This window comes from Pelophylax lessonae (genome assembly GCF_965119305.1).
Source record: "Pelophylax lessonae genome assembly, chromosome: 4".
Classification (NCBI taxonomy): domain Eukaryota; kingdom Metazoa; phylum Chordata; class Amphibia; order Anura; family Ranidae; genus Pelophylax; species Pelophylax lessonae.
In genome coordinates this window covers 131,449,996-131,559,564 of record NC_138771.1, presented here as the reverse complement: position 1 = coordinate 131,559,564, position 109,569 = coordinate 131,449,996, and the positions used below count along the sequence as shown (strand labels likewise).

General features: G+C 43.3%; 1 protein-coding gene across 1 annotated transcript; it reads left to right on the top strand.

Annotated features, from left to right (window-relative positions):
- Positions 1-47,209: 47,209 nt before the first annotated feature.
- On the top strand, positions 47,210-99,773 carry CYP11A1 (cytochrome P450 family 11 subfamily A member 1). Its single transcript, XM_082254940.1, has 9 exons — positions 47,210-47,498; positions 58,257-58,412; positions 76,280-76,479; positions 79,494-79,697; positions 87,234-87,388; positions 97,005-97,171; positions 97,253-97,331; positions 97,419-97,610; positions 99,439-99,773. The coding sequence occupies exons 1-9, from the start codon at positions 47,251-47,253 to the stop codon at positions 99,565-99,567; spliced, it is 1,530 nt and encodes a 509-aa protein (XP_082111066.1). The 5' UTR covers positions 47,210-47,250; the 3' UTR covers positions 99,568-99,773.
- Positions 99,774-109,569: the final 9,796 nt, after the last annotated feature.

Genomic DNA, 109,569 nt, shown 5'->3' with positions numbered 1-109,569 from the left:
GGAAGTTTTTTTTTTTTTTTTTACCTTAATGCAGAGAATATATTAAGGTAAAAACATTTTGCCTTTAGAACCATGTTAAAGGGGAAGTCCACCCTAACCCTAAAATCTCTGAATCTACAGGCATCCACGATCTAAGCCTAACCTATTTAGCCCTGTTAAGAAGAAATCACAATACATACCTTTTTTTGAAGCCGCTGTGGTCCGGTCTCACACTGAGCTGTGAGCTGCGGCTTCGCTGTGTTGGCGAGTGCAGAAAAGGCAGCGGACAACGGAAGCCCCATAGTAACTCTATGGGGGACATTCATTTCCCAGCCATTGTCGGCTGTCTTCTCTGCAGAGCTTCCCCCGCTGGAGACCCTACTGGAGCTGTTTCAAAAAAGGTATGTAAAGCGATTTCTTTTTTACAGGGTTAGATAGGTTGGTCTCAGATGATGGATGCCTGTAGATTTGGAGATTTTAGAGTTAGGGTAGACTTCCCCTTTATGTAGGATCTTTGGTAATTTTTGAAAAATTTTAAATCAGCAGTTACAAATACTTCAGTTGCTGGATTTTAATAAAGAGACACTTGCTAACCCTGTCCTCACCCGGGCCAGTTTTTTTGTAGGTCTTTGGGTCCCCAGCACTGCCATCTTTAATGTAGGAATCCAGCTGTGGTGGGGGAGGGGGGAGATCCATTTTGTTTGCCTAGATGAGTGGAGTGGAAGAGGGAGCAGGTATCTGTCACAAATAAGTACCCGCTGCTAGAATAAAATGTTCAGTATAATGGGGGAAGGGGAGGGGGCTGTAGCATGAGAGTAACTTCACATTTTAAGTACTAGCTCTACCTTCTTAAATTTTGCAGTCTGTACAGTATATTTGAAAAATAGTCCTGCTTTTAAAGAGACCACATGCTACCTCCAATAATAGTTATAACTGATTTTTTCTAAAATATAAATGACAAAAGAGGTTGTGCTTGTACAGAAGTAGAAATATGCCTAGGCAACATGATGTTAACTTTAAAGTGAAATTATCATTAAAACTCATACTTCACATGAAGTAAAAGGAAATGTGATTAGTACCGAATCACTTTCTTATTTGTGCAAAAGTGTAGCTCTTCCTTTCCGCTAATGTGAAAGGCTGCCTTTGAGCTCACTCAACCTAAACTTAATCTAAAATTTAAAGTCTCATGTACGCTGGGCTTCAAAACATAATTTTTTGGGAGTTTGCTGATTTTTTCAGCCTGTAAAACCGCCTCTATGTTAGCCAATGTGTCCATGCACGCACAGGCGTTTACAGGCATAATAGAAGAGGAGCGTTTATAGGCTGAAAAGGAAACCATCACCAGCATGTTCAGGACAGGAGCCTTTGAGTAGAAAAAAATGCCTGATGCGCCTAAATGTAAATGTGAGATGGGTCTAGCTCTTGAGCATTCATTTATTCTAATGAATATGTATTGTACATTCACATCAGTCCCTGCCCTCAAGGAGTTTACAATCTAAGGTGCTGTTCTGCAAGGTGCTGCTGGCTTACTCTGCTGTGGTCTCAGTTGGTAGAAACATCAAGCCTGGGGCAGGCTTCTTCCCAGCCATCATGGAGCAAGCTTAGGAAGACAAAAGGTGAAGGCTCCCCAGAGGATCTGAGACCTACACCACATGCTCAATCTGCAGTGGATCCTGGACTTTGCCCTACGCAAGGTGAGTCCTTATCGGCCTTCCAGGATAGAGTGGTAAATAGACTTTGCCCTATTACGAAGGAAGAACAGAAGCTTGCTGTCCTGAAAGCAGATTTGAAAAAATAAATCTCTGCATAGTAAGACCGGGAGCACTAAGAGGGAAGACTCCAAGCTGAAGTCCCTGGAGGAGGCATTGAAAAAGCAGGAGAAATTGGTCGCCTCTGGATAGCAGTACAGTATGTTTAAGGAGAAGTATGAGAATGAGGAGAGATTCCAACAAATAAAGGAAAGTGCCTGTGCCAGTACCAGCCAGAGGATGGATGTCACAGCAATGGTGACAGTATGGATGTGGGGTAAGGAAGTGGCTTTACATGCTGGCTCCAGTACTACACCTGTCTCAGGATCTGTCATGTCTGAGTCGGTATCTGCCTTCCTCCCTCCCCAGTAGCCTAGGCCATCTCAGGAGGAGGTTGAGGAAAATGGCAAATTGCTGCAAGCCATTGAAGAAATGGAATCTCCCTTGAGTGGCAGGAAGTTTCGGTTTTCCACCAACTTATCATATGAAGATGAGGAGGAGGATGTCCTCCCTCAGTCTGTAAGGGAGAAAGTTGTGAAACATTTTTCATTTGTTAAGTCTGATCAAAATGGGGGCAATGCTACAGTGTCTGCAAATGGTGGACATGCTGGAACTGTTTCAGTTCAGGAAAATGCTGGTGAAAGAGTGCCTTGCTGCTACGGACAAAGAGATTGTATCTGCCAATGGATCCTTGCAACTGGCAAGGAATGCAGGAGGCGATGGCATGAATCCAGACAAAGATGTTTCTCCTGGATGGATATTAAAACTGCAGAGCAGGCATGCCATATGGATATTAAGACTGCGTAGCAGGTCTGCTGCATGGACGCTAAAACAGCTGGTGGTTTTTCTAAGCAGAAGACTTCATCTGATAACGGGACTACTGGTAATTGTGGTACTTCTGGGACTATGGTGAGCGGGACTGCTGTGCCAGGGGGAGGAGGGGGGATTAGATAGAGGGAAATATACCAAATTTTAATTCTGAGATTTCTGTGTAGTCAGTAAATGTACCTAAATCCAAAAGTTCTGTGGTGGGTAGGAGCTATGCTAGGGCTGTGTTTGGACAAGGTCATGCTGCTTCTGGACGGGAGCCAGTTGTGGGGCTTTCAACTAACACACCTTCTTCCATAAAATGCAGAAATGTGGTACAACTCAGGAGGGAAGAAGGAGGTATTCCGCCTATCAGGAGGGTGGTTGTGGATAGGATCCTAGCCATGGGATTTAGGGCAGAGGATATACAGTATATGCTTTTATCAGTCTGACAGGTTCCTATGAATAGGATTTATCATTTGTGCATCCAGAGTCACTGGATCTGTTTTAGTAGAGGTATGAGCATGTATATATGGGCCAGCTGGACTGGAAGGGGCTTTTCCCCAAAGTTATTTCACGACAGCCCTTAATAAAGAATGTAATTATCTTGACAAGGAATGAGTCTATACCCCCTGAGGATTTATGGGTATGGTTGAGGAGGTTTGGTGAAATATTGTGCCCCCTAAAAAAGATTGTGCATGATAGCGAAATCTGCACGGGTTAGAGGTCAGTGTAAATGAGGTTGAGAGTGCATGAGAATGTGGTCCAGCATTTGCCCTCCTCTGCCTTTATTGGTAGAGATAGGCTTACCATCTTCTACCCTGGCCAACCTAAGCTGTGCCATAAATGTGGTGCCAAGGGACATTTATCCTCTTCCTGCCCAGAACAGAAGTGCTCTTTGTGCCATGAACTGGGGCATCTGGCGAGGGACTGTAAGATCATTAAATGTAACCTATGTGATAAGGTTGGTCACCCTTATAGCCAGTGCCCTGAGGCTTTGGACAATAAGCTAGAGCTAGTGGAGGAATTCTTCCATCTTGATAAGGAAGAATCTGGGTTGGCTGAGGTTGTGTCAGGGGATCCTAGTGTATCTGTCCCATCAGAATCTGTGACTGCGAGGCCGTCTGTGGTGTCCGTGTCCCCCCAGTCTGTGATTCCACAGTCAGTGTCAGAAAGTTTGATTGTCAAATCTGTCTATATCTGTTGTTTCTCTTAGAGTAGTGAAGGCAGTGGAGGGTGCTGGACCAGCATGTATTGTTGTGCCAGCCCCTCTTCCGCTGGAGGTCAGCAGATGCTGAGGAGTGGAGTGGGAGATGGATTGGATGATGGTGGGGGGTTGGGGAGGTGTTAAGGGTAAGGGAATGAGAGTGGCTGGTGCAGAATGCAAGGTGAATGATGTGGAAGTTGGGGTGAATGATGTGGGAAGAAGGGGTTTATAGGGGGGTTTGGCTGAGGATGTCCTGGGGAGCGGGGGAGGGAGGGGGTTTTGCCAACAGGATTGTTGAATGAGGATATGGAATGGTTGGAGGCTAAAAGGAAAAAGGGTAAAAGGCGAAGAACGAGAAAGGATGTCCGTGCTCCTGAACCTGGGAGAGTTAAGGTGTTGAATGCTTTTGAGGTGGAGGGTGGAAGTCCTTCTGGTGATGAGTCAGTGATTTCCCTGGAAGAGGAATCACAAGGAACATTGAAGCGTGTAGGGTCTCCAAGTAGGGAGGGGGGTAAGCAGGCTAAAAAACATGTACCTCAATCAATCTGAAGGCAGATTTTCCCTCCACTTAAGGTGGTGACCATTAATGTCACCAGCATAAAATCAGTAAGTGCTCATAATATGGCCTTATTTTTGCTCAGCAGGTTTGATGCTGATATTTTTTATTTTTTTTTGCAAGAGACCCGGTAGTCTAGTTTGGCTGATATTCATCTGGCGAAGAAGGAGTGGAGGCGCAGCCCCTCCTTCTGGTCTCTTGCAGCCAAGCCTTATACTGGAGTTGCAGTATTTTTTTCCGGCATGGTAAACTGTCAGCAGAATATTAAGGTAGAAATGGGGAGATGCATGGTCTTGGACATCTCCATGGGGGGGGCCTGACCTGCGCCTGATCAACATCCATGGGCCCCAGACAAAGTGAGAGAGGAAATGCCACTTTATGAAGATCAAGCCTTTTCTTTTTACAGCCCAGCAAGTTGTCTTCGGTGGTGATTTCAACACTGTCACTAGGACTAAGGACAGGAAAGGTACCAGAGTCAGGCTGGACTGTGACGGCCTTTATTTAAAAGAAATAGCTAAAGAAGCAGGTCTGGTTGATGTGCACATTAATTGCTGCCCAGACGACACAGGATTCACTTTTCAGAGAGGTAGTAGTCAGAGTAGAATTGATAGGCTTTTTTTTTAAAGGGGAACTTCGCCTTCTCAGCACCAGTGTGTCAGGCGGTGGAGTTTTCCGATCACTGTATTCTGTCTGTGACTCTGAATATCCCTAATACACCACCTAGGGGGAGGGGTACCTGGAAGCTGAATTCGGCACCCCTGAACAATGAGAAGGTGAGTCAATCATTTGAGGATTTTTTTCAGGCACAGGTATCAATCATGGACTTATGCAGCAGTAAGTCAGGGTGGTGGAAGCTTACAAAACGAAGGATCGTTGGGTTTTTCAAGGCCATAGGAAGAAATAAACAGCTTGAAAAGTATTTCACTTACCAGCTTTGATAGGAAGCTTGATAGGCTTGTCTCGAATAATGGCGATCCAGGGATGATTAAACTCTTGTTCAGAGGGTGTCAATATGACAGGTATGCCTCTTTGGTTCTGGAAAGGGATTATGGGAAATATCACTCTCCCCACCCTTACCAGAATTGCAAACAAGGTAGAACAGTTAAGTCAATTGTAGGCCTGGTTGACAGTATCGGTTTCTTGACAAAGTCCAGGTCGGGGATACTGGAAACCGCCAGGTCATATTATGCTGACCTCCTGGGTAGTAGAGACCTCAATCGGGCTGGCATGTCAAGTATTTTGAATTGTATTACAGGACTGGGAAATTACAGTTCTCTTGTGACCTTGACAGAGGACATCACCGCAAATGAGGTTGTTAAGGCTATTGATAAGCTTGCCATTAACAAGTCGCCTAGGCCAGATGGATTGACAGCCGAGTTTTATAAGCACTTTAAGGTTACTCTGGCCTCCAGCAGCCAGCAAACATAGATCCTCCCAGCAACAAAAGTTGCCCCAGGAACAATAAATCCCCTTGCAACAATAGACCCCCAGCAATAATATATATACCCACCAACATTAGACCCACCCCAGCTACAATAGATCCCATCAGCAACAGTAGATTCCCCACATAACATTATATCCCCCCAGCAGCAATCGACTGCCTGTTACAAAATACCACCCCAGCGACAATAGATTTGGGTCAGCAACAATAGATTCAGCCCAGCAACAATAAATCCCCGCCTGCAACAATAGACCCCCAGCAAACAAAACAGATTTTCCCGCAGCTGGCATCAATAGACCCTCCAGCAGCTAGCAACAATAGACCCCCACACAAAAATAGATTATTGCCAGTATACCCCAGTACCCACTGCCATTACATACAGTACATTCAGTGCTCGAGGTGCTGGAACTGTATTCCCCCACGTTCCCAATGAAAAAAAAGCCTTGAACATACTAGAAAAATTTAGATAGGAGCCAATTACCCTATTATAATGTCTTTGGAGTGTGGGTAAAAACCAGAGTACCCAGGGGAAACCAACAAGAACATGCAAACTCCAGGCATTGTTTTCGTTCAGACAGTCTTTGTCTGGCAGACTTGCCCTCACCACACAGGGTACTGTATTTGCTTGATCAGACTGCCATAACTTTACTATCTGAACAATGAAGCAGTGAAAGAAGAATTTTAATCAGTTGGTATGGGCTACAGCACTGTACACATAACTGTTTGTTAAAATACACTCTGTAGGTACATAGAGATGCATTACAAGCAAGGATACTTTATGCACAGCTACATAGAGGATGGATAACTTAGTGGATACAGCGGAACATGATACATTAATGCTGCTCCGCATGTGTTTAGTTTTAGCAATGTATTTTTTTTATCTTGGCTTTCTGCACGCATACAGATGAAGTGACCTTGTTTCTCAGCCTTTTATGTAAGAAAAGAGTTTAGGCAATGATTAGTAGGGAGGGATGTGCTGAAGGAGGTCGCACACAGAATGGAATTCCAGTAATGTGTTTAATTGACATTAGGGAGCCAAGAGGAGGAGCACAGCAGGGTCACAGATAGTCAGAGTCAGGGCTGGGGTACCAGGGGAAAGACATTTTGGCTATTACTTGCAATTTTCATATATATGTGTAGCTGTAACTGTCTATTTATAAACTGCCTCCCAAAAACACATAACACATATGTTTGGCAGTATGTCAGTTGACTCTTTACCAGCATACAGCTTAAGCTGAAAAGAACTGATGGTTCCAAACCATTGCATTGGGGACTCAAAAAAGTGGGGACAATGCAAATAAAGTGTTTGGGGGAGGGGGAAGGCCAGTTATTGTTACCCCTAACCTATTTTATCCATATGTAAGTGATATAACTAAAGTTTTGTTGGGCAAGGTATGTATTTTTGCTGATGATACAAAGGTGTGTAATAGGGTTGATATCCCTGGAGGAGTCTGTAACATGGAATGTTATTTGATATTGCTGGAAGATTGGTCAAAGCAGTGGAGACTGCAGTTCAGTGTTTCTAAATTCAAAATGATGCACCTAGGGGAAAATAATCCCCTAAGAGAGTACAACATTGGGGGTACAGTGTTGGCCAGTAGTACAGAACAAAAAGATTTGGGGGTACTTATTTCAGATGATTGCAAAATGAGCAAACAATGTTGACCAGGCAATGGGAAAAGCAAATAGAATTCTAGGATTCATTACTAGAGGGATCACCAGCAGGAGGAATGAGGTTCTGATTCTCCTATATAGATCTTTGATGTATACACATGTGGACTGTCTTATCTGTCAACAGATTTGTTGTATTTCTGTTCTGTCACTTTTTTTTTCTTTCATTGTGTTTTTATTGTTTTTAAATGAAGCAAGAAAACATAGATACAGAAAGAGACGGAAAACAGAAACACCACGCAAGGCATTACAGAGGTTTATAAACCCATAAAACGTATAAAATTGTTAGTTAATCAGTGCAATAGAAAAAGTGTGGAAATAGGAAGATGAGATCTTAGCTAAACTATATGGTGCCAAATACCATCTAACTGCAATCTCTGGAGTGAATTCACATTGGTTAATACAGTTGGAGGCTTAAAAGCCTGTACCCACACATTTTGGGGTATGTGTACATATAAAATAATAATAATGTGCACTGAATCTGTGAAAGATTTACAAAACTGTTATGCCCCGTACACACGCGTCGAAAATTGGCAGGGAATTTTCGGCCAACGTCCGATCTGCCGATTTTCGGCTTGTTAGTATGATGCTTCCGACAACCGACTCTGACTTTTCGGCCGAAATAAATCTGGTGTGCAGGCTATAAAATTTTTGTTGGCCGTCAACACAACGGCCGATTTTCAAGCAGTCAGTACAGATTTCGACAGGGAAAAATCTGATGAGCAAGTCTGGGCATGCTCAGTGAAGAAAAAACACAAAGAAAACAAACCAACACATGACATCACTTCTGAAGTAAAATTTTGTTGGCCGAAAAAATTCGTGTGCAGTCTAGGCACATTCCAACCAACAAAACACAACTTGGACAAAAGTCGGGCGATCGGTCGGCTGATAATCGCTGCGTGTGTACGAGGCTTTAGATGGAGCCTGCTCACAACTGCCAAGCAGTGACTGGTCTTGTTGTAATCAGACTGAGGTGCTGGTGTCAGAAATCTTATCCCTGACCCAGCCACCAGAACCTTTTATGGCCCATTTAACTCTTGTCGTTTCAGATGGCACCAATTTTTTTAGGGCTGAGGAGGGAACACCCTTCAGGGTTGATTGGCCTAAGGTTTAGAGTCTGGTCCACATCTGTATCTCAATTGAAGAGCACAAAACATAAACCATGTGATTCACATGGAGCCCCTTCTAAACTGGTGGCTTTTCTTGGCATGCTCCCAGGGGTAGGGGTGTGTGTGGACATTGGTAAGGGTGATTAACATAGGAATTCTAGCTTTTGGGGTAGCAAAAGGGATCCTAGAAGTGTGTTCTAATTGCTAGACTGCTCCCCAACCCTTTGAGTACACCAGATTGCATGTACGATTTGTATCTGCATATGTGTGGTCAGCCAGTTAGATTAGAGTAGAATCTCCCTCTAGTGGTGGCAAGAGGTAGTGTTAACTGTAAAAAGTATATCATAGCCGGGTTTACTTGCTCCAATATCCAAAGACGTGCGACTGAAGGCGATACCCTTGTGTGTTCTACCAGCCTGCCTTGCCCCCGTAACCCTTGGTACCCCCATCTGTGGCATAACAGTACACTGATAATTCATCAACTCTGCTCACTCTGCTCTCCTGCTGTTTGCATTCAGCAAAGATAAAAAGAGACAGGAGGCGCCTCTAAGTGCAGTATGTAAAAAACATTTAATCAACACAGAATAACACTTTGCAACTCACATTATGCAGCGCTGCAGACCTCGCTTGGAACTGCATTCCAGCCTCGTTGTTAACCCTGCTCCACGCCGTGGCCGCCGGATCTCCATCTACCCACAGCAGTAACAGCGTTACAGCATTCCAAGAGACACCAACAGAAGATTGAGATGACCTTCTAGTACACTTATCTCTATGCTTTCCCTCAGCCCACATAATGTGAGTTGCAAATTGTTATTCTGTGTTGATTAAATGTTTTTTACATACTACACTTAGAGGCGCCTCCTGTCTCTTTTTATCTTATCTGCCTCAGTTATCCTGGAACCTGGCTTTGTGTTCCTAGTGGAGTGCTGCCCTACTACAGTATTACCATCTACACAGACTGTTGCCCAAAGACTATTTGATAGAGACTATTTAATTGATGTTTTTAACAGATGCTGTTCTGTTTGTTTTATGCATGGGTTATTTCTTCACTGTTTGTTGCACTCTTTCCCTGGCTTTCTTGCATTCAGCAAAGCCTGCTTAGCTTCTAGTCCTGTCCTGTGACTCGCATCCTGAGCAATACTGTGCAAGGGGTGACAGCAGGCTGATATGAATAATTTCCTTAAAGAGGAAGTAAACCCTAAAAAAAAAAAAAAAAAAAAACCTGTAAAGACAAAGGCATATGCATCACATACGCACGGGAGCCGCCGTTCACGGCACTGGGCTCTGAAGGAACGGCACGGGTGGCCGTTCCTTCAGAGTGCATGCGCCGATGACGTCCTCGGCTACATGCACTGTAAATATCTCCTAAATGGTGCAAGTTTAGGAGATATTTATAGCACCTATAGGTAAGCCTTAATATAGGCTTACCTATAGGTAAATGTCAAAAAAGGGGGTTTACAACCACTTTAATTCAAACACTTAGATGCCTGTGTGGACCCTTACTGGCAGCTTCTTCTGGGTGCCATCTTAAATAGCCGATGCAGGATGAGGTCACTCTCACACATGGACAGGAGAGCAGTCATCCTGACATACAGACACTGTGCCAGAATGTAAACTGAGCTGCGCATGCGCACCTTGGTGTACATTCTACAGGGGATTGCGAACAGGCAGATGAGTGTAATTTGTGTAGCACAATTCCACGCCGTTTTGCTGGATCTGGGTCCCCCTGGGTTACCATTAGCAACAACAGCACATTTAAGCATGTTTTTTCCAAGTGTGATCACTGAGACAATGACCAGTCCAGTATTTTGGGGTTTTTGTATTTATTTGGTAACTTGGATAGGAGAAGGGATGAGTGGGATAATCATTTGGCTCAACTATATACAAATTGCTAGGGACAATTGAAAAATGCCAGTTGGCGCTGACTTGACGCTGGCTGGATGCCGGTCAATGACTATTAACGCTGGTTAATGCTGGCCTGCTGCCTGTAACGCTGAACTGACTTCTGACTGCTTTCCTGAATGAAGAAGTCCTCTTTAAGCTCCCTTAAGCACTCCTTCCTGAGCTAGCTACATGTATACTCTGCTGCACTGCTGAACACTTCAGGGCCCCCACTGGCGCCCCCTTTCACTCTCTTATCTTCAGGGCTTAGACACTGGCACCCCCTTTCTCTAAGCCTTCTCTACTGGTTAGCTGGCTCCCAGATCCCTTTGACCTTCTGGAGTGGTTCCCTATCCTAGGCAGACCCCTTGGGCAGTTTCAAGTACTCACGACACTGTTTTTCCCCAAAACTTCTGCCCAGCAGCTCCACTCAGTCCACAACACTCTGGATCCCTCTCTGCAGCCCAGCTCAACCTTCCGTCCTCTAGGCTGACTGCCCAGGACACCTTCTCTAGCTCTGACAGGAGGAGAGACAGCCATCACCCTCCTCCTGGGACTCTGTTTCCCACCAAAGATGCACTGTCACATGCCCCCCTCAGACTTATAACTCATCCCAGGGGTCACTGCCGCAAACTCAGCCCACTGAGACAGCTATAAGCCCTGGTGTGCTATTGGCTAGGTTTCCTCCACTGTCCAATAAGAGCCCTCTTTGGAGACAGCAAGGAGACTCCCCAGACTCAACAGATGACACCCGGAAACATGTGACAGCCTAACTAAAAGATCAGGCCCCCCTGATAAGCAGACAGGGCCAAATATATGCTTTTCCTTAGCACCTACCTAGCAGGGTGCTCCAACTGCATGTTTTTTTTTTTTTTTTTTAGATCCAGTTTTGGAGCGTATCAGTCATTCAAGCCAGTGGCGTAGCGTGGAGGTGCTGGGGGGGGCCAGCCGCACCGGGCGCAAAATCCGGGGGGGGGTGCAAAAAAATGTCCCCGGCCGGACCGACGTGCTCCTGAGTCGCCTTAGACTTAATAATGGCGCCAACATGTCACACGCATGCGCCGCCGCTGCCGCTCGGGAAAGGCCGTACACGTTCTATTTCCGGAAATAGCCAAACGTATACAAGCTTTCCTGTGTGGTGGCGGCGCATGCGCAATGACGTGTTGGCGCCGGGCGGCGCCATTTTTAAATCTAACGCGCCTCAGGAACAGGTAAGTGAGACTCCTCCACAGCCGCACTAACTGCCATTATGCGGGGCTGCGGGCATGGTACACTTGTTCCATCCCCGCACCACTGCATCTCCTGTAGTATGCCCGCAGCCCTGCATTCTCCTGTATCATGCCCGCAACCCTGCATTCTCCTGTATCATGCCCGCAGCCCTGCATTCTCCTGTACCATGCCCACAGCCCTGCATTCTCCTATACCATGCCCGAAGCCCTGCATTCTCCTGTACCAAGGGGCAGGGAACAAGGGTCAGTGAAGGGGGGGCAGTGTATGTATCACTATAGGGGGGTCAGTGTAGGTGTCAGTGAAGGGGTCAGTGTAGGGGGGTCAGTGTAGGTGTCAGTGAATGGGGTTCAGTCTAGGGGGGCCAGTCTAAGAGGGTCAGTGAAGGAGGGGCAGGGAAGAAGGGTCAGTGAAGGGGGGCCAGTGTAGGTGTCACTGTAGGGGGGTCAGTGTAGATGTCAGCGAAGGGGTCAGTGCAGGTGTCAGTGAAGCGGTCAGTGTAGGTGTCAGTGAAGGAGTCAGTGTGGGGGAGGTCAGTGTAGGGGTATAAGTGTAGGGGTCAGTGAAGGTGTCAGTGTAGTAATAAGGTAGGTCAGTGTAATGATCAGGTCGGCTAGTGCAGGAATCGGGTAGGTCAGTGTAGTGGTCAGGTAGGTCTGTGTAGTGGTGAGGTAGATGTCAGTATAGTAATCAGGTAGGTTAGTGTAGGAATCAGGTAGGTCTCTGTAGGGGTCAGATAGGTCTCTGTAGGTGTCAGTATAGTGATCAGGTAGGTTAGTGCAGGAAACAGGTATGTCAGTGTAGTGGTCAGTGTATTGGTCAGGTAGGTTTGTGTAGTGGTCAGGTAAGTCTGTGTGGTGGTCAGGTAGGTTTGTGTAATTGTCAGTATAGTAATTGGGTAGGACAGTGTAGTGATCAGGTTGGTCAGTGTCGTGGTCTGTGTAGTGGTGAGGTAGGTCAGTGTAGGGGTCAGTATAGTAATCAGGTAGGTTAGTGTAGGAATCAGGTAGGTCTCTGTAGTGGTCAGATAGGTCTCTGTAGGTGTCAGTATAGTGATCAGGTAGGTTAGTGCAGGAAACAGGTATGTCAGTGTAGTGATCAGTGTATTAGTCAGGTAGGTCTGTGTAGTGTTCAGGTAGGTCTGTGTAGTGGTCAGGTAGGTCTGTGTAGGTGTCAGTATAGTAATCAGGTAGGTCTGTGTAGGAATAAGGTAGGTCTGTGTAGGAATAAGGTAGGTATGTGTAGTGGTCAATGTATTGGTCTAGTAGATTTGTGTAGGGGGCGCAAATTACTTACCTTGCCACTGATTCCAGCTAGTTATATGTAAGAATGCAATAAAGTGTAACAATAGCGTAAATGAAGAAAAATCTTATATTATGCAGTCTGTCACTTCAATGAACACAGCAGTTTTTTTTTTTTTTTTACTTTTCACGTAACAGTTTTATTACATGTTAATCCTGCCAGTAGATCTGTTAGAATTCCATTTCTTATGATGGGCCAACCTGTCTAACAAAAGTTCACCTTTTCCAGAAAATAGCCTATGCAGTTAAGGGGTCCCAGTATGTGCAGCTTTATAAAATGTTCATTCATTTTATTGTCATACTTTTGGGTCCTTTTAAAACTCCGACAGAAAACCCCCCACTTAAGCGATCCCCACATCCTGATGCATTACTTAACCCCTTCAGCCCCGGAAGGTTTTACCCCCTTAATAACCAGGCCATTTTTTGCGATTCGGCATTGTGGTACTTTAACGGAAAATTGCGCGGTTGTGCGACGCTGTACCCAAATACAAATTGATGTCCTTTTTTTCCACAAATAGAGCTTTCTTTTGGTGGTATTTAATCACCTCTGCGGTTTTAAAATTTTACGCTATAAACAAAAAAAAGAGTGACAATTTTGAAAAAAACGCCATATTTTTTACTTTCTGCTATAAAACATTCCCAATAAAAATTTTTTAAAAATTTAATTTTTTATCAGTTTAGGCCAATCTGTATTCTGCTACATATTTTTGGTAAATAAAATCCCAAAAAGCGTATTTTAATTGGTTTGCACAAAAGTTATAGCGTTTACAAACTACGGGATAGATTTTTGGACTTTTTTTGTTATTAGTAATGGCGGCGATCTGTGATTTTTAGCAGGACTGCAACATTGCGGCGGACAGATCGGACCCCTAAATGACATTTTTGGGGACCATTGACACTAATACAGTAATCAGTGCTAAATAATATGCACTGTTACTGTATAAATGACACTGGCAGGGAAGGGGTTAATACTGGGGGTGATCAAACGGGTTAAATGTATGCCTGTATGCTTACTGACTGTGTGTGTGTGTGGGGGGGGGGGGGGGGGCACAGAGAGATCGAAGTTTCAGCTTAGCTGAAACTGCTGATCTGTCCCTGCCTGTCTGAGAGAAGATCCGCCTGCTTTGTTTCTTCTCTCGGTTTTTCGGACGATCGCGGGGGAGGGCAGCGTACGCCGCCTAAATCACATGCACTCCACAGTAGTACTACGTGACTGGATGCATCATGCAGCCAAGCCGCCCTGCTGCAGTAATATTACAGCGGGCGGTTGGCAAGTGGTTAAACGTGTAAACTGTTGTTTTTTGCTCCAGTAACGCTGGGAGTGAACATCCAACAGTATTCACATCCTAGCAATGAGGCACGACTTTTTCTTTAAGGCTACCAGGGGGCCCAAATGGCTTAAAGGTATAACAGTTAATACAAAGTTGCAGAGTTTTATAAAAACTCCCATGGTATAGTAAATTTTTACATTTTCAGTTTTGTTAAAACTTTTTCAGCAGATGAGTTAATCATGTACTGAGTATGCAACTTCTCCAACGCAAACTAGGACAGATTTTTACTATGCAGGCTAGTACAGTGCCATGTCTGGCAGGGAGCAGTGCGATGGGCATTTCAGTGCATCAAACTGCTTGTTTTTTTTTTTTTTCTTTAATTTATTTGAAGTGTCACATAGTGGACAAACCCTTAAAGCGCTAGTAAAGCCCGCTTGGTGATTTCTACCTACAGGTAAGCCTAGGTAATACCTAGACAGAAGAAACACATATAGGTGTGTTTCCCTTTAAGGCTGAAGCTGTCATCACCCAGCGCCGGACTAGATGGCTATTTAGGGCGTCGGTTCTCACTCACATGTGTTCGTTCAAACACCAGTACCTGGATACTAATCTTGCTTGAAGCTTCCATGCTTGCAAGCTCTCCTCGCTGACGAACCTCGCTGCGCTGATCCCTGCATCCTGCTACTGGATCATCCGCATCTCCTGAGCGATCCTTCGGCTATCGCTATTAGTGCTAAGTACCCCACAGGGGAAATCTCTATAGACTTGTACTAGGCTTACACTATTTAGCTCTGCATAGCAAGGACTGTCTTTTACATCTGCATAACTAGATTGCTAGCTCTTGAGGCTACTGCTACTATTTCCTGCACTGGGTTGATCTCTCCTGTATGCACCTGCTACTCTGTCATCTGTTATCATACATGATCGCTAACCCTTCCTGCATCCATCTGCACTGTCTCACCTCAAGTGTCTGTCACCTACCACTTCCACTCAAACCTATCCCTAAGACCTTTATCATTGTCTTACCACATGTATATAAAGTCACACTAGGAACCAGCTTAATTACTGTGTGTATTTACTGGCTGAAATAAGACCTTCCATACATGATGAGTCATTGAGGTTGGGATTGGTATCTCAGCATATCTCCTACATGACTACTGACGTGGAACTACTTCTGCAGCTGAAAATCCACACCTTATAAGAAACGCAAGGAGCGTTACAGATCTCCCTCTAGGGAGACATGTTCTAAATACACACAGTGGCATTTTTCCACGTTGCTTTTTTGTCATCCTTGACCGGGTACACCCCAGCAGCAGAGGAGGAGATTGGGACAAGACTCTTTTACAAAGGGAGTCTAGATGGATTCATAACCTTAGGGCTACCATCCCTCCAGGACTCAATGAGAGCATTAGCTTCAAGCCCTTTCTTGAGGGTTTCTCATCAGGAGGATGGGATCCATGATATAAGCCTCTTAGGATATGATTTTGTGATGATATTATGGGGCATTATGTTTAAATGGAATATTTGCTCCATTTCAAAATTATTTAATATATCCACCTCTAACAATATTATATCCACATCATGTTGGATATGATTCTTTTTTTTCTTTCTTTCATATATACATAATGAATTTCCCTACATTGTATAGATTCATCTTTCTATGGATTTTGTACGATAGATAAAATATCGATCTGCTACCTTAATTAATTTAATTATCTTATATGGTTCCATCCTGTCCCAGCTCCAATATTTGTGAACTTCATTGTTTATGTATACTTTTGCTTTATTTTTCCTGTATTAATCGCCCTTTTCTTCTATTTTCTACCTTTTATTACATGTCATAGCATGCAAGTACTATTGTGTGGCTATTAAATATGCCCTAATTGCTTCCGTTTTTGCTTCTTTCTTAATAGAATGCTACTCTAAGATATCTCATACCAATTGCGTTCTATTTTCAGTGCCTGCTCTTTTTATGTAAACACAGAGTTTGTTTTGCTTCGATGTCTCTCTTTGGTCCCGCCCCCATAGCTGTAGCTCCACACTATCCACAGTGATGCTCACCCGACAGACCTTCCCCCCGGCGCACATAGGGGCGTTATTCACCCCACTACCGGTCACCTGATCCCGCCGAGGGCGGAGACTCGGGCCCGGATGTTGTGCGTCGGCGTGCCCGGAACGCACGTCGCGGCCAACCTCTTGTGGGCGGCGTTTGTGCGTTCCAGACACGGGGGACCTCCATTGGTCCACACACGTCCTGGGAGGAGTTTAGATGCAGGCTCCGGCGCATGCGCCGGCGTACTTAATGGCGGGCCGCGCTCTATTCAGGGCGCGCCGCCATTATTCAAATACACAGGGCTGTACAGGTAAGTTATCCTCTCTCTACCTCTCTGAACACTGTGAACTACCTCTGGGATATTTGCACCCGCCATAGGTTATTTCCTACCATCTATTCTTATACCTGGGCACCTTTTGGACTTCCAATTGTATTATCTTTCCCTCACTTGGCGACTTTTATTCCCTGCCCTGTATTGCTCCAATATTCCTCCTCACTACTAGGCCTCCTTCTTCCTCTCTTTTTTCTTGAACCACAGGATCTACGCTGGGAAATGAGGCTTTCTCTATCATTACTCTTGCTTTTTACCTGTTATTTTTTATACCTCTACCATTTCTTACCCCATTATACTACACATTCTCATCTCCTTTATGTTTGGCATGTTTTATGTCAATAGGGATCCAGTGCTGGATACGTCCCAGCACTATATATTTATCGGGAGACACCTCTACTCTATTACAAATCTACAGGTAGTAACTATTAATAACATCTTTTCCCATTTTCCACTTTAATCTCTATTATGAGTATATCCCATATAATTTTCCCTTTATTCTTTCTCTCCTCAAACCATCTAGATGACCTGTGTGTTTTTGACCCCACTTTGGAGATCCTCGTGGGAATTTTTGATCGGGGGGCTCTTTTTCACTGTCACCTGCAAAGCCACTGTTTATTTTATTTGGCTTATAACCATTCAAATTCCCTCTGGAAGCCCATTTATAGAAACATAGAAACATAGAAACATAGAATGTGTCGGCAGATAAGAACCATTTGGCCCATCTAGTCTGCCCAATATATCTGAATCCTATGAATAGTCCCTGGCCCTATCTTATATGAAGGATAGCCTTATGCCTATCCCATGCATGCTTAAACTCCTTCACTGTATTTGCAGCTACCACTTCTGCAGGAAGGTTATTCCATGCATCCACTACTCTCTCAGTAAAGTAATACTTCCTCATATTACTTTTAAACCTTTGCCCCTCTAATTTAAAACTGTGTCCTCTTGTGGTAGTTTTTCTTCTTTTAAATATGCTCTCCTCCTTTACCGAGTTGATTCCCTTTATGTATTTAAAAGTTTCTATCATATCCCCTCTGTCTCTTCTTTCTTCCAAGCTATACATGTTAAGGTCCTTTAACCTTTCCTGGTAAGTTTTTCCTGCAATCCATGTACTAGTTTAGTAGCTCTTCTCTGAACTCTCTCTAGAGTATCTATATCCTTCTGGAGATATGGCCTCCAGTACTGCGCACAATACTCCAAGTGAGGTCTCACCAGTGTTCTGTACAGCGGCATAAGCACTTCTCTCTTTCTACTGCTTATACCTCTCCCTATACATCCAAGCATTCTGCTGGCATTTCGTGCTGCTCTATTACATTGTCCTCCCACCTTTAAGTCTTCTGAAATAATTACTCCTAAATCCCTTTCCTCAGATACTGAGGTCAGGACTGTGTCAAATATTCTATATTCTGCCCTTGGGTTTTTACGTCCCAGGTGCATTATCTTGCACTTATCCACATTAAATTTCAGTTGCCAGAGTTCTGACCATTTTTCTAGTTTTCCTAAATCCTTTTCCATTTGGCTTTTCCCTCCAGGAACATCAACCCTGTTACATATCTTTGTGTCATCAGCAAAAAGACAAACCTTACCATCGAGGCCTTTTGCAATATCACTTATGAAGATATTAAACAAAATTGGTCCCAGTACAGATCCCTGAGGTACCCCACTGGTAACATGACCTTGTTCTGAATGTTCTCCATTGACTACAACCCTCTGTTGTCTGTCACTCAGCCACTGCCTAATCCACTCAACAATATGGGAGTCCATGCTCAATGACTGCAGTTTATTGATAAGTCTTCTATGTGGGACAGTGTCAAAAGCCTTACTAAAATCTAGATATGCAATGTCTACTGCACCTCCACCGTCTATTATTTTAGTCACCCAGTCAAAAAAGTCTATAAGATTTGTTTGACATGATCTCCCTGAAGTAAACCCATGTTGTTTTTCATCTTGCAATCCATGGGATTTAAGATGTTCCACAATCCTATCCTTTAATAGGGTTTCCATTAATTTGCCTACTATTGATGTCAGACTCACTGGTCTATAGTTGCTCGATTCCTCCCTACTACCTTTCTTGTGAATGGGCACGACATTTGCCAATTTCCAATCTTCCGGGACGACTCCTGTTGCTAATGATTGGTTAAATAAATCTGTTAATGGTTTTGCCAGCTCACCACTAAGCTCTTTTAATAATTTTGGGTGTATCTCATCAGGACCCTGTGACTTATTTGTCTTCACTTTAGACAGCAATCTTAGAATGTCTTCCTCTGTAAAGACACATGCATCAAACGATTCATTAGTCATCCTTTCAAGTGGAGGTCCTTCTCCTTCTTTTTCTTCTGTAAAAACTGAACAGAAGTATTCATTAAGGCAGTCGGCTAGCCCTTTATTCTCTTCTACATACCTTCCGTCCTTTGTTTTTAATTTAGTTATTCCTTGTTTTAATTTCCTTTTTTCATTTATATATCTGAAGAATGTCTTATCCCCCTTTTTCATAGACTGAGCTAGTTTTTCTTCTGCCTGCGCTTTAGAAGTTCTTATAACTTGCTTGGCCTCTTTCTGCCTAATCTTGTAGATTTCCTTATCTTCATTGATTTCCTTATCTTTAAATACATAAATTGTTTTGGGCCTATCCTGCACAGACCCAGCCAAGTTGGCATATACTACTTGCGGCCATAGACATTGGAAGGCTTTTTTTCATCCACCAAGGCCCATCCATTTGGTCTTTCGTCCTGGATTCCACAGAGGTCTTACATATCTGGTATGTAGTTATAGAGGCACCTCTGCCCCTCTTTACATCTAAATACAACAAACACTGTGTATAATGAGTTATGTGATGCATTGTTCTATTATTGTTTAACATATTGAAATCTAACTTTATGCTTACTATATGCACCACACTTACTGTTACCTTTTATGCTCCTAGTCTGAGCTCTGGTGTTTTCTGGACTATCGAGAAAGGCAATTGGACCGAAACGCGTCTAGTCCGATCCAGACACCTCAGACCCTCTTGGTTCCAAGACGTATCTATGACCATGTTTTTATCATATATTTTATTTGTGTTTTTGTATGTTCCATTTTTGTAATACTTGTAATAAAATTTATATTTTCATACTCAAGTCCCGGTTCTTGCCGTTGAAAGTCCCAATCCTCAGGGGTTCTCTATTGTTCCAAAGCCGGAAGAAAGACCAGGGGAAAAAGTCAGCCCTCTCAGTGGTGACAGCACAGCATTGGAGGGCTTCGTTCTAAGGTAATTATTTCATAATGTGCTAGTATGGATCATTATGCCTTACAGGTTTTTTTTTTTTTTTTAAAACAGTCGTGGTTTACTATCACTTTAAAGTAACTCTGAAATTAAATTAAAAAATAAATAAAATACCCAGCCCCATGCTGGTACTCCCGGCAAGTGCCCCCATAGGAATTTACTTAATATGGAGGCTCTCATGTGGGCTCATTCCTAAACCTCACTGTCTGCATCCATTAACACAGACAGTGGGACTTGGCCCCGCCCCCAGCTCCCTCATTACTGACACTGATTGACAGCAGTGGAAACCAATGGCAAAGCCAGTGAGACCAGAAAGTGAGGGGAGAGAAGAGCTGCAGATGGGCACAGCATTGGATCAAATGAGGGCTTAGGTAAGTAAACGGGGAAAGAGAGAGAGGATACTTATGTGTAAACATTTTTTACCTTGATGCAAGGAATACATTAAGGTAAAAAAAATGTTTAGGCTCTAGAACTATTTTAATACTTGCCTATGTTCCTTTTTTAAATGTATGCAGCATCTTACGGAGCCACCATTGCATGCAGGGACTAGAGTTGTGTCTCCCTTCACTCTGTGCATAAATAGGAACACACAAGATCCTGCCTACTCCTTGAAAAGGACATTTTTGTGATCCATGTACAGTATAATATATGTATGGTTATAAACATTGTTTCAATAGCTTGTCCTCTACCTGTTTTCACTATTCTAGTTTCAAGGTAATGTGGTTGTAAAGAGAGGCTAGGAGTTAAATAAAGAAGAGCATAGACGGAGGGTCGGCATGACAGGGGTTAAAGGGTCTAGGGAACTGTGAGTTTAGGTCTCTATGAGATAGATAGGGGGAATCAGGTTACCAAAAACAGTGATTGAGTACAAGTTTTGGGAAGGGGTGGAGCTGCGAGGGGTGGTGAGACTGAGTGGGAGGCAGGGTCTCCAGTCAGAAGAGGGACCAGCAGGGAAAACTTCCCTCCCTGAAAATAAACAGAAAAAATCCTGGCACTGGTCCTTTGGACGTCCTCCTATAGGATAATGAAAGCCAGTAGTCCCAATAATATGGAAATGGGGAAGAAATTGAGATGATACACGTGGTGCTGCCAAATCCCTAACACAGGATGATGTGTGGGTAGTGGAATGGCTAGAAAGAGGGATGGCGCACTGCAGTGTAGATCAGTATTGTGTCTCTTAAATAAAGCCAAATGATGGTAAAAGAATGACATGGAAGTTTATTAATAATAATGAATATTAAAAACACTGACCGGTCCTGGGGTCTGCCGCATCACCTGGACTGCTGTGGGGGTCCCGCTTAATAAGTGCACCCGAGCAGTTCCTATGAAGTCTGTGGAACTGGCCACTAGGAAAATTCCACTTCCAAGCCGGGTGGTGGCAGCTGGAAAAGGTAAGAATTGCCACTGGTAGGTTTGGTGTGGTTCCTGCTTGTGATATGGCAACCAGCACAAGACAATACCAAATCTAAGAAAACTATCTCCTTTGGGTCAATCACATGAGTGAAAGAAAGCCCCAAAGAGTTAGTGTTGCAATGGGAGACAAAGGCGTTGAAAACATCAACGCCCCCGCTCCAGATCAAAAGGACATCATCAATATACCGTCCATAAAAGACGATATAGCGAGCAAACGGGTTGTTGGTCCAAATGGATCTCTCCTCCCAAAGGCCCATAGTTAAGTTAGCATAGACGGGGGCAAAATTAGCCCCCATGGCAGTTTCTTTAACCTGTAGATAAAACTGATCTAGAAGAAAAAATAATTATGTCGTAAACAAAATTCCGTGCCTTCAACTAAAATGGACTGCTCGGAATTGAAGGTACCCGACTGGATCAAAAAATGTTGAATGGCCGCCAAACCTACCTGATGTGGGATGGAGGTATATAATGAAGTGATGTCCAATGATGCCCACATGTAGTTGTCCTCCAATGTGTAAGACCCCAAAGTGTCTATTATCTGGCCAGAATCCCTAATGTAGGAGGGCAATTGGCATACAAGCGGTTGAAGAAAGAAATCGATGTATTTGGAAATACCACTAGTGAAACTGTTAGTGCTGGCAACTATGGGCCTCCCGGGTGGATTATCCAATGATTTGTGTACCTTAGGTAGATGATAAAAATATGGGGTACTACATTCGACAGGAAGCAAGAATTTATTTTCTTTATCGCTAATCGTACCATAGCACCAAGCTCTCTCTACTAGGTGTTTCAATTCCCGCTGGAAGCCAGGAAGTGGGTCCCCAGTTAGTTTAATGTAGGTATTTGTACCTGCCAAAAGACAGCAAGCTTCATGGAGGTAGTCTGCCCAGTTTTGTACAACTAGACTACCTCCTTTATCAGCTTGATTAATGATGATCTGCTTGTTGTTAGTCAGATCCATCAAGGCCTGTATCTCTACTTTGTTGACATTGTCCTGAAAGGCATCTCTGGGGGACTTACAAAGTTTCTTTAGGTCCTTGTATACCGCCTGGTAATATGTTTCTATATACGGACCCTTGGACTGTGCAGGATAGAAGGTGGATTTGGGTCTGAGGTTGGTGTGCATCACTTCAGGGTCCATATATAGAACAGTGGAAGACTCTAGAGTATTGTTTTCAGACCACAGCTCCACATTTCACGTCCGGTACTCGTTCCAGCTCTGTCTCGGCCGTCACTTCCGCTGACACTGTGAAGAGGAGTTTCCTGGAAGCTACGAGAGGTCAGGCGCACTGCCTGTGTTACGGCCGACACAGGCACTGTGCGGTAACATCCATCCATCCCTGTGATCCCTTGGACCCTCCGGATCCCTTCCCTCCTCCTTCCTTTGGATTCGGCTATACGGCTCAGGTGCACTCATTGAGCGGGACCCCCACAGCTCTCCAGATGATGCCGCAGACCCGAGGACCAGTCGGTGTTTGTAATATTCATTATTATTAATAAACTTCCATGTCATTATTTTACCATCATCTACCCTCTATTTGCTTTATTTAAGAGACACAATACTGATCTACACTGCAGTGCGCTATCCTTCTTTCTTGCCATTGCGAAAACTTCCCTCCCGGGGTTTGGGGTTCTTAGGGACAATTTTGTCAAGCAGCTGGCAGGGTGCAAGGTCCTTGTATGTTACTGTGGGAACCAAAAAAGGTACTTGGTAGGGACCCATCTGAGGTAAGGCTCCCAGTTGTGCTAATGGAGGTATCTGCGGCTGGTTGTCTACGAGTCGGTGGTGTTGCAGCTAGAGCCTGTTAAGTAGGTCACAGGTATTTTTTCTTTTGAGTAATGCCCACTAGGACCTTGAGGCTCCAGTTACATTGTATTTACCTGGTATTTAAGTTATGTTCTTTGTTTATGTGTTATTTATTAACTTGGTTAATAAAAGGCTGCTTTAGCCATTAACTCCACCTGGTCGTTAGTGTGATTATTGAAGGGGTTGGAGGGTACGAAAGGACAAGACATTTTTAGTACCCTAGTCAAGGATATATATTTTTTTTAATAAAATGATAAACATGACATACCTGCTCTGTGCAATGGTATTCAAGTTCCTCCACCCCAAACTCGCTCATCCAAGTCTTTATGGACCTTGCTTTGTGCACTGATGCGCAGTCATGTTGGAACAGGAAGGGGCCATCCCCAAACTGTTCCCACAAAGTTGGGAAAACCCCTGAACCCCTGAAAAACGACCCCGCACCATAATTCCCCCTCCACCAGATGATTTGGCAAGTGCACAAAGCAAGGTCCATAAAGACATAGATGAGCGAGTTTGGAGTGGAGGAACCTGACTGGCCTGCACAGAGTCCTAACTTCATTCTGATAGAACCCCGCTGGGATGAATTAGAGTGGAGACTGCAAGCAATCTCATCCACGATAGTGCCTGACCTCACAAATGCGCTTCAGGAAGAATGGTCAAACATTCCCATGGGCACACTCCTAAACCTTGTGGACAGTCTTCCCAGAAGAGTTGAAGCTGTTATAGCTGCAGAGGGTGGGCCAACTCTATATTGAACCCTTGAATTGACTAAGACTGGAATGCCATTAAAGTTCATGTGCATGTAAAGGCAGGCATCCCAATACTTTTGGTAATATAGTGTATATAGGAAGGTGAGAGGGCAATAGTACTACTGGCACATTTTTTCTTAATGCAAGGAATGCATTAAGGTAAAAAATGTCTTGACTTTAGAACCACTTTAAACCTCTTATAATTCACCATTTACAAATGTAATTTTTGGATAAACGTATTAGAATTTTGTGATGTAATGTGTAAGATAACACGGCCTCCAAAATTAAAGTGGAACTAAAGGCAAAAGTACTCACCTATTTTCCAACGGCCAGATGCCAGTGAAGTCCCATGCCGGTGGTGGCATAGTCTCCTCGGCTTCTTCTCAGTTCTGGTTTTCCGCTGTTTGATTGGCTGGTATGGGGTGAAGTCACTCCTGCAAAAGTGAAGGAGTCATTCATCCTAGAAGCATGCCGGAAATGTAAATAGTGCTGCGCATGAACAGCTCCGTGTACATTCTATAGGATTGCAAACAAGCAGATAAGTGTATATTATCACAGAAGAGTTATTGCATGTCTCTTCTGCTATAAACCTGTTCCCTTTTTGATTTTTTACATTTAGTCCCACTTTATGCCAATTACTGAGTAAAAATTATAATTGTCCAAGCTTGTAAATGTCCTTCAGGCTCGGTTCACACTGATGCGATGCGGGAAGGCTGCGAATTCGCAGCCTGTTCCCGCATCGCACACGCACCCCCGGCAGTTCACACTGCCATATGCGATCCGCTGGGGGTGTCAATGTAATCTTAACGACACCCCCAGTTTGATCGCATATCGCAGTGCGATCGTGCAGTTCGCACAGGATCGGATCGCACAAGTGTGAACCGCTGTGCGATCCGATCCTGATGCGGCAGCAAAAATGCCTCCTGTGCGTGTTTGCTGCGGGTGCGATGCGAATTTAGCCAAACTGTATGGCTAAACTCGCACCGCACAGCTGATCGCATGTCATGTCGGAGCAGTGCGCTCCGACATGACATGCGAACCCCGCACACGCAGTAGTGTGAACCGGGGCTCAAGATCAAACACTGACCACCAGCTTTGAGAATAAAGCCAATTTCTACTATGTAAACAATCCGCTACTATTTTTTTATCCTCTTCCTTTCATATGTATCTAATTTCTATCTTTTTCTTCATAAACTAGAACAGTTGTATGCCACAAAGCACCTGAGTTTCTGTCGGCCTGTTCTGCTGCCGCAGCTAATCCTCTAACATTTGGGAACAGATGATCAACTGGGGACAACTCTTATTGCTGAACCTTAACCACTTCTGGACCGGAAGGATTTACACCCTTAATGACCAGGCTATTTTTTTCAATACCCCACTGCGTTATTTTAACTGACAATTGCACAGTTTGGCGCAGCTGTATCCAAATAAAATTGATGTCCTTTTTTTCCCCCACAAATAGAGATTTCTTTTGGTGGTATTTGATCACCTCTGCAATTTTTATTTTTTGCGCTATAAACAAAAAAAAGAAACGACAATTCTGAAAAAAATATATATATATTATTTACTTTGTGCTATATAACATTCCCAATAAAAAAAAAAATTAAAATCAAATGTTTTCATCATTTTAGGCCAATTTGTATTCTGCTACATATTTTTGGTAAAAAAAATCACAAAAGGCATATATTGATTGGTTTGCGCAAAAGTTATTGTGTCCACAAAATAGGGGAAATATTTATGTAATTTTTATTTATTTTTAGTTTTTATCAGTAATGGCGACAATCAGCGCTTTTTAGTGGGACTGCGACATTGCGGCAGACAGATCGGACCCCTAACTGACATTTTTGACACTTTTGGGGCGACCAGTGACATTACTACAGTAATTAGTGCTAAAAATATGCACTGTTACTGTACTAATGACAATGGCAGGGTAGGGGTTTACACCAGGGGCGATCAAAGGGTTAAATGTGTCACAAGGGGGTGCTTTCCAACTGTGGGGGCTTTCTGCATGAACACAGAGACCTGTATTCCTAAATAAGAGGAACACAGGATCCCTGTGTTCATAACTGTCAGAACAGTGGTCTGCCGTTCTGTCTCCACAAGGAGCAGTCGCGGCCGCCCGACCCGCTGATCGGCTTTCCCTGTGGCAAATGGGCTCATAAAACTGCGGTGGGTGGTCGTTAAGTGGGTAAGCTATAACTAAAGGCAAAACCTTTTTTTTTAGGTTTGGATAGAGTGGAGAGGGATTAGAACACTTGGCAGTTTCTATTGCTGTCTGTGCCCCCGTTAGGGAGAATCACCCTCTCTATTTGTCTTGTTTACCATTTTCATTAAAAGTGAAAGTAAAAAAAAAAATCCCAAATTTTGGGTTGTCCCCAGAAATGTATTAGAGGGAAATATTACAACAGGGACACTAGTTCTGGTGAACTGGGGGTCCCCAAGGAATTCCCTTAATTTGCAGTGATTTCCCATTACTTCCTGTTGGGACAGGAAGTGAGGGGAAATCTCTGCAATGGGACAAAGATGGCGAAAAAAATCTTACTGGGGTTATAACCCTCCCTTACTCTATTGGAAATGAAAAAAAAAAGACGTTTTGCCTATAGTTCTACTTTAAATTTCCATCACATCCTCCCTTCTCCAAACTAAAAGACTGACTTGAGACTGCGCTGTCCACTGTTCAGGGTAGATACATAGGCTATTATCTTGAAAAGTTTGAACCTAGTGTTTAAACCCTTTTTCCCAAAAGAAAAACAGAAAAGCTGTTACACAGAGAGCTAGCAGCAAGGAGCAACTGTTTAGAAAAAAAAAAACATTTTATGTATGCCCAGCATAGAGTGTAACATTCAGGACAATGCAACGTACAACACAGTGTACAGAGAGCGGTAGAAAGGAGTATGTATCATAGGGCCCCCTTATATTGTTCATCTTCGACAGCAGGGACCTGCTGCTGTGAGTAGGAAGCAAAGCAAAGTGATGCAGGACTAAGCCAAAAAGTCCTGCACAATCCGGGACTGTTGGGCGGTATGGCCTAAACACTCTTACAGCAAATTGCATTCAAATAATTACTGTGATTTTCCTCTACCAAAATGGCTGCCTCCTCAGACCAAGGCATGGTAAGTCAAAAATAAAGGAAAGATCAGCTGCAGGGAGACCACAAGCAATAATGGGGACTAGTCCTTTGTCCTCTATCAGCATTTATTTTTCGGCACAGCGCCCAGATTTCAGTTCCTCTTTAACCAACTTTGCCCCTAAATGAAATTCTGCCCCAGTGGGCAGTAAAGTTTACTTTAAAAGGGAATCATTATTCTGTTCTAATTTAGGATCTACAAACAAATGTGATGGTTTGTTACGAAGAATGTCGCTCTCTTTTTTATTTTATTAAGGGGAATTACAGAGAGTTTCATTGTATGTATCTGGGAAACTGGCAGGGAGAAAAACTTCCAAGAATAATATTTTAATCATGACTGTCTCTGGGAAAGGAAAAAAATGCAGACGGCATTACTTCCAGATTTTGTCAGGGTCAGGTACTTAGCTCTACATTCAGTGTCAAAAAGCAAGGAAGCAAAATCTCCAAATCCTCTATTTCTACTCAATTAATAAACATACAGTTCTATCTAGCAATAGACATACAGGGGAATTTGTAGAGTTTCAAAGACACTCTTAAGAATTTCAACATGCATCCACACTACAAATGTCGGTGCAGGAGACCCGTTGTAATTATTTTTAAATTTGGTGCTTTAATATCACCACTTAAGAACTACTGAATATGCCGCACGTATCGGTAAAGTTACCAAAATGGGCAAAGGGCTTTTTGAATCTGGCTCAGGTTATTTTAAAGGAAAATCCCCATCAGAGTCCCTCCTTACATTAGCGCCCCCTTTACCTCAATGAGTAGGTGATGCAGTAGCAGGGCAGGAGTTGGGAGGCGAATCAAGTCCAGATGTAGGAAGATCCATTCTTCTGTGAATGCTGGGCCAGGACATTATTTGTGGCTAGGATGCCGGCAGTCCTAGCAACCAATGATATAGTGAAGCAGGGGGGAGGTCAGGGATGCTGTTGGGGGATAAGTGTAGACTGTGCACATCAGCTGCAGGCAAGATAAAATCTTGTAGTGGGCCCAGGCCCCCCCTCTCCATATGCCCAGCAGACACTTGCTTGTCAAAATCACTCCTTTCAGCCTTGTAACAGAAGAAAGGTGCCCCTAACCCCTACAGTAAACCATTGCACCCAAGGCAGCCGTCAATTTCCGCCCACCCCTTGTCCCAGCCCTGAGGGGCCATTTTTGGTCCACAGGCCATAGTTTGGAGATCTCAGACGTAAAACATGGCAGTGAACTAAGAAACTTTGTAATCTGTAGATATCATGTAGTACGTTATTTGTTTTGTTTAGCCTAAACTGGCATTTAGCTCTCGTTCACATAAACGTGGCTTTGAAATAGAGCAAGTTCATCTGATTTCAAAGCCACATTTCAGTCGACTTCGAGGGCAAATTAAAAGACATCTGCGTGGGTTCATGCACAGATGTCTATTGAAATCGCCCCCGAAGTCGCCAAAAGTAGTTCAGGAACTACTTATGAAAATCTATGCGGCTCTGCAATGTAGGCGTCACAGCAATTGGGACATTCCCACTGCTGGAAATAGGCTGTGATTTGACATGCAATTTGACCGGTCAAGCCCCCCCGTTCACATCGGCACGATTGACATGCGATTTCACAGGTCAATCACCTAATTCACATTGGTGCGATTTGACAGCAATGGGAGCATCCCAATCAGTGCGACGCCAGCTTTGCAATTTACAAAAGTAGTTCCTGCACTACTTTTGGCAACTTGGGGATGATTTCAATTGACATCTGTGCATGAACCCGCACAGATGTCTTTCAAATCGCCCCCCAATTGTCAGACCGAAATGCGGCTTTGAAATTATGCGAGGTCCTAAATTTTTAAGTTATTGTAAAAGCAAAGGGGAACAAAATATGTACAGATTCTCACAAAAGTGAGTCCCCCCCCCCTCAGATTTTTATAAATATTTTAGTATATCTTTTCATGTGACAACACTGAAGAAATTAAACTTTGCTACAATGTAAAGTAGTGAGTGTACAGCTTGTATAACAGTGTAAATTTGTTGTCCCCTCAAAATAACTCAACACACAGCCATTAATGTCTAAACTGCTGGCAACAAAAGTGAGTACACCTCTAAGTGAAAATGTCCAAATTGGGCCCAATCAGCCATTTTACCCCCTGGTGTCATGTGACTCGTTAGTGTTATAAGGTCTCAGGTGTGGATGGGCAGCAGGTGTGTTAAATTTGGTGTTATCACTCTCACTCTCTCATACTGGTCACTGGAAGTTCTACATGGCACCCCAGATGTTTTGGAACTACATTTCCCATGATGCTCATGCACTCTGCAGTGTAGTTGAGCATCATGGTAAATGTAGTTCCAAAACATCTGGAGTGCAAGGTTCGTCATTACTGGTCTAGGCTATAAGAAGATTGCCAAGACCCTGAAACTGAGCTGCAGCACGGTTGCCAAGACCATACAGCGGTTTAACAGGACAGGTTCCACTCAGAACAGGCCTCTCCATGGTCGACCAAAGAAGTTGAGTGCACATGCTCAGCATCATATCCAGAAGTTGTCTTTGGGAAATAGACAAATGAGTGCTGCCAGCATTGCTGCAGAGGTTGAATGAGTGGGGGGCTGTCAGTGCACAGACCATACACCGCACACTGCATCAAATTGGTCTGCATGGCTGTCGTCCCAGAAGGAAGCCTTTCTAAAGATGATGCACAAGAAAGCTGGCAAACAGTTTACTGAAGACAATCAGACTAAGGACATGGACTACTGGAACCATGTCCTGTGGTCTGATGAGACCAAGATAAACTTTTTTGGTTCAGATGGTGTCAAGCGTGTGTGGCGGCAACCAGGTGAGGAGTACAAAGACAAGTGTGTCTTTCCTACAGTCAAGCATGGTGGTGGGAGTGTCATGGTCTGGGGCTGCATGAGTGCTGCCCGCACTGGGGAGCTACAGTTCTTTGAGGGGACCATGAATGCAAACATATACTGTGACATACTGAAGCAGAGCATGATCCCCTCCCTTCACAGACTGGGCCGCAGGGCAGTATTCCAACAAGATACCGACCCCAAACACAGCTCCAAGATGACCACTGCCTTGCCAAAGAAGCTGAGGGTAAAGGTGATGGATTGGCCAAGCATGTCTCCAGACCTAAACCCTATTGAGCATCTGTAGTGCATCCTCAAATGGAAGGTGGAGGAGAGCAAGGTCTCCAACATCCACCAGCTCCGTTATGTCGTCATGGAGGAGTGGAAGAGGACTCCAGTGGCAACCTGTGAAGCTCTGGTGAACTCCATGCCCAAGGGAAAATAAAGGTGGCCACACAAAATATTGACACTTTGGGCCCAGTTTGGACATGTTCACTTAGGGTTGTACTCACTTTTGTTGCCAGCAGTTTAGACATTAATGCCTGTGTGTTTAGTTATATTGAGGGGACAGCAAATTTACACTGTTATACAAGCTGTACACTCACTACTTTACATTGTAGCAAAGTGTCATTTCTTCAGTGTTGTCACATGAAAAGATATAATAAAAAATTTACAAAAATATTAGGGGTGTACTCAATTTTGTGAGATATTGTAATTTATGATATTCACACAGTTGGCTACTTTACGACTGTAGCCTAAAACATCAACTCTGTCAGAAAAGTCTGAAGAAAGAATGGAACTTGCTCTCTCACTCTCAAGCTGAACCTTCCCACTGTACCCTGAGCACCAGGTGTCGGGGACAAATGGAGCCATGCTTGCTCCAAACATGCTGAGAAGAAAAAAAGGCCGCCGTACACTGATGACATCATGGGGCATTCTCTACAATGAAATCCTTATTAATTATTAATTTCCTTAGTTTTATTACTATTACTCAAGACAGTGCAATGGTCTGGGTCTCCAGCCCCTGCATATGCTCCAATCAATAGCATAACTCAAGGAGCTACTGTATTTGCAGCACAGTGCAGGGGGCATGACTGACTGCCGCATTCTGTGTTGAGTAGCTATCTGGCTTTCCAGCATGCTGCCGGTACAGATATTTTAATCCTTGCTACAGCAATTCAAAAAGACACACGTTACTACTGTACTTGACTGCTGAGGCGCATAGACCTAGGCAAACCAACTATTAACATTATAACATCTCCCCTCCCTTGCCCCATGTAAGAATCCACACTTACAACCATTAAGTTGGAAAGGGGCAAGGCCACAGCTGTATTTAATTTCCAACAGAACAAAACACTTTTAACCAGTGCCAGTCCAAGTTGTACTGTGAGCCCGTTTTAACCTTAACAAACCAATTCCAAAGTGGGCCTGTCCTTACCATAAGTGCTGGACAGACAGCCTAATTCCATGTTCCAATTAAGGGCATAGCTCATTGCTGCAAACTTCAAATGCTGGCAAGGTAAAAAAACACAGCTAAAGCTGTGACGTACCATCCAATAAGGGCGGGCAGGCTGGCCGTACGGGCAGCTCTTTACCATGCGTTCTTCCAAAAAGGGTCCAGCATGCTTTGGGGGCATACTTAAATGAGCTCAGGCCCACCCACTCTTTTACAACATAGATCCCACCTCCTGGCCATGCCCCCATCAGTCAAGGCTCTCTTTCCCTAAGGGGGATCAAGAGGCCTTCATTTTATGCAGCCTGACTGTATTACGGTTTTATTATTATCAGAACCCTTTAATGGAAATGTTAATTAACTTTTTTTTTTTTTAAAGCAACAGAATACCCAATGCTCAACAAATAATTTGCAGCACAAAAGACCTATGTGTGTGAGGTATCCCCACCACAGATCTGTGTTTTCCTATGAAGGACATGTGTGTCTATATACACGTAGAATGATTTTCTAATATTAATGGATGTTTGAGCTAAACTGAAAGTTCTTGATTCAGATGCCATGGGGCCCTAAAAGGAATCTTTGTTCCTACTTCAAATAATATACAAAGGCACATATGCTCTTACAAATATGTTAATTCTGTGTTAGTTGGCATTCTGCCATCTATTCCTGAGATAATTTGACCAAAAAAATGTATATCTCTTTAACTGTACGATCCATTTAAATGACATAATTCCAACAAAACTTCCTTATAGGGAAATGTAAAACATATATTTATCATATACCTATGTAGCACCCTACAGGTAGGTGCTAGGTAAAGCTATAGTGGGCCTTGTCTGCCTAACAGCAGGGCTGTGATTTAATAGTCAGGGTGTCATGGTTTCCAGGTGTGCCTGCTGAAGGGGGAGTCTCCCCACTGGCTCCTGTGAGAGGCTTCTCATAGGAGGAAACCCAATCAGGGGACACATCCAGGCTTGTAACTACCCCAGAAGGCAGATTGTGCTGCAAAAGATTTTGGGAGTGGGTATAAGTTTAGGGGTGGCACATGACACAATGTCTTTGGCGGGAGCAGAGTCCCAGGAAGGAGAGTGCGGCTGTCTCTCCTCCTGTCTGAGGAAGGTGGATGTCTCAGGGTGTCGCCTGAGTGTCCAGAGTGTGCTGAGTGAGCTGAGGGGATCCAGTGTGCCGAGAGCCTGCGGAGAGAGAGAGGGGTCCAGTCCCAGGAAAGCCTACACAGGTCATGAGTACTAAAGAATTGCCCCTGAGGGTCTGCCTGAAGTTAGAGGGGACCACTCAGGAAGAGGTTCTGGGATCCAGAGTCAGCTAGCTGTAAAGGGGGTACCTAGGTTGAGGACCCTGAAGCTACAGAGGGGGTACATAGTCAGTGGACACTGAAGAGTTCAAGTTAAAGGAGGCACCTGCGGTTGGGCCCTGAATTGTACAGAGTGTGTCAGTTGCAAGTACAGCTTACAGAGTTCTACTTCATACTACCTCAAGCTAGTCAAAGCGGGGGACAGTATTCAGTGACTTATACAGCACAACAGTGTCAGAAGTTCTACAGTTCTCAGTCCTGGATCTTCTGGACTAATAGTTGAGGATTCAACACTTCTGTGTTCTACAGGATATTCACAGCGTTACTGAGTGTTGGCTGGCGCTGGCTGGCGTCAGGGAAGCGCCAACGGGCATTTTCAGGAGTAAAGCCCCACATGTAATTAATTCAAGCGTCAAGGAGTATCCCACTCATTCCCTTCTCCCATCCCCTTTAAACCAAATAAAGAGCCACAAACAAAGATACCGGAGTTGTCGCTGCTTCAGTTATCACACCCAGGGTCGCAGTTCACATGGGCTGGAGAGAGTGCCGGTACTAATGGCAGACCCACATCAGGTCACAGGCCTGGAAACCTTGCTACACCTATATCAGAAAAAAAAGTAAACAACGGGTGTTAGGAAGTTTTAAGTCTCTTTGGCACCAGACCTTATTATTGTTACCCCCCCCCCAAAAAAAAAAAATCATGCTCTTTTCCCTTTAAGGTACAAGCTGTAGCATAGTGCTTTTGCCTTTTCAATTGCCACTTTCTACCTTCTACAGTACCTGGTTGATCCTGCCTGGTCCTGACTTCCCCTCTGTGAGTTGACCACATTTAGTGGTCAGTTTACGTGCCTCCATCATAACAGCTCTCCCCTGTGCGTCTCTGCATCCCCCTCCTCCCCCTCCCTCTCCCTCTCACTGTCAGTTCCATAGTCAGCAGTGAGAACACAATCTCCTCCACTCCCCTCTCCTCTTCTCCCCACTCATCTCCTCTTCTCCCCCATCCCTCCCCTCTCCTCCCATCCCCACCCCTCCCGTCTCCTCCCTGGCCCTCCCCTCTTTTCCCCATCCCTCCCCTCTCCTCCCCGCCCCTCTCCTCTCCTCCCTGCCCCTCTCCTCTTCTTCCTGCCCCTCCCTCTTCTCTACTCCCCACCCATTCCCTCCCCTCCTGCCACTATTTTGCCTGTAAACAGTTACTAACAATTCCTGCCAACCCCTCTGCAATAAAAATATGTACTAGACCAGTGTTTCTCAAGTCAAGTCAAGTTCAGTTAAGGTAAGTTTAAAATGATGGTTAATCTCGAGGCACCTTTTAAAAATATTGACAGCCTTAAAGCACCCCATTTTAAAATGTAAAAAGCTATTCTAATAGTTATACATATGCATCAACATCCACACATGTAGGACGCCCAACATTAGAGGTGATTTATTCTTCCAAATTCAATATACTTTTGCACACTGGTACTGACTAGTATTCCAGTGTTTCGCTTCTTCCTCGTTTTTCCTCCATAACTTAGCAAATGTGACCCCATCACTGACGGAGAGGGACAAGGGAGAATCAAACAAGGATACTGTGCAGATGACAGACATCCTCCTTATCAACTGTTGATGTCATTAGTTGTTAGGATGCCGGTGGCTAGAAGGTCGTAATGGTGCGCAATGAAACCTGTGGCTTTGTGTAGCTAAAAGGCAGGCTTGATACACCTGATGGCTTGTATATAATTTTTGAGCAATTATGCCAAGGCACCCCTGAGGAAACCTCAAGGCACCCTAGGGTGCCTGGGCACCCTGGTTGAAAAAGGCTGTACTAGACATTGTTTTTTTTTTTTTAAATCTGCAGCTAAATGCCTTTGTTCACATTGCCAATGTGCAGTCATGTGACCGTCCGGCTAATGTCAGAGGGGAAACTCAGCCCCACTCACTGTAGTCCATACTTTAGAGAAGAAGAGCGGTACTACTGTATAGTATATGTTCTTATTGCAGAGGGGCTGGCAGGAATTAATATCGGCCTGAACAACCCCTTTAAAGATGAATTCCAGCTTGGACCAATGTAACAATGTGTATAGTATACCTGACTGATACCCCTGGAAGCTGGAAATCACTGAAGCAGACACGGTACTCCAGTTATCTCCACTTGCTTCTAGGTCCCAGTCTGAGCAGCTGACCTGATGTATTGTGAACGCAGGAGGTCAGGTGGTCAGCATGGACAACATTCAGAGAGTTGTTATGGAAGTAGTGGTGCGCTTCAGGGGTTAACTCTTATAAATCTCTATTTGGGTTGATGGGTATATTGTGCACAGATCTTGGTCTAAAGGTGCTCGGTGTGATAAATATGTGTATACATGTATATTCCAAAAAATATAGTGATAAAGGTGCAGGTGCGTGATGCTAATCAAAGCAATGTGTATATCAATAGATAAATAAATAATAAATGAAATATCAAAATTCTTCTTTTTTGCACAAAAAATGATAAAAATGTATCAATAAAATAATATATATAAACACAGTGTTAGTCTTCAATCCAATTCATAAAAGGTAAATAAAATATATGTGCTCAAATAAAGTGCTGCATGCTTGTTAGGCTCCTTTCAGACGGCCGCTCCGCTGCTTAAGTCCGCTGCGGGACTTTTTTTTTTCACAGAGCGGATGACATTTCTGTCATCCGCTCCGTGTGCCCGCATATCATCCCGTCCGTTTGCGGATGATATGCGGACATAATGTAAGTATATGGCATTGCGGATGTCAGCGGATGACACCGCTGACATCCGATTTTCCTTCCTTTCCGTTTTTTACACGGATGGAAAAATGGGGTTCTGTTCCATTCGTAAAAACGGAACAGAACTGAAAGGAGGAAAATCGGATGTCAGCGGATGGTATTCCGCTGACATCCGCAGTGCCATTCACTTACATTGATGTCCGCAAATCATCCGCAAAAAAATAGGATGATTTGCGGACACACGGAGCGGCCGTGTGAAAGGACCCTTACAATAAATAGGTGTTGAAAAAAGCAATCTGTGAACAGCTCTGTTGCAATCCTTAAAATAAACAATATCGGCTAAGATAGTCCAAAAATAAATAGATTTCAAAGAAAACTTGTGTATAAATCTCTTCTTTGTGACCGTGCTTCAATAGTTAAATCAAGTGACTGTGGTCTCCTCCACCTTGTGTGTCACCTCTATGTGCTCTAGCCTCTCACCTTATAGGCAAGACAAATCTGCCTCTGGTATCTATCCAGATTTTTCAGTGGAAGAAGACCGGATAAGGAGTCTGTTCCAAAAAGGGATCAAGGATCCGGAGTGAGGCAAACAGAGTCCACTGAAAAGTCTGGATAGATACCAGAGGCAGATTTGTCTTGCCTATAAGGTGAGAGGCTAGAGCACATAGAGGTGACACACAAGGTGGAGGAGACCACAGTCACTTGATTTAACTATTAAAGCACGGTCACAAAGAAGAGATTTATACACAAGTTTTCTTTGAAATCTATTTATTTTTGGACTATCTTAGCCGATATTGTTTATTTTAAGGATTGCAACAGAGCTGTTCACAGATTGCTTTTTTCAACACTTATTTATTGTAACAAGCATGCAGCACTTTATTTGAGCACATATATTTTATTTACCTTTTATGAATTGGATTGAAGACTAACACTGTGTTTATATATATTATTTTATTGATACATTTTTATCATTTTATGTGCAAAAAAGAAGAATTTTGATATTTCATTTATTATTTATTTATCTATTGATATACACATTGCTTTGATTAGCATCACGCACCTGCACCTTTATCACTATATTTTTTGGAATATACATGTATACACATATTTATCACACTGAGCACCTTTAGACCAAGATCTGTGCACAATATACCCATCAACCCAAATAGAGATTTATAAGAGTTAACCCCTGAAGCGCACCACTACTTCCATAACAATATTGTTTAACTGTTTTAGTATCAGTCTCAGTGGCGCTGCAGCAGGGAGTCTCTTATCACCCCAGATAACGCAGGGATCACACACACCCTTTTGTAACATTCAGAGAGTGCTTTACATTTTCTGAATGAATACAAAGCATTCTCTGATTCAATGAGGTGGAGAACATGATGCTATTGCCCCTCCTTTCCACCTCATCCAATCAGAGAATGGTTTTCATTCATTCAGAAAATGCAAAGCATTCTCGGATTGGCACCTGACCTCCTGTAGTTACAATGCATCAGGCCGAGCACTCAGCACAGGACCTGGATACAAATGGAAATCGCTGGAGTAGCAGTGTCTACTTCTGTGATTTCCAGCTTCCAGGGGCATCAACCAGGTGTGGTACATATATATATATTATACATAGTTACATTGGTCCAAGCTAGAGAAAGAAACATTTCACTGGTGATGTTAGGGAGATACAGTATATCCGCTTGATGACAGTTCAGTTAACACATTAGAAACAGTTGCCATAACCAATATCTGTTCCTTTCATGAGCTATAAATCATGAATTTTAGTGGTAATGTCGAGTGGGTCTTTTACTTAAAGCGAAGCTCCACCCAAAAGGGAAAGCTCCGCTTGTTCGCACCCTTCACCCCCCTCTCCACTGCCACATTTGGCACTTTTTGTAAGGGAGGGGGAGCAGGTACCTGGTGTTGAAGGGTACCTTCTCCCATTTCCAGGTAAGATCGTCAATCTCCGACATTTCTGGCCCCTCCTCCCCCCCCCCCCCGCTGCCTTCTGCGGCACGCAAAGGTCCCAGAAGACGGCAGGACCATTCAGATAGCGCAGCGTGATTCGCACATGCACAATAGGAAACTGGCTGTGAAGCCTGAAGGCTTCGCTGCCAGTTTCCCTTACTTACAATGCTGGCGCCTGCACACAAAGCTAATTTACGAATTGGCTCGGGGTGCCGATATTGCGTGATCTCTGGGCAGGTAAGTGTCAGTATTTGTAGCTGATGACTTTATTTTTTTTCTCCAGACTGGAGCTCCTCTTTTATGTTCCTTAAAGCAGAATGGATATAAAAGACACAAAAAAATGCAGCTCAGTTTTGATTAATAAACCATTAAATGTATTTTCTTGAATGCAAGCCATGTACTGGTATTGGCATGTATCAGCCTGTGCAGTGCCTGTACAGTAGGGTTTAGACTGGGGGAGGGATGGGCAGCACAAGAAGCCAGTCAGCTGTGCTGTTGCACACATGTGCTAACAAGGTACTGTACATGCTAATAGAAGGAGACAGCAGAGTAACAGAGAAGTGAGCACGTCAACCTGCTGCTTCTCCTTTCATAGTCCAGTCACAGGCTGGGGAAGAGACTAGTAAGAGTGGCCCTAAAGCCCAACCGAACCTCTGTAAGCCCCCTGGAGAGTCAGCGCTAGAGTCCTCCACTCACCAGGGAGAATGAGTTTTAACTCACAGCACTTCGGACCTCTTACGCACAGGGCGCAGTGGTCCGGCTATGCTACATGACAGTGGGGGATAATTATTACATATAAGTGTGAGCTGTTTTAACACCTAAATAAATTGTTAGGCTTTTCTTGTTCAATTTCCTTTAAATTTACCTTCAACTCTGAAGGCCCCTTGAACCTCCTTTAGGGAAGGGGAGCCTTGACTGCTGGAAGCATAGCATCACTGTGGGTGTGAAACTAAGGCTCCATGTAAAAGTCCCTTTGAATGCTGGAATTTTTAGGACGTTTGAAACGTCCGTTCGGTCGCGTTTGTACCCGCGTTTAGCGGCGTTTGCGGGCGTTTGCGTTTAGAAGCGTTCCTAGAGGTCAAAAAAATTATTCCCCTTTAAAATGGAAAAACGCGAACGCTAAACGCGGGTCATCGCGGGTCATCGCGTTTGTGCGTTTGAAACGCTGGAAAACACACGTTCGAACGCAAATAATTGCGTTCTAAAAACAGTCCCTGAACGCAACTGCCTGCAAATGACTGTAAACGGCCTGGTGTACATGGACAGATAAGATAAAATGTAGATGGGTTCAGGGGCTTCTGAAAAAAACGCCCAACTGCTCCTAAACGGCCATTTCCAGGGTCCCGTGTACATGGAGCCTAAAAGAGAAGTTAGGTAGCTCCCTTAGGATTGGTTACAAAGACCTAAGATGACTGGGTGAAGCCTGAACTCTAGGAAAAGGCTACACTGGGGCCCATCCAACTGCTCTGAGGAGATTCAGCTGTCACTAGAGTTGCTAGGTAAGTATGCCTCCTCTGTTCCCAGGCCCCTAACTACCAAATTTCCTCCTTCCCCAGCGTTCCTGTACCATAATGGACATTTTATCCAGAGGTAAGGCTGACTGGCTGCTTTCTCTTCTTATGGTGAGACTGTCACAATGCTGGGACAAGGTCATCTAGAGCCCGGTGAGCAAAATTTCTCCCCCCCCCCCCCCAAGATGTATGAGTAGCAGCATTACGTATCTGCAATAAATCACCACTCCTAGCACACCTCCCCAAATGTCCCCTCCTAGAATAATTCTTATCCCCTGCCGCCCCCCCAAACTCCCCCTCCCAACACAGATCCCTTTCCCCAACCTCTTTGTGGTGCCCCACCTCACCCAAGTGCCCAAGGCAGCCGTCCTCTCCTGCCCACCCCTTGTCCTGGCCCTGGACTGTCCCCTTCTACACCTGCTGACCATCCCCTGCTGCCAAGCCACCCTCTTCCAGGGTCATTCAATGCAATTTCCCTTCATCCAGACCGAACCCCAGCCCCTCCAGGGTCACTACTAATATAGCCAGATACAGGACCCGCTCTGGAGCTACTGGCGCTGAGGTCACTAGATGCACTCCTTCTCTGCTAGCCCCTCACTCTGCCTTCATCCCCCTGAACTCTTCCCGCCACAGCCATGCCTCCAATGTAGCATCTACCCCTTGTTAATGGACACCGCCTGCCCCATTCTAGTATTCCCAGAGCACCGCCATCACATGTCACTGGACCTCAGATGCCTGCAGCATCTCCTTCCCTGGATTCTGTCAGTGAGACTCAGCTCCCTGTGCTCTGCAGGGCAGGAAGTGATTTACACTGTCAGCTGTCATCCCCTCCAGCATTTCACTCCTCTCACTGTCTGTGTGACAGATCAGGTTTCCATACAGCAGGAGGCACTTAGTAACTCTTTGCATCTCTGCCTCAGCCTGCATGCCACCTAGCTCTTCTCTTCTTCAGTAACAGGTGATTTTAGTGTTACAGCCTCCCCAAGTGACCTTGCCTCAGATTCTCTGACAGGGCTTCTGTGTCACTTGAGTCAGGAGGCTCCTTCCTATTAACCCTGCATGTCCCAGCGCAACCTCTGACTCACAGGGTAAACTGCTGGACTCCAGACTCTCCCTCCAGATCTTTCTGAAGGCAAGCATCAGTCTTCCTACTCAAACTCTGCTGGGTAAGTATGATTATGGGGTGGTCTGAGGTAAGTCAAGTTAAGCTGTTTTAGAGCCACTGATGCATTTTTGAAGCAGTCCAATCAGTTTTTATTTTTACTATATTTGGGTGTCACACCAGCTGTGGCACCCACCCCATCCCCAGGGTCTGGTTCTCACTATATTTGGGTGTCACACCAGCTGTGGCACCCACCCCATCCCCAGGGTCTGGTTCTCACTATATTTGGGTGTCACACCAGCAGTGGCACCCACCCCATCCCCAGGGTCTGGTTCTCACCTGAAAATCAAAATATAATTGATTTTCCCTCTCGATTTGCACAAGGGATTAAATAATACATTTTAAAGATGGCACCGTCAGTTCACGGATGTGCTGACGTGGGTGTTTATTGATACACGGACAATTGACAAATAAAAACATGTTGATGTTGATACTGAGGATGAAAAATCAAAGCAGCTTCCTTGAATTTTGGGAACTGGCTGCAAGGTTTTCTGTGCCTGTGCATTGCTCTGTACAAAAAAAAAAAGGAAAGAAATTCCAGAACTAGTCTTTTCCCTATCAGTTATGGGGATCTCAATTGGGAGGTCTATAAAATATATGGAGGGCAATGCTGTTTAATTTTGATATCCAGTTTTGCCTAAATGGCTGCCTGGAAAGAACTGTGTTTTGACTGCTGAAATGTTAGTCTATGGTATATGTATATTGACCTGCATTGCTAGCTGCCAATTTTATTCACTGTTGCACTGACTTTTACTCTGCATATGGTTATTACTCATGTGCCTACACAGGCCAGCTTCTTTCTAGTCACCTGCACAGAATGTCAGTAGTATACAAATAGGCAACTGCTGGCTGTTTATCGAGAGCCACTGTGTGCAGTACACAGCATGTCACTTTAAGGCTCCATGCACACAGGGCGTCATAAAAACGAGCTCCAAAGCTGTTTCTTGACGCCGGGAAAAAGCAGCTGTAAAAACGTGCTTTCAGTAGCTTTTTCCATTAGCGTTATTGCACGTTTGGCAACGTAGCTTTTAGCAGCGTTTTTTCTGCCTCCATTCAAAATCAATGGTTCCCTATGGGAGCCTATTGATTTGAATGGAAGTCGCACCGCAAGTCGGATCAGGATGATCCGACTTGCGGCGCGACTTGCGCTGTGAGAATATTGAGGGGGAACTCCACGGCAAAATGGGGAAAAAAATGAGTTTCTGTTCTTGGTTTAATTTCCAAGGGACTCTAGGAAGCTCTGGCTGTAGCAGCTTCAATGCTTTTGGGCCATCTTGTTTTAACACTCCACGTACTTCTGATGGGTAGTGCCTTCTGTGGACGTCTATGAGATGTATATCAGATACATGTCTTTATGTAAAAATGATCAGACCTATGTGTGATGACTTGGAAGCATAGTTGTCCTTCTTGCACTCTAATGGTCATTCTTTGATAAATGGAGGAATTGCTGAACTCACAGCTGGAGTTTTACAAGCCTGCATTCAGCTTCTGTAGCTTTGGCATTTCTTCCAGTGGGACTGGTCTGCTAAACCTTGGCTGGCCTCATGGGCCCAACTCTATTTGTTGTGTAACATGATGCTGTTAGAGTTCTTTCCCAATGTGGTGACAGTGGAATTATGGGTGTAAAAATTGCAGAATAGGCGAGTGGTTTTATAGACAGATGAGTATGGTACAAGTGGTTAACTGCCCCTCTGCATGCTCTCTAGTCTTGTTTCTGACTCCTATTGGACCCCGTCCGTGTTTTCCCTCCCAGACATCTTGGGTAACCCACCAGTGAATTTGGGAAGAATTGGTGCCTTCACCTGGTGAGGAGTTCTCCCTTTCCCCCTGCGGCACAGGCATCTGGCTATTTTCTCCAACCTCTCTATCTGCAGGATATAGTTGTGGCCGGTTTGACGGTGGGTACAAATTTCTCTGCTGTATTGTTTGTTTCAGACTATTCAGCTAGGAGGACATCTCCAGAATTTTCTGATCCAGAAGGTTTTAAAGGGTTGGAAAGATCTGACTTGCTTCCCTGATTCATGGCACCTGTCTTCTGTGCACAACTTAAGCGACATCCTCTCCATTTGGCCCTCTGTCATTTTTTTGCATTTAGGGCTCTCTTGTTTCTAGTTGCCTTTTCTTGGGCATTCTTTGACACCTTTAGGATTAGTGAACTTGTCGCCAAGGATAAACGCTCTGTTGGTGGTAATTACGGAATTCTTTGTTTTTATCTCACGCTGATTCTTCCAACCTCAGCAAATTCCAATATTTTCGGGTCTTCCGCCTTTTTCCTTTCCCAACTGGTCTTGCCTCCTACTGATTGTTCCTACATACTCTTTCCTCATTGGCGCAGCCATTGCTGCCCATGGAATGTTTTTTTTTTTTTTTTTGGATGAGAAAGATGGCTTTTAGGTAGATGGGAATCATTTCAAATTTTTGCTATATGTTCATCCTCACCTTTTGTTCTGATTTAATGTTTCTCCCCAGCAATACTTTAGATCATCACTGACTCCTTCGTTTATTGGGCCTCTTGCCATGCCGAATTTTGACACTGTGGGTAGAATTTTCCTTTGCAGATGGCAGAATTCATTGTTGCAGTTTTCATGGCCTACGCTGGTTGCTGGTATTACCTGAAACAATTGGTGTTAGGTCCCTTCATTCTTATCATTCATGTATAGGGGAACAATGTAGGGCATTACCAGTCTGTAGGTTCAAACTCCCCCATTAAGCATGTTTTTTGCTCGATGTTGTGACATTTTACCAATCTATCGTTTGGTCCAACATTGCCCCCTTTTTCTGGTTTGGCCCATCACATACTTTGTTCTTGTTTCTAGTTCTTGTTTGGAGCTTTTTCGCCACAAGGTGAATGCCTAGGTTTTCAACATTGTCCACAGGATTGGTGGCATTGTGGTCCGCCACAGGGGTCTTGGGGGAGATAACAGTATTTATTGAGACCTTATGGGGTTAATTTAAATGACTGTCCTAAATATGGTAATCTCGGCCTACAATCTGGTGTCGAGCAGGAGCTGGCTGCGGTGGGGCACTCATCAGTGTACCACTGACTTGCGTATGGCGGTTTTGACCTTGCCAGCAACTGATACTGCTTAATGGGCTATGCCCTCAAGTTAAATTCTGGGGTCAGTCTAATGTCTGTCTGGCACTGATGGTAAGGACAGGCCTCTTAGACCATGTGAGTTTATGTTTATGGGTGCTCACAGTATAACCGTGACTGCCATTGTTGTTTTTGTACATTTTCACTTTTGCAAAGTTCAATAAAGCTGTGGCCTTGCCCTATTTCCAACTTAATCGACTTCCCTGTCTTTTTGGAGGGCATGGTATTGGCTTATTAGTTGGTCATAAATGTGCCTATGCTTCTCAGCAGCCATGAAGTACAAGGGCCTTCCTAAACACATAAAAATTGAGAGTGTTTAGGTTTGCTCTCATATTATAAGGTTTTAGTAAATCTAAACAAGAAAATTCTACACTGTATGGCCAGCCTAAGACTCTGCTCACTTATTGTTATATTGCACAAGGAATATATTGGCAGATTTGTATTTTAGGGTTCAATTGGGTTTTGACTACATTGAAGAAAAAACAGGTATTTACGGTAGCTCTGTCAGCCAGGGTTGTGATGTGGCAAAGCTGTGTCTCAAAACTGGATAGAAAGAAATACAAACCCTTTGGTCAGTTAAACAGCTTTCATATACGTAGTTTATTTATTTATTTGTCTGGTGTTTAGCTTGAAGGCAAAAATTACATGACATGAAAAGCCGTTTCTTTTTCCTTTGCCTTCAGCCACACCCCCTGCCACCATTTTGGCCTATGCCAGACTGACATGTCCTTCATCAACCAGCCTCCTGGGATACTCACGTCACATTTCCAAGGAGGCTTTAGGACCAGGCATACACAGCTGACAAAGGCAAGCTGGCTTTCTCAACCCACAAGAGGCAATCAGGTTAGGAGGGCCAAGGTGGCGGCACAGGACCCGAACTTCACCACCAAAACAGTGGATCCCAGCAGAACAACGTTGGGTTCACTATAGGGTGTGTTTTTAAGATAACCCAGCAATACAGGTAAAAGGGAGGAAAATACATAAAGGGGAGTTAAGTTCCACTTTAAGGGCTCGTTCACACCACAATGCATGTGAAAATCTGTATTGTACGAACATGATATACGTGTGCATTGTGGTGTGTTGCCATTTATTCTTAATGGCACCCCAAGACACATATGCATTAAAATATGTGCTATAGCATAACAATTTTTCATGTATTGTGCTACTTTGAGGGCCCATACAAAATTACTTTGTTGCTATAAAGTGGTTATAAACCTCAGACATGAAATATGAACAAAGCATATCCTTCTATAGTGTGTACTTGTCTCAATTAAAAGCACTAAGTGACATGTCTGCCTGCTTCTTCCTTCCTTTACTATCATCATAAGTCACTTCTGACAAGTTTTCTGACACCAAGAGGAAAACGGTGACAGGGGAGGGAGTTCCAGCTGATTGACAGCCTCAGCTCTTTTCCTGTGTGCTATGTGAAGAGGGTGAGGGTAGAGAAGAGAAGACCGCAGATAAAAAAGGTACCACTTATTTAGGAGGATGTGTTTCATCTCTGTGTATCACCCCTGGCCAGTCACTTCAATGGGTATATGTAAGAGTTTACAATCACTTTAATGCAATGTTAATCAACACACATTATGATATGAACAAACTCTAAAGCCCAACTGCTGCCAACATTTTTTTAAATTTTAGGGTTTGGACCAAGTGTGGAAGAGCTCCCCCTTGCTCTGTGTACTGCTGTAGCCCCTGAATCTTCCTCTGCTCATGGCCATTTCCGCTATCCAAATTTGAACTTCCATCAAATTTTTATTGGTTGTTTGGATCCCTGTTTGGTAGATTTCATGAGATAGCCGTCAGACCAAACAGGAAGCTAGAAAAAAATAAATCACTCCACTTCCTGTCTACTTGATGGGTGTCAGACAGAAGAGGAAATTAAAGGAAACCCTACAGGGGACCAAAACAGCAATACCAACATAAAAGGAATGTTCAGAAAGTTTGTGACGTTATTGTTGTAATTTATGCCTTATGAGGGAAATAACCTTCTTGTTCAGGTAAAAGGTAACAGACAAAATGGGAAAATTTGTTCAACAGGGATCCAGATGGATTTTAAAAGCTGACAGAGGTTTGAATCTTTCCTAACTATTTCCATAACTAAAAAGTAAAACCAAAAGACTGGGATAACACAAAGGTACTAAATATTATCTCAATCACCCCGTGCTTTAGGAGAAAAAATGAACAAATAATAATGAATATGAACACATATATAGCTGCTGCTTAATATATAGCGATAAATGAAAAAATGTGTCAATCCCTTCAAAAAGTCAATGAGAGTGAAAAGTCCAACACATAAGCAGCGCTTAAAAGGAGTGTGACCCCTTAATGTATAAACGGTGAATCCGCGAGCACCTCACTATTGAGAGGATCAATGGAGTGTAGATAAGATCAAGGCTTCCACCACACCACGTGACCCCCTAGGGTAATGCTCACTCACCAGACATATATAATCAGAGACCCTTTAATATCCTCAATCTCATCGGACCGGACCAGGTACGGGCAAATCCAGACTCCTTAGACCTCCATATCTCCCCAATCGGAATCATAAGAGATGCATTGATCCTCTCAATATTGAGGTGCTCGCGTATTCATCGTTGATGCATTAAGGGGTCACACTCCTTTTAACCACTTAAGCCCCTGAGGATTTGGCTGCTAAAAGACCAGGGGGTATTTTGCGATTGGGCACTGCGTGACTTTAACGGACAATTGCGCGGTCGTGCGACACTGTACCTAAACGAATTTGGCGTCCTTTTTTTCCCACAAACGGAGCTTTCTTTTAGTGGTATTTGATCACCTGTGCGATTTTTTGATCATGCGCTATAAACAAAAAAAGAGCGTCAATTTTGCAAAAATAACAATATTTTTCACATTTTTTTATATGAAATTCCCCAAAAAAAAAGTAAAAATCAAAATTTTTTAACATTTTCGGCCAATTTGTTTTATGCTACATATGTTTGGTAAAAAAAATCACAAAAAGCGTATTTTGATTGGTTTGCGCAAAAGTTATCGCGTTTATTAACAAAGGGAAAGATTTTTTTTGTTTTTTTTTAACGCGTAATGGCGGCGATCTGCGATTTTTTTGCGGTACTGCGACATTGGGGTGGACAGATCGGACCCTTGACTGACATTTTTGACACTTTTGGGGTTACCAGTGACATTTCTACAGTAATCAGTGCTATATATATGCACTGTTACTGTAAAATTACACTGGCAGTGAAGGGGTTAACTTTATTTGAGAGGGAGGGGCTGTGTGTGTCCCTAGGGGCGTGATTCTTACTGTGATTGGCTGTGGCTTGAGCTGTAGGAACACTGATCAACGGTCCTACATAGTAGAACCGTATGATCAGTGTTTCTACACAGGGGAGAATGACATCGGGTCCGCCGGTCACACGCGCCGGGGGGGGGGGTCGGTGACCGCGCAGGAGCGCGCCGCCGGCGGCGCGCGCTCGCCCCCCAGAGCCTCACAGGCGAGTGACGTATATATACGCACTTTGCCTGTGAGGGGCTGACCGCCGCAGTATATCTACTTGCGGCGGTCGGCAAGCGGTTAAGCGCTGCTTATGTGTTGGACTTTTCACTCTCATTGATTTTTTGAAGGGATTGAAACATTTTTTCATTTATAACTAAAAAGTACTTTTTGGCTGGAGTTGGCTTTTAAATCACCATAGAATTATTATTAGCAAGAGACACAGTATTTTCTTAGAGAACAGCTGCTGGTGTTTCACATTTACCTAATGCCCCATACACACGTGCAGATTATCTGCAGACTTTTGTCTGCAGACTTACCAAAACCATGTAATATGAGGTCAAACCTAAACACTTTCAATTTGTATGCAATCCGGCAGGCCCTTGCACTACATAGAAAAGGTAAGTCTGCAGACAAAAGTCTGCAGATAATCTGCACGTGTGTATGGGGCATAACAATACAGTTGAGATATAAGGAAGACGTGGGAGTTACTATCTTCAGCGTCAATTGCTCTAAAATAGCTTTTACCTAGCACAGAGAAAGCTGGCGGATTATTTGGAATTTATTTTTAGCGAAAAGCAAAAAAACTGAAATGGATTTAATCCCTTTAAAACGTTGTGATTGATGTTACATCGTTGCCATTTACACTTTAAAATCTTTGTATGCTATCGCTCATAGAGAAACCCCCCCCTGCTCTGTGCACAGCTGTAGCCCTGAAATCTTCCTCTGTTCATGGCCATGATGTCCCTTAACTCTCCTCCTTGTGTCCTTCATGTTTTGTACAGCTCTATAAGAGAGGCCCCTGTGCCCTCTGACCGACAGACACCATGTTGCTCTCTCGAAGACTGTGCTTTCTTCCCTCTGCATCTGGGATGCTGAATTACCACTCAGTGGTGAGTGAGAGCTTTTCAATGGTCCATAACCAAAGTGGAACGAGTCCCCTGCCTTATGACCAACTACCTGGTGACTGGAGGAATGGATGGAGCGGCTTATACTACTTCATTAGAAAGGACGGCTTTCACAACATTCATCATCTCATGGAGGAGAATTACCAGCGATTTGGACCAATCTACAGGCAGGACAGACATTTTCTTTTCTTGGGGGGGGGGGGGGTGATTGTGGCCTTTGGTTGTGACATTTGTAGAAGAGGTAATATTCAGAATAAATCTTCTGCAGGATGAGGATAGCTGATAAGCAGAGTACAGATGCAGGTACAAAGTAAAAAGTAGGGCATGTTTTGCAAAAAAACATATACAGTAAAACCTTGGATTGCGAGCATAATTCGTTCCGGAAACATGCTTGTAATCCAAAGCACTCTTATATCAAAGCAAATTTTCCCATAAGAAATTATGGAAACTCAGATGATCCGTTCCACAACCATTTATTCATAAGTCTTTCAGTTTATAGTCCATATAAAAAGATTATAGCAATGTGATAGGTTGTGTCATCATAAAATGTCCATCCAAAAATGGCACCTCCACAAGGGGATTAGAAGCAAAATCCAGCAGGAGCTACAGAGTATAAAAGAGAAGAGAGGTGCCTCTAAGTGTAGCAGTATGGGGACATTTAATGAAGGTACAACATTTAGCAACTCACATGGTTGATGATTAAGAGGCATATCTAAGTATGCAGGTATCCGGGGTACAGCTGTCCACATAGACCATCTTCTGAACCACTGGCTCTCACCGATGTCAGTCTGCAATTGTGATTGGGAAGACTACCCTGCAGTAGAGTGATCTGAAAGCGAGACTTTGAATCACTCGTGGAGCGCAGCGTGGAAGAATGTGATGAAGATGGCAGTGCGGAGGATGGTCTATGTGGACAGCTTTACCCCGGATACCTGCATACTTAGATGTGCCTGTTTTAATCATCAACCATGTGAGCTGCTAAATATTGAACCTTCATTAAATGTAACAATATTGCTACACTTAGAGGCGCCTCTCTTCTCTTTTATACCCAGTTGTGGCATGATGCTACTTGTATATCAAGACATCACTTGTATATCAAGTCAAAATTTATTTTAAAAATTTGCTTGTCTTGCAAAGCGCTCTCAAACCAAGTTACTCTCAAACCAAGGTTTTACTGTATGGATAAAAAGGAAATGCAAAGTAAGATTGTGAATAAGGCCCCTTTCACGCAGGCGGACCGTTCAGATCCGCCTGTCCGTTTTTTTGGCGGATCTGAACGGTCCCCCCATGCATTCCTATGGGGCATCGGATGTCAGCGGAGACCTGTCCGCTGACATCCGACCCGATCCGATCCGTCAAATCTGGATGGATGGAAACCCTATTTTCCATCCGTCCAGCGGATCGGATCGGATAGGATCGGGTGAGAACGGACTGACGGTCCGTTGACATCCGATTTCCCCCATAGAGATGCATGGGGAACTGTCAGCTGTGTCTCCGCACACAGCGCGGAGACACAGCTGTCCTCCTGCTGCTCAGCGGGGGATCGGCGGCTCGATCCCCCGCTGAGAAAAACGGACTCCGTCCAACGGACGGAGTGTGTGAAAGGAGCCTTAAGATACTAGTGAGCAAGCTAGAAGACATACTCTAAAGGGGGTAGCAAGGGGACCTTTATACACCCATATGCTTAACAAAGTATCTCAACATCATAGCTCCCAACTGTTACCTGATTTCAAGGGACTGTCCCTGATTTGGAACAATGTCCCTCTGTCCTTTCCTTCTCATTTGTCCCTCATTTTGGTCTGATCTATATAGTTGTTTATTAAATGCACTTTATAACTTTCCATAAGTGTTTTCCAGTGCTGAACCTTTCATTGCAGCATTTGTAAATTTCAAAAGCCAATATGATGGAATAGTAGTGGCAAAAAAATCACTTGTTGGTTTAACTCAGTCTTTTACAACCATTATGGCCTGGCACCCTGGGCTACCTTAAGGTTTCTTCAGTGGTGCTTCGGCAAATTGCCTTTAAATTGCCAAAAAATTGTACACAAACCAGCATATGGATGAAGGCTGCCTTTTAGTTACACAAAGACACAGGGTTTCATTGTGCACCATGACAACCTTCTAGCTGCTGGCATCCTAATGACCATTGGCATAATAGGTTGATAAGGAGGATGTCAGTTGCCTGCATAGCATCCTTGTTTGACCCTCCCCTGCCCCCTCTCTATCAGTGTTGAGGTTACATTAGTTGAGTGATGGAGAAAAACTATGGGAGAAGAGAAACATTGGAATACTAGTCATTAACAGTTTTCAAAAGTATATTTGCTTTGGAAGAATTAATCACATCAAACGCTGGGCGTCCTACATGTGTAGATGTTGCTGCGTTATGTAAAACTATGAGAATAGTTTTTACATTTTAAAATGGGGTGCCTCGAGACTGTTCATATTTTTAAAGGGTGCCCTGAGATTGTCCATCATTTTTAAAGGGTGCCTTGACTGAAAAAAAGGTTGAGAAAAACTGGTCTAACTCAGTGTTTCTCATCCTTTTTTCAGTCAAGGCACCCTTTAAAAATTATGGACAGTCTTGAGGCACCCTTTAAAATTTATAGACAGTCTCAAGGCACCCCATTCTAAAATGTAAAAACTATTCTAATAGTTCTACAAAATGCAGCAACATCCACAACTAAAAATAGTAGGGCACTAAATGTTAGAGGTGATTTATTCTTCCAAAGCAAATACATTTTGCAAACTGGTACTGACTAGTATTCAAATGTTTCTCTTCTCCTTCAGTTTTTCTCCATCACTCAGCTAATGTGACCCCAACACTGATGGAAAGGGGCAGGGGAGGGTCAAACAAGGATGCTGTGCTGGTAACTGACATCCTCCTTATCAACTGATGATGTCATTGGTTGTTAGGATGCCAGCAGCAAGAAGGTTGTAATGGTGCACAATGAAAACCTGTGGCTTAATGTTACTAAAAGGCAGCTTCATGCACATGCTGGTTTGTATAACAATTTTGGGCAATTTTTAGGCATTTTGCCAAGGCACCCCTGAAGATACCTCAAGGCACCCTGGTTGAAAAAGGCTGGTCTATCTAATAATTTTTTTGTATAATTCTCCTTTAACCACTTGCCTTCAGTGCACTTTCACCCCCTTCCAGCCCAGGCCAATTTTCAGCTTTCAGCGCTCTCACACATTGAATGACAATTGCACGATCATGCTACACTGTACCCATATTAAATTTTTACCATTATTTTCACACAAATAGAGCTTTCTTTTGGTGGTATTTAGTCACCACTGGTTTTTTTATTTCTTACAAAAAAAAAAAAAGAAAAAAACATTTTGAAGAAAAAAAAAGTTTTTCTTATTTTCTGTGAGTACCTTTTGAAAATAAATAATTTTTCTCCTTCACTAATGTGCGCTGATGAGGCAGCACTGATGGGCACTGATAGGCTGCACTGATGGGCACTGATGAGGTGGCACTTATGGGAACTGATGAGGTGGCACTTATGGGCACTGATGAGGTGGCACTGATTAGGAGGTACTAATATGCACTGATAGGCACTGATAGGTGGCACTGACAGGCGGCACTGATGGGCACTGAAAGGTGGCACTGATGGGCACAGACGATCGGCGCTGATGGGCAGCACTGATGGATACTGATGGGCAGCACCATCAGTGCCCACAATCAGTGCCCATAGTGCTGTCAGTCAGTGCCTAGATGAGCAGGCACTGATGGGCACTGAGTGGCAGCACTATGGGCACTGATGGTGGGCACTGTGGGCACTGATTGGCACTTGATTTCACATTTGTGTAATCAGGGCACTGATGATCAGTGCCCTGATTACATGTCTTTGTCTCCCCTATGAGGAGGAGCCGCTGATCATCTCTCCTCACCTCACACACTGACAGTGTGAGGCGAGGAAAGCCGATATAACGGTACTTCCTCATTTGCATGTGACCGGCTTTGATTGGAGACAGCCGATCACATGGGTGAAGAGTCATGTCATTGACTCTTTACCGAGATTGGGATTGCGCCGTGTCCTAGCAACACGGCTACGATCGCCGTTCTGCGTACCCCCGGGGGGTGCATGAGAGAGGCAGTTCTGGTGCGCCATCATATGACGGCGCCCCAGAACATTAGATGCACCGTTCCGCCGTCATTTGACGGTGGGCGGGTAGCGTATGGTTAAGGGGGCATGGCAGGGGTTTGTGTCTTATGCATACATACTTTTGCAAATAGGTGTCCTTTTTTCCCATCTCAAAAAGTTGGGAGATATGCTCAACATGGTAAAAACAACACTACTGCTTTATGGCACTCACCATACCATGATGTGCAAAAAAAGTTTAAAAAATACAACATACTCTGCTTCAGCAATAATGAAAAAAAATACTCAAAAGATATCTTTCACACCTCTAGGGGCCTGATTATTATTATTAAGTCACAAGCGAGTCATGAGGCCAACAATCTTGGTCAATGAAGTAGAGATGCCTTATCCAAATGCTTGCATGCATATATGTGCAATGCATGTGCATACTTGGCTTGGGGTATGCACATGCATATTCACTGAAGCTAAAGTGGATGTAAACCCTCACATATACCCAGTGAACTGAACAGCCTTATATTATTCATAGAGTAAAAAAAAAATCTGCTTTATATATTCTTTAGAAAGTGCACAACGTGCTAGAGATTTTCTCTTCCTGTTCAGCACTGGGAGTGTAGTGAAGCCTTACACTGTGTGGCAGCTGATTGGAGGAAAGGCACATACCCCCACTCCACTTAGAAACATAGGCAGAGGAAAGAAGAGCTGTGCTGTGACAAGAGCAGCTGTCTGCTAATCCAGGAGTTCCCAAACTGTGGGTCGGGACCCATTGGTGGGTCGTGAGCTGCATTTGAGTGGGTCGTGAAGAGCCGGAAATCACTAAGAGCGGGCCTGCATAAATTGTGCTGTGCGAGCCTGCGCAAATTACAGAGAGCCAGAGCAGTCAGATTGCGATGGATTCAGGACCTCGCCTACGCAGTTAATGGAGACTGATCTGCATTTCCCACGAGGAGGATACTTGCATCAGTGAGTACGTATGTTGGCTGTTATGTAGGATATGTTCATGGGGTGTAGAGCCAGCTCCTCGGCCCTGCTGGCAGCAGCGGTGGTGGCTAGACTGGTGGCGGGATTCTCTCAGCTATAGCAGGCAAAGACAGCAGCCTTGCTGTCACAGGAGAACCAGGTGGCCTGGCGGTATTAGGAGTTTATGGCAGCTTCTGTGACCCCAGTAGAGGATCTGAAGGAGAAGAGCCAGGACACCAAGACCAGCATAGAGCTCCTCATCATGGAGACTCTGGGTAAGGTGTGCTGGGCCCTGGAGAAGGCAAACAGGGGCTTCACCTTCACTATGGACCGCTGGGAGAGGAAGAAGGGTGAGTGCCATATAGCCTTATATTTATTTAAATATTAAATGTATTCAAAAATAAAAATTGCAAAGTAGTAAATTGATATTTTTAATTTAACATCCTCTTCCCTTTAAAATATGTATTATTAAAATTTGCATTTATATAGCGCCAACAAATTCCGTAGCGCTTTAAATATTCATTTACAAGTGGGTCCCGAAAAATAACTGTATTCAGAAAGTGGGTCTCGGCCCAAAAAAGTTTGGGAAGCCCTGTACTAATCTATTTATAGAAACCTCCCACATTACAAAATTCACCCTGGTTTTATCTCAGTTGATGAGAACTTGTCAGAAGTTATCATGCTAATAACAGAAGAATGGAGCAGGAGAAAGCCACAGGACTCAGGGCTTTGGAGAGAGATAAGGAAACACTGCAGATAGATGCGCTTAGGTCAAATTTCATGAATCAGGTTTACATCCACTTTAACCACTTCTGGACCGGAAGATTTTCCCCCTTAATGATCAGGCCATTCTTTGCTAGTTTGGCACTGCGTTAACGGACAATTGTGGGGTTGTGCAACGCTGTACCCAAATAAAATTGATGTCCCTTTTTTTCTACAAATAGAGCTTTCTTTTGGTGGAATTTGATCAACTGTGCAATTTTTATTTTAACAATAAACAAAAAAAGAGCGACAATTCCGAAAAAAAAAATATATATTTTTTTTCACTTTCTGCTATATAACATTTGCCCCAAAATTTTTTGAAAATCTAATTCTTTTATCATTTTAGGCCAATTTGTATTCTGCTACATATTTTTGGTAAATAAATATCAATAAGTATATTTTGATTGGTGTGCGCAAAAGTTATCGCATCTGCAAACTAGGGGAAAGATTTATGTCATTTTTATTTAGTTATTTTTTTTTTTTTACTATTATTAGCGGCAATCTGTGATTTTTAGCGGGACTGCGACATTGTGGGGGCAGATCGGATCCCTAACTGCCATTTTTGACTCTTTTGGGGGGACCGGTGACATTGCTAAGGTAATCAGTAGGGACTGACCGATTATCGGCAAGGCCCCGGGACTGGCCGATATTGCTGATATTTTTGTGACGTCATTCTGCCTTCTTAGGCTGCCGCCCTCGCCTTGGACAGCCTTGTCTGGAGTCGGGACCAGTCTCATGGGAGTTTATCACAGCCATACACCCACCCACAGCAGCCCAGTGCCAGCCAGCCACCCACATCCACAGGCCCTGTACAAGCCAGCCAGCCACAGGCACTGTACCAGTGAGCCAGAAAACCACCCACAGGCCATGTACCAGCCAGCCAGCCACCCACAGGCCCTGTACATGCCAGCCACAGGCACTGTACCAGTCAGCCACCCACCCACCCACAGGCCCTGTGCCAGCCACCCACCCACCCACCACAGGGTCCCAGACAGCCAGCCACCCACAGACAGGGTGCCAGACAGCCAGCCACCCACAGGCCCTGTACCAGCCAGCCACAGGCACTGTACCAGCCAACTGCCCACAGGCACTGTACCAGCCAGCCACCCAAAGCCCCTGTGCCAGCCACCCACCTACCACAGGATGCCAGCCAGCCACCCACCACAGGGTGCCAGACAGCCAGCCACCCACCACAGGGTGCCATACAGCCACCACGGGGTGTCAGCCAGCCATCCACCACAGGGTGCCAGCAAGCCAGCCATTAAGCATTAAACAAAAATTAACATGTTCAGTTACAGATTTGTTTTGAAAATTGTCTATTTTTCAAAACTTTAAATGTACAAAATATCGGCCCATATCGGCCAATACCGATACGTTGTGACCAAAATATCGGTATCATCCCTGAAAAAACCATATCGGTCTATCCCTAGTAATCAGTGCTAAAAACATGACACTGACAGGGAAGGGGTTAACCCAGGGGCGATCAAAGGGTTAAGTGTGAGCCTAGGGGGTGTTTTCTTACTGTGGGGGGGATGTGCTTGTAATATCAACACAGAGACCTTTGTTCCTAAATAGCAGGAACACAGGGGCTCTGTGTTGATAGCAGAGAGAACAACGGTCTGCTGTGTTTACAACAGAAGATCGGCGTTCAATCTTCATGGGGAGCAATTGCGGGTGCCCGGCGGCAATCACGGCTGCAAGCCCCAATCCTCGGCTTCCTCACTGGCGAGTGGGCGCTAGCGTGCACCTCGGGCGGGACACGGGCGCCCACAGGATCGCTCCCGCGAACCGCTGAACAGGTATGGCAATTCGCAGGCACCTGCAGACCTGCCACCGTATAACTGCAGCAGCTGGTAGGCAAGTGGTTAAGCACACATCCCCATAGCCACATATCCCCATTTTCCTGTACATTATAAAAATAAATTATCGATTTGTGATCATGCATAGCGGAACAATGGCAACTCAGTTATGCCCTTAAAATTATATTAATGTGAGTGGGAAAATCGTTAATGTATATGTTATAATGTTTTTGGAATATTTCATGAATTAAAAACCTTTTGCCAGGTAAAACACTTCTTACCTGCATTTCAGCTGTCTTTTAAATAATTTGCCCAGGGGACAGACTTTTACAGTATTATATATGCCCACTAAACTTTTTTTAAACGTTTCAGATGTTTCTTGCTATCAGGATTTTGTACACACCACAGAACTCAGAGTCAGTCTATCTACTCTGTGCTTTAGTCCCTCCTTAGTAGTTTCTAATCTGACCGGACCTCTAACTACCAGAAGTGGCCTTCGGAAGCCTAACCTTGCTGGAGGCTGTGCTGGTTATAGAGCCTTAAGCCCCGTACACACGTAGCGATTGTCGGCCGAACGATCGGCCGTCTTTTGTCCGGTGCTGTCCTGTCGGTTGAAAAGTGCTAAAGACTGCACACAAATTTTGTCGGCCAACAACAGCCGACTGCAGAAGTGATGTCATGTGATGGTTAACTTTCCGTGTGTTTTTTCTTCTCTGAGCATGCCCAGTCTTGCTCATCTGCTGTTTGTCGGCCGAATTCTGTACTGACTGAGGAACAATTGGCCGTTCTGGTGTTGACCAACAAAAATTTTAATGCTTGCACACCAGATTCTGTTCGGCCGAAAAGTCGCTGTCGCTTGTCGGAAGCATCATACTAACAAGCCGACAATCGGCCGACTATCGCTACGTGTGTACGGGCCTTAAAGCTAGTGTCAGGACTTGAGTCACCTGCTGGTGGCACTGTGCTTCCCAGAGCAGAAAGCTGTAGTTCCAGTGGCCACTAGCGGGTGTCTACCAGCAGCCCACAGGTTCTAGTAATCAATCTTCACCTGATGCTGGCTGCAGGGAGGACAATTAACCACTTCCATACCGGGTCATAGTAAAACCGGTTCCGACCTGTATCCTATGTGTTTTCAATACCTTTGTTTTGTAAGTATAGCATGAAAATTTTGGGGAAATAAATACGAGAACGTATTACACTATTGGCCCCTCTTTTTATTACATATCTTGGCTATACGATCACCGCCATATCGGAGCGATCCCATCAAGGGCACTTGGAACCAGTACTGGGGCCTGTATATCTCAAGTCGCATTATTACTACACGCGCTGATATATCTACATTGTGGTGAGTAGGGGACCTGGAGGGCCACTCACAAGAGCACCAATTTTGTTTGGACGGCTTTGCACCTGAGCACTTTAATTATCTTTCGCACCAGGAATAAGGATTTGCACTTAAGCACTTTTAAGAGTCACTATATTCATCAAGAAGGACTTTTTTAAGTAAAAAGGTTAACAAGTTATATTAATTTTATTGCCTATATTTGCATTTTATTACACATATTTATTGGTCACAATTTTTATGCTAGCGCTGTTTTAATTTGCTAACACATATGTCTTAGGGTGTTTGCTTTCCACAATGGGGTCATTTTGTGGGGGTTTCCATTGTCCTGGTGTTCCAGGGCCCTCAAAAGTGTGATTGGTTGCAATGAAATTATATGTGTAATTTATGCCCCTAAAACACCTGATGGTGCTCCTTGCATGTTGGGCCTCTGTATGTGGCTATGCTGTGACAAAGTCCCACATATGTGGTATCGCCATACTCAGGAGGAGTAGCAGAATGTATTTTGGGGTGTCATTTTTGCTATGTACATGCTATGTGTTAGAAATATCTTATAAATTGAGAACTTTGTGTAAAAAAAAATGAGTTTTCATTTTCTTTCCACATTTTCCAAAAACTTGTGGAAAAAAATGACATGTTCAAAAGACTCATTATACCTCATAGAATATACGTTGGGGTGTTTGCTTTCCAAAATGGGATTTTGTGGGTAATTAAATTTTCCTGGTGCTCCAGGGCCTTCAAAAGTGTGATAGGACGTTAGGAAATTATATGTGTAATTTATGCTCCTAGAACACCTGACGGTGCTCCGTGAATGTTGGGCCTCTGTATGTGGCCAGGCTGTGTAAAAGTCTCACACATGTGGTATTGCCATACTCAGGAGGAGTAGCAGAATGTATTTTGGGGTGTAATTGCAAGTATGCATATACTGTGTGTGAGAAATAACTTGTTATTATGACAATTTTGTGTAAAAAAAATATATATATATATATTTCTTCATTTTCCCAAGAATTGTGGGAAAAAATTACAACTTCAAAAAACTCACCATGCCTCTTACTAAATACCCTGGAATGTCTACTTTCCAAAAAGGGGTCATTTGTGGGGTATTTGTACTGTCCTGACATTTCAGGGCCTCAAGAAATGAGAGCTGTCGGTACATCAGGTGTGATTAGGTGTGATCAATTTTCAATGATTGGCACCATAGCTTGTAGACTCTATAACTTTCACACAAACTAAATAATAAACACTAATTGCCAAAAATGTCAGTTAGGGGTCCGATCTGTCCGCCGCAATGTCGCAGTCCCGCAAAAAAAATCGCAGATCGCCGCCATTACCAGTAAAAAAAAAAAAAAACCAATAAAAATGACATAAATCTTTCCTGTAGTTAGTAGACGCAATAACTTTTGTGCAAACCAATCAATATACGCTTACTGCAATTTTTTGCAAAAATATGTAGCAGAAAACAAATTGGCCTAAAATGTTAAAAAATTTTGATTTTTAAATTTTTTTTTTTGGGGAATGTTATATAGCAGAATGTGAAAAATACTGTTTTGTTTTTTTTTTTTTTTCAAAATTGTCGCTCTTTTTTTGTTTATAGCACAAAAAATAAAAATCGCAAGGGTGATCAAATACCACCAAAAGAAAGCTCTATTTGTGGGAAAAAAAGGACATCAATTTTTTTTAGGTACAGGGTCGCACGACCGCGCAATTTTCCATTAAAGTAACGCAGTGCAGAATCGCAAATATGGTCAGGAAGGGGGAAAATCCTTCCGGTCTTAAAGTGGTTAGAATAATGCAGTACCATATTGCAAAAAAATGGCCTGGTCATGAAGGGGACTAAACCTTCTGGGGCTGAAGTGGTTAAGGGAATGGTAAAAGGACTTACAATTTAGTCCTACTATATTTCATTGATGGATTTCTGTAAAGATGCATATAATAGTAATAACAGTTCTTTTGTTCACACAGGGAGAAATTGGGAACATATGATAGTGTTTATATTCAGCGACCAGAAGATGCTGCTACCTTATTCCAGGTGGAGGGGATACATCCAGAGCGACTGAGGATCCAGCCATGGTTTGAATATCGTGATTATCGCAACAAGAAATATGGGGTTCTGCTCAAGTATGTTTATAATATGAAGTTTTCATAGAAGGCTGTAGTCAAGGTGCATGATATGATTCTGACTCTCTGCTAGTAGTTTAATTAGTTGGCATGCTCATTCTCCATTGTGGATATCAAAGTGTATTTTTCTGTTCAAGATTAGAAGATACATGATGTATTTCATAGGCCATTTTCACTGTGCTGCTCAATGTCCACCGATTTCTTTGGTGATCCAGAGTTCCAGAAACTGTATACTGTATATTTTTCACAATTGTACATGCTTGATTCCCTTATTTTCAATTGTAATAATTGTGAAAATTTGCAGATTACCTTTTAGAGGGAACTTTCACTGAGTTAGTACATTCACTTTGTCCCTTGCTTAACAACAGTTGAGATGACAAAAGGCTATTAATGTGCCAAAAAGAGCTATATTGATATCAAAAAGAGATATATTAATACCACAGCAGAGGGATACCATCATCCAGTAATTGATTAAAGAGAAAAATATAAATCTAGCACAATTCCCAGCCGTTTTGCTGGATATGGGTCCGCCTGGGTTACCGATAGCACCAACAGCACATTTAAGCATGTTTCTCCAAGTGTGAGCACTGAGACCACCAGTCCAGTATCTTTGGGTTTTCATATTTATTGAGAACTTGGATGGGAGAAGGGATGAGTGGGATACTCCTTTAAACTATGCACAAATTGCTAGGGACAATTGAAAAATGCCGTTTGGCGCTGACTTGACACTGGCTGGATGCCGGTCAACGCTGATTAACGCTGGCCTGCTGCCTGTTATCGCTGAACTGACTTCTGACTGCTTTCCTTAATGAAGAAGTCCTATTTAAGCTCCCTTAAGCACTCCTTGCTGAAGTAGCTACATGTATACTCTGCTGCACTGCTGAACACTTCAGGGCCCGCGCAAGCGCCCCTTTCACTGTCTTATCTTCAGGGCTTAGACACTGGCACCCCTTTCCTAAGCCTCCTCTACTGGTTAGATGGCTCTCGGATCTACCTAGGAGGGTGCTACATAAAGAAGAAAAAAAGTTTCAAATAAATGAAGTATCTCTGTAACCAAGGAACATGGAGCTCACACAATATGTTAAAAATTGTTTATATTTTAAAATAATGTGTGAACTCTATATTACTTGGGAACTGAGATAGTCTATTTCTTCTTTGGAGCTTTTTTGCTTCTTTAGGTTTTTCTCTTTAAACAGCTGCGATGAAAAATCTGTGCATTGTCTTTTTAAATTAGTTGGCTTAGTGAATGAGGTGGAGTGAAAAGAAAATGCATTTTGCAAAGAATTCCAAATCATGTGCAAGGAAAAAAAAAAAAAAATTGTTAGCACTTGGATCCTGACTTAATAAAACCTAAAGAATTTTAATTTTTCAAAATGAATTTTCATTTTGTAAGGCCTATTTCACACAAACGTTTTGATCGCCTGTCAGTTTTTTAGGTGGATCTTATCGGATCCTCCATTCATCCCTATGGGGCAGTGGATGTCACCGGTGACACCCGCTGCCATCCGCATCCGATCCTGTCCGTGAAATCCGGACGGATGGAAACCCTATTTTCCTATACGTCCAGGGGATTGGATCGGATGGGATCGGATGAGAGCGGACAAGCAGTCCTCTCTCATCTGATTCCCCCATAGAGAACAGCGGGGCTCTGACACCTCCCTGGAGCTGTCCTCCACCTGCTCAGCGGGGATTGGCAGATCGATCCCCGCTGAGCAGAGAACGGTCCGCACCGCACAGCGGACCGTGTGAAAGGACCCTTAAGGAAATTTTCACTTACCATAGTGCATGAGGTAAAACAGTGAAATTCACTTTGCAAGGAATATCTAATTATGTGCATGTAAAATGTAAAATGCAGGATTTTTGTTGGCATGACTGGATGAGTGAAGTCAAAGTGGATCACGTGAAGTTTTCTGCTTGTCATGAGTTACACTCACACTACAAGGTTGGATCATGTGAAGTTTTCTGCTTGTCAAGACATGCCCGAAACTTGAAGGAAATGATAAGCATAGGGCTTATATGACAGGGTGGAAGGAAAACCAGGCAGTAGGGGGTTAAATTATTTGTTAAGATATGAGAGGTCAGGACTCTTACTTTTTTGGTGAGGTGATGGAGAGGAGCAGGAGAGAGAGTAATTGGAGGGGAGGAGTGAAGGGGCTTCACTTGCAGACTGGAGATCATAGGAGAAATGTCTGTCTGGCCATCTCCTGCATTTTGGGCCTGTTGAGAGAGAACAATGAGTGAATTGGAGCTTCTATTTAGGCTCGGTTCACACTATTGCGATGCGGGAAGGCTGCGAATTCGCAGCCTGTTCCCGCATCGCACACGCACCCCCGGCAGTTCACACTGCCATATGCGATCCGCTGGGGGTGTCAATGTAATCTTAACGACACCCCCAGTTTGATCGCATATCGCAGTGCGATCGTGCAGTTCGCACAGGATCGGATCGCACAAGTGTGAACCGCTGTGCGATCCGATCCTGATGCGGCAGCAAAAATGCCTCCTGTGCGTCTTTGCTGCGGGTGCGGTGCGAATTTAGCCATACAAACTGTATGGCTAAACTCGCACCGCACAGCTGATCGCATGTCATGTCGGAGCAGTGCGCTCCGACATGACATGCGAACCCGGCACACGCAGAAGTGTGAACCGGCTCTTAATCAACTCAGAGCTGCTGCTGCTGTATGTGGCCCGGAATTGGTACAGAGCCAGGTAGCAAGTTCCCTGTCAGGGGTTCAGGCAGGACCCCCCTCAGCCGGGGCCTGCCACCACACGGACTCGGAAGTCTTGGCCTCTGGTGCACCTTAGCCCAGAGGACTTTCCAGGTCCACCTGCTAAGCAATTGCCTGCTACTGCTGGTGGTGGTCCTGGGAGGAATCCCCATCCAAAGCAGAGCCCGAAGGAGAGAGAAGCTTACCATGCAGCAGCCACGGTCCCCTCATCTGTAGTCCGGTCCCAGGTGCGAGTAGCTGGCAGTGCTGGTGATGGGGTGGTCAGCATGTCAGCTCGGCGGGAGAGAGTCTGCACAGCGGGTGCCAGCCTGTCTCTGGGTGCGGCCGGTGGCCCTTATTCTGCGGGAGAACAGCGGCATGGGATATCTGGCTCCTCTGCTGGGGGAGCCCGGCGGTCGAGGGGGAATGACTGCAGATCCAGGTCGGGGCCTGAACTACCCTAGTCAAGACATGCTTGGAGCTTGGAGGAAATTATAAGCATAAGGCATACATGACAGGTTGGAAGGAAAACCAGGCAGCAGGGGGTTCAATTAGTTGTTGGGATATGAGAGGTCAGGACTCTTACCTTATTGGCAGAGCAGACGAGGTGATGAGGAGGAGCAGGAGAGAGAGTAGTTGGAGGGGAGGAGTGAAGGGGCTTCACTTGCAGACTGGAGATCATAGAAGAAACGTACCTCCCGCCCGCCCTGGTGATGCTGTTTTCTGTCGTTATGCTAAGGAGGTTGAACATTGGCGGTTGGGGTCCTTGATTAGGGTCCAAAACATGGTGTTGCACGATAAAATGGTGGGACCCATCTCAGGCATGGAGTCCTATGGTTGGTCTGGTTCAGTTTAGACCGACCGGATAGTGTAATGTGGTAGGGATCTGTGGTGTTTTGGCAGCTGGGGACAGAACCTAACTTAATGGTACCACAGACTCCAAAGTTGTGGGAGATGGTATCGTCAAGGATCTGCAACCATTCTTTGATATGGATTGGTTTGACTGTTTTATGTTTTTCTGTTATTTATAGTTTTGTTTAATAAAAGGCCGAACCAGCCATTTAATCCCAATGCTGAGTTGTGTTGTCATTTAAAGGTAAAGGGGGTTGGTGTTGGGTACTGATCCAGGTAATATGGTTAAACTGGTGGGATCTGAACTACCCTAGTCATGTGTTACACTCAGACTACAATGTTGGATCTTGTGAAGTTTTCTGCTTGTCATGCGTTACACTCCCACTTCCATCTACACTGACAGTCTTCCCTGTGTCCAGCTGCCTTCTCATGGTGTAGTTTTGATTCAAACTGTATATGTGCACTGCACCTCCCAGCCCTCCTGTATCCTTAGTGAATGGTTCTTTTTTATTTCTTCATTTTCTCATGAATGAAGATGCACAATGCATCCTTATTGACGAGAGAACACTGAGCAGGAACCAGGGGCGTAACTACAGGGGTTGCAGGGGTTGCAATTGAAACCGGGCCCCATGCTCCAGGGGGGCCTGTGTGGCTCCCCTGTACACCTGGATAGGAGGGGCGGCGGTGGCAGCATGTAGAAAAATCACTGTCCTCCTTTTTCCTCCTGTAGCTTCAGGAGGAAAATGGAGGAGATTGGTTCCTCTGTAAGCTGCCTCCGCCACTCCTCCTATCCAGTTCACTTGTGTTCTGCTGTCTCTGGGCCCCTGTGTGCTCCCCTGGTCCCCCCTCCTTTAATTTAATCATCATTGGGTTTTTTGGGCTATAAATGAAAAAATATTTTTTTGCAAATTTAGTCATTTTTCTTCATAAACTTTGGCCAAAATGTATACTGCTACATATCTTTGGTAAAAATAACCCAAATAAGTATATATTATTTGGTCTTTGTGAAGGTTATGGAGTCTACAAGCTATGGTGCCAATAACCTAGCAACTATAATCCCTTGTTGTGAACAAGGCCTATAGATAAAAATGAGTTCTTTGGCTAAATTTAGCTATAGAGAGCTTTGTTGTTGTACCGAGTATAAGTGAGATGTGCGAATGTGCAATGTATTACTGTTTGTACTCTTGTTATTAACACAAATTCTTACTTACCTGTAGCTGCCTGAATACAGTGGTGCTGCAGAACAGTGGCTGCATCTAACAGGATGAGGTTACTGTTCTGCTAATAATTTTTTATCCAGTCAATTTTGAACCACTTGGCCTCTGGAAGGTTTTACTCCCTTCATGACCAGGGCATTTTTTTGCTATTCAGCACTGTGCTACTTTAACTGGCAAATGTGAGGCAGTGCACGCAAATTAAACAGATGAAAGTTGAACCAAATATGGGGGTCTTTATTTATCAGCCCTTAGCTAAAACTGGAGCAGCCTTAGCTAAGGCCACATTAGTTCAACTGATTCCTGCTGCTGTTTTGGACAGGTGTGCGTGTCTAGCTGTGGCCACTGATTCTGTACACTTCAATTCAGAATACTTTATTAATCCCAAAGGGACATTAGAGGTTGTCAGCGGCCACAGTTATTCGTGGCTGTTGTTCACACAACCAGTGATTACCTGCAGGATCTCTTCTGTACGCACAAAAAGTGCATCTAGCTTCAGCTTGTTCATTTAGGGCCCTTTCAGGCCGAACACAGTTGGATGCATTTTGAACTGCACTCCAGCTGCATAGACAGCCCAAAATCAAGGTAATCCTATGGGCATAGTTCACAGTATTGCAGTGCAGTTTAGCGCAGTTTAAAAAAAAAGTAGAGCATGCTATATTTTTTCACACCACAAATGCAGGTAAAGCGATACAAACGCGCTTGAAATACACCGCACTATGCTCCTTTAAGCCAAAAAAGCCTAGGCCAAAAACGTATAGAAAAATGCACTGCAAACACAGTGCTAAACATAGCACAGAATGCACGCAAAACACATTCAAGCGCACGTCAAGCATGCACCAAGTGCACTTCAAATGCACATCAAATGCATGTAAACGCGCAGTCAAAAAACGTGCAGTTATTTGCATTTTCTGTTATGAATGGGCCCTTAAAGTAGAACTTTAGGCAAAACTTCCTTTTTTTTTCATTTTTGGATAGAGTAAGGGAGGGTTATAACCCCTGCTAGATTTTTTCTTTTTGCCACCTGTGTCCCATTGCAGAGATTTCCCTTCACTTCCTGTCTCATAGTTAAACAGGAAGTGAGAGGAAATCCCTGCAAATTAAGGGAATTCCTTAGGGGATCCCCAGGTCACCAGAACTAGTGTCCCCATTGGAAGATATCCCCACTATTACCCTTCTGGAGACAACCCAAATTTTGGGATTTTCTCTTACTTTTACCAGCGGAGGAAGCACTGTGCAGGACACAGCTGACAATGGCTGTGAAATGTCTAGGAAGTGACGTCACCCATTCACTTACTATGGGGCTTCCATTGTCGTTGCCTCTTCTGCACCCGCCTTCACAGAGAAGCCGCGTGGGATCGGATCGGCTTAAGAAAAGGTATGTATAGCAAGTTTTACAGGGTTAGAATAGGTAAAGCCTCGTACACACGCGTCAAAAATTGGCAGGGAATTTTCGTCCGACGACCGATCTGCCGATTTTCAGCTTGTTAGTATGATGCTTCCGATAACCAACTCCGACTTTTCGGCCGAAAAAAATCTGGTGTGCAGACTATTAAATTTTTGTTGGCCATCAACACAACGGCCGATTTTCGTGCAGTCAGTACAGATTTAGACAGGGAAAAATCTAAAGAGCAAGTCTGGGCATGCTCAGAGAAGAAAGAACACAAAGAAAGCAATCCAACACATGACATCACTTCTGAAGTAGAATTTTGTTGGGCGAGAAAATTCGTGTGCAGTCTAGGCACATTCCAACCAACAAAACACAACTCTGGACAAAAGACGGACGATCGGTCGGCCGATAATCGTTGCGTGTGTACTAGGCTTTACTCTACAGCTGGATACACACTATCCAACTTTTGTGGTTAGATTTCCTTCAGATTTACCTTCAACTATGTAGTGCAAGGGCCTGCCAGATTGCATACAAATTGAAAGTGTTTAGGTTTGACCTCATATTATATGGTTTTGGTAAGTCTAAAGGAAAAAGTCTTCAGAAAATCTTATAGTGTGTATGGCCCATTAGATTGTGCCTGCAAGAAGATTTAGAGATTTTAGTTTCTAGGATGTACTTCCCCTTTAAGCGTTAGAAATAAAAGATTGAAGCTGATTAGTAGCTATGCACAGCTGCTTTGGATTCTGGCTGCTCCAGTTGTGATAAATTCCCCTCAATACCCTATATGGCTGTCTGCTAAAAGCTCAATGCTGGTTTTCACTTCCATATACACAAAGATGTTTATTCTTGGGCTGTGCTCATGTGATCACCAAAGTGCAACTCCAGAAATCTCCACTAGGTGTTGCTCTTCCCCTTTATTTCATAAATGCTTGTTTTCCATCAAGCAGAAAGCAGCTGATAATGACTTCATGGCTGCTGAGAAGCATATGATCATACAATCAAATAACAAACAAATACCTTTCCCCAAACATGACACGTTCTGAATTAGAAATGGTCTACACATTGTTTTGATGACCTTAAAAAATAATGTTGTGAATAAATACATATTATATATTTCCCTGATTTTCTCCAAACTTTTTTTTCTAATACAGATCTGCAGTATTAAAGTTTATCCAAAACATGTTTTTTATTTGGATAAAGTGGGAAAGGATTAGAGATTTTAATAATCGTCTGTGTTCCTGTTAGGTAGATTTGTCCTAGTAACTACTGTCATTAAGGCAAGAAGTGATGGGAAATCCAACATTTTACAATTGTCACCAGAACAGATGGTTATGGGAATTCTTCCAATGGGGACAACTGTTCAGGTGACAACTGTCTAAGGGGGGAGATCCCCTCACATGTAGAGATCTCCTCTCACTCCCTGTTGCATCTCTGAGACAGGAAGTGAATGGAAATCTCCCTAAAGGGATGCAGACAGTAAAGCTGGGTTCACAATTATGTGAATTGGACGCGGGTTTCCCCGAATCCAATTCGCATGACAGAAGAATGTGGCCGACTCTTAACCACTGGCTGGCTCGGCTGCACGAAACGACATAGTACTACGTCAGACACGCGGGTGGTTCTGGAGGGCGAGCGAGCGCTCCCGCCCCCCACAGGCAGCGGGGATGCCAATGCACGGGGCCAGTGGCCGCGATTGCTGCCCGGCCCTGCTCCCCGCTGAGAGAGAAGAGCGGTCAGCTGATGTAAGCACAGCTGACCGTTCTTCTCTCTGAAATGATCACACAGAGTCTAGGATCCTTCTATATAGGATCACAGGTCTCTATGATCATTTCACAAGCCCATCCCCCCCACAGTTAAAAAACACTCCCCTAGGCTCACACTTAACCCTTTGATCCCCCTAGGTTAACCCCTCCCCTGCCAGTGTCATTATTACAGTAACAGTGCATATTTTTGTAGCACTGATTACTGTAGTAATGTCACTGGTCCCCCCAAAAGTGTCAAAAATGTTAGTTAGGGGTCTGATCTGTCCACCGCAATGTCGCAGTCCTGCTAAAAATCGCAGATCGCTGCCATTACTAGTAAACAATAAAAAAATAAATAAAAATAACATCTTTCTCCTAGTTTGTATACGCGATAACTCTTGCCCAAACCAATCAAAATTAGCTTATTACGATTTTTTTTTTTACCCAAAATATGTAGCAGAATACAAATTGGCCCAAACAGATAAAAAATTAGATTTATACATTTCTTTTTTTTTTTTTGGGAATGTTATTTAGCAGAATGTAAAAAATATTGTTTTTTTTTTTCAGAATTGTTGCTTTTTCTTTATAGCGCAAAAAATAAAAATTGCAGAGGTGATACCACCAAAAAAAAGCTCTATTTGTGGGAAAAAAAGGACATTCATTTTATTTCGGTGCAGTGTCTCACAACCGTGCAAAAAATGGCCTTCCGGTCCAGAACTGGTTAATAGAGCCTGTTCACATATCTCCAGGGTGGCCGCAGAGGGCACTGCAGAAGGGTCCTGTGGGTGCCGGTTCACACTAGGTCGCTTCGACTTAGGGGGCGACCTGTGAAGTCGCGTGCAGCGGGACTTTGGCGCGACTTCATAAAATGAATGTCAATGCAAGTCGCCTCCAGGTCACCCCGAAGTAGTACAGGACCCTTTTTCTAAGTCGGAGCGACTTGTGTCGCTCCTATTAGAACCGGTCCTGTACTACTCAATGACCGCGATGGTGCACGACTTGCCAGGCTGACCAAGTCGCCTGACAAGTCGTATTAGTGTGAACCGGCACTTAGGCTCAGTTTCAGGTCTGAATTCAGGCAAAAATTCTGACTTGATTCACCCTGAAACAGTGATCAGGGACGGACTGGACCCCTGCTGTGAGCCGCTCTGCAAATAGTGTGAACCCAGCCTAAAACAATCTCCTGTGAGGGTCCCTAACCCTTCCATTATGTAGCAATCCTAAGCAGGAGTGTCAGATTTAATACTGCCTGGCTGAATCTAGCCAGTGCCAAATTGATAGTTGGTGCTGCTTTCCTCTGGTTTGCCCTAACTCCATGTTGATCATTTACTCCTGCCTGCTATCAGGGAGAGTCGCCAAGCCATATAAAAGGATATACACCTAGTACATAAAGAGAATAAATAATAATAAATAAATAAGAATAAAGCCGCGCTGAATTGACACAAATGTTGTTAAAACATATGCATAATTGTAAAATAAAACAGTGGACAGCCTGAATCAGACTATAATAGCACAATGTCCATATAGATTAACCATAGTGTTCATAATTCAAAAATCATCAAAAGAAAGATAAGGTAAGTCCAAATAAGAGGTGCAAAGTGCAAGAAAAGGAAATCCTCCACCGCAATTTTGTGACTTCTTCCTCAATCAGTGACGCATGCCAAAGCCACGCTATGCGCTTACCAGAAGGGAGAAGCAATAAGGCCTTTAAGTGTACTCATGTAATATGACTCCAATCAGCTCCAATAGGTGATGCTCTATCTGCTTATGCCAAACAGCTTCGGCGGGGAGCCGCGATCTAGACCATGCACCGCGATGCAGACAACCCAAGTCCAGCACTCTCCAGCATATACCATAAAAAGATGGAGGCCACAGATAGTGAAGTACGTAGGCACACAATATGTCTGCTGTTGTAAACACAGCAGACCGTTGTTCTCTCAGATATCAACACAGAGCTACTGTGTTCCTCCTAGGATCACAGGTCTGTGTGTTGATTTCACAAGCCAATCCCCCCCCCACAGTTAGAAAACAATCCCTAGGCTTACATTTAACCCTTTGATCGCCCCTGGGTAAACCCGTTCCCTGCCAGTGTCATTATTACAGTAAAAGTGCATATTTTTAGCACTGATTACTGTAGTGATGTCACTGGTCCCCCCAAAAGTGTCAGTTAGGGGTCTGATCTGCCCGCCGCAATGTCACAGTCCTACTAAAAATCGCTGATCGCCGATTCGCCGCCATTACTAGTAAAAAAATAAATAAATAAATAAAAATGACATAAATCTTTCCCCTACTTTGTAGACGCGATAACTTTTGTGCAAACCAATCAAAATACGCTTATTGGGATTTTTTTTTACTAAAAATATGTAGCAGAATACAAATTGGCCTAAAATGATAAAAAAAAAATTGAGTTTTAGAAAGCAAATTATTATTTTTTATTTTTTTTTTCAGAATTGTCACTCTTTTTTTATTTATAGCGCAAAAATAAAAATCACACAGGTGATCAATTGTCAGTTGAAGTAACGCAGTGCCGAAACGCAAAAAATGGCCTGCTCATTAAGGGAAAAATCTTCTGGTCCAGAAGCGGTTAAAGGCCCTTTGCACTGTATAAGCTGGAAGTGGATCTGGAGTCTCTATGTTTTGGTGTGGGTGTCAGAAGCCCCTACCCCTTTCTCCCTGTAAGTTATTAGATGTGTAAAACTTTTAAAAAATCCTTACCCCCACCATTAGTCATGGACTCAGCAATGGAGTAAATACTAACCCCACTGGAGGTCCCCTCAGAGCCTCTGGGGGTCTGAGGAAGGCTACATCCTCTTTATTTGAAACAAAAAAAAAAAGTTTGGCTATACATGCCCTTTAACCAGTTGCCGACTGCCTTATAGAACTTTTACTGCTACAGGAAGGCAACGCTGCGCGACATCATGTGTATATATTCGTAATTCTGCATTTTGGGTATAGGGGGCGAGTGCGCGCCGCTGGAGGCTTAATCCCGCTGACCAGTGGGTCCCACTAACATGATGTCCACATGCACCCGCTGAGCGTTCAAAACACAGGCAGAACGGCGGTCCGCCTATGTAAACAGGGCAGAACGCTGTTCTGTCGGTAAGGAAGGCATTGATCCTGTATTCCTGCAAAGCAGGGACACGGATCTTTGCCTTCCCCTAGTAAAAGCGCCTCCCCCACTATAGTAAGACACCAGCTAAGCACACAGTTAACCCTTTGATCGCCTGTGATGTTAACCCCTTCCCAGTCAGTGTCATTAGTACAGTTACCGTGCATATTTTTTAGCACTGATCACTGTATTAGTGTCACTGGTCCCCAAAAAAGTGTCAAAAGTGTCCAATTTGTCCGCCGCAATATTTCATTTCCACTAATCGCTGCCATTACTAGTAAAAAAAGAAAGGAAAATCCATAAAAAATCCTGTAGTTTGTAGGCGCAATAACTTTTCCACAAACCAATCAATATACGCTTATTGGGATTTTTTTTACCAAAAATATGTAGCAGAATACATATTGGCCTAAATTGATGGAGAAATTTGATTTTTTTTAATTTTTTATGGGATATGTTTTATAGCAGATAGTAAAAAATATATATATATTTTTTTTTTCAAAATTGTCGGTCGTTTTTTGTTTATAGCGCAAAAAATAAAAAACGCAGAGGTGATCAAATACCACAAAAAGAAAGCTCTATTTGTTGGGGGAAAAAAATTGTATATGGGTACAATGTAACACAGCTGCGCAACTGTCAAGTAATGCAGTCCCGCATAGCAAAAAATGGCCTGGTCAGGAAGGGGGGGTAAATCTTCCGGAGCTGAAGTGAAACCTGTAATAGGAGAGGTATGTAGGCTGCCATTGCCATGCTCTTCTGAAAATATTACATGTCTGAGTGCCATGACAATCCTCTTGCTTTAATATTTTGAGTCACTGACATTACAGATAAGGACTTTTGAAGTTCCTCTGTATTTTCTGATTTAATCATTTTTCAGGGTCAGTTACTAAAAATATTAGAGCTACGGGGTCAATATAGCACTCTGGGGACTAACACTTTCAGAAGGTCAGCAGTGGCAGCCCTCATAATTCTGGTGACAAGTTTAGGTTGTGAAAACATGTATGGTCTATTTGAACCTTTCCTCAGGGGTATCAGATGGCTAGAGCTGTTAGGAGCACCACAGCTTTGATAAAAAAAATAAATAAAATAAATGCTCTTGAGCACCTAGTTAATGTATAAAAATAAAATGATATTACCTACCAATAATTAATGAATGTACCAGCTTTCATTTAAATATCTAAGGATATTCTATAACTTGATATTTTACTTAATATAAAACAGTTAAAAATAAACAAGTAGGGTTCACATATAAGATGTACCAATATATTTGTTAGTTTATAAAACAATTATCGATCAGCTACATAGGCATGTGTACAGGGTGTGCCGGATGTGCCAGGGCACACCCTAATGACCAGAGTTGTATAAAGTACTCGAAACCCATACTTGAGTAAAAGTACAAGTGCTTGATCAAAAAGTGACTTGAGTAGAAGTGGAAGTGCTTGATCAAAAAGTGACTTGAGTAGAAGTACTAAAGTATTCAACATTTTTGTACTTAAGTATTGCAAGTAGTTTTTAAAAAAAATTTTGCTACTCAAGTACTGAAAGTAAAAGTACCAGTAGTTTTGAAAAAAAAATTGCTACTCAAGTACTGAAAGTAAAAGTACAAGTACTGTGTTATGTAGTTATTAAAGAAAGAAGTCAAACGTTTGAACATCATATTGTTTTTTATTATTTCAAATGCAGCTTTTATTTATACATACAGTAGCATTTATTTTCGTATGCGCTGATAATACATGTTTTGAGCTTCATGAAACCTGCCATCTTCTGTTCTGGCAGTGGTAATTTTTATAATTGTAACAAGTAACTATGCAGCACAAAAAAAAAATATCGGAGTAGAAATATTGAAATCATTGAAAAAATGTAGTGAACTAAAAGTAGGAGAAAACAATTATAATCTAGGAAAGTACAGATACCGCCTTTCGGTGCTTAAGTACAGTAGTGAAGTAGTTCTACTTAGTTACTATACATCTCTGCTAATCACCTTATGCGACGCAGATTCCCCCTGCTGAACGCTTCTAGGGAATCTCAGTCCCTTTTTCTGCTATTTCACCAAAGCCCCTCAGTAGAGCTCCTAATAAATTGTAAAAATAATAATAATAATATTATAAAAAAATAAAATAAAATAAAACTGTAAAAATATAACAACAAAATAAAATAATAAAAACAAAAAACTACTGACACCAATCTCATCCCTACTGACACCATCCACTGCTCTACTGACACTATTCACTGCTCCACTGCGCATGTGTGTTTGAGCTTTGGGGTGCACACCCTAATGTAATAGGCTGGCGCCAGACTTGTATAAAGTACTCGAAATTTCTACTTGAGTAAAAGTACAAGTGCTCGATCAAAAAGTGACTTGAGTAGAAGTGGAAGTGCTCACAGAAAAAGTTACTTAAGTAGAAGTACTAAAGTATTTAACATTTTTTTTACTTAAGTATTGCAAGTATTTTTTTCAAAAAATTTGCTACTTAAGTACTAAAAGTAAAAAGTACCAGTAGTTTTGAAAAAAAAATTTCTACTCAAGTACTGAAAGTAGAAGTACAAGTACTGTGTTATGTAGTTATTAAAGAAAGAAGTCAAAAGTTTGAACATCATATTGTTTTTTATTATTTCAAATGATTTATTCAAATGATTAACCTGTGTTTGTTAGTAGTTTCTTGATTCTTTAAGCGCTGTAGCACCATTTATTTGTTTGTTTCATATTTTCTTTTTATTGGAAAGATTTGGTATAGCAGCTTTTATTATACACAGCCTTTATTTTCGTATGCGCTGATTTACAAATGACATTATACACATTTTTTTGAGCTTTATGCAACCTGTCATCTACTGTTCTGGCAGTGGTAATTTTTTTAAAAGTAACGAGTAACTATGCAGCACAAAAAAAAATACTTGAGTAGAAGTATCGAAATCATCGAAAAATTGTAGTGAAGTAAAAGTAGAAGTAGGAGAAAAAAATTCTACTCTAGGAAAGTACAGATACCGCATTTCGGTACTTAAGTACAGTACTTAAGTAGTTCTACTTCGTTACTATACATCTCTGGCTGGCGCACACCTACCATGATTTTGCCGCAATTTTACCGCGATTTGCGTTTCACCTTTTTTATGCTTTTTTTTTGAAAATTTGTTGTTGGGCAGATTTAAAAACGTAAACTGTGGCAAAATTGCTGTAAAATCGCTGTAAAAATGCACTAAAAACGCACAAAAAATGTACTACATGCTATACATGCTATTCTGCAGCTTCCCCATTGAAATCTATTGAACCAAAAAAGCAAGAAAAAAGCACTGTTTTGTGTTTTAAAAGTCCCTGGCTCTTTCCAAAAATGCAGAGGCACAAAAATGCATTGATTCTAGGAGCCCATGTTGAAAAAATGTCCTGGATTTCTGCAAAAAGCATGAAAAAAAAACGCATTGATGTGAATGGAGTCCTAAAGAGGATCCATTTTATAGTTACTTCATGAACATGACCTAAAACAGCTCCAAAATTCTCTGTACATCCTGGGCTCCGCTTGGCCATCTGCGGGACCGGCATAGCGGTTGCCGCTGTGTAGAGGGGAGGGAAGAGAGCGGACTTGTTGCTCTCCCCATCAGTGGCAGCCAGTCTGAAGGGGGCGCAGGGGCGCCGCCCCCCCCCCCCCACAATCTGTGGGCAAAAAAAAAAAAGATAAAAAAAAAATTAAATTTTCAGCCCACTAGGGACGCCAGACCTGTGGTGGCTATGGGGGGGGGGGGTTTCACCCCTCGTGTGGGGGGCAGAGGCGCCGATTGGCGGCCTTCTGGGGGTCATCGGGGCGCAGAGCAATGCGCCCCGACACTCCCCACTTTAGAGATGTCCTGGCTGTGGGAAAAATTGATAGACAGAAAAGATGGGGCTTTGCGGGCTCAGCCAGTCGTGACACAACCACGCCCCCAATAGCCGGCTACCAAGGATCTCCATACCGCAAGAGATGTTTGCTCACTCTTAGCTGGGTCTTTATTACATGCCTTGATGTTCTACTGAAAACGTGAGTGCACTGTTTGCTTTTATTGGAATAAATTTTCTCAAATGGAGTTACGCTATGTCCCTGTATACACTCTTCTCTTTTAATGTCGTGATGTGGATATCGTGTGTGAGCCCATAGAGAGACATCCTGTGGCTTATTGTGGTATTACAAATAAGTTCCATTACTTGGATATAGAAGGTAGATGTCGTGTCCGGATCTGTAAGGAGACATCCAGTGATTATACCTGGTTTTACCTTTAAACTCGTTTGGTCGACTCATTAGGTTGAGAGACCCACTTGCTCTGGTAAGCAGCCATTTGTTGTATACCTGGTGATCTACACGTCGGTGTCTCCACTATCTTCTCAAAGTGTCATCTGGACTTAACCTCTGGGACCTTTTTGTTGATTTCTTCTGAACACCATCTTCATGCTCTAATGCTATGGACTTCACTGGGATTTAAAACACCCTTTTCTCACACTTTTTTTGTGCACATTTTTGTTTTTTACTTTGCTCAAACTTGTATTATATGCACATATATGTTAATTAATATCTAAACGCTAATTTTAGATCAATATTTTTCTATTTATTTGGGAGAATTTTTTGTAGCGCAGCACATTTTTTAACTTCTTACCAATATTTTATTCTCTAGGTCAGTGATGGCGAACCTTGGCACCCCAGATATTTTGGAACTACATTTCCCCTTATGCTAATGCACTCTGCAGTGTAGTTGAGCATAATGGGAAATGTAGTTCCAAAACATCTGGGGTGCCAAGGTTCGCCATTACTGCTCTAGGCTGTCTGCTTTCAGAAATTATATAATGTTTGGGGGTTTTATGTAATCGTAAGGCCTAAAATGATTTGTTAAACGTGTGCAAAAAAATGCAAAAATGGCTCCTAACCTTTTTTTAGCTGGCTTCTAAATTTAAAGCAAATTTGTCAAGCCCTGACCTAGAACATAAACAAGTAAACTTACCTACTTCTAGGCTGACTCTACTGCTTTCACCCTCTTCATAGTGCCTCTCTGATATCTGTACCCCCACCTGTCGGGTTCCTATGGTAGTGAGCCCTTGTAGAAAGCCATCTACGGGTTCCCCAAGGCGTCTAAGCTTCAGTCTGCTCCTTCAATGCAGTGAAGCTCTCATGGTGGAGATGGACTTTCAGAAAACTGGAACCAGGTCACAGCCCTCAGGCACGCCTGGCTGACAATGTGGAGACCACGTGCATGTGCAGAGTAGGGATGACAGGAGACAGAAGAGGATCCAAGAAACCCAAATAAATATAGGGCAGGCAGCAGGCTAGCAACAACGGTAGATAAGCCAGGATCGGTACACGGGTAGTCAGGCACGGAATGCAAGCAATACAAGGCAAACCAGGAGCACAGAGAAACTAGGTAATTTCTCAGGCAACCTGGGCTGCACTATATATAAAGGGAAGAGGACTGGGAGGTGGGCCAGGAAATGATAGAAGGCAAAGGAGTATAAATCCACAGTACAGCAGATAACGTACATAGGTAAACACAGAAGCCAGCAGCACATGTGAATGGAATCACAGGTCTACAACATCTACAACATCACGTTGTCTGTTTTAAAAAAAAAGGATCCAAGGTCTTATTAAGTTATGTGTCTACAGCAGGACTGCCGCTAAAAATCCCAGGGCCCCATACAGCCTACCTGACAGGCCCCCCCCCCCACTTCCGGCGAAAATATTGAAAGGATATTATCACCCCCCCAATCTCTCTTCCTAGCACAAATCCCTCCCAATCACCCCTCCCAGCACAACCCCCCAAATCCCTCCACAAATTCACAACCACATCCCCTCAGCACAAATTCCCCCCTCCTAGCACAAATCCCCCAGCTCCGCTCTTAGCACAAACTTTCCCCCCAATCCCCCCTTCTGGCTCAAATCCCCCAAACCCTCCTACAAGTACACCCCCCCATTCCTCCTTCTACCAACCCCCCCCCCCAAATCCACATTACACTTTCTAGCAAAGAGCTGCCAATCCCTCAAACATCCCAGGCATAAATTATTTTCCCATTATCATTTCTGTAAGCCCCCCAAACCGACAGGGAGAAACCACTACTAAGCCAGGAGGGGGTGCACTGTGTTGTGCTTTCCCCTCCTGTCTGAACAACACACAGCATAAGAGACAGGATCGCTATTACATTGCATCGGACTGTACACTCTCACACACATTTTGATTACTGCCCCTACCCACATTTCCTGCTGTCGGGAGATGAGCAGCCCGTTGAGGAGGTAGGGGGTGGTAATCAAACTGTGTGTGTACAGTGAGATGCAATGTAAGAGTGATCATGTCTCTTATGCTGCATGGACGAGTGTTGTTCAGACAGAAGGGGAGAGCCCACAGAGCACCACACAGCGCACCTCCTCCCAGGTCTTACCTCTCCAGGACTCCACCACTTCTCTAGACTGCCGTCCCCGTGTCCCAGCTCTGAGTGTGGGCGGGGACAAACAGCTGAAAGCCGGTGAGAGGAAGAGAAACTGACTTTCAGCCTGTGGAGGAAGAGGCAGACAGTGCATTGCTCTGTCCCTGATCCCTCTCCACACCAATCCGCCTGCTGCCCGGGCCCCCCTGTGTGCCCGGGCCCCATACAGGAGTACTGGCTGTACCCCCCTGATGGCGGCCCTGGTCTACAGCAGTAGGTATAAAAAAACCTAAAGCACATACACAGTAAAAACAAATAGGGCCATGTTCTATTCTTTATGTGGTATGCAGCCTGCCTGTATAAACATTTAAAAAAAAAGTAAGGCTTTAAATTAGTTTTTAAAGCCTTCTTGCTCTACCACAGCACTGTACAAATGGCATGAGCTTTTTATACTGACAGATCCCTTTAACCTACTTCTCATGGCCTTTCAGGAGTGGAGAGGATTGGCGTTGTCAGCGGCTCACACTGAATCGAGAAGTCTTATCTGTGGCGGGGATGAATCGCTTCTTGCCTCTTCTGGACAATGTTGGACAAGACTTTGTTCGCAGGGTTTACACTCAAGTGGAGAGGAGTGGTCGGGGAAAATGGACAGCTGATTTGAGCAATGAGCTCTTTAGATTTGCACTGGAATGTAAGTATTCAAAAATAAAAAAATCTATGGTAATAATTATTATCGGTAGTTACTAACTGAAGCATTGCGTTGGACAGAGATGTCACATAACTTATCCAAATTAATAGTTTAGGAGTGGAATAGCGCCACCTTCTCTACCAATGGTTGCACCTATTATTGCAATTAGGAAACGGCTACAGTATACATGGTAAAGTGTTTTGTTGTGAGGCAAGGGAATAAAACCACTGTAGAGGTAAAGTAAATGTATAGCCAAAACTTTTTTTTGGGATGGGTGGGGAAGGTTAAAACCCCTGCCGGGTTATTTTTTTTTTTGTACCATTGAGGAAATTTCCCTTTACCTCCTTTCCCAAATACTCAATAAGTAATCTTCAAAAGTATGAGATATTTCCCTCTTAGACAATTTTCCCCTAAAGTTGTTTCCCTATTGGAAGATTTCCCCTTACCTGGAGACAATTCCAAAATTTTGGATTTTCAAACACTTTTTTTGTCTTAGGGGACAATAGTCACCTGTACAAACAGAGGGGTCTAATCCTTCCCCACTCTATCCAAAACATAACGAAAAAAAAAAACAGATTTGGCTAGAGAAACATTTTAATAGGATCTCTGATCAGATAAGGTGGAGGGGTGGGGTGGTGACGTCACGCCCTCCATCTTGTTTAATCCAAGAATGCTTTGCATTCAATTAAAAAAATGCAAAGCATTCACTAAATGCCAGCTGACCTTCTGTGTTCAGAATGTATGGATCCGGAAGCAAGTGAAGATCACCCAAGGAGTGGTGTCTTCTTCAGTAATTTCCAGCTTCCAGGGGCATTGGGCAAGTATGGTAAACACATAGTTGCATTAGTCCAAGCTGGGCCTGAACAAAATAATGGGGTGGGCAACTACATGGCAAATGAGCTTTAATGTTGAAAAATGTAAAGTAATGCACTTGGGTGTCAGAAACATGAAAGCAAGCTACTCACTAGGGGGAAAACCTCTGGGTGAATCTAAGATGGAAAAGGACCTGGGGGTAATAGTGGACAACAGGCTTGACAGTGGCATGCAATGCCAAGCCGCTGCAAGCAAAGCCAACAAAATACTGGCATGTATAAAAAAGGGGATTCACTCCAGAAATAAAGAGATTATTCTCCCACTCTACAAGACTCTGGTCCGGCCACATCTGGAGTATGCTGTCCAGTTCTGGGCACCGGTCCTCAGGAAGGATGTGCTGGAACTGGAAAGAGTCCAGAGAAGGGCAACAAAAATAATTAGGGGAATGGAGGACATCGGCTATGAGGAAAGACTACAAGCACTGAACTTATTCTCTCTGGAGAAGAGACGCTTGAGAGGGGATATGATATCAATGTACAAATACTGTACTGGGGATGACCCTAGCATAAGGAACAAACTATTCAGAGAAAGGGAATACAATAAGACACGTGGCCACTCACTAAAACTAGAGGAAAACGGTTTAACCTTAAAACATGTAAGGGGTTCTTTACTGTCAGAGCAGTAAGGATGTGGAATTCTCTTCCACAAGCAGTGGTATCAGTAGGGAGCATCAATAGTTTCAAAAAACTATTAGATGAGCACCTTAAAGACCACAACATACAGGGGTATACAATGTACGGTTAACAGCAAACACAAACACACATCATAGGTTGAACTGGATAGGACTTTTTTCAACCTCCCAAACTATGTAACTATGTATAAAATATTCATACCTGAAATTTTTCTTTAACCGCGCGCCGACCGGCTTAAGTAGGAGTACAGCAACAGATCACACACACCGCTGGCTATGCTGTGATAAGTCACAACACAAGCCGATCCGAGGGTGCTCACTGATCGGTGAGGAGGAAGACAGGACAGAGCTCTGTCAATGTAAACAATACAGAGCTATGTCCTGTCAGTGGGGATGTGCCGGTTTTGGTTTCCCTGCAAAGCAGGGAAAGAAAAATTGGCACATCCCTTAGTAAAAGCACCTCATAGTAAACACACCAAGCACTGTTAGGCACACATTTAACCCTTTGATTGCCCTAAGCCATTCCCAGCCAGTGTCATTAGTACAGTGACAGTGCATATTTTTAGCACTGATCACTGTGTTGGTGTCACCGATTCCCACAAAGTGTCAGTTAGTGTCAGACTGGCCACCATACTATCACAGTTCTGCTATAAGTCGCTGATTGCCTTCATTACTAGTATGAAAGAATTCCAGTATATGTTCCATAGTTTGTAGACGCTATTACGTTCATGTAAACCAATCAATATACACTTATTGGGATTTTTTTACCAAAAATATATAGCAGACTACATATTGGTCTTAATTTATAAGAAATTCGATTTTTAATTTTTTTTATTGGATATTTTTTATAGCAGCAAGGAGAAAATATTGGGGCTTTTTATTCAAAATGTTTGGTATTTTCCTTTGATAGCGCAAAAAATAATAAAAACCCAGTTGTGATCAAATACCAATAAAAGAAAGCTCTATTTGTGGGGGAAAAAAATGATATACATTTATTTGTGTACAGAGTTGCATGACCGCGCAATTGTCAATTAAAGGATCACAGTGGCAAAAAGCAAAAAATGGCCTGGTCATGAAAGGGGGTAAATCTTCCAGGGGTTAGTACAAGCTAGCAATGAAAGCTGTGCAGTAGAGTTCCTGCTCTGAGCATCTCTTCATATTTTCTGCTAACTCCACTGCTCTCAGATCTATTCGGTGACTAGTGAACAAAATGAATTGGTGGCGTCTGTGCTGGCTCCAAATGCTGTTATCGCTATGCAGTTATCTAGAGTTCACTTCAGTTCAGGAAACAGAACAGTCAATGAAGAATAATAGTAAATGATGGCAGGTCGGTTATACAGCAAACCAAAATCAAATTGTTTCTATTGGGTTCTTGTCATTCTCCAGGACAAAGCAGAAAGTATTTATGCTATTGTTTGCTTACATTACATCATGAGATGTTCTAATATATATGATTGTACCATGACTATAATGTATATAAATGTTCTAACCTATAATTCTGATATTCTTACAGCTGTTTGCTATGTCCTGTATGGACAGCGTCTTGGTCTCCTACAGGATTATATAAACCCCGAATCTCAGGAGTTCATAGACTCAATAACACTAATGTTTCACACGACCAGCCCCATGCTGTACATCCCTCCCCGTGTATTCAGACTCATGAATGTATCCATATGGAAGGACCATGTTAAGTCATGGGATGCTATCTTCAACCATGGTAAGTGTACAGTAGTGGCAGAAAAGTGATCAAATGTTTACATGTTGCATGCATAAATGATCTAACCCCTGCACATAGAGTAGCATGTCATGAGTGGGCCTCTTTGGACAGCAGCCTGGGGCTTTTCATCCAAGTAGACAACTTACACACCCTCATGTTCAGTGCTCATATAGTTTGACATTCTAAAACTGATCATGTCAGCCAGGATCAGGTTGTCTGATCTGACTTTATAAGAAAACTGACCCAATTGTACAGCCTAATTTAAATCATCCAGGCAGTTATTATCCTTGCTTTTGTGGAGGGGTCCCTATAGGGTCTATTTATAAGTAAAAATGCTGGACAAATTTTGCTAATTTTCCCTGTATATTGTAATCTATATATATATATATATATATATATATATATATATATATATATATATATATATATATAAATAAAGGTGTAGCGCTAATCTGAATATGACAGTCCATATAAAAAAGTTTCTCATAGACACACTCCTAAACCTTGTGGACAGCCTTTCCAGAAGAGTTGAAGCTGGTATAGCTGAAAAGGGTGGGCCAACCTAATATTGATTCCTACTGACTAAGACTGGGATACCATTAAAGTTCATGTGTGTGTAAAGGCAGGCGTCCCAATACTTTTGAAAGTCACAGCAGGCTCTTGAATCCAAGATGGCGACATGATATCAAAGAACGCTCTGAGGATTTCCAATTGTATAAAGACAGTGCTCACTCCATGAGGGGTTTTTTAGTCTTAAATTTTTTGTTGAGAGCCAAACGAGGTCCCCGATAGCGTACTGAGGAGAAGGTCTTCTGCGAAGATCATAGTACTTCTTTTGTTGACTATGAGCGTGTGCAATGGTAGTATTAAGCAAACCCAGAGAGTCCTTTATTTGGGTAAGATAGTCTGAGGCTACTGGGTTATTTGAAGGAAGGATGCGTGGTGGAAGAATAGAGGGATGAAACCCATAGTTCAAGTAGAACGGACTCTGCTTGGTCGTACTGTGGGTTGCGTTGTTGTAGGCAAATTCTGCCAGAGGGAGAAGATCCACCCAATCATCCTGTTGGTAAGAAGTGTAACAACGTAAATATTGCTCGATGCATTGGTTGACTCTTTCAGTCTGTCCGTTGGTCTGCGGATGGTAAGGAGAAGTGAGCTTCCGCTTGATCCGTAGTATGTGACATAGTTCTTGCCAGAACTTAGAAATAAATTGTGATCCACGGTCAGACAGAAGAGTCTTTGGGATACCATGTAACTTAAAGACATGTTTCATCAGGAGTTCTGCCGTTTGTTTGGACGAAGGTAGTCTGCGAATAGCAATGAAATGTGCCATTTTTGTCAGATGGTCCACTGACACTAAGATGGTATTAAATCCTTTGGAAGGAGGCAATTCCACTATAAAGTCCAAGGACACAACTTCCCATGGAGTTTGGGGTATTGGTAGACTGCATAGTAGACCGGATGGTCTCGTAGTGTCAATTTTGGACCTGGCACAGACATTGCATGAAGAGACAAATTTTTGTATAGATGTTTTCATGTCAGGCCACCAGAATTGCCTGTTAATCAGATTAAGAGTCTTTGTTATACCCATATGTCCTGCCATAGGCACATCATGCGATAATTCCAAGATCTTGGTGCGTATGGTAGGTGGTATGTAAAGTTTGTCGTTGTAGTATAGGAAGCCTTCTGCATCAGTATTTAGTTGTGGTGGGGGTGAATCCAAACTTATACCATGCAAAACCTCTTCCTTCAAGGAACGGACAACTCCAATAATGCGTTTGTGAGGTATTATAGGAACGGAAGGGATTTCGAAGTAGTTTTCTTCAGTTAGTCGTGATAGTGCATCCGCCTTTTTGTTCTTATCTGCAGGTGTGTAGGTCACTAGGAAGTTAAACCTTAGAAAGAATAGTGACCATCGTACCTGTCGGTGAGAGAGAGTTTTGTTAGTCTGAAGATATTGGAGATTTTTATGGTCCGTGTATATAAGTATTGGTAATTGGGTGCCTTCAAGTAGATGTCGCCAATTCTCCAGAGCCAATTTTATAGCAAGCAGTTCCTTTTCACCCACGGGGTAATTTATCTCTGTACTGCTTAGGGATTTAGAAAAGAAGGCGACTGGATGAAGTGGTGAAGTGTGAGTTGGTCGTTGGGAGAGTATTGCTCCTACTGCCATGTTTGACGCATCTACTTCCAGAATGTATTGGAGGGATGGGTCTGGATGGCGTAGTATGGGAGCAGAAGTAAACCTTGTCTTTAACAGGTGAAAAGCTTTATTTGCTTCATCTGACCATTTGAATGGTTTTTTAATGCTAGTGAGCTGTGTGAGGGGTCTCACAATGGCAGAGAAGTTTCTAATGAACTTCCTGTAGAAATTTGAAAATCCAAGGAATCGCTGTAGCGCCTTGCGTGTGGTTGTTGTAGGCCAATCCTGAATGCAGGATATCTTACTCATGTCCATCTCGATTCCTATTTTGGATATGATGTAGCCTAGAAACAGTACCTCTTCTTTATGAAACAAGCATTTTTTCAGTTTCACATAAAGGTTGTGTGCAAGCAATCTCCATAATACTAGTCTTACATGTCTTATGTGTTCAGACAGGGATCGTGAATATATAAGTATATCGTCCAGATATACCACAACACAGACATCTAGTAAGTCTCTGAAAATATCGTTTATAAATCGTTGAAAAACTGCAGGGGCGTTGCATAGCCCGAATGGCATTACAAGATATTCGAACAATCCGTATCTGGTTCTGAATGCAGTCTTCCACTCGTGTCCATCACGGATTTGAATAAGATTGTATGCTCCTTTCAGGTCCAATTTTGAAAAATAGGTAGCTCCACGCACCTGCTCAATGAGCTCAGGGATAAGCGGTAGAGGATAGCGATCTTTTATTGTAATAGCATTCAATTGCCTATAGTCGATGATAGGCCTGAGACTTGAGTCCTTATTGCGGACAAAAAAGAGTCCTGCTGCTGTGGAAGAAGTGGAAGGTCTAATAAAACCTTTTTCCAAATTCTCATCCAAATAGTCTTTGAGATGGGAAAGTTCATCCTGTGAAAGAGGATAAACATGACCGAACGGCAATTTGCTATTTGGGAGTAGATCAATGCTACAATCATAGTCTCGATGGGGAGGTAGTGCTTGAGCATTTTTCTCAAGAAAAACCTCAGAGAGATCCTGATAACATAGTGGTGCAATCTCATCTGTCACCACAGACAGGATCTTCCCGAAAGACGGGAGGTTACACGTACCCTCGCAATAGCAAGAGAGGAAGGCCAGGGTCCGTTCCTTCCAATCTATGGTTGGTTGATGTGTGTGCAACCAGGGAAGTCCCAAAACAATGGGAAAGTGGGGTGAAGGTATTAGATCGAAGGTAGTGGTCTCCATATGAGACCCGTTAGTAGTGACTAGGAGTGCCTGTGTCTGATCAGTGATCGGACCAGAGGATAAAGGAACACCGTTAATAAGACTCACTGAGACAGGTTTAAGTTTAGAAATAATAGGAACTTTATTTAAAGCAGCAAAACGTATGTCAATATAATTTCCACAAGATCCTGTGTCAATCATGGCCTTAGTAGTAATCCTGTTCTGGTCCCACTGTAATGTTAAGCAAACAGAAAGGTAAGGGTTAGTGATTGAAGTTGTCAATCCCCCTAGGAGGACATGTGAACACTCACCCTTCTTTTTGTAGACTAGGGGACAGACGTTTATCTTGTGATCCGGGGATGCACAGTACAAGCAGAGATTACCAGATCGTCTTCTGGCTCTTTCCATAGTTGATAGAGGTGGGCGTATGGTTCCTACCTCCATAGGAACGGGGTCAACGGCCGAAATCCGAGAAGAACTGGATAATGGCATTCCCATTTTCTCAGCCTTTCTTTCTCGTAGTCTTCTATCTATGGTGATACTGAGTTGTATCAATGCATCCAGGGTTTTTGGCAGATCCGCTCGGGCGAGCTCGTCTTTAACGGCCTCTGATAGGCCAAGCCTAAATTGGGTTTTCAGAGATGCATCATTCCATTCTGAATCAAGGGTCCATCTCGTGAATTCTGCGACAAAGTCTTCTACAGGTCTCCCACCTTGTTTCAAGGATCTTAATTGAAGATCGGCAGTACTCTGCCTATTGGGATCATCATATAGGCTAGTGAGTTCTGCTAGGAACAAGGCATAGGAGTTGAGAAGCTGATCGCTTTTCTCAAAAAGAGAGTCTGCCCAGGCCTGAGGATCGCCTGTTAGGTAAGAAATAATAGTACAAACCTTAATATGATCAGTAAGGTAGGTACGGGGTTTTAGCAAGAAAAGTAACTCACATGCTTTTTTAAATTCGCGAAATTTTTTGCGATCGCCTGTAAATACCAAAGGAGGATTTATTTTGGGTTCAGGGGACTGAGCAGTGGTAAGTTGTGTCAGTCTAATTATCTGCTGCGACAGAGCCTGATTGTCTTCTTTTAATTCAGCAAGTGCGTGTATTAACGCAGTTACTTGCTGTTTTAATTGTGTCATCTGAGTGGTTATTTCTGCTGAATCCATTTGTGGTTCGTTCAATCTGTAACGCTCCTGCGTTTTATGTATGATGTGGATTTTCAGCTGCAGAAATATTCCACTTCAGTAGTCAGGTAGAGAAACGCTGAGACACCAATCCCAACTCCCAATGACTCATCATGTGTGGATGATCTCAATTCAGCAAGTAAATACACACACTCAATAAGATGTTTCCTAGAGTGACTTATGTATATAGCAACACAGTGATGGTAGGCTGAAGAGATAGGTTGGGTAGAGATGGTAGATGACAGACACTTGAAAGGAAATGTTCTTGAAAGTAATATAGTAGCAGATGGGATGCAGATAGGTTTAGCAATCATGTATGGTAGCAGATGACAGAGTAGCAGGTGGACATACAGGAGAGATCAACCCAGTGCAAGAACAGGTGGTAGGAGGCTCAAGAGCTAGCAATCTTAGATAATGCAGATGTAGTAATAGTCCTTAGTATGCAGAGCTAGATAGTGTAAGCTTTAGTATGAAGGTTATAGAGGTTTCCCCTATGGGGTACTTATCACTAATAGCAATGTAGCAGAGGAGAGGTTCGGCAAGAGCGGATGATCCGGTAGCGGGATACAGGGATCAGCGCAGCGTGGTTCCGACAGCGAGGTATGCTTGCAAGCATGAGAGCTTCAAGACAGGTTAGCATCAAGGCACAAAGCAGTTTGAACGAACACATGTGAGTGAGAGCCGGCGATCTAAATAGCCATCCAGTCCGGCGCTCAGTGATGACAGCATCAGTCTTAAAGGTGTATGCGCACCTTACCAAAAGAGAATGGTGGGGCGCATACACTTATGAAAGAGTAATTAGGGTACCCAAAGGTACCAGAACATTACACTGGTACTGCTGTAGGTACTGCTGGTTCTACTGTGGGTACTTCTGGCTCTGGCTGGTACTGCTGGCTCTGGCTGGTACTGCTGTAGGTACTGCTGGCTCTGGCTGGTTCTGCTGTGGCTACTGCTGGCTCTGGCTGGTACTGCTGTGGGTACTGCTGGCTTTGGCTGGTACTGCTGTGGGTACTGCTGGCTCTGGCTGGTACTGTTGTGAGTACTGCTGGCTCTGGCTGGTACCGCTGTGGGTACTGCTGGCTCTGGCTGGTATTTCTGGCTCTGGCTGGTACTGCTGTGGGGACTGCTGGTTCTGCTGTGGGTATTACTGGCTCTGGCTGGTACTGCTATGGGTATTGCTGGCTCTGGCTGGTACTGCTGTAGGTACTGCTGGCTCTGGCTGGTACTGCTGGTTCTGCTGTGGGTACTGCTGGCTCTGGCTGGTACTGCTGTCTCTGGCTGGTACTGCTGTGGGTACTGCTAGTCCTGCTGTGGGTACGGCTGGCTCTGTCTTGTACTGCTGGCTCTGGCTGGTACTGCTGGTTCTGGCTGGTACTGTTGTGAGTACTGCTGGCTCTGGCTGGTACCACTGTGGGTACTGCTGGCTCTGGCTGGTACTGCTGGCTCTGGCTGGTATACTGCTTTTAGTACTGCTGGTTCTGCTATGAGTACTGCTGGTTCTGGCTGGTACTGCTATGAGTAATGCTGGTACTGCTATGAGTACTGCTGGCTCTGGCTGGTACTGCTGTGAGTACTGCTGGTTCTGGCTGGTACTTCTGGCTCTGGCTGGTAATGCTGTGGGTAGTGCTGGTTCTGGCTGCTACTGCTGTGAGTACGGCTGGTTCTGACTGGTACTGCTATGAGTACTGCTGGTACTGCTGGTTCTGGCTGGTCCTGCTGTGTGTGCTGCTGGCTAGGAGAAGTGTAGAAGCGCCACGCTGGAGGAAGAGGTGAGTTTTCTTGTATTGGTCACAGGCGGAGTGCATTTGATATCACTCCGCCTGTGACTCACTCAGACTGTCATAACGGAGCAGGAACTATACAGGAAGCATTGGCTCCTTTCTGACAGATCAGCTGAGAGAGACACAGACTCAGCTGCACAGGGGGCCGGACCAAATGACTTTGCGGGCCGCATACGGACCAAAAGAGCAAAGTGCGCAGACTAAGTGCAGTGGGTGTGTAAACTTTTATTAAAGGAAGACAATTAGCAACTCACATAAAGTAAGACAAATTATGCATATTATGGTTCTCAAAAGAATTCCCAGATGGGGAAGACACCAACGGAACTTTTAGTTCACCACACGGTACTTTCCATCAATGTAGTTTGTCCCAGCCCAGGCTGCACCTATCGCACCATGTTAACAATTTTATTATTGTACCTCCACCAGCAATATACATTACCACTCCTGCCTAAAATACTTACCTTTTTTCAGATCCAGCTTCCTTAGGCTATTTATCTAATACTTCAGGGTCCAAGCCTTGTCCAGGGGTGAAAACGAAGTAAGGCAAATATATTGATTGGCTGCTCATTCATAGACAGCCAATTAGTGCCTATGCCTTAAAAAAAATCCTGACCACAGCTTAGAGTCTACACCAGTGTTTCTCAACCAGGGTGCTACGGCACCTTGGGGTGCCATTCGGACTCCCCCAGGGTGATGCAAGCAGGCGGCCCAGTTTGCACTGGAACACAGATGGATGATAGAATTCTGTGATAGGGGGACTCTGTGGTGGTGGGTAACTGTGATGTGATGTGATGGGGGGTCCCTGATGTGAAGATGTGAAGGGGAACCTCTAATTTAATGGTGGCTTCTGACATGAAAGGGGGACTCTGATAGGAAGGAAAGCTTCATCAAGGATGTTGTCTGCATTGTCCCAGGCTCAGGATTCCTATGGATAAGTAACATTTACAACTGAAAAACGTTGAGAACCACTGGTCTACACCCCTTTCTGAAACTTTTTAAACCTCAAGAGGTGCTTCTGACCCCTAGCAAGAGTCCTTCAAAACAAGTAAAAAATGGGCTTACTGAGCTGAAAGCACACAATGTCAAAACATTGCGAATATGACCTAATTCTGTACATAATAACTGTAGAAAGCAGTAGGTAAGTGCATGGAGAATAGTGAAAGTTCTGTAAATAAATTTTCTCATCTGTATCTCTCTCTACAGCTGATCTCTGTATACAGGGAATATACAGTTCACTAAGGCAGCGGCCGGATAATACTTATTCTGGAGTCCTTTCTAGTCTGCTTCTCCAGCATCAGCTACCCTTGGAGGACATTAAAGCCAGCATTACAGAGCTGATGGCTGGAGGTGTGGATACGGTAAGTGGTGAAATGCTTGTCATGAAAAAAAAAAGTTCACTGAAATTTTGCATTGTTGTAAATCATAATTCTATTTCACACAAGGTCACACACAACACTACATGGTAGTGCATTACCATGTGTTGCCTTGCGCTGAAATTGGATGGGTTGTGGAGGTGCATTGGAATACCATTCATCAATGAATAGTGCATAAGGTGCATTGTCACGCGTAATGGTAACAAGCAATTGTGTAAAGTTAGCCTTAGGCTGGATTAACACCTGTGTGTTTTTTCTGGATAAAATTTCTATTGAAATCAATGAAAACACATAATTCAAAATGTATATCAAGGCACGTGTTAAGACTTACATCAACGAATTACAACATGAAACACTAAATACAAAATGCAGGTCAACATGGGTCAACATGCAAATGCAAATGCAGGTCAACATGGGTTAAAATGCGTAACTGTGCAGGATAAACCTGCTCCATATGTTTTAATGTGTTTCCATGGATTTCAATGAAAAAAGCATTGGGAGAAAATGCATATGTGGGAATACGGTTAATGAGAGTGTAGAACAGCTGATTTAGCTAATTAAAGCTGTATTTCCATCAATAATCCAGTCATGTGCAAGGAAAAATCCTTTGTTGGAATTCTTCTATACTATATTGGGTATTCAAATTGAACACAGCTTTAATACACTAAGTGAACATTCTCTACTTTTTAAAAAAAACAATCATATTGTGCACATAATTCCCGATGAAACACTCTCCCAAGGAAAAAAAGATGAAGGATTAAAGTGGTTCTAAAGGCTGAAGGTCTTTTACCTCACTGCATTCTATGCAGTAAGGTAAAAAACCTTCTGTGTGCAGCTTACCCCCCTTATGTTTACCTGAGCCCAATCTCGATCCAGTGATGTGCACGAGAGCAGCTGCTCTTCTGGCTCTCCCCCTCCTCATTGGCTAAAGCATAGCAGCATTGGCTCCCACCGTTATCCATCACAGCCAGTGAGGAGGAATCGGGGAGCGGGGATGAGCCCATTTTCTGTGTGTCAATGTCAAAAGCAAGCAGCTTTCTATGGGGGCACTCAGCCGGGGACCCCAGAAGGGGAGGATCGGGGCTGCTCTGTGCAAAGCCATTGCACAGAGCAGGCAGGTATAACATGTTTGTTGTTTAAAATAAAAAAAAAGAATCCTTTGGTACCACTTTGATAGCTATAGGCCTCATTCAGACGGCAGCAACCCTTGCCGCCCCACTGAAGTGCGATTTATGTAGGATACTGCCTGTTTAGACTTTCAAAAGCCCCTGCATCACTGTTCCACAATCGTGTGCATGCAGGCAGTTGCTTGAATAGGTCACATTCAGAGACGTTACTGTCCGGCGAACATTCTGGGGTATTTCCCGTGGTGTACGACAACCTGTCTAGCTGCCTTTGCAGCTCAAAGGGGATGGTTGGGGGAGAATAAATGCAGGTCAGAGGTGTAACATGAACCTTCAGGGCCCCGGTGCAAGAAACCATGAAGGGCCCCCTGGACCCCTGGCCGGGCCCTTCCCTTCAAGCATGGAGCTCTTCCCACTGATCCTGGGGCCCTTTACTCTCGTTACGTCCCCGCAACGGGACCCTTTCACAAGTTCTGTAGTGGGCCCTCTTCCTGCCATCTTGGCGCCTCCCCACGGTGGTGGAATGCCAGGACTTGGTCGCAAGTTGGTTGCAATCCTGGAAGTTCACCCACTGGTGTCAGTAGTTTTATTTTTTGGTACTCTAATTGTATTGTTTGTTACCATTTTATTTTATTTTTTCACAATGTCACTGATTAAGACTCTGTCCATTCAGAAAAGGAAGGAGCTGGTAAATTACATATTTACCGACCCCTTCCTGGTTCTCTGTTGTGACACATCCCCTGCAGCAGCCTGCAGGAGATGGAAGGGAACACAGTGTGTGTGTGTGTGTGGGGGGGGCAGCACAGTGGGGGGGGGGGGGTGGAACCAGGGAAGCACACAGGGGCCCAGAGACAGCAGAACACAAGTGAACTGGATAGGAGGGGTGGCGGGGGCAGCATACAGAGGAACCAATCGCCTCAATTTTCCTCCTGCAACTACAGGAGGAAAAATGAGGACAGTGATTTCTCTACATGCTGCCACCACCGCCCCTCTTATCCAGGTGTACAGGGGAGCCGCACAGGCCCCCTGGAGCATGGGGCCCGGTTGCAATTGCAGCCCCTGCAATCCCTGTAGTTGCACCCCTGACGCAGGTCAATAGCCTATTTTTACTACGCCCCGACTGCCCATGTGAATTAGCCCATATTAGGGCATTTGTAATCCTTCTGCTTTTTTCAATAGTGATGATTTATCAAAGGAGCTTAGTCAACTGAATCCCTAGAATGCAGGGTAATTTAAAAAACAGGATTTTGCTTTGCACATGACAGAATGGTAGTACGAATAGAGCTTCTCCTTACTTAATTAGCTAAGTGAATTTTCTTTCTCCTTTTGTGAATGAGCCCCAATATGTCATTTAGATTATCAGCATACAGTATTAGCTGCAATTCTTTGCAGCCAACAGTTATCAGCTGTGATTGTTCTGGTGCAGATTAAAGCATTAGCATTAATTGAAATAAAAAAAATCATATACTGTATACCGCTAATGAAGCTTTTATCTACTGAGTGCAAATTAGATAACAAAAAGCAGCTGTCTGGCTTTTCTTTGCCATGGTTTATTGCAGAATTGCCCAGCTGATACCGGCTCAGTAGGCTGACTTACCTTGGAAAGTATTCAGCCAGTGAGTTGTTATAACAAGACTGCAAGCCTTGTGTTGCAAATCATGGTAAAACTATTCAGACTAACTAAATCAGACTGCCCTAGACACACTTAAATGATGACCTCTCTTTGTAAAATCCTCATCCCTTGTGTTGTGATTATTTTAGTACAAATTACTGCTAGAATGCTTTGTTGCAGGCAGGCAGTCTACTTAATTTAATAAAGCGTCAAACAAGAGAAAGAAGAGAAGGTTTCCTGTTTCCTAACTATAAAGAGTCTTATGACTCCTCTCAACAGCCTCTTGACCCCCCTTCTCCCTGTTTTTATGCTGAATTTAGCCACAAATGTCTGAAGGTAGACAGAAGAGGGAAATAAAATAGGGAAAAAGCTATAAAAAAGTTATGCTTTGAGGTTTGATGATGCTGTTCTAATCTTGCTGCCCTAGGCATGCACAGGCCCACGAGTGCCATTATGGCATATATACAGCTCTGGGTATTGATGTACTAACTGCAATGTTACCAATTAGCCTGAAAATAAAAGCAGACCTTCACCCTATTCACCCAGTTTGCATAATCCAACTCCTCCCCCTCCTTTCACACAATTACAGATTTGTTTGCCTTTTATTCCAAGCTGCCCCGCACTTCCAGTATTCTTGCCTAAGCAAAAATGACATATCCCAGCTGCATGAAGCCACCTGGGATACTCATGTCACGTATCCCTGGAGGCTTTTGGACTACCCCACAGCACATGTGTATGCAGTGTGGCGCATCATCAAGGGTGTAGCTGCAAGAACCTGGAAGGGACACCTGGCTTCCGATGGCATAGGCAAAAAAGATGGCGGCAAAGGACCAAGTGTGCAGTGAATTACAGTAGGGCAACCCTGAACTTGAAGGATGTATGAGCATGCGTTTTGAGGGTGACACAGAAAAGTAAGTAAAGCTGGCCATAGACGGTTCCTGCTGAACCAGCCAAGATTTAAACCATGTATGGGCAAGCTGATTGTACCCAAGTCAATCCAGCGATTGACTTGGATACAACCAGCATGTCGGATTTTTAGAATGCAATTATTGCCAGCGACTATACCCGCTAGCAATAATCACAATATTCTTTTGGCAGGGATGGCTCCCCGCGCCCCCCCCCCCCAGAAGAACACAATAGCTCTGCGGGAGGCATTCAGTTAGTCAGTGTTGATGGGGGAATCAACTGTTTTTCTTTTCTGCAAACAGTAGTTGCAGGAAGGAAAATCGTATCCTCTGGCTGCTAGCAGTAATCATTGTATTCCTCCGGCAGGGATGGCTCTCCAACCCCCCCCCCCCCACTGGGAGAACACAAAAGCTCTGCGGGAGGCACTCAGTCAGTCAGTGTTGATGGGGAAGTTAGCGATTTTTGTTTCCAGCAACCCATAGTTGCAGGAAAGAAAATCGTATCATCTATGGCCAGCTTTAGAAAGAATATAAAAATAAATGAATAAACAATACAGAGATGCAATTCCTTTAAAAACTAATGCAAAATAAATGGGCAGTCATATGTATCACAGATTACATATTTTTTGTTCTAAACTCAGGCATAACTGCATCAGGATTTCCTACTTTACAGACATTTTGCAATTCGAAATATCAGGTTTTAAGCAAAAAAAACGTTTCTTTCAATACAAAGGCATTTACCCAATATGTCATTCCTTAGTTACTATGGAAGCAGGCAAGAGAACAAAAAGCCAAGAAATATGTGTTTTTCAGTATTATAAGTGCTCATGCTGCTTTTCGGTAGGCCAAGCTGCATAATAGGGAAGCCTAGTCTGAGATGCGTACAAAAATGAAAATGTAATTTTATGCCAATATATCCCACATCGCTTTTGTTGTTCAAGGAAATAAGTTCAAATGAGTTGATTCACCCCGCAAATTGCAACATAGCAGTGTGGAGATTGTAGGTTTCTGGAATCCATGGAGCTAAATGACGCTGTTGTTTATGTGCCTTACGTAAAAGGCAATTAAAAACAAAAAACATAGATGCAAAGATGATGAATGCTGTTGTGGCTCACAAATATTAGTTATCTGATAGTCATAATTTTGTTTAGGAAAGTGGAAAAAAAGTGCTAGGGTTATGGATTGCTATTTTAAAGTATTGCTGTTGATGTACTGTAAGGCCCCATGCACAGGGCATTAGATAAAAGGAGCTGCAAAGCCACTACCAATGCCAGGAAAAAGCAGCTGTAAAAACGTGCTTTTAGTAGCTTTTTCCATTGGCGTTGATGCGTGTTTAGCTGCGTTAGCTTTTAGCAACATTTCTCTGCCTCTATTCAAAATCAATGGATGCCTATGAAAGCCGTCTTTGATCCGACTTTTAGACCATTGATTCCGCCCCCCCCCATGTGAATGAGTATGGGGTACCCCTGCCCATTCACCCCAAAAAAGGCAGTGTGGTGTAAATAAGCACAGGAGACGGTTTTGAGAAGTCATGTAATGGCACAAGGGGTGGGGTCTCTGGATGTCGTCACCAGGTGACCACGCCCCATGGCTATATAGGAAGCCGCAAAGAGCAGAGCTGTCATATTCATGGGAGACAGCGTCAGAGGAGGACCAGGTTGGTGGTGGAGAAGACCAGGGGCACAGAAGACCGGAGGCAGAGGATCTGAGGAAGATGTTTAAAAAAAGGACTTCTCAAAACCGTCTCTTGTCATTATTTACACTACACTGCCTTTTTTGGGGTGAATGGGTAGGGATACAGTGTACCCCATATATTTATTCACATAGGGGGGTGTCCAGGATCTAGGGGCTCCCTTGTTATAGGGGGCTTCCAGGTTCTGATAAGCCCCCTGCCCGCAGACCCCCACAACCACTGCCCAGGGTTATCGGGAAGAGGCCCTTGTCCCCATCAACATGGGGACAGGGTGCTTTGGGTGGGGGGGGGTGCAGAGGCCCCCTTGCCCCAAAAGCACTCACCACCATCATGTTGAGGGCGTATGGCCTGGTAGGTCCAGGAGGGGGGGGTGCTCCCTTGTCCCCTCCCCTTTCCTGACCTGCCGGGTTGCATGCTCATGTAAGGGTCTGGTGTGGATTTTTTTTGGGGGGGGGAATCCCATGCCATTTTCTTTTTTTCATTTTGGTGTGGGGTTCCCTTTCAAGATCCATACCAGACTCAAAGGGCCTGGTATGGAACTTGGAGGGGACCCCACGCCAGTTTTTTTCCATTTTGGAATGGAGTTCCCCTTCAAGATCCTCAGACCACAAGTCGCACCACAAGTCCAACTTGAATGCGACTTCAATTCAAATCAGTGGGCTCTCATAAGGAACCATTGATTTTGACATTGCAAAAAAAAAAAAAACATTGACAGCGACAGACATTTTTACAGCTGTAATGCCGGTTCTCAGAACGCGCTTATCCTGTTTTTTTTTTTTCAGCTTTAAAACGCCTATGCCACTTACAGCTTCAAAATGCCTGTGTGTGCATGAGGCCATAGAATAACATGGAGAGGCGTTTTAAGCTGCCTAAAAAATGCCTGGCGCTCCTAAAAGCGGCTGTAAAATTGCCCTGTGTGCATGAAGACTATGATTTAGTTCCTGGGCAGGCAGCTTCTACATCCAAGAGGATCTACACCAGTGTTTCTCAACCTTTATATTGTGGAGGAACCCTTGGCGACAAGTTTGAGATCTACAAGAATCCCTAAAAAAATTTCAGATCTACAGCTCATGGAACATTGGATCTGAACAGTGAGCTGTAGATATAACAACAATTAAAAAACAAATGCAGAGCAGTGCAGGAAAGCTGCTGTTATAACATGCTTTCCTCCTTGATACCTGCTAGCCCTCCTCTCGTCCATCCCAGGTTATATCACATACAAGAACCTGGGACAGACCAAAGAGGAGAACCTGTGGAGAACAGAGGAGTAATTAACAGTATGCTTCCCTGCACCGCTCTGCAAATCCATAAGGATTTCTCAAATATTGTTCCAAAGCAAATCAATATTGTGGTGGAGTTATATCTGCCCTATATTGTTTTCAGTATGCACTGACAGTGTACGTTGATACTTGATGCCTTCTCTGTAGTTGCAACTCGTGAGAACTCAGAGGGTGGCATTGAAAGGAGTGCAGTGAGCGGGAACAGTGGCTGGATTAGGAGGTGATATCCTGTATATGGCAGCAGTGAATGCAGACTGTGGAATGGGTAGCAGAGAGTGGGAGCATGTGTATTATTGTAGCAGGAGGTGATATCCAGTGTATGGCAGCACTCTCTATGCTCAACCCCCAATCTGTATTCAGTGCTGCCTTATGCACACAGTGCTCTGGTTCTCTTCCCTAAGCTGACCCTACTCGCCAGGAACCTCTCTCCATGATATTCACTGTTCCTAACAAGTGGGGTCTCTGTCCCTAACTTACTACTCGCTCCAGGCATACCCAAATAAACTGGTACCATAATTTATAGGGATCCCACACCAAGATGGCTGCCTGGACGGGATCACCAGAAGTTGCAGCATCTAATCAGACAGCTGCAACCTCTGTGACAGCTATTGAGTCTCTGAGGGAACACTTCCTACTAAAGACCCCACTCCATTTCTATGATGTCACAGTGCCACCTACTGGATGGAGGTAATCCTGCACCTGCCTTCAAGCATATGCTTGGAGTTGCTAGCAGTGTTACTAAACCCAGGACCCTGCATTCTTTATATTTGGTCTACCACAGTACACAGAACATTGAAATGCAATTATTTTAGTAAAAATAAACTGCTGAATACCTTTTCTCATCAGCAGTCTTATGACTTCTATCAGTTTCTCGGCGAGTACTGGCTAAAGCTTGTAGGAGGAGTTTTTATTCTCCTTTGACTGTCTTATGAGGCTGCATAAAACACATGATCCTCTGTCTGGACAGTGCTGATTGGACCTGTGCTGATCACATGCACACTCCATAAAAAAAAAAAAAACTCTCTAGGAATACACACCAAACAGGGCACGTGCAGAGTCCCTCTAAGGTTCTTTACTATCAGCAGATAAATTGGGGACAGTAAATGAAGGGGAGGATCAGAGAAGACAGGATCAAACACCCTTTTTACACAATGCAGAGGATTAACCCCCTAGGTTCCACAGTGAGTATAACAAGTATGCTTTACTGCATATACAGACTGATTTTACTGTTGTGAGCTTAGTAACACTTTAACCAATCATGTTTATCTTATGAAGAAATTAAAAGGAAGAGTGGTCACCACAGCAAGAACTCCAATTGTGACAATCTCATTTGACAGATCAGTCTCTTAGCTATACATGTATTTGGCATTCAAGCCAGAAGTAAAATTATTCGAATAATACAGATGTTAGAGAGTTACAAGATAAATATTAAATATGCTGGAATTCAATAACTATCTACATCCCCGGTGCCCAACCTGTAGCTCAAGGGCCTCAGCCTGCAGTAGGCATTGTAATGATTATGATCTCTACGGCTATGATCTCTAGCACTCTCTTGAAACTTTTCCACAGTCCATAGTCTCTGTATCCTGCAGAATATCTAAGTCTCTAATACTGACTTAACACAGTTAGATTTTTTTCATTTAGCTAAATCGGCTAAATAGGAAAAGTCAGATTCCTCTATCCATGCTGTACCACACAGTTGGCTAATTCTCCTGCTGTGGTTATTTTTTTCTGACAGCCAATGGCAGTGGCTGTCAGAATACCCAAATGCCAGCCGCATTGGACTGGATCAGTTTTCTATCTGGCTATTTTAATTGAAAAATGTCCAGCAGGAGGATGGTGACAGGGTCATTCACGGAGCGAATTTTGCATACTGTACGGCCAGTTTAAAGTGGTTGTAAATGCACAAGTTTTTTTACCTTCATGCAATTGTGAAGGTAAAAAACCTTCTGTATGCAGCATCCCCCCAGTCCCCTCTAATAGTTACCTAAGCCTCCCTCTATATCTAGCGATGTCCACAAGAGCTTTGGCTCTAAAGGGTCCTGCACTCCTGATTGGCTTTTGGCAGCAGCAGGGGGAATGGCTTCTGCTACGATCAACCACATCCAGTGAGCCAATCAGGAGACAGAGGAAGAGGGGCCAAACCATGGCTCTGTGTCTAAATGGACACACAGAGCAGTGGCTCGGCTCGGTGCCACTTTAGCAAGATGCTTGCTGTAGGGGCACCCAGCAGGTGGGAGGGTCCACCAGCAGGACACCCAAGAAGAGGAGGATCTGGGCTGCCTTGTGCAAAATCATTGCACAGAACAGAAAAGTAGAATATGTTTGTTATTTTAGAATAATAAAAAAAGAAGCTTTAGAATTTCTGTAAGGCTGGGTTCATGCTGATGTGGTGCGGCAACCAGAGTGATTTCTGTGCGGGCTCCCGCACAGCATCAGACTCGCAGGTAGCTCTTTCAATATAAAATTAATGACATCCCTAAATCAGTTCGCAGAATGCAGTGCAAACTATGGAATCGGATCACATAGGTCTGATCACCCATGCAATCCGATTCCAGTGCAGACAAAAAAAGGGTCCTGCTCCAATTTTGTCAAAATACGATGCGATTTCAGCCATACAAACTGTATGGCTGAATTTGCATCGCACATATTTCGCATTAGATGTGGACAGCAATGCAGTGTGAATCCCATGCGATGTCTAAAAATCGCATATGGGTGAGCCCAGCCTAAATATTCTTATATGATGTCTAAAGTTTCTGACCATATGCTCTAGTACGACCGCAGTCTGTCCATTTTTTTTGTAGTGTTGCATGCAATGAATATTATTGGCAGCCACTTGGTAATTTCAGGGGCAGCACTTGAAGATTCCTATATCTAGTAAATTGACAACTACTGTTCTAAATAAACGTGAATTGATTTGGCTTATTATAAAAATGAGCTAACTGTTAGTAAATCATTTGAAATTATCTTTTTAAATCTCGTCACAGACATCAATGACTCTGCAGTGGGCTATGTATGAGCTGGCCCGTGCCCCTAGTGTGCAGGAGAAGCTCAGGTCGGAAATTAAAGCTGCCAGAAAGGCTGCTGGAAATGATCTTAATGCATTGTTGAAAAAAATTCCATTGGTCAAAGCGGCTTTGAAAGAAACACTCAGGTAAGATAGTGGGCATTTTTATTTGTTTGAGTAACACATATGGAAACAAACCTACGGACCTTCATTTTTTTTTTATTGCAGGTTGCATCCTGTGGCCATCTCATTGCAGCGATACACGCAGCGTGATACAGTTATTAGAAACTACATGATTCCACGTGGGGTAAGGAGGAATAAAGCAGCTTAAACCATAAAAAAATTAGCTCAACATGCAAACATTTTACTTAAAAGCTTTACTTTTTCATTTCAGACCCTGGTACAGGTTGGACTGTATGCCATGGGTCGGAATCCAGATATATTTCCTTCCCCTGAGAAGTTCTTCCCAGAGCGCTGGTTGAAGGGTGAATCAACACACTTTCGGAGTCTTGGCTTTGGCTTTGGACCTCGACAATGTCTTGGGAGAAGGATAGCAGAAATGGAGATGCACCTCTTCTTAGTTCATGTAAGTATAAATAATTATTCTGCTCAGTACAAGAATGCTACAAACATAACCAAGAAAGAAAGTGATGATTTTTAACACAAAGAAATGCATGCTCAGTATTCATTTTTTCCTAGATCAAAATTGGCTCTATTGCAGTGAATTGAATTAGCAAAGTGTGCCTGTTAGGGTACAGATGGGTCCGTAAATGCTGTCCATTATCTAGTGAAGCTGAAAAGGGAATGACAGAGTCACTCTGTCATCCCCTTTTCAGCTTCACTAGATAATGGACAGCATTTACAGACCCATCTGTACCCTAACGGGCACACTTTGCTAATTCAATTCACTGCAATAGAGCCAATTTTGATCAGAGTGTATATAGTATACACAAGAAAACTGCAGAGTATATAACATACAGCAATAATATATAGTGTGCATCCATGCAGGCCTGAACTGGCCATAGGACACACTGGGAACTTGCCCGGTGGGCTGGGGCCGTCGGGGCAACATGTCCTTGTGGGGAACAAGGCAGCAGGACTGCTACTTGAGCCCACGCTGTTCACATGGCCAGGGAGGAGACTCTGGACCAGCGAGAAATTTAGTGTGGCACTCTGTGCGCCTGGATAGGAGAAGTGGTGGGGTGCTGGCCTCTCCCTCCCACAGGCATTCAGAAGCTGGAGGAGGAAAATGGAGAGATTGATTCTTCTATATACAGTCGCTCCTCCTATCCAGCTTCTTTCTGTTGCCATCTGCTCTCCACCCCCCTAGTGCTCTCCTGCCCCCCCCCCCCCTGCTCTTCACCCACCCCCGTGCTCTCCAGCCTTCCCCTGTGCTCTCCAGGCCCCCCATGTTCTCTGCCCCCTCCCCCGTGCTATTTCCCAGCCCCCCTCACCTCTGTCAGGATAGAGAGGGGGGAAGTGGCTGGTAAATATGTCATGGGCTGCTCGGTCTAAAATACCCAGGCCTATTTTTTGTCCTAGTCCAGGCCTGCATCCTTGTTGTGTAATAAAAACCTAGTAGGACCAAAGAGAGTAGTCTTCTGTATCAAGTGGTGTACTAGTCTAAATGATGCGTTAATGAGAGATTAGGGAGGGAGATGTAGTACTTTTCCTTGATGAGACAGAGCTTGGACTGTTAGTTATGTTATACTAACCTGATCCGAACCTCCTCTTCTGGGGTACCCAGTGGTACTCTTTGCTCCCCCTCTTCTGTGCCTGCCCCCATTGCATGCCCTTTGCCATTTGGGCAAACATGAGGGCAAGCTCCAAAGCCAGGCTGTGTGCATTTATAGAGACACACAGCATGGCTTGGCCCTGCCTCCTGCTCTCCGCTTACAGGATTTAAATGACAACAGCATGAGCCAATGGAGAGGAGAGACCAGAGTCAACTAGGCACAGTGAGTCTGGTAGGTGTTTAGGGGTAGATATGCTCTGTCGGCTCCTTTAAAAGAGCTATAACGCAACCAATGGATGCCGTCAATACCATAAGTCCTTTTCTACAGCTAACCTACTAACCTAAATGCTTACTTTTTATGGGATTGTCTGTTTGGGCAGCACGGTCCATAGCCGCAGCTATAAGGGGAAGAAGGAGGACGGTTAGCAACATGGGAACATTAGCAGAGAGAAAGATAAAGAGAGTTGTTTACTTACTGGCATTGGCAGAGAGGCACGAGGCATGTGGCAGTGACCAGTAATACCCTCCTATTCCTTTTGCATTGAACTGTATTGTAAATTTTATTGTAAAGCGCTGCATAAACTGTTGGCGCTATATAAATCCAGTATAAAGGATAATATTAATGACTCTTTTAATACTACTTAGATTGTAAGTGAACTTATTTCTCTTATTTTTTTAGATTCTAGAGCACTTTAGGATTGAAACAAACCGTATGATTGAGGTGGGAACAACCTTTAAGCTTATTCTTTTCCCATCCAAACCAATACAATTAACTCTACGGCCTCTGGATCACTCTGAAATACTGTGATAAAGTACCACTGTTTATGGACCTGAGGTTGCTAACCCAACATGCATCAAGACTGGATGGCCATAACAGCTAATAATGGAACTGATACATACAGTATAATATTCACTGTAGGAGATGTACTTGGTCAACTAAATATGATCCATATGATGCAAAAATGTATATAATTATAGACCATTAAAACCAGTATGCACATCATTTTTTTAAACAACAAATACTGTAATTGGTGTGGTGTCTCTTTAGGCTACATTCACACCTGAGCGTAGCGTTTTTCGCGCGTTTTTTACCGCGATTTTACCGCGATTTTTGCGGCGTTTTTTACCGCGATTTTACCGCGATTTTTACCGCGATTTTTGTGCAGGCGTTTTTAGATTCAATAGAGATCAATGGAAAACGCCTGTAATCTGCCCAAAAAGAAGCTCATGTACTTTTTTGAGCGTTGGGCGTTTTGTATACAGCTTCAAAACGCTCCGATGTGAACAGGGGCCATTGAAATGAATAGGATTTGTCTTGTTGGGCGTTTTGAGAGCTGATCCTAGAGCAGAAAAACGCCCCAAAAACGCCCCAAAACGCCTACATGTGAACGGAGCCTTAGGCCAGTGCTGGACCTAAGCCTAATGGTCCAGCAGTGTAAAAATGTTTTATATATATGGAGTAAACATCACGCTAAACAAACTGCTGCACAAAATTCCTGAATACAGAAAAAATATATGCAAAATCAATCCCAAACAAAACTTGCCTAAATAGTCATAGATTCAGTTCAGCATAGATACAAAAAATCAACTTTATGATGTATCCAAGTGAAGTATGTAACCATATAATGTTAAACAAATGTCCATATGATGTATTCTGTAAAATAAAAAGTAAGTGTCCATATATATATTTCTGAAAAAATAAAAAAGGCACATTTTGTTTGGGATTTATTTCTCTGTTAATTGACTAACAGTGCAATTTATTTTTCAATTTTAGTGTAAAATATATTGTATTCTGATAATTGTATGTGGTTAAAAACAATATTTTATATATGAATTCCATTTTTATCCCATGTGTCATTGTTCATATTAGCTCTATTTTTACATTAAGATCAAGTTGTTTAAAAGAAATGACAATAACAAGGGAACAATGGCAGTCAGGGCTACATTTACATTGACATGTGAAAGTATTCATACCCCTTGAGATTTTCCACATTTTGTCAAGTTACAACCAAAAACTTAAATGTATTTTATTGAGATTTAATGTGATCGACCAACACAAAGTGGCACATAATTGTGACGTGGAGGGAAAATGATAAATGGTTTTTCTCAATTTTTTACAAATTAATCTGTGAAAAGTGTGGCGTGCATTTGTATTCAGCCCCCTTTACTCTGATACTCCCAACTAAAATCTAGTTAAACCAATGAACCAATCTAGTGAGTGAACTTTTTGCCCATTCTTCTCTGCAAAAAAGCTCAACCTCTGTCAGTCTGGATGAAGAGCATCAGTGAACAGCAATTTTCAAGTCTTGGCACAGGTTCTCCATTGGATTTAGGTCTGGACTTTGACTGGGCCATTCTAACACATGAATATGCTTTGATCTAAATCATTCCATTGTAGCTCTGGCTGTATGTTTAGGGTCGTTGTCCTGCTGGAAGGTGAATCTCCGCCCCAGTCCCAAGTCTTTTGCAAACTCTAACAGGTTTTCTTCTAAGATTTCCCTGTATTTGGCTCCATCCATCTTCCCATCAACTCTGACCAGCTTCCCTGTCCCTGCTGAATAAAAGCATCCCCACAACATGATGCTGCTACCACCATGTTTTACAGTGGGAATGGTGTTTTCAGGGTGATGTGCGCTGTTAGTTTTCCGCAACACATATCATTTTGCTTTTAGGCCAAAAATTTCAATTTTAGTCTCCTCTGACCATAGTACCTTCTTCCACATGCTTGCTGACTGCAAACAGGACTTCTACCACTTTCTTTCAACAATGGCTTTCTTCTTGCCACTCTTCCATAAAGGCCAAATTTGTGGAGTGCACGGCTAATAGTTGTCCTGTGGACAAATTCTCCCACCTGAGCTGTGGATCTCTGCAGCTCCTCTGGAGGTACCATGGGCCTCTTGACTGCTTCTCTGATTAATGCTCTCCTTGCCCGGCCCATCAGTTTAGGTGGATAGCCATGTCTTGGTAGGTTTGCAGTTGTAAAAAAATTGGAATACATCCGCGCTAAATAGATATATGACAAGATAAACAAAATAGATCTTAAATAAAGCTGCCTGCAAAATCCAAAATTGACAATTGGTAAAAAGTATAAAAAAGTTCACATGCGGCGCTTGAAGTAAGGTGTCTTCTGCAATAAAGTGCGATTCAGCAATAAGATGTGATTCAACAATAAGGTGCAATTAGGCAATGAAGTACAAAACAACAGTATGGTGTGATTCAAACTGCTTACCAAATGCAAGGTAGTATAAAGTCTGTCATCAGAGATGTGAAGGCATCTTGGATAGTTCAGACATCTGTGAATCGACTCTTCATAAGTTGATGCATAAACAACAAAAAATAATCTCATAGTTTAGTATTAAGGTTTAGTATTGGGACCATAATAGCCAGAGAAACCACCACCAAGAAACAATATAAAAGCACCCGGCACCTCAGTGTGTCCTGACAAGCCTCTCACCAGACACACAGATTTTCTGAGCAGGTAATCTTTAACAGCCGAGACAGGTAGGATCTTCGTTCCACTGACTGGTTTGGGCTCTCCTCACAGACATCCACATAAGGTGCATACAGCCGAAGATGATATCAGGCAAAGTAGCAAGAAACCCAAAAGAAGAATCAGCTCATAGTGTAATAGAGTAAACCAATATGATATTTATTGTAGTAAATACATTTAAGACTGCAGCAAAGTGTTCAATCGAATCCGCGGTAGTAAAATCAGTAGCGTTTCCTAGGAACTGCAACTGACGCGTTTCGGCCAATCAGCCATCGTCTGAGGTTTGCAGTTGTGCCATGCTCTTTCCATTTACGGATGATAGAATGATGTTCAAAGCTTGGGATATTTTTTTTATAACCTAACCTCCCTGCTTTAAATTTCTCCACAATTTTATCCCTGACCTATCTGGTGTGTTTTTTGGCCTTCATGATGCTGTTTGTTCACTAAACTTCTCTAAAAACCACTGAGGGCTTCACAGAACAGTTGTATTTATACTGAGATTAAATTACACATATATTGACTCTATTTACTAATTAGGTGACTTCTGAAGGCAATTGGTTCAACTAGATTATAGTTAGGAGTATCAGAGTAGAGGGGGCTGAATACAAATGCACGCCACACTTTTCACATATTTATTTGTAAAAAATGTTGATAACCATTTATCATTTTCCTTCCATTTCACAATTATGTGCCAATTTGTTTTGGTCTATCACATGAAATCCCAATAAAATACATTTACGTTTTTGGTTGTAACGGCAAAATGTGGAAAATTCCTACTAAACACGATAGTGATCATTTAAAATATGTCTACCATTATGTCTGCTAGTGCTTACATAGTAGTCTTGCTGCAAGTTCATTGACAAAGAACAACATTCAAATGTTTTTAATAAGGCAGTGAAAAAATAAATGATGTGCAGTAACCCATATCCAGATCACTCATCATGTATTTGGAGAACTTAGCAGCATTATACATTACAGACTGGTTGCTATGAGTCAGGATAGACATAAGTGACCTGACTGCACTTATCAGGCATTTTCTGATCTCCTAACAAATGCTGACAAATGCCCTGGTGGTCTAAGGTGCTCATTATTGCTTGTTGGAAGGTGTCATTGTAATAGGTCTGATCCTTTACTTTTCTATGTAGAAAAGGACCACTGTTCTACATCACTGTTATTATGAGGGTTCCAGCAGTGCAATAATTGGCTCAAGGATGGATAGATGGCGTTCTCATGTGGGGAGATATCTGTCCATCTCTATGGCATCCCTTACTAGTACATTTTGGGACGTACTATACTCCATATTATGATGATAGGATTATTGGCTGCAATGCTCAGCACTCTCATGAGGTGTCAGTGTACTTTGTACACACATATATGGTAATGACTCTGTTGTAAGACCGCATTCACATTGATCCGACTTGGACCGCGACTTGTCAGCCTGACAAGTCGCGGTCCGTCACGCTCCCATTGTGTAGTACAGGAGCCGCTCTAATAGGAGCGACACAAGTCGCTCCGACTTAGAAAAAGGGTCCTGTACTACTTCGGGGCGACCTGGAGGTGACTTGCATAGACATTCATTTTATGAAGACCGTGCAAGTTGCGCCAAAGTAGCACTTCACAGGTCGCCCCCTAAGTCGGAGCGACCTAGTGTGAACCGGCACTTACTCAAAATGTGTTTTCAATTCCTGCAGTATTTGATACTATGTTGCAAGAAGTAGTTGCTAATGTTTAACTGTCCACTTGCTAATATATACAGTAAATGCAGCTGTACATTAGAATCATAGCAAAATAAATGCAAATAATAAAAAAAAGTAAACAGAAATAATGTAGTGTAAAGCATTGCATTTGAACTGTTTTATTAGGAACCTGGAAAACGTTTTAAAAAAAAAATAAACATTATAGGTTACACACACCAAGAAAAAAAATGATGCATTTCTGATAAGAATGTGATTATTATTTATCTGCATGGGGATTATGGATGGAATAATCGTAGTTACACAGGCAAAGGAAAATATTTAAACTTTTCCTAATGTAAGCAAGGGTGGAATAGCATAGATACACATCCTATGTAATGCATTTGACCTTTTTCTTTTATGGCATCCAAAGAGTTTATTTTGGTCCCATCTGATCAGGATATATTCTCCCAGTATTCCACAGGCTTGTCCAAATGTTGCACAGCAAACTTTAAACAAGCTTCAACTTGCTTTTTCTTCAGCAAAGAAGTTTTGCGTGGTGAGCGTGCATTCAGGCAATGGCAGTTGAGTGCATTACTTATTGTTTTCTTTGAAAAAATTGTACCTGCTAATTTCAGGTCTTTTTGAAGCTCTCCACAAGTGGTCCTTGGCTCTTGGACAACTCTTCTGATAATTCTTTTCACCCCTCTGTCAGAAATCTTGCGAGGAGCACCTGGTCATGGCCGGTTTATGGTGAAATTATGTTCTTTCTACTTCCAGATTATGGCCCCAACAGTGCTCACTGGAACATTCAGAGGTTTAGAAATCCTTCTGTAACCAATCAGAATGTTTCTTATGTGACACCTTGATAAAGAGACACCTTTTTATAGGCCATCAGTTGAGACTGAACCAACTGATATTAATTTGCACTGACAAGGTACAGGATTGCTTTCTAATTACTGATAGATATCAGCTGGTGTCTTGACTTTCCATGCCTTTTTGCACGTCCCTTTCTTCATGGGTTCAATCATTATTCCCTGTGTTATTCCAATTTTTTACCCATAACTTAACTTCTGAATTTATTTGTTTTTGGTTTCTTTGTATGTATGGATTGCATGGGTTGTTACCAACGTGGTGAAAAATTTCATATCAATAGCACCTTTAGAAGTATATTTACCTAGAAAAATGGTAACGTGTTCAATACCTATTTTACCTGCTGTATAGCCTTTTTCTGATCAGAATATTGGTATAAATGTTTTTCTACATGGGGATTATTGCTGGAATATTACGATTACACATTTAACCAGTTTCTGAGAGCAATATGGGTATACCGTATATATACTCGAGTATAAGCCGAGTTTTTCAGCATGTTTTTTCCTGCTGAAAAAGCCCCCCTCGGCTTATACTCGAGTCACTGGCTCACTTACTTTTTAAAAATGGAGCCGCCCGGCGCCAACATGTCACTGAGCATGCGCCGCATGCCTGGGAATAGCCGAATGTGTACGAGCTTTCCCGAGTACCGTTGGCGCATGCGCGGTGACGTGTTGGTGCCGGGCGGCGCCATTTTTAAATCGAAGGCGCCTCACCGACAGGTAAGTGAGACTACTCCGCAGCCCCTGCATTTCCTCATGCAGTGCTGTGGGCATGGTACAGGACATTCTCCTGTACCATGCCCACAGAACTTAATCTCCTGTGCCATGCCTGTACCTACTGTGCCATGCCTATACCATGACCTGTGCCATGCCTATATCATGACCTGTGCCATGCCTATACCATCTCCTGTACCATGACCTGTGACATGCCTGTACCATGACCTGTGCCATGCCTATACCATCACCTGTGCCATGCCTGTACCATCACCTGTGCAATGACCTGCGCCATGCCTTTACCATGATCTGTGCCGTGCCAGTACCATGACCTGTGCCATGCCTGTACCATGACCTGTGCCATCTCCTGTACCATGCCTGAACCATCTCCTGGACCATGCCCGCAGCCCCAATTTTGTGTCTCATGGTGGTCCAGTTGGGTCCAGTAGCTGCTGCATTTCCCACCCTTGGCTTATACTTGAGTCAATAAGTTTTCCCACTTTTTTTGTGGTAAAATTAGGGGCCTTGGCTTATATTCAGGTCGGCTTATACTCGAGTATATACGGTAATTATTTTTATCTATGGGGATTATGGGTGGAATATCAGAGTTACGCATATCAAGTAACTTATTTGATCTGTTGATGATATTAATACAGTCATTTCTTAATACATGGGATTACGGGGTGAAATATTATGTTTTTTTGACAAGAATATGCATATAATTATTGTTCTACATGGGGATTATAGATGGAATATTATGGTTACACTTAATAAGGAACATATCTGAAATGTTTTCAGATAAGAATATGGCTAACATTATTTTTCAACATTAAGATTTTGTGTGGAATATGATGGTTACAAATCCCACATAATATATTTGACCTGTTTCTGATAGCAATCACTTAGGAAACACTTAACAAGGAAGACATCTAACTGGTTTCTGATAAGGTGTTCCTTGGTATGTGTAATCATCGTATTCTACCCATTATCCCCATATATAAATAAATTATTGCCCATACTTGTATCTGAAACACATCAAATGTGTTGCTTGTCCTGTGTTACCATGTTATTGCACCGATAATCCCGATGTAGAAAAAGAAAATATACCCATATTCTTATCAGAAGCAGTTCAAATATGTTCTTTCCCATGTAAAATCATGATAATCCACCAATAATCCCCATGTAGAAAAATGATACCCATAAACTTTTCAGAAACAGGTTAAATATGTTCCTTGTTAAGTGTAAGCGTGATATTTCCCCCCGTAATCCCCAAATATAAAAGTATTTTTCCCATATTCTTGACAGAAACGGGTCAAATGTGTTACTTGGCATGTGCAATCATGATATTCCATCCATAATCCCCAATGTAGTACAATAAGTATACCCATTCTTCTATCAGAAAAATTACGTAGGATGTGTAACGATGATACCCCCCCCCCCCCCCCCCCCATAATCCCCTTGTAGATGTAGATGCAGTAAAGCATGCTTGTTATACTCACTGTGGAACCTAAGAGGTTAATTATCTGCATTGTGTAAAAAGTCTTCTCTGTTACTCCTCCTCTTCCACAGTCCCCAATCTATCTGCTGATAGCAAAGAGGCTAGGGACAAGCTGCACATGCTCAGTTTGGTGTGTATTGCTAGAGAGGTTTTTTTTTCTTGGTAGAGTGCATGTGATCAGCACAGGGCCAATCAGCAATGTCCAGACAGAGGGTCAGGGGTCCCACAGCCTGATAGGACAGTCAGAGCAGAATGAAAACTCCCCCTACAAGCTTTAACCAGACACTGATAGAAGTCACAAAACTGCTCTGATGAGAACATTTATTTAGTTTATATTTACTAAAACTATTGCATTTCCATGTTCTGTGTACTGTGGGAGACCAGATATAGTGAATGCAGGGCCCTGGGTTTAATAGCACTAACACTTACTAACACTATTCCACCAATAATCCCCATGTAGAAAATCATTATATGCATACTCTTATCAGAAATAGGTTAAACATGTTCCTTATTAAGTTTAACCATGATATTCTATCCATAATTCCAATAAGGAATAATGATTGTAACCATATTAGAAACAGGTCAAATGTATTACATAGAATGTGTATCCATAATATTACACCCTTAATCTCCATGTACAAAAATAATTATACAAATAATCTTTTCAGAAACAGGGTAAAAATGTTTTTTGTAAAGTGTAACAATAACATTCCCCCATAGGCGTATCATGAAATAAGTGGACCTGTGTGCAAAGTCAAAAGTGGGCCCTGATAAAAATAACAATGCGGCATGCGGGAAAAAAAAGTGGGCGTGGAATAAATTATGCTGAAAATGGAGCGTGGTTTTAAGGTGTGGTTAAATAAAGTCTGAGATGACTTACATATTGCAGAATGTGGTATTATTAAGTAGAGAATGTACAGTGCAGAGTGTATGGCAGTGGGTAGTATGTGCAAGAGAAAAGTGCGGAGTGTATTGCGGTGGGTAGTATGTGCAGGAGAGGAGTGCAGTGTTTATGGTGGTGGGTAGTATGTGCAGACGAGAAGTGCGGAATATATGGCAGTGGGTAGGATGTGCAGGATGGTGTCAGTGGAGAGTTCTTTATTTTTATTATTTTATATTTTTTACAATTTATTTTTTATTCTTCTTTTTCAGTTTTCAAAATGCTTTTTGGGAACCAGTGGATGGTGTCAGTAGGGTAGTAAACTGTCAGTAGAGCAACAGACAGTGTCCAAAGTTTTGCATTTAAATTTTTTTATTTTTAATTATTTCTTTAAGTAATTTTTACAATTTTTTTCACAATGCTTTGGGGGGACAGTGTCAAGGCAGTGGATGGTGTCAGTAGTTTTTTTTTTAATTCATTTTTTTTACAGTGCTTTAGGAAGGGGGGCCGTGGATGGTGTCAGTAGTGCAGTGAGGTGGACGGTGTCAGTAGAGCAGTGGACAGTGTCAGTAGTTTTTTAGTTATTTATTTTTTACATATTTATTTATTTTTACGATTTCATTTTTTCACAATTATTTTTTGGGGAGAGGGGGTTGTGGCAGTGGATCATATCAGTAGTGCAGTGGACAGTGTCAATAGTTTTTTTATTTACATTTTTTTTTCTTTTTTTATTACTTTTATACATTTTTTTTCAATGCTCTTTTTTGGGGGGGGGGGGGGTTGGTGTCAGTAGTTTTCTTTTTTATTTTAATTTTTTATTATTTTTTTTACATTTTAATTTTTCAAATGTTTATTCCAATCCTTTTTTTTTATTCCCTGTTGATGGGCTTTGGCGAGATATCAGGAGTCTAAACAGATAAGACAGAGAATGGGACTGAGGACACAGATTCCTCAGTCCCTTTCTCTGTAGCCTCAGCTGCACTGAAGATAAGTGGAAAGGAGACATAGACTCCTGTTCATTCATTAACTGAAACAGAGTAAAAACAGTTCATGATGTTTTAATTATGAATGGACAGAGCCAGTGACCATTTAGAAATGGAAGGGGCCAGCAATTTATCACATTTACTGGTCCCCTCCTTTGCTCTCCATCCTGACAGATCAGGACCTGGGGGGGGGGGGGGGGGGTGTGGAGGATTACACAGGGGTGTCAGAAGAACATGGAGGGAAATTGGAGGAACATGAAGGGGAGCTTAGGACGAACAGATCTTAGGATCACAAAGGTAAATCTGATGGACAGTGGGGGGTGAACGGTGCAGAGGTGGGGGCAGTTACAAGCACCTATCTCCTTGTATGGCTTTCAGTGAAGCAGCTGACAGCCACGGGAGGGAGAGGAGGAGAAGCTGCTTTCAGCTGCTTCATTGAAAGCCATACAGGGAGATCGGTGCTTGTAAGTGCCCCCACCTCTGCACTGTTCACCCCCCACTGTCAGATTTCTTCAATCTATGTTTCATCATCCATGGTTGCAGGATGGGTCGGACCACAGAGGGCTTTCTAACTGTCCCCACCATTGCTCCGATCACCCCACGCTGTCAGATTTCACCTTCCAAGTTTCATCATCCATGGATGCAGGGTGGGTCGAACCACAAGTGGGCCCATGTGCAGTGAACACCCTGCACCCATGGA

Bases quoted from the DNA above. Each gene is read 5' to 3' on its own strand.
- CYP11A1 (XM_082254940.1), top strand. From the start codon at position 47,251: ATGTTGCTCTCTCGAAGACTGTGCTTTCTTCCCTCTGCATCTGGGATG. The intron at 47,499-58,256 runs GCAGGACAGACA...TTGTTCACACAG, and splicing joins CGATTTGGACCAATCTACAG to GGAGAAATTGGGAACATATG. The intron at 97,332-97,418 runs GTAAGGAGGAAT...TTTTCATTTCAG, and splicing joins ACTACATGATTCCACGTGGG to ACCCTGGTACAGGTTGGACT.